The 136169-nt window shown below is 35.8% G+C and overlaps 13 protein-coding genes, 3 long non-coding RNA genes and 1 pseudogene across 25 annotated transcripts; 10 read left to right on the forward strand and 7 right to left on the reverse strand.

Moving 5' to 3' along the window:
- Nucleotides 1-3844: 3844 nt before the first annotated feature.
- Nucleotides 3845-13227, forward strand: LOC109181518 (annotated as a pseudogene).
- A 3030-nt stretch (nt 13228-16257) lies between these two features.
- Nucleotides 16258-25337, forward strand: LOC109181535 (chaperone protein dnaJ GFA2, mitochondrial-like). Of its 3 annotated transcripts, XM_019331358.1 has the most exons (19): nt 16258-16510; nt 16598-16691; nt 16796-16876; nt 17703-17788; nt 17961-18044; nt 18142-18180; nt 18502-18600; nt 20355-20399; nt 20518-20605; nt 21450-21514; nt 21594-21668; nt 22651-22723; nt 23127-23218; nt 23318-23389; nt 23738-23794; nt 24088-24136; nt 24633-24699; nt 24911-25048; nt 25086-25337. In XM_019331358.1, exons 1-18 carry the CDS (start codon nt 16313-16315, stop codon nt 25005-25007), a joined length of 1461 nt encoding a protein of 486 aa, XP_019186903.1. In that variant the 5' UTR covers nt 16258-16312; the 3' UTR covers nt 25008-25048; nt 25086-25337. The 3 variants fall into 3 exon arrangements, with proteins under 3 accessions (XP_019186903.1, XP_019186895.1, XP_019186912.1); XM_019331350.1 differs by having other exon boundaries at nt 24911-25337; XM_019331367.1 differs by having other exon boundaries at nt 16598-16685; nt 24911-25337.
- Nucleotides 24189-24626, reverse strand: LOC109181550. The gene is made up of 2 exons (XR_002054218.1): nt 24520-24626; nt 24189-24482 (listed from the first exon to the last, which is right to left on the reverse strand). It is a non-coding gene; the product is annotated as an uncharacterized LOC109181550 (long non-coding RNA).
- Nucleotides 25338-25720: 383 nt separating the features above from the next.
- LOC109181527 (FT-interacting protein 1-like) lies at nt 25721-29698 on the forward strand. Its single transcript, XM_019331339.1, has one exon. The coding sequence runs from the start codon at nt 26562-26564 to the stop codon at nt 29571-29573; it is 3012 nt and encodes a 1003-aa protein (XP_019186884.1). The 5' UTR covers nt 25721-26561; the 3' UTR covers nt 29574-29698.
- Nucleotides 29699-30773: 1075 nt separating this feature from the next.
- Nucleotides 30774-33385, reverse strand: LOC109186356 (FT-interacting protein 1-like). Its single transcript, XM_019336306.1, has 2 exons — nt 32861-33385; nt 30774-32729 (listed from the first exon to the last, which is right to left on the reverse strand). The coding sequence occupies exons 1-2, from the start codon at nt 33383-33385 to the stop codon at nt 30855-30857; spliced, it is 2400 nt and encodes a 799-aa protein (XP_019191851.1). The 3' UTR covers nt 30774-30854.
- A 1867-nt stretch (nt 33386-35252) lies between these two features.
- LOC109181577 (30S ribosomal protein 2, chloroplastic-like) lies at nt 35253-37628 on the forward strand. Of its 2 annotated transcripts, XM_019331422.1 has the most exons (4): nt 35254-35660; nt 36094-36195; nt 36285-36584; nt 37244-37628. In XM_019331422.1, exons 1-4 carry the CDS (start codon nt 35328-35330, stop codon nt 37280-37282), a joined length of 774 nt encoding a protein of 257 aa, XP_019186967.1. In that variant the 5' UTR covers nt 35254-35327; the 3' UTR covers nt 37283-37628. The 2 variants fall into 2 exon arrangements, with proteins under 2 accessions (XP_019186959.1, XP_019186967.1); XM_019331414.1 differs by lacking the exon at nt 37244-37628 and having other exon boundaries at nt 35253-35660; nt 36285-36636.
- Nucleotides 37629-38553: 925 nt separating this feature from the next.
- LOC109181554 (sister chromatid cohesion 1 protein 3) lies at nt 38554-42652 on the forward strand. 2 transcript variants are annotated; one of them, XM_019331396.1, is made up of 13 exons: nt 38554-38833; nt 39654-39915; nt 39991-40037; nt 40135-40184; nt 40272-40339; nt 40426-40766; nt 40928-41054; nt 41143-41752; nt 41842-41881; nt 41975-42053; nt 42133-42292; nt 42394-42447; nt 42533-42652. In XM_019331396.1, exons 1-13 carry the CDS (start codon nt 38710-38712, stop codon nt 42554-42556), a joined length of 1986 nt encoding a protein of 661 aa, XP_019186941.1. In that variant the 5' UTR covers nt 38554-38709; the 3' UTR covers nt 42557-42652. The 2 variants fall into 2 exon arrangements, with proteins under 2 accessions (XP_019186941.1, XP_019186933.1); XM_019331388.1 differs by having other exon boundaries at nt 42394-42652.
- Nucleotides 42580-43783, reverse strand: LOC109181590 (thioredoxin-like protein Clot). The gene is made up of 2 exons (XM_019331436.1): nt 43449-43783; nt 42580-43038 (listed from the first exon to the last, which is right to left on the reverse strand). Exons 1-2 carry the CDS (start codon nt 43591-43593, stop codon nt 42785-42787), a joined length of 399 nt encoding a protein of 132 aa, XP_019186981.1. The 5' UTR covers nt 43594-43783; the 3' UTR covers nt 42580-42784.
- Nucleotides 43784-45335: 1552 nt separating this feature from the next.
- LOC109181568 (uncharacterized protein At1g04910-like) lies at nt 45336-48954 on the reverse strand. Its single transcript, XM_019331403.1, has 6 exons — nt 48128-48954; nt 47494-47662; nt 46958-47047; nt 46564-46847; nt 46226-46484; nt 45336-45984 (listed from the first exon to the last, which is right to left on the reverse strand). The coding sequence occupies exons 1-6, from the start codon at nt 48694-48696 to the stop codon at nt 45748-45750; spliced, it is 1608 nt and encodes a 535-aa protein (XP_019186948.1). The 5' UTR covers nt 48697-48954; the 3' UTR covers nt 45336-45747.
- Nucleotides 48955-51871: 2917 nt separating this feature from the next.
- LOC109181595 lies at nt 51872-52788 on the forward strand. Its single transcript, XR_002054231.1, has 2 exons — nt 51872-51946; nt 52475-52788. It is a non-coding gene; the product is annotated as an uncharacterized LOC109181595 (long non-coding RNA).
- A 14121-nt stretch (nt 52789-66909) lies between these two features.
- On the reverse strand, nt 66910-70234 carry LOC109181602 (box C/D snoRNA protein 1). The gene is made up of 5 exons (XM_019331456.1): nt 69957-70234; nt 69451-69652; nt 69256-69324; nt 68995-69127; nt 66910-67999 (listed from the first exon to the last, which is right to left on the reverse strand). The coding sequence occupies exons 1-5, from the start codon at nt 70192-70194 to the stop codon at nt 67379-67381; spliced, it is 1263 nt and encodes a 420-aa protein (XP_019187001.1). The 5' UTR covers nt 70195-70234; the 3' UTR covers nt 66910-67378.
- A 4879-nt stretch (nt 70235-75113) lies between these two features.
- Nucleotides 75114-81263, forward strand: LOC109181612 (probable serine/threonine-protein kinase DDB_G0280111). Of its 5 annotated transcripts, none has more exons than XM_019331497.1 (9): nt 75114-75462; nt 76852-77342; nt 77927-78092; nt 78169-78219; nt 78336-78518; nt 78652-78751; nt 79365-79438; nt 79472-80062; nt 80621-81263. In XM_019331497.1, exons 2-9 carry the CDS (start codon nt 76879-76881, stop codon nt 80978-80980), a joined length of 1989 nt encoding a protein of 662 aa, XP_019187042.1. In that variant the 5' UTR covers nt 75114-75462; nt 76852-76878; the 3' UTR covers nt 80981-81263. The 5 variants fall into 5 exon arrangements, with proteins under 5 accessions (XP_019187042.1, XP_019187027.1, XP_019187012.1 ...); XM_019331482.1 differs by having other exon boundaries at nt 75115-75462; nt 79365-80062; nt 80621-80999; nt 81041-81263; XM_019331467.1 differs by having other exon boundaries at nt 75116-75462; nt 79365-80062.
- A 1192-nt stretch (nt 81264-82455) lies between these two features.
- Nucleotides 82456-87920, forward strand: LOC109181653 (protein EMSY-LIKE 3-like). Of its 2 annotated transcripts, none has more exons than XM_019331526.1 (10): nt 82456-82777; nt 83229-83452; nt 83550-83659; nt 83797-84049; nt 84137-84325; nt 84421-84489; nt 85481-85687; nt 85802-85870; nt 85951-86014; nt 87564-87920. In XM_019331526.1, the coding sequence occupies exons 1-10, from the start codon at nt 82750-82752 to the stop codon at nt 87596-87598; spliced, it is 1248 nt and encodes a 415-aa protein (XP_019187071.1). In that variant the 5' UTR covers nt 82456-82749; the 3' UTR covers nt 87599-87920. The 2 variants fall into 2 exon arrangements, with proteins under 2 accessions (XP_019187071.1, XP_019187062.1); XM_019331517.1 differs by having other exon boundaries at nt 82457-82777; nt 84131-84325.
- Nucleotides 87921-87985: 65 nt separating this feature from the next.
- Nucleotides 87986-91529, reverse strand: LOC109181643 (nucleolar and coiled-body phosphoprotein 1-like). The gene is made up of 3 exons (XM_019331508.1): nt 90936-91529; nt 90245-90836; nt 87986-89175 (listed from the first exon to the last, which is right to left on the reverse strand). Exons 1-3 carry the CDS (start codon nt 91331-91333, stop codon nt 88252-88254), a joined length of 1914 nt encoding a protein of 637 aa, XP_019187053.1. The 5' UTR covers nt 91334-91529; the 3' UTR covers nt 87986-88251.
- A 10348-nt stretch (nt 91530-101877) lies between these two features.
- LOC109181681 lies at nt 101878-104018 on the forward strand. The gene is made up of 4 exons (XR_002054248.1): nt 101878-102087; nt 102340-102409; nt 102696-102756; nt 103794-104018. It is a non-coding gene; the product is annotated as an uncharacterized LOC109181681 (long non-coding RNA).
- Nucleotides 104019-104493: 475 nt separating this feature from the next.
- Nucleotides 104494-108458, forward strand: LOC109181666 (formin-like protein 3). The gene is made up of 7 exons (XM_019331540.1): nt 104494-105159; nt 105653-105705; nt 105796-105841; nt 106842-106919; nt 107065-107172; nt 107514-107593; nt 107938-108458. Exons 1-7 carry the CDS (start codon nt 104578-104580, stop codon nt 108050-108052), a joined length of 1062 nt encoding a protein of 353 aa, XP_019187085.1. The 5' UTR covers nt 104494-104577; the 3' UTR covers nt 108053-108458.
- Nucleotides 108459-118709: 10251 nt separating this feature from the next.
- On the reverse strand, nt 118710-120382 carry LOC109181672 (homeobox-leucine zipper protein HOX11-like). The gene is made up of 3 exons (XM_019331553.1): nt 119695-120382; nt 119498-119577; nt 118710-119416 (listed from the first exon to the last, which is right to left on the reverse strand). The coding sequence occupies exons 1-3, from the start codon at nt 120262-120264 to the stop codon at nt 119059-119061; spliced, it is 1008 nt and encodes a 335-aa protein (XP_019187098.1). The 5' UTR covers nt 120265-120382; the 3' UTR covers nt 118710-119058.
- Nucleotides 120383-136169: the final 15787 nt, after the last annotated feature.

Raw genomic sequence — 136169 nt, forward strand, 5'->3', positions numbered from 1 at the left:
ATTTTTAAATGGCAATTTAAAAGAAGAAGTCTATGTTGCCCAACCAAAGGGGTTTGAGGACCCCCATTTTCCACAAAACGTGTTTAAACTCAACAAAGCTCTATATGGGCTAAAACAAGCACCACGAGCCTGATATGAACGACTCACTGAATTTCTAGTCAAAAAGGGATACAAAAGAGGTAGTGTGGACAAAACCCTATTCGTCAAACACTATGGCAAGACATTGTCATTGCCCAAATCTATGTTGATGACATAGTCTTTGGGTCAACACTCGAATGCCACAAAAACCAGTTCATCACTAACATGGAAGGAGAATTTGAAATGAGCATGGTTGGTGAACTACACTACTTCCTAGGTCTACAAATCAAACAACAAGATAATGGGATCTTCATATCCACAAAGCAAATATGCAAAGAACCTAGTTAAAAGATTCGGACTAGAAGAAATCAAAGTTGTCAGAACACCAGTTCCAACAACAGAAAGAATATCAAAGGATTCGGAAGGAAGACAGGTTGAGCAAACCCTATATCGAAGCATGATAGGAGGCCTACTATATCTAACTGCAAGTAGGCCGGATCTAAGCTTTGGAGTAGGAATTTGTGCCAGATATCAAGTCAATCCTACTGAGCAACACCTAAAGGTAGTAAAAAGAATCATTAAATATGTCAAAGGAACTACCGACTTAGGAATATGGTATTCCTTCGATACAAATCACCACTTATCAGCTTATTGTGATGCTGATTGGGCAGGAAACATATATGACAGGAAAAGCACCTCAGGAGGATGTTTTTTCCTAGGAACAAACCTGGTATCCTGGATAAGCAAAAAACAAAGTTCTATATCTTTATCAACAGCCGAGGCTGAATATATTGCAACAGGAAGTTGTTGCACACAACTACTTTGGATGAAACAGATGCTAGAAGACTATGGAATACATCAATCAACCATGACAATTCATTGCGATAACAAAAACGTAATAGATATTTCAAAAAATCCAGTACAACACTCAAGAACAAAACACATCGATGTCAGGCATCACTTCATAAGAGAGCTAGTAGAAGATGAAATCATCAATCTGACACACATCAACACAGAAAAACAACTAGCAGATATCTTAACAAAAGCACTTGACGAGAACAGATATGCAAAATTAAGGGCCGAAATAGGCCTGTGCATTTTATAAAGGAAAATAGAAACGTGGGCCGACTCTACATAGTCAAATGATAAAAGGGAGCCCATATCTCAACAAATCAAAAAGCCCAAACCCGAGCCCACACCTAAACAACCCCAAATTAAGAAACAGGGTTGTTGTCTACCCAAAGCCACAATCTACTCTCACACTCACAAAATCAAACAATGGTGAGAACAAGAAATCAAAGGAAAGGGAAGATACCTCGAAGAGGGGTCACCGGCAGTTCACCACAGTACATCGGCACTGGAACACCTTCAAACCCACTGTGCATCGAAGAAGAAAGCCCCAACACCGTTTTCATGGACCCGGTCCCAATCTCCCAAGTGCAATTCGATGAAATTCAAGAACAACAGGACACCACTCGAGGTAATCTAAACCTTGTTGTTGAATTGAATGAAGGAACTACGAATTCCCTACCCACTGCGGTAGATTTAGGGGACAACATCATCCAAGATCCGAATGATGATCTCTGCCAATTAATGTTTGCCCTAAAACAAGGAGATACTTGGATGAGGTTAGGAGCAGGAGCAAATACTTGGTCTAAGAGCAAGGTGCTCATTCCTGAGAAAGAGCAAGGTGTTCATTCCTGAGAAAGAGCAAGAGGAATTTGCAGGAGTGAGTTTGTTATAAATAGGCAACCCCTCTTCATCCAATCTCATCCCATTCCATTAGGAATCCTCCCATTAGCATAGCAAAAATATAGAGAGTAGAGAGTTATATTTGTAATTCCTATTGTAATATCATTTTGTCAATACAGAAAATTCTTCTTCAAATTGCTTTTATTGTGTGTATGATTTATTTTAAATCTTACACTAGAAATATTCTCATTATTTCAAGTCCAAGTTGCCTTTGTATTTTGGTGTTGTGAACCGTGTCGATCTAACAAGTGGTATCAGAGCCCAAGTTGGTTCATTGATATATCTGTACTGTATTGTTTATGTTAGAACTCATATTGGTAAAGTGATTGTACATGTCTAGGAAAAGATTGGTTAAGACTTGGTATTTAAGCAGTCCATTTGTGACTCACCTCTCTTCTCCAGAAATATTTTCCTGGTGTACTGTTCAAAGGACCGGTAGGGACCGGTAGTATTCTATTATACGATACCATTTAGATATAGTGTTCAGGATCAAGAACATCACTTACAATGACGGCAAAGTACGAGATTGAAAAGTTCAATGGGAACAATTTCTCGTTGTGGAAAATGAGAATGAAAGCAGTTCTCAGGAAAGTTAATTGCGTTGCAGCAATTGAAGAAAGACCAGCCGATTTCACTGACGATGCCAAGTGGACAGAAATGGATAGCAACGCTATTGCCAATCTGCACATAGTACTTGCGGATGAAGTTTTGTCAAGTGTGGCAGAAAAAGGTAAGGCAAAAAAGATATGGGATACTCTCGTAAATTTGTATGAGGCCAAATCACTGCACAACAAGATCTTCTTGAAGAGGAAGTTATACACTCTCAGGATGATGGAGACATCCTCAGCACATCAACACTCTCAACACTCTATTTTCACAACTCTCGGCGTTGAGTTATAAAATAGAAGTGAATGAACGTGCTGAAGTCTTACTCCAAAGTCTACCGGATTCATATGATCAACTCATTATCAATTTAGTCAACAACAAGGAGATACTTGTCTTCGATGATATTGCAGCTGCGGTTCTTGAAGAAGAAAGTCGACGCAAAAACAAAGAAGACATTTGGAATCTCACAACAATCTCAGGCGTTGACAATGACAAGAGGAAGATCAACGGAGCCTGGCTCCAGTGGGTGTCACAACCGAGGTAGATCAAAGTCAAGGGGTAAGAAGAATGTCAAGTGTTTTCACTGTGGCAAAATGGGGCACTTCAAGATTGAGTGTTGGCAGCTCGAAGGATGAGTCCAAAGGCAAAAATCCCGATACATCAAATGCTCAGGGATGTGTTGTGAGTACATTGGATGGAGACGAAATTTTAATTGGTGAAGCAGCAATCATTGTTGAAGGCAGGAAAAGTCTAGCTGATGTTTGTCTAATGAACTCAGGAGCAACATGGCATATGACCTCACGGAAAGAATGGTGTGTACACATTTTAATGTGTTTGTGCAAGCTCAGGGATATTATTTGCACATTCCCCTACTAGACTCACCATAACAATGCTTTTGCTTCTATTTGATTGAAGTTGATGGATCTGTTACATGGGCTATTATTTAGCATATGGGTTGCATCATTAGGGTATCATTAGGGTGAAACAATCATTTTATACCTTAGTGCCTATTATTTCCATATGTAATTCCTTTCGCTAAGATGATGGGTGACCACAAGTGTATTTGGTTCAAATGTGTTTTGATGTTAGTATTTGCACTAATAATTTCATTTTGTTTCTCCCGCCTCAAAAGGAAAGCTTAATTATTAATGGAGGTTAAATATCTTACTTAAAGAATGACAGTGCATTGTTGCTATACTACCCTTGTTCACATGATATTCTTCAAAAAACTACATTAAAACCTTTTTTTTTTTTAATCTTTGGTGATTTAATTTGTCCTAATCTTCATTGGAAATTCATGTGTTTCCAACCTTAATGGGAAATGGTTCACTTTCCCTTATTATTGTCCCCGTTATTTAATTCACAGACATATTATGTTAACCTTGTCTTTCGTTGGATTATTTATGGAAACAATATAAGTTATATGAATATATCTGACAATAGCTCTTCTATATCAGGTGATATGCATCTATATCCAGTTACGGTTAATACTCAAGGGGGTGAGAAGCTAGAGCTTCAAGTAAGACAAATATTATCATTAATTTGTAATCTGTCATGAGCTTGTTTATTGCCTATTTTACCTTGCAGCTTGAAAATTTTGATGTCTTTCTTCTAGCCCTTTGAAATTATTTGTAAATCCTATTTACATGGTGTATATTAAAAGTCACTAAATATGTCCTATTACCTTTATTCTCTATGCTGGTTTTCTCATAACCCAAAAAGGAAGAAAACTGGGTTCATTTTACAGCGAAAGCTAGAAATTGTTTTTTTTTTTTTTCCAAGTGATTTAAACATCAGTGTTTGTGAATGTTTTGATGGGCTTGTGATTGCAGCTGAGTCCTGGGGATTCTGTTATGGATGTGAAGCAGTTTCTTCTTGATGCTCCAGAGACATGTTTCTTTACTTGTTATGACCTGTTATTGCACACAAAGGATGGATCAAATTATCATCTAGAGGATTATAATGAAATTTCTGAGGTAGCTGATATCACCTCTGGAAACTGCTCCCTAGAGATGATTCCTGGTATGCCTGTCTTATGCTTGGCCTGCTTTAGTGCTAGAATTTGCAGGCTAAATAACATTGTGGTTATTGCTTGTTTGGTTGCAGCATTATATGATGATCGATCTATTAGGGCGCATGTTCACCGTACTCGAGAATTGTTATCTCTTTCCAGTTTGCATTCCTCACTCTCAACATCACTTGCACTACAGCATGAATCAGGGCAACCAACAGCTGCCAAATCTGGAGGTTTGTTATTCAAGTCAAGCTTACCTTCATTCTCCTTTTTAGATTTTCTCCTTTCCTTGTTAGTGGTTTCTTTATTCATCATATTTAAAATCTACTGTATGATTCTGGTAACAATATTTTTTTTGGATGTTTATCGTGTAGAGCCAATCAAAGCTGATATACCAGAACTTGATAATATGGGTTTTGTGGACAATATTTCCAGTTCACTCTCCAATTTGTTATCAACAATTTCTAAGGAGGTGAAATGTGTGGAGAGTATTGTGTTCTCTTCATTTAATCCTTCTCCCAGCTACAGAAGGTATTACTATTATTTTCAAGTAATATGTGTAATCAACTAATCATATCCAATATTTTGCTTGGTGAATGTTATCAATAACATTGTGAGTGCTGTTTTTATTGCATTCAGGCTTGCTGGAGATTTGATTTATTTGGATGTAGTAACCCTTGAGGGAAACAAATATTCTATTACAGGAACAACTAAAAACTTTTATGTTAATTCAAGCACTGCAAATGTTCTTGATCCAAGACCAAGTAAAATTGGCTCTGAAGCAACAACTCTAATTGGACTTCTGCAAAAGATTAGCTCAAAGTTTAAGAAAGGTATCAAATACATGGTTAGAAGCAGTTATTGTTTATTTGAGCTTCTGAATCTACGGATTGCTTTATGTAATTATAAACCACTCTCTTTTCTTTATTAAAGCCTTTCGAGAAATATTGGAGCAGAAGGCCTCTGCACATCCTTTTGAAAATGTTCAATCTCTACTGTCCCCAAATTCATGGCTTGGCTCCTACCCCATTCCTGGTAACTGCTTTTCATTAGTTATTATCATGCTAGCAGAACAATTCTTTTATAAGTTTTCTTTTTCATGCTCATATTTGAAATGGGATGCTCATGGCCAGTTGGCCATTGGGACACCGAATGCTTTGCTAGACTTTACCAGGCACTAATAATACGGATGTTGGATTGAACTCCTTGCTTCTTTCCGATTTTAAAAGATTTTGGTCCATAGACTTCATCGGATTAAGATTTTAGGTGCTTTTTGTATCCTCCCAGAAAATCTAATAAGTTCTCTATTTGTTGTCCATAATCAATGCATGTAGCACTTGCTTCTCCAAACACTCTGATTCATTGTCTACTATTGATTTTTTTCTTTCTTTCTTTTTTGGGTTGCATATGGAAGAAGTCCACTATATTTATCAGTTTGGTATTAAGTATTAACTTGTATTTCTGGCATCAGATCACAAACGTGATTCAGCTAGGGCAGAGAATGCTTTAACACTTTCTTTTGGAAGTGAGCTGATTGGGATGCAAAGAGATTGGAATGAAGAATTGCAATCCTGTCGGGAATTTCCGCATGGGTCACCACAGGAAAGGTACATTGGTACCTCTTATGCTGCCAGTATAGATCCTAGTTTTTCTCTATGTGAATTTGATGCTCTCTATTTGTGAATAACGGTGTTCATGCAGTTTTCACTTTCTTATATCACTCGTAACAATTATTTCCAGGATCTTGCGAGATAGGGCCCTTTACAAAGTCACTTCTGACTTTGTAGATGCTGCAACTAGTGGTGCTATTGGAGTCATCAGCAGATGTATACCACCAATCAACCCAACTGATCCAGAGTGCTTTCATATGTCAGTCACTTCAATAGAACTCCAAGCAATTGCTATATTCTACATTACAGTGTGCATTGCCTCTTGATTTAATTATTTTTGTCATGATATCATTATTACAGTTCCGGTGCTACTGCAAACCATTCCATTAAATTTTTCTCTGAAGTCTTTGATTTTCCTTTGTGTGAATTTTTGGTTCCACTTTTATACTGCTCATCAATTTTCAATATCTGTATGTGCCCTCTAAACCTCTAGCTATGCACTCTTGGCCACCCAATATCCGTATGCCCAACATGAGGAATAAAGATGACATGCTGTATTATTTTGTTTTATTTTAAGTCAAATTATTGACAAGCTGTGATTTGGTATTATAAATGCCTCACCTTTGCAAAGTTGCATCCAGTGTTCCTCATATTTGTTTTCATGTTTTCTAGGTATGTCCACAACAACATATTCTTCAGCTTTGCTGTTGATGCCGACCTTGAACAATTGTCCAGGAGGAAGACCCCTGATTCTCATTCAGAAGTTGAGAGCACGGGCCCACTTCACCTGTCATCTGAGAAGATACCCAACAATTTGCCACACGGTGCTTCTGAGGTTTCAAATGTGGAGAAACCCACTGCTTCTAGTGCAGAACATGTAAATGGCACGTTGGATTCAGCCCTTGGAGGACCTGCTGAGAATCAGTTGGCTGAAAGTGAACAAGCCACATATGCAAGTGCAAACAATGACCTGAAAGGCACAAAGGCATATCAGGAAGCTGATGTCCCTGGGTTATACAATCTTGCAATGGCCATAATTGATTACAGAGGTCACAGAGTTGTAGCACAGGTGCCCAACAAACTTGTGGTGTTCCCTTCACATTTAGTGCAATATAGTGATTAATTAGTGCCTTATTAATACACAAGTATTTTGACTTGGGGTTTGCATAGGTCAATTAGCAAGACTAGTTTGCCCAAACATGAACCTCTTCCACTGCTAACCCAAAAGGATAAAAACAATAAATGTCTAATGAAATGTCACATTGCAGCCTCTCATGTGCAAAAAATTTCAGCTGTTAGTGAGGATCTGTTCTGCATCATATTTGTACACATTAAATCTTTGTATTTCCTATTCCCAATGCCTCATTAAGTGTATTTGTATTAGGAGCTCAAAATCTACATGCACAACACTATATACTTGTTTAAATTTTAGATTGTGTGTAATGAATTGCTTCTTCCATTGTATGTCAGTTGGTACTTTTAGTCCTTATAATCATCATTATTCTGTTACTTGCTTACAGAGTGTTTTACCTGGCATCCTTCAAGGTGATAAATCAGACTCCCTTTTGTATGGTTCTGTTGATAATGGGAAGAAAATATGCTGGAATAAAGACTTTCATTCCAAGGTAGGTTTCTTTTGATGTAATTTGTGTTCCTTTTTGGTTGTGGGATTTCTATCTGCTAAGAAGCAATGCCCATCCATGGTGAAAATTGTTTCTTTTATTATGATGTATGAAAGAACCCCATAAAGCAATCAGTTTTTGTTCCAGTAATTTCATGCGATCCTTGCAGAGACTGTGTATGTCCAGCGGATTTCACTGTTATTATGCTTTCTATCTTCCTATTTAAGAAGAAGAATACTGAAATGAGGTTTTGCACTTCTTATATTATGTTTGTTTGGTTTTGAAATTTGATAAGCAAGATTGTTTTACAGAATGAATTTCCTGATTCCAATGCTTCCAGCTTCTTCTGTCTGCTTTTGGATCTATAATGTCGAGTCAAAAATTATTTTTTCTCAGCTTTATTTCAATAATATCTTAAATTTTGAGATATTCCTTTTTACTATACAGACTACCTGTTTGTTGGTTCAATTAATATTTTTAATCCTTTTGACTATCAACAGGTAGTTGAAGCTGCAAAGCGTCTGCACTTGAAGTTACATGCTGTCTATGATGGATCTGGGAATATTTTTGAGTTGGCTGCACCGGTGGAGTGCAAGGGTATTGTTGGCAGTGATGACAGGTAACTGGTTTAAGCTGCCTTGTTCTGATAGAAGGGAAAAGGTCTGATCTTTCTTATTATGGAAGTTTATTTTATTATTCAAGGTGAAATATTTTTCTGACTTCTAAAAGTATCTTCAAGATGAAACTGTATTTGGATTTGACTTCTAAAATTTTCAAGCTTGAATTCACATGATTGGGCTGATACAGTTTGTTTAGGCAACAATAACTTTATGAGTTTAGACATTAATTTTTCTTACACTGGCAACCAGGCATTATATATTGGACCTGATGAGAGTCACGCCTCGTGATGCCAATTATAGCGGTCCAGGTTCCAGATTTTGTATTTTGAGACCTGAATTGATAACTGCATTTTGCCAAGTTAGTATTCTTTCAATTGTCAGCACTTGTTCCTTAAATATTTTGAAAATTTCCAATCTTATCCTCTTATTTATTTCTTGATGTCTTTATTTATTTGTTATTTTTTACTTAAACAGGTTGAAGCAGCAGATAGGTCAAAATCAAAGTGCAAGGCTGAGGGAGAGGTTCAAGAGACTGGTGATTCTTCAAATGCAAGTAATACTGATGAACTGCCCAAAACTGAGGATAATGCCATGAGCCAGGTTGACACACAGGTAATTTATTTTTTTCCTTCTAAAGTATTTATCTGGATTTTGGACTTCTGCTGCTGTGGATATTACACTTTACTGTAATTTTTTACTGTTATTATGATAATAATTTTAAAAAATTTATATGCAACATCATTCTTTAATTTGTTTCGAGCTGTTTGTGTATATGCCTAAATTTGTGGTAATCTCTGTATGGGATTGGATCTTGGGGTCTGCCTGTACTTTGTGCACTTGTCATAGTTATCAGATAATAATATTGTCTTTGATTGCAAAGTTGAGACAAAAATTTGAAAGCTGAAGTTTTCTGCATTTGGTATCTGTTTTAGCTTAACCAGGTGCTGCCTCTTGTGCCCAGTTATTTGAACTATTCTTGTTCTGTACAGGAAAAAATAAATGAAAATAATGATGCCAAAGAATGCTGTTCTCAGTCAGAGAGCAAAGATGATATCCGTGAGGAGATACTTTTTAATCCTAATGTCTTCACTGAGTTCAAGTTGGCTGGGAATAAAGAGGCATGGCTTTTGCATACTTTTATCTCCTTCAGTCACATAATTGTGTGATTCGGAATTCATTGTGCAATTCACTAACTTGACCAGGACATAGCTGCTGATGAAGAACATGTGAAGAAAGTGGGTTTGTATCTTAAAGATGTTGTGCTTCCAAAATTTATAAATGACCTCTGCACACTTGAAGTCTCACCCATGGATGGGCAGACATTAACTGAAGCACTTCATGCCCATGGGATTAATTTACGTTATCTTGGAAAAGTAAGAAGCTTTTTATGAATGTTTTTTCTTTTAATTATCTTAGAAAAGTAAGAATCCCCTGATGTTATTAATTTCTGATTTTAAGAGTTTTATCTAAACAGGTTATCACACGTCCTGGTGTAGTGTTTTGCTTTAAGCTGTACTAAAAGACTAAACAAATTCTGCAGGAACATTCTTCAGGAAAATTTTCCAAAGGACCGGCAAAGAAGAAAAGTGCGGCATCTGCAAGAAAGAAGCAATCTTCATATATGAATGTCACATCTGATAGTTTGTGGTCCGACATCAAAGAATTTTCAAAACTCAAATACCAGGTATCAAGTAATTCGAAATTTTCCACAGATTGCTGTCTATTACTTTGTGTATACCACCCTAAGCTGCTGGGCTGTTGATTCTAATTGCTTTCTTTCAGTTTGATTTGCCTGACGATGCAAGGATTCGGGTAAAGAAAATTCAAGTTTTACGCAATTTTTGCCTGAAGGTAACTCATGATTATCTCATTAACTGTTCATCTGAATTTTGTTTCTTATTGCTATTTAATGTTGCACTTCTATCTATGGATAAGACAATCATGGTTAATATTTTGTATTGCTTATTTGCTTATGTTGCTATTGACTGCGGTATTCTTTAACAGGTTGGAGCAACCATTGCAGCTCGAAAATATGATCTTGATGCTGTCACACCTTTTCAAGCAACTGATGTTTTGAATCTTCAACCGGTGGTGAAGCATTCTATCCCCATCAGTTCAGAAGCCAAGGATCTGGTGGAAACAGGAAAAGCTCAATTAGCTGAGGTATAAACGGTTCTAAGCAACATTATATAGTGTGATTTTCATGTTTCAAAAGGAAATGAAATACATGAGAGTTGTAGGAAAAATAAGTTAGTGGAGATTAATGTATTATATTCTTAAGATCTTTGTTATTTATTTTCAGGGGTTGCTTAATGAAGCCTATGCATTATTTTTTGAAGCATTCACAATACTTCAGCAGGTAAAGTTGTTAACTGATTCAGTATTCTGTATCTTACATTTTCATTGTGATTAAGTTCTTTATCAATTAGCACTGATTATCCTTGTTTCTTCACAACATGCAGGTTACTGGTCCAATGCATAGGGAAGTTGCCAACTGTTGTCGGTAATTGCTATTTTCTTAACCAACTCATTTTTCTAGCATCACAATTTTTTTGTTTTTTTTTTTTTTTGTTTTTACCTCATTTAGTTCTAAAGATTTTTGTTTTGACTTTGAAACGAATTACCCATATATGTCTGTGAAGGACCTAATTTCCTTCCGGGGAGAGCATTGTTATTCTTGATTCTTGAAATGAATATATCTACGTGTTTTTTTTTTTTTTTTTTCTGGTTTTTCTTTTTATTTCCAATTTACTTATGCATTTTTGTGTGTCCCCCACTCCCCACCCCCACCCCATCATTCTTGCATATCAGGTATCTTGCTATGGTTCTGTATCACGCCGGTGATATGGCAGGAGCAATAGTGCAACAGCATAAGGAACTCATCATTAATGAACGCTGCCTTGGACTGGACCACCCCGACACCGCTCACAGGCAATAGCCCTAAACCCTAAACCCTATTAAAATTATGTTATAGCTGTGCTTGATTATACTCGATATGTTGTGTTGTAGAGGCTATGATTAGATCGGCTTGGGATCCGAGTATAATAGCGTTAATATTTGTCTTGGCTGATCATTTTGTTACTATTTGTGACCGCAGTTATGGAAATATGGCTCTTTTCTACCACGGGCTCAACCAAACAGAACTTGCATTGCGGCACATGTCAAGGGCGTTACTTCTGCTTGGGTTGTCTTCCGGTCCCGATCATCCTGATGTTGCTGCAACTTTTATAAACGTTGCGATGATGTACCAAGATATTGGGAAGATGGATACCGCTCTTCGGTACCTGCAAGAAGCCTTGAAAAAGAATGAGAGACTCCTAGGACAAGATCATATTCAAACGGCGGTCTGCTATCATGCCCTGGCAATTGCCTTTAATTGTATGGGTGCTTATAAGTTGTCCCACCAGGTACGTTTTTGAGTTTGTGATTTTTATCCGTATTTCAGAAATACTTTAGGGTTATAATGAGTTTTGGAAAACAAAAATTCCGTTTCGTGAACAGCATGAAAAGAAGACGTATGATATTTTAGCAAAACAACTTGGAGAGGAGGATTCGAGGACAAAGGACTCTCAGAATTGGATGAACACATTTAAGATGCGCGAGTTGCAGGTATAGCTTCCGTTCACTTATCAAATATCCTAGAGTCCCACATTTGATAAAATAAGAGAGAACATATGGGTTTATAAGGCCATGGGTTAGGTTAGACTAGCTAATTGGTTGGATTCAATCTTTTAGTGTGGATTGACCCATATGCATTATAGCCCAGTTGAATGACCTTTGCCCTCTTCAATTAGAATTTACGGTCCTGTTGTCTTTATATGTTTATGCCTTTTTCACCAGATGGGTTAGGTTAGACTAGCTAATTGGTTCGATTCAATCTTTTAGTGTGGATTGACCCATGTGCATTATAGCCCAGTTGAATGACCTTGGCCCTCTTCAATTAGAATTTACGGTCCTGTTGTCTTTATATGTTTATGCCTTTTTCACCAGATGAATGCTCAAAAGCAGCGGGGTCAAGCTTTGAACACAGCTTCAGCTCACAAGGCTTATGACATTTTGAAGGTATTTTTCATTGAAATGTTTCACACGTGAATTTTCCCTATGCTGTTTAGTCCTTTCTAGGGCGATTTTTCATTTTGTTCATTGCAAATATACAGGCCAATCCTAGTCTATTGCATGCGTTTCAAGCTGCCACTGGTTCTGCTGGGTTCGGTGGTGTGAATCAATCTCTAAACGCTGCCATGGTGGGTGACGCCTTGCCCCGAGGAAGGGGAGTTGACGAAAGAGCTGCCCGAGCGGCTGCAGAAGTTCGGAAGAAAGCTGCTGCAAGGGGGCTTCTACTACGGCCTAATGCTGGTCCCGTGCAGGGTTTGCCCCCGCTTTCTCAAATACTAAACGTAATAAACTCCGGGATAACACCCGATGCTGTAAACAAAGCTGAAAGTGATGGAGCAAATAAAGAAGCGAGCGGGGACTCTGCAGATGCTCAAGGCGACAAGCCCAAACCCGAGCAGCAGCCAGATGAGGCTCCCGTTGGATTAGGCAGTGGATTGGCATCGCTCAATGCAAAGAAGCAAAAGTCGAAATCCAAGGCCACATCCTGAAACTTGGATTAAGAAATCTCGAGCAGTAGCTACAAAATTGCTTTGTATTGCAACACATGATGTTTGGGATCCAATCCATCATGCACCCCTGCCTGCGATTGTGTTAGAGAGATACAGCCCCAATAAGTGTTATGCAATAAGTTGCATCAGATTGTGCTTGTAACTTTACAAGTTGTTCTGAATAGAAATATGCACTAGTCAGGTGGTGGCAGATTTTTTAATTTTTTAATTTTTCGGTTTTAATATTTCTGCATGTTGTCTGTAAAATTTTGATGCCCTCTTTTCAAGAGTGCAATTTAAAGGTGACTTTGCTTCAGACTTCAGTATTTGCTATTCCTTCTACAGGTAATCAATTTTGCCTCCGTTTTTTGTGTAATAGTTCACAAATTATATAGAATTAAACTGCATTAGGAAGACCGAAGATCTTGTGCGATAGATTTACAAGAATTGAACTTGTAATCTTGTAACATGAAGTTTTTTATCTTGTGGTAAAATTGTATTAAAAATCTTGGTTGTCATTTTTTGCTGTTTGCTTTTAAATTGATTGGACTTGCAATTATATAATTTAATGACTCAAATATTATATATTTGGTCCTTGATTGTATGTATTGATAACATATAAAAATAATATTTAAGTTTTCAAATGTTGGGTAAGTTTACTATGTTAAATGGAGAAAATTTCAATTTTGGTCCACTGACTATTGGGGTTGTGTTAATTGCAACACTTGACTTTCAAAAATGATAATTTAGTACCTTGACTATGCAATTTTTATCAATTTTGGTCACTCTGGTCAAATTGCCGGCCAAATCTCACCGGAAAATTTTAATAGGTCAAATAATGAGTGTTTTTTAGTCATTTTACTTTTTTCCTTTCTTCTCCGGCGAAGCAACCCCATTTCCGGCGAGCGTGAACGACTTCTCCGCGAAGTAGCTTCCCAGTTCCACCATCACCGGGGAGTTGAAAGTCAAGTGGAGAGGACGTGAGGTGAGGTGTACTGCGAAGGGGATAGAAACGGGGTTGCTGGGCGTTGGCGGGAGAGCCGCCGCCGCCCAAGAGGAGGGTTTCATGGTCCCGGAGAGGTTCAAGGTGGTGGCTCTGATGGCCTGTGTGATGTCCTTGTGCAATGCTGACAGGGTTGTGATGTCCGTCGCCGTCGTTCCCTTGGCTGCTAAATACGGCTGGAGTAACTCTTTCTTGGGCGTCGTTCAGGTTAAAAAAAAAAAATCACAACTTTAAATTTCTCTTTATTTTTAGTGTTCAATATATTTCATCTCTGTTTGTTTTTGTTCTTCATTGATTATCAATGGAGTTGCTCTAAATACGGCTGGACTAACGCTTTTTTGTTCTTTATTTTTAGTCCGCCATCACCGCGAAGGACCTTGCCGGAAATGGGGTTGCTTCGCCGGAGAAGAAAGTAAAAAAGTAAAATGACCAAAAAACCCTCATTATTTGACCTATTAAAATTTTTCGGTGTGATTTGGCTGGCAATTTGGCCGGAGTGACCAAAATTGATAAAAATTGCATAGTCAAGGTACTAAATTATCATTTTTGAAAGTCAAGTGTTGCAATTAACACAACCCCAATAGTCAGTGGACCAAAATTGAAATTTTCTCTGTTAAATGGTTCAAAAGTTTTGAATTTAAAAGTTCAAATGCGATATTGCATTTTTCACTATAAATTTTTATATAGTCATAGCTTTTAAGTTATTTGACCCCTGGACCTTGCAACAGCTAACAAAGCAATACTTTTCAATTTATTTTGAATTGATTGATCGATGAATGAAATAATATAGGAGTTATTAGGACAAACTGATAGTTTTGTCCTATATATTAAAGCCGACCACATCATTTGATCATTTGAACCTAGAGTGCTTATGTTGCTAGATTGAAAAAGAATAGGGAAACAAATCAAATATATCCTTGAACTTTACTCAAAAGTGCAAGTATGTCCCTGAACTTTTAAAAAGTGTAATTATGTCCTTGAACTTTAAAAAAATACAATTAAACACTCGAACTTGTCATTTAGGGGCGTCTAAACCCAATAGCCGGTTATTCACCTGGAATAACTGGTCATTTAAGATTCCGGTGACAATAAAAATTAAAAGAAAAAAAATCAGGTGGCCTTCTCAACCGGAAAAGAGAAGACAACCAGCAATCGGAGAAGGCGACATCTGGTCGTCTAGTCGTCTTCTCCGATAGAAATGGTCACCGGAATTTTTTTTTTTTTTTTTTTAATGGTGGTGCACAGTGGTTAGCGACGGTCAATGTCGATAATTTTACCAGTAACCTTCCGGTAAATTAGACTTATTTTGACAAATTTGAGTGTTTAATTGTACTTTTTAAAGTTCATGAACCTAATTGTACTTTTTGAATAAAGTTCAATGATCTATTTGACCATTTTCCCCCCAAAACTTTCATAAAAGTTGTGATTTGCTGTATTTTTAATATTCAAGATCCTTGGTTATCTTTCAAACTTAACTGTTTGAGTATTTGTCTTATCGCTAACCTTACTCGTGTTTGTTTGACCAGTTAGTGCAACAACGATACGACTACGTGCGAAAAAATAAATCAAACAAAAAGTAAATAACACAGTGTATTGTTTACCCAGCTCGATCAATACAATCATATCTACGGCTAGGGGACCACCATCAGTGAGTCCAATAAACTATCTCAACTACAAATCAAACATACAGTAAGAGAACGCATGCTCAACCCAATGTGCGATATACCTCACACAGTAAAGACCCAACCGGATGAAGCTATAGAGGATTGTGTGAGGCTGAAAATTTGTGCAATTAGCAGTCCAAGAAATCTCTTAATGGAGATCTGCGTTGTCGTTGCCTGTGACTCACCCACCACTGCACCACAATTATATGGAATACGGTATACATATAAATCTTTGTAGAACTTCTTCTCAAGAGTCTTCTGAAATTTATTTCATCGACAATGTCTTTTGGAAATGACAATTCAAAGTATTATCTTTGTAATTCGTATAAAGAGTTTCTTGAATCTCTTGTAAAGTGTATCTCGTCAACTATGTTGAATTATATCTCTAACGAGTATATAATGCTCTTATTCTTAGAAGACAAGTAATTCTTAAAATATTCATTGTAACTTGAATTACTATTTTAACTTTGAGTCTCTGATAAGAGTATTCTTGTAAAATAACCTCAGGTCGCGTAACTGTTCTGCTTGCTGCTAACTGTTAGCTGTACTTGAATATTCATTGAGATTTATTTGTCGTTTCGAATATAATTTGAAGGCTTATTTATTTTTTTAATTCGATTTTCATTAAAAAAAAAAAAAAAAAAAAAAAAAACACCACGTCTGCCCTAGATTCGATCCCGTCACGGTAGACAACTCCTGAATCGTAGGGCGCTATAGCCCTATAGAATTCCATAAACAAATGCGGCAAAAAGGTTCCTCTCCCGCAAAACCCTGCCATTCCAGGAACAGTCCGCGTTTGAAATCTCAACTCCTAACTAGGGTTTTTTCTGGGGTTTATCTGATCCGCCACCGCCACTCTCCCGGAATGGCCCGCCCAAACGTCATCCGCCTGGCTCGCGCCGCCCTCTCCGCTCATCTTCCGCGCGGCTCTTCTTCTGTACGCCACACCCTTCTCTATACACGCTTCAGTTGTTATAAAAGCGCAGTGCGCGGAGATGAAATGAGACGGCTTTTCGTTTTACAGGTAAATGAATCGCTGTGCAGCGGGGGATGCAGGGAGTATAACACGGCAGCATGCAATCAGACGAGGCCTCTGTTCCATTCGTATTCGAGTAATGGCACGTGGAATTTGTCTTTGCTCGAATTCATGTTACTCTTTTCGAATTGTTATGAAGACGCGGCTTGATCATTTTGATTCATGGTGTTTTGTTTCGTGAAATAGGAAGGGTTAATGAAAGAGGTTGGTTGAAATTTGGACTATCAAGACCCGATTTTGGCCGGACAAGATCCATTCATGCCACAGGTTCTCCCTCTCTCACTAGTTTGATCACTTGATGCCATTTTTTGGTCAAATTTTCAGTTATTTTGGGAACAAAATGTTGCAAATGGATAAATGAAGTTATATTATTACCATTCTCTTACCAGAAAATAAGAGGAGCATGAGCAGAACTGTGTGGACATGCATACTGCATTTGATTAACTAACAATACATAATGCACTTTATAATCCTGAAACAGATAAAATCTCTCTGCTTGTTTGAATTATCAATTTATCATTAGAAAAGATCCCCATTAGCTTTATGCTTGAACACTGGGATAATAAATAAAAGAATTACAAGGTATCAGGGTCTGTGGCTATAGGTTCCCACTCTGTTACAAACTTCTTAGTTATACTGCAAATGCAGTTCCATACAAAGTAAAGAAAACTATAATATGTTCTTGGTAGTTATTATTTGTCACATCTTTTCTATTCTTCATTCATAGGTTCACACTCACCCTTCTATCTCTTTGTTTTATGCTTGAATCAAGTCCTGAACAAATTTAATTAACTAAATTTGACAATTTAATTTGAATGTATTTAATTTAGATTTATATTTTTGTATATGCATACCCCAAAACTGCACCAGAATATGAGTTGCCAAGCATGATGTGTCCTCAAATATGAATATTATTTGGTCAACACCAGGGATATGATTCCACTCACAAATGACAGATGTTTGTGTTCAATCGTTCCCCATATAGATATGATGACCCTTCTAATATTTCCATTCCTTTTTGTTGTTGCTTGGTCATGTATGTTTTGTAACATTCAGGTGAACTGACCTTTTTCCCCTCATTTTCCTTGATCAGCACACATGTCAGGCAGAGATTTTTATGATGTACTTGGCATAAGTAAGAATGCAACTGCATCTGAAATCAAAAAAGCGTATCTTGGGGTATGCAGTCATCTCTTCTTTTGGTTATTAATCTTTGCAGTTTGAGGGTTAAAAGCATTGGAGTACTATACATCTATACAAATTGCAGCTTCAAATTTCGATTCATAGTTATGTGTCTGAGTTCATATTGCTTTACTTTTTAAGTAAATTATTTTTTGTGGATGCACTGCAGCTTGCAAAGCAGTTGCATCCGGATGTGAATAAAGATGATCCTGAAGCTGCAAAGAAATTTCAGGAAGTTCAAAAGGCGTATGAGGTGCTGTCACTTTTGAAGAGCTTTATTAGTTAAGTAGGCATGAGGTATTTATAGGTGTAATGGATTCTCCTTTAATAACTTTTCCTTTTAATTGCAGGTTCTGAAAGATGAAGAAAAACGCCAGACTTATGATCAGGTCTTCTTGCATGCATCCATACATATATTTAATATATTATGTTTCAAGAGCTTTTTCATTTTTTATTTTTTATTTTGGGAGGGAGCTGGGTAGGTTCTGAGCTGTAACAGTACAAAATTTGATGATTTAAGAACAAGGGCAACATTTTTAATTTTTAATTTTTAATTTTTAATTGGTAAGTAGAAGTACTGCATAGTAGAAAATTACTAAATGGCCCTCAGAACAATAAGCAGTTTCTCAAACTAAAAATAACTATGATTTTGAAGTAAAGATGCTCCAAGTCTAGAAGAAATTATAACTCTTGACATATTGATGTTACAGCTTGGTCATGATGCTTTCAACAGTGCAGAAGAGCATGGAGGTGCTGGGCCTGGTTTTTCTGGGTTTCCAGGTTTTGAGGATATCTTTAAAAATGCTGATGTAAGGAACTGATTATATGTTTGTTTGAGTTGGTTTCCTTTAACTTACCGTTTGTGCTGGTTGTTATACCAATGTGTTATCTGTTCAATATATGATTACTATGTTTGGTATCTAGTTGTTTTATGCTTCTAGCCTCTAGGTGAACTTAGGTTTCTCCCATTAAATATTGGTATTGAGCATTTGAGCCAGGAATGCTAAGACTGATGAAAATATAGATGGGTAATGATGGGGTGTACTCAAGGTTATCAAGGCGTCGCCTAGTCAGCTCGCCGCCTCGCCTCGCCTAAAATGGGCGAGGCGAGTCTGGGACACCTAACCCGGGTTTGACCCAGATTTAAAAAAAAAAAAAAAAAGGATTAAAACCCTTCCCAGCCTTTGCATCGTATCGCAAACTCCACCGGCCACCGCCGTCGTAGACTTCCAAGCTCCACCGACCACCACCGTCGCAAACTCCAGCCTCTCAGATCTCAAGTGGCCATCTGCCGACTGCCATTCTTTCTTCCTTCTTCTTCTTTCTTCTTTCCTTCTTGGCCGGGTGGCCTTCTGAACTTCTGCAGTTCTGGGCTTCTGGTTGTTCTGCGGTGTTGCCCTTCTTTTGGCTCCACTTATACTTCTATTATATATATATATATATATATATATATATATACACACACACACACACACACACACACACATTCCTAATATGCTGGCAGTGCACTCTGCTACCACATGTATATAATACACACTACTGGCACCTGGCAGTGTTCTGCTCTCTCTCTCTCTCTCTCTCTCTCTCTCTATATATATATATATATATATATATATATATATATATATATATATATTTATTTATTTATTTATTTATTGCCTAGGCGCTGCCTAGTCAACTAGGCGGTTGGAACATCGTGCCTAGAAAGTACGCCTTGATAACCATGGGTGTACTGATCATAGGGGGGATCACAGCTTCATACAATCATGAGGGAGAGGAGACAAGCTGTTCATGGCACTTAGGAGTTCTAAAGTGGATAAACATTGATGTATTATGGCCTGAAGATTATTAATAGGAACTAGGAAGCATGCAACTCCATGATCTAGAGTGCATGGGTAATTCTAATATATTTTTTGATTTCTCTGTTGTTATTGTTATAATAATAATAATAATTATTATTATTATTACTACTCCTTTTGTTCCATTTTACATGTCTTGTTTACTATTCAGGCCATAAAAACTCCATGATCTAGAGTGCATGGGTAATTCTAATATATTTTTCGATTTCTCTGTTGTTATTGTTATAATAATAATAATAATAATTATTATTATTATTATTATTATTACTACTCCTTTTGTTCCATTTTACATGTCTTGTTTACTATTCATTGGTCAAACCAACTCTTTCTTCTTTGCTTATATTCTTTAGTATTTTTTTGTGTTTAATACTCCATAGTATTTTTTATGTAGTTTCTAAATATATAAATTTTATATGCTAATACTAAACTTAACATTATGAAAAATTGAATTATAACTTCAGTCAAGCATCGTTAACCAAACCAGACACATAATATGGGACGGAGGGAGTATTATTCATTATGTAGATTATATTTCTTCCTAGCTCACTAAACTGTTGAGTTTGACATGCTTACCACAAGGACCTGCTAATCTTAAACTTTTCATCCATTTATTATCTCTCTTTATATATAATCATATAATCCTTGGGGTCTAACTTCTCATTTCTTGTTGTCCATGTATTGGCTATTTATATGATGGATATCAGATTTTTAACATGTTTAGACAGAAGATGGGCGGGGATGATGTCAAGGTTTTTTCCTTACATTTTCTTTTTATAATGGCAATTCATAATATAAATTTTGTCTCCTTGTATAATTTCCAATTTTTTTTCTTGACCTTGATCCCCCCTCCTGTAATCATGTTTGCAGCTCTCTGTTGAATTGTCTTTCATGGAAGCTGTTCAGGGGTGCAGCAAAACTGTATCATTCCAAACTGAGTTACCTTGCGGTGCTTGTGGTATGTGACATCTTTCTTGCCATAGTCAGAGTTCAATCTGTATATGATTCTCATTCAAAATACAATGGTGCTCTTTTGGCTATCATCTTACCGTAAATTGTTAGAAGTTTGATAGTTTATGATAGTGTGGTTGTCAAGTAGGAAACCGAGTAGAACAAGTGAATCAAGTTTGATTTAGACCTTGCTTGAATAGGCATTGTATTATATCTATTTTCAATCACTATATTTAGTGCGATGTTCTGGATCCATCTTTATTTGGCTGAAGTGAAGAGGAAATAGTTGTCTGTGACGCCTCTTGTGGTCTTACATGACAGGACTGATATAATAGGATGTGGAAATGATTTGCCTCTTTTTTTTTCCAAGAGCTAACACCCCCACCCCCCAAAAAAGATAATAAATTGTGCATGATATAATCTTGGTAGCCCTGTCTCCTTCTCCAATGTCCTTGGTAAGAGAATTTTCTTTTTGTGGTTATAACTTATAACTTCTTTGATAAGTAGTTTTGCATGCCTTTAGAGAAGGCCATGCTACACTCTTTTCCTTATTTTCAACAACAATTCTGTAATTTTTCTTGACAACATAGAGGTAAAAACCATAAAACTGCTAATTATTCACAATTCAGTTTGCTTATCATTAATATGAAAACTTTTCTAAGTGGGACTTTGCTTTGGGACATTAAAAAAAATAATAATAAGAAAAAGGCATTCCCCTAGGATGTGCCCATGGGTTACTGAGCAGATTTTCTCGCCTAGGTTAGCCTTTGCAAATTAAGGTATTCCTGATGCTCTGCATGCCTTCAATTTGGTAGGAAAGGAAGTTTACTCATTCTGATGTTCATTTTTAGGTGGAAGCGGTGTTCCCCCTGGGACAAGGCCTGAAACCTGTAAGCGCTGCAAAGGATCTGGCATGGTGAGTGCCCTGTGCTTGCTTTGCAATGTCTTTACCCCCTCATTTTAAGACTAACTCAGCTCCTTTATGCTATCTCCAGGTGTTCCAGCAAACTGGTCTTTTCACAGTACAGGCTACTTGTCCACAATGTAGAGGATCTGGGAAGATTGTATCGGTATGATAATAGTAATTTCCTGCTCTCCTGCTGTATCATGTGCATGGTTTTTTCCATTTTTAATTTCCCTTGTCTTTGCCCTACTTGTAGTTCATTTCACAAATTCCCATGCTTTCACCTTACTAGTTGTAGTTATTGATTTTGTTGAATAAATTGGGAAATATTTTGGTCAAATCATAGCTTGAATACACATTGAAGATTACACAGGACTACCCATGTATACCATAGGCTAACCTAGAGTATCACACACTTAGGGAGTATCAACTTATCCAAGGGTCACATTAAACACATGCAGAATACTAGGAGACACAGGCAATAAACTCAACGATTTTATAGAGTATAATAAAAAACTCATCAAAACTGAAAGTTAAACAATGAAATGACCAGTGACTAACATCAAAAAGCTATCTTTCTTCACATGCTATTACACAGGACTACCCATGTATACCATAGGCTAACCTAGAGTATCACACACTTAGGGAGTATCAACTTATCCAAGGGTCACATTAAACACATGCAGAATACTAGGAGACACAGGCAATAAACTCAACGATTTTATAGAGTATAATAAAAAACTCATCAAAACTGAAAGTTAAACAATGAAATGACCAGTGACTAACATCAAAAAGCTATCTTTCTTCACATGCTATTTTCTCATTTACTTATATCAACTGCTTGCCTTTTTGACAAAAAAAGCATAGTCCTTAAAAGGTCTTCAAATTTCTTCATTTCCACTTATTCTTTTGGAAAATCCCGACTTTCTTTCTGTCCAATTGCTCGCGATGAAAGTGATCATTCTTTGCAATTTTACAATTTGTGCTACTGGGCTTTGGTTTTACTCTTGCTACTGACTTGTACTGCTGGTTTAATGAGTATTTTTATATTATGGTTTCACAGTTTTTAATTGAAAGGAAATAATTTATTTTAATGTCGCACTCGCACTCGCACATGTTTACTGACTACTTTTAACATTGGGCTGCAGAGTTTCTGCAAGACATGTAAGGGAGGCCGTGTTGTGAGAGGGACAAAAACTGTGAAGTTAGACATTATGTCAGGTAAATTTGAACTATTGAGAATGGATATTAATTGTACTCCATGATCTTGCTCACACAATTTGATGGGAGTTTATTCTCCTGAGATGCTTTACAGAAATTAATGGCTGCCTACTGAATTACTTCAACTGTAACTGTCAATGTGGTTTAAAAGGGATTATTTTTTAAATTCTGTTTCTGAGGTTTATATGGGAATGGAAGTGTATAGGTTTAAATCAACCTAAACATTCATATGCATTGATGGACAGTGGTCATCAATTGATGTAATTTAGACAGACTTTTGAGGCTGACGCCTATATGTGTATACGTTTTAACTGAGTCTGTGATGTATATTCCTTTACCTCTTCTGTGGAAACATTTTTGTGTTACTGATGGCTTTTGTTACTATCTAATTACTCATCTGCAGGAGTGGACAATGATGAGATTCTTAAAGTATATAGAAGTGGTGGAGCAGATCCTGATGGCAGTCAACCTGGTGACCTTTATGTTACTATAAAGGTGTTATTAATCATTAGAATTTATTTTGAAAATTTTATCCTTTGCAGTTTGATGGATGTCATATGATTCTCAATAAGAATTTATTTCTGATTGTTTCAGGTTAGGGAAGATCCTGTGTTTCGAAGAGAAAGGTCTGACATCCATGTAGATGCCGTTCTGACAATCACCCAGGTAATTTCTTTCTCTCTCTCTCTCTTCCCCCTTTTTAGAGACAATAAAGCAAGTGCATGATTCTAGTACCCCTTGCATCATGAAAGAATTTGTCAAGAGTATAGAAGCATTAGTATCAATAAAGGATCTCAAAGTTTTAAATTTCTCAAAGAAATCCTGAAGGTTCTTCTCTAGCTTCATATGCCTTGTTCTATCAACATAGTCTGCCTACTATTAAATGTATGGCTTAAACTCTACATGCAAGTGTTAAGGGATTCCTACAGAATGTTTTCCTCGTAAGAATCTTCTAGAAGTTACATTTATCTATAATCATTTTTGCTTGATTAACACAATGTTTTTTTTTTTCAGGCCATTTTAGGAGGAACAGTCCAAGTTCCTACTCTGACAGGAGATGTTGTTGTCAAGGTTCGTCTGAAGCATTTACACAACATTTTATTGTGTATTTATTCAATTATCTCATTTCTTTTCAACACCACCCTCATTGTAGATATAAATTTTAAAATATAGATACTGACTCGCAAGGTATAAAAAACATAAGAACTTTTTCTAGTCCCATCATTTATAAGTCATAGAGATCTTGCTAACAATTGTCTGCCAACATTATGGCATATGACAAGATGGATTCATGCCTTATTTTTCTTTTCCTTAATCCCCCCAACCGATTTATAATTTGGAGCATTACACTTGGATTTTTGCAGGTCCGCCCTGGCACCCAACCTGGCCAAAAAGTTGTACTGAAAAAGAAAGGTATCTGCAGATCATTTTCTAATTTCTATGCTGCACATATTATGTCTGTTATGTATTAGAGCCTGGGCGTTTGCCGCGTGCATCCTTGTCCCTCACTCCCTTGTCATCATTGGATATTTTGTATTTCAAGCGTATGATTAGTGATTACACATTATAGCATCAGTGACGTCTTGAAATCATCTTCACTCCTAGTAGAAGCATTCATTTTATTATAAGCTAATAATGTCTTTTGTAACATGCATGCATGACTCTTCTTTTGAGGTTAAACATTTTTATTGGAGAGTTCTTGTGCAAGTATGAATGTATGTTGACCATACAGAATCTTTAATGGTGGTGGGGAATAGAACTCCCCATTTCCATTTTAGTTTGTGCTGTCAATCGACTTTGGTGTTTCTGCTCAGCAAAATTTGCAGTAGTTTCTGACCTAGCAATGTTTGAATGTGAACTGAATATTGTGATTTTGAAACTAATGCTGTCTTTTACAATGCATATACAGGGATAAAAGCAAGGAATTCCTATTCATTTGGGGACCAGTTTGTTCACTTTAAAGTCAGCATTCCAATGTATGTGCTCCTTTTTGTTTGGAGAGTCAAATTCAAGCATACCCTTGCTTTTGCTTCCCATCTGATTCAGTATATAGACAACTAAACAAGAATAGGATTATAAAGTCACTTGGTTGTAGCTAAAAGAATACTGACCCATCAACAACTTAGCTAAAGGAAAACCTTGATTCTCGACAGTTAGGTTTATGCGCTTCATGCATTTTGGGTGCAGGAATTTGACACAAAGGCAGCGACAGTTGATCGAGGAGTTTGCCAGAGAAGAGCAAGGAGAAGACGATAAGGATGCTGCCGCGGGAGCTTCTAGTTAGTCAAGGAGAGCACTGCGACAATGGCTAGTCAGGGGTGGATGAGAATGTATTGTGTTAGAGATTCTTTCCATGTTGGCCAGAGCAATTTTGGATCAATTTTCACAAAATTTCTCCTTTCTCCAGGTACTATTGTAACTGTAATTGTAGTGAAAGTAGCCTAAAGCTTTATAAGTTATAACCATAGCATAGCTAGAATTGCTTTGCTTTTGAGGTATTGTGGCGTTTGATCATCTATGTCGTGTTGTATATATATGGATATAACACAAATGTTATTCTTTAAAGAGAGAAATTAAACATTAAATTTTTATTGAATTATGAATTTGTATTAAAGGCATTATAATATTCTTTTGAGAAAATGGTCAAATAGATGTTTGAACTTTACTCGTTCATCACGAATCACAAAGTCAAAACCCATCCTACCTCTTTCTACATTAAGTTTCAACTAATTGAAATGAGGTTTTGACCATTTATGAAGAACAGTCTAGCATGATTATGATGTTGGGCTAAAAACCATACAAGCTAGCAAAAACCAACAACCCAAGGCACGGCCAAAAATTGGCTTAGCATCATTGAACTGGGCTATATCTAAGTCCACCACAATGACAAAAATTGGCCATATTGGGGCTGATATCCACACGAATATGATAGAAATTGACTAAAAACCAATTCCGTTAATATTACCTGCTAAATGCATTGCATTTGTTTTATTTCTCTATAAAACAAGTGTAATCATGTAAGAACTGTGAAAACAAATAAACTAATAACAAAAGGAGGGTAAGAAAAGAATAAGGCACAAGAAAGAAAGGCATCCCTGGGCAATATTACTTACAGGAACATAAAGTTGAGGCTATACTTTTCTTTCAGTCCCAGGTATGCCCCCAAAACAAAGTTATCATTACCTCTTGGATTCTCACATATACTTTCTCTTCACATTTCATTGCTGTCTCAACAAGAATGGAATGTACTAAAGAACAAAAGTTGCAGCAGATTCTATATTGAGTATAGTTGGGGATTTTTCGTTAAGAAACTTATTGGTCACGATATGAAGTACCAACTTATTATAAATTGATCGATCTCATTTTATTTTACGAACTTGTCAGAAAGGAAAAGGCATGCAAAAAGAAAACCAATCACATGTAATCATTTCTTGCATCCAAAGTTCTGAATGTCAGCAAAAGCACAATGAGGTACAAGAAAAAGTTGGGAATCAGTTTCGGGCTCGAGAGCCGCTGGCAGTTGCAGGGTGCAGGATTTGCGGGAAATCTCGGGATTGGGGTGCAGTTATTTTTAGAAACAGTAAGTTATAAATAATACCATTTATACCCCCGAACCGGTGACAGATCAACCAGCTTTCCCAGCCATTCTCTTGTAAAACTGTTTTCCCATGACAGCTTCTTCAGCAAAGCATTCCTTTCTTGCACTGTCATCAACAAGAACAATAAAAAGATTGAAAAGGCACAGAAAGAGAGATCTGATTGCTACCTTTCTTTAGACCCAGGCTTCTCCTCCTGATAAGAATCTGGTTTGCTTGTGAGTAGAGTCTGCAATTTCTTAATGCAGAAAAGAAGCATGAAGCTGGTAGTAGAAGTCATCGATGCTCATGATCTTATGCCCCGAGATGGCGAGGGATCAGCCAGTGCATTCGTAGAAGTTGATTTCGAGAACCAGATCAGCAAAACCAAAACAATCCCAAAGAACCTCAATCCATCCTGGAACCAGAAACTTGTTTTCAGCTTTGATGAAACTCACAAAACTTACCATTACAAGTCCATTGAAGTTTCTGTTTACCACGAGAGGAGGCCGGTTCCAGGAAGAGTCTTTCTTGGAAGGGTGAGAGTTCCTTGCTCAAATATAGTCAGGAAAAAGGAGGAAGTTTACCAGAGATTTCACCTCGAAAAGAAGTCGTTTTTTGGGTTTGTCAAAGGCGAAATCGGGCTCAAAGTCTACACTGAGCCTGAATCTCATCTCCCACCAAAACCTTCTGATATTCCTCCTGCAGACACCATTGCAGTCCCTCGAGTTTCTAGTACTGATAAACCAGAAACTGAAAAACCAAAAATTGCCATTGTTGAAGCACAGTTTGATCCTTCAAACTCTGCTGAGAAAGCTGCAGAAAAGGTTCAAAATATTCACAAAAACCAGGTTCTTCAGCAGCCAGTGTTTTCAGTGGGGAAAAGACCAGAAGCCATCCAGTTAAAAATGAGGCATCAGGCTAATCCGAACCTCAACGAGGACGAGTTTGAGCTGAAGGACACGAATCCCCAGCTCGGGGAGCAGTGGCCACACGGGGGAAGAGGGTGGACGAACAACGAGAGATATGCAAGCGCATATGACCTCGTGGAGCAGATGTTCTACCTCTACGTTCGGGTCGTCAAGGCCAAAGATCTCCCACCGGGTGGCATTACTGCCAGCATTGATCCTTATGTGGAAGTGAAGCTCGGGAACTACAGAGGAAGAACCAGGCATTTCGACAAGAAAACGAATCCAGAATGGAACCAAGTATTCGCCTTCTCCAAAGACCACATCCAATCCTCAATTCTTGAAGTTTTTGTCAAGGACAAGGAGACATTAGGCCGAGATGATCATCTAGGGAGAGCAGTGTTCGACTTGAACGAGGTCCCAACGAGAGTCCCCCCGGATAGCCCCCTCGCCCCTCAATGGTACAGGCTCGAGGATCGTCGTGGGGAAGGGAAAGTGAGGGGAAACATCATGCTGGCGGTCTGGATGGGGACACAAGCCGACGAAGCCTTCTCAGAAGCCTGGCATTCAGATGCTGCAATGGTCCATGGGGAAGGAGTCATGACTGTGAGGTCCAAAGTTTACGTTTCCCCGAAGCTTTGGTACTTAAGGGTGAACGTAATCGAAGCTCAAGACATCATCCCAAACGATAGAACCCGTTTGCCTGAAGTTCATATCAAAGTCCAGGTGGGGAATCAGGTGCTCAAAACCGGGATATCCCCCACTCGAACAGCAAATCCGGTTTGGAACGAGGAGCTAGTGTTTGTAGCAGCAGAGCCCTTCGAGGAGCAGCTAATCCTCACGGTGGAGGACCACGTTCATCCCACGAAAGACGAGGTTCTGGGAAGAATAGCCTTACCACTCTCCACGTTCGAGAAGAGGCTAGACCATAGACCTGTCCACTCCCACTGGTTCAACCTGGAGAAATTCGGGTTTGGCACATTGGAACCAGACAGAAGAAAAGAGCAGAGATTCTCGAGCAGGCTGCACCTCAGAGCCTGCCTCGAAGGCGGGTACCATGTCCTAGACGAATCGACAATGTACATAAGTGATCAAAGACCAACCGCGAGACAACTCTGGAAGCCACCCGTGGGAGTATTAGAAGTTGGGGTCCTAGGGGCAAAAGGGCTCCTCCCCATGAAAATGAAGGACGGGCGGGGCAGCACAGACGCCTATTGTGTAGCCCGGTATGGGCAGAAATGGGTTCGAACCAGGACGATTCTCGACACGTTTAGCCCCAAATGGAACGAGCAATACAACTGGGAAGTCTATGACCCCTCCACAGTCATAACACTAGGCGTTTTCGACAACTGCCATTTGGGAAACGAAAAGCCCGGAACAACAAGAGATTCCAGGATTGGGAAGGTGAGAATAAGGCTATCCACCCTGGAATCCAATAAACTCTACACCCATTCCTACCCCCTCCTTGTTCTCCATCCTTCTGGGGTTAAAAAAATGGGGGAACTCCAATTGGCAGTGAGATTCACAAGCCTCTCTTTAGCCAACATGGTTTACACATATGCCCACCCTTTACTCCCCAAAATGCACTACCTAAACCCCTTCACAGTAACCCAGCTCGAGAACCTGAGATACCAAGCCATGAACATCGTGGCAGCTCGATTAGCCCGAGCTGAGCCACCCCTCAGAAAAGAAGTAGTGGAATACATGTTAGACGTGGACTCCCACTTGTGGAGTATGAGACGAAGCAAGGCTAATTTCTTCAGGATCATGTCCCTCCTCTCGGGCACGATGGCCTTAACCAAATGGTTTCGAGACGTTTGCCAATGGAGAAACACTCTCACCTCGGTTCTCGTTCACATCCTCTTCTTGATCCTGATTTGCTACCCGGACTTGATTCTCCCCACTCTTTTCCTCTACATGTTCTTGATAGGCCTATGGAACTATAGGCTTCGCCCGAGGCACCCTCCCCACATGGACACGAAGCTCTCGTGGGCTGAGGCAGTGCACCCCGACGAGCTCGATGAAGAGTTTGACACATTCCCCACATCCAAGAACCAAGATATTGTCAAGATGAGGTATGATAGACTGAGAAGCGTGGCGGGGAGGATTCAAATAGTGGCGGGAGATATAGCAACACAAGGGGAGAGATTGCAGTCAGTTCTAAGCTGGAGAGATCCAAGAGCCACCGGCCTGTTCATAATCTTCTGTCTTTTTGCAGCAGTTATGCTCTACGCCACGCCTTTCAGAGTCGTTGCCTTGGTTGCTGGGCTTTATATGCTCAGACATCCTAGATTTAGGACCAAGATGCCGGGTGTTCCTAGCAATTTCTTCAAGAGATTGACAGCCAGAACCGACAGTCTGCTGTAATATATACTGACAAATCAAGAATCAAGAATCATGGTTTATGCATCCCGGCCACAACAGCTACTGATAGAATCTACACGCCTGTCTTTTTCGTTTTCTTTTAATAGTAACATGATTTCACCCATTTCCAGTTGAATTAAGCATCTGAATAATAAACCTGTCACTACCCATTTTCCTTATACCTCCTCCTCATAGAATAGCAGGCAGCAAATATAGAGAAGCAAATTAAAGCAGCACCATGTTGTCAACAAAAACAACCAAAAAAAAAAAAAAAAAAAAAAAAAGTCTGCAAACATGATACACTCATGTAAAACTAAGCAGAGGTTTACCTGGTCATCAGTTTAAACTAAAGACCAGACTTGAATAAGCAATTGAGCATTAAAATCACAATACAGTAGAGCACCATAGCATTGCAACCAATGAGAATGCATCCATATTACTTTTTTTTTTTTTTTTCTCCATTTAAATCTTAATCGTCAACTTCTTCCACATTTAATATTTTTATGATGTCTAATTTAGCAAGCCCAACTTGCCTGGGTAGAGGGTACAAAAGGCATAAACAACAAGACGTAAAATACTTATTTTGCAAAAGTAAACCAAAGAGCTTACTAAATCATGGCTTAAATAGCCTGCTGGCTAAAGGTGCTAGCTTTGTATGGAGAAATAAGTGGCTTTCATGGCATCAGTCAAATAGTTTATTAAGAAAATCAATTATCAAAAGGGTAAACTGAGATTCATTGCAGGGTTCCACAAAAGATAATTTTGAGACCATGAGAACACATTCTGCATACCCAATATGACCCATTATCTATTGCAGACTATTAAACCACTAAAACTTTGGATCGGAGGCTTACAGATTTATGTTTTTTCCCCTTAGGCCCTCTCTTTGCAGCTGATGAAGATGGCTGGTTCTTGTGGATTGAGATGGTAAAGAAGCTAAGGGGGCATGCATTTTCTGTTTCTTTCTAGAAGCTGAAACTCAAGGACTGGGTACTGGATCATCAACGCCTTCACCAGTGTTGATCAAGTTTCCCTGTGCTCTTCCTTTGACAATTTACTAAAGTTAGCTTGATTGAACTTTTGCTCAAAGAGTTCCATGGCATATAAAGTTCAAAGAGAATCAATTAAAGGGGTATGAAAATATATAATACAAAATTCAAACAATCCTGCACAAATCAATTGTAAAACAAACTTGTCATTCCATCCAACAACATCACAAAACCATCTTAGTTTATAAATGTAAAGAATATAATTCCCTCCAAGAACATGACATGGAGTTCAGAGCTACAACAAGGAGTCTGATTTTGCAGGCAGTCTCCTGAAGAAGCTAATAACTGCAGAAGGAAGCTTCTCCCTGAATCTCGGGTGCCTCATCGCATAAAAACCCCAAGCCAAGAACAAAACCTTGAAAGGGACAATGTAGAACAGTATAGAAGCAAACAGACAAACAATGAGGAAAAGAGCTGTGGCTCTCGGATCACGCCAGCTTAGCAGGCTGCCAACCCTCTCTCCTTGAGTGGCCATGTCGCCAGCAAGCGTCTGCAGCCTCGAGGCAATGCTCCTCAGCCTGTCATACCTCATTTTAACAGCATCCCCGGGCTTAGACGTCGGGAAAGTATCAAATTCCTCATCGAGTTCATCAGGGTGCACCCTGTCAGCCTGGGACAACGAAATGTTCATGTGGGGAGGGTGCTTAGGCCGAGCCCTGTACTTGTAAACCCCGAACATGAAGAGATACATGAACACCGAGCTCAAGATGAACTCCGGGAAACACACAGAAATCAAGAACAAGAAATGAACCAAAACTGTAATGACAGGGTTTCTCCAGCTGCAAACACGGTTGAAACATATGCAGACCGAAGCTATGGTGGACAGAATCGAGCCAATCCGGAGATAATTCGCCTTGCTTCTCCTCACACTCCATAGGTTCGACCCCACATCGAGCATATACTCCACAACCTCTTTTCTCAGTGGCGGCTCAGCCCTGCTCAGCCTCATAGAAACAATGTGAGTAGCCTGATGCCTTAAATTCTCCACCTGGTAACTAGTCAAGGGATGAAGGTAATGCAGAATTGGTAAAAGAGGTTTGGAGTAAACCGAAAGCATGTTGTATAACGAAGCACACGAAAATCTCACAGCAAGCTGGATTTCCCCCATTTTCTTTACCCCAGAAGGGGATAGAACTATGAGGGGATAAGAATGGGTGTAAACTCTATCAGTCTCAAGGGTCGACAACCTGATTCTAACTTTCCCAATTTTCTGATCCATTGATCCTCCTCCACCCTTGCCTGGACCCTGAAGGTGTTGGTTATCGAAAACCCCGATTGTGATAACAGTGCAAGGATCAAAGACTTCCCAGGTATACTGCTCGTTCCATTTCGGGTTAAAACTGGTTAGGATTGTCCTCGTTCGGATCCATTTCTGCCCATATTTCGCCACGCAGTAGGCGTCTGTGGTTCCATGGCCATCCCTGTTCTTCATGGAGGTCAAATCCTGGGCACTCAAGATCCCTAATTCAAGAACTCCAATGGGAGGCTTGGAGAGCTGTCTGGCAGTGGCCTTGAAATCACTGCTGTACTGTGTCAGCTCATCAAGAACATGGTACCCGCCATCAAAAGACAACCTTAAATGAACCCTCCCGGGTAAACCGACCACATTGATCTCCCCATTCTCCCCCACTTCATTCTTCTCCAAACCATACCACCTGCTAACTGGAACCTTAAAATCCACCATTTTCTCCACAGTCTGTAAAGACACCACACATTTCCCCAGAACTTCATCCTTGTTTGCTGCCACTTTATCTTCCACTGTCAAAATCAAATCTTCCTCGAAGGGCTCGGCCACCACGAACATCAAATCCTCATTCCAGGATGGGGATGTGTTCTTGGTGAGAGAAATTTTAGTCCTTAAGGCCACACCCCCCAACCAAGCTCTCACGAAAACGTCGGGATGGTGCCTGTTCTTGTCTCCTGGCTGTAATTCCTGTGCCTCAATCACATTAACTCGAAGGTACCATAGCCTGGGAGATAAGTAAACTTTGGACTTTATATTAGCAACATTTTCAGCACTCACTATAGTGGCATCCATGTGCCATGCTTCTGGAAACGCCTCATCTGCTTGAGTTCCTATCCAAACAGCCAACATTAACTCCCCTTTCACCTATTAGAACGAAAAGAATGTATATTGATTCACAATAGCACAGTACAATACAATGTTTATAAGTAAAGAACCAAAACTATTAAAATATAACAAACTAGACTAAATCAAATATAATAAAATACTTATAGCACCTTTTCCCCTGTCTTGCTCTCGAGCCTGTACCATTGCGGCGCCAGGGGGCTGTCTGGTGGGACCCTGGTCGGAACCTCGGAGACATCAAACGCCGCCGCCATTCCTATAACATCATCTCCCTCGCTGATTTCTTTATCTCTCACGGAAATCTCGACCACTGTGGTCTGAATCTGGTCTTTAAGAACAGTGAAAACCTGGTTCCACTCAGGATTGGGATTGTTCTTATAATGGCGAGTGAGCTCCCTGAAGTTCCCAATCCTCACTTCCACAAAAGGGTGAGGGGAATGATCGTTTGCCGGCAACTCCTTCGCCTTCACCACTCTCACGTACAGAAACTGCATTTGCTCCACCAGGTCAAACGCCGTCGCCTGCCTCTCATTCCCGCCGCCGCCGAGCAGCGGCGCCGTCTCCCGGAGCCTGAACTCTTCTCCGTCTTGAACAACGGCGTTCGGTGCCGGCGGGGCGCCGCCGGCGTTTCTGTTCTGCTTCTGATTCTGCTTTCTGTTCTGCGTTTGGTTCGCCATTGTTGATTATGATAGCAAGAAGAGAAGAGAGGACGCAGCAGTCTATATAGGAAACGATGGATTTTTTTTCGAAAAAATTTGAACGATGGAATGGGAAATGATTGAAGAAAACTGAGCAGTTACACAATAAATGGAGGGTGAAAATAATTAAAATCATTTTAAACTCCTTGCTGACCGTTTCAGAAGATGAAAAGCCCACCGAATTTTGAAAACTAACCCATACTAGACACGAGAGGAAATTCCGTTGAACACATGAATCAAATCTCTCTGTTTTTACGTTCAAATAAGAAAAAAAAAAAAAAACAACGTGAAAACAACTAAAATAAGTAGAAAGACTCCATCTTTACTATAATAATACATTACGTGTTTACATGCATGAAATGTGTGTACATAGATGTCTGTTTGTACGAGGATATGATAGGTTCTGAGGTTGTCTCTTCATCAAACATGCCAAGCTTAATTCGAAATTTGTTGGACGAAAGCAATTATTGTTTTTTTTTTTACCAAGTTTCGAACACTCTTTAAAGACGGCTTGATACCCAAAGTTAATATGGGATCTCTTGATATTTGGTTAATGATGAATTAGTCCCCTAAACTCAATCGCACCATAGGTTGATTGTTGCCTTTATATTATTTGTCTTAGCTTGTTGATGCCACTAGGGTCAATATTTAGTGATGTCACTTGTTCTACAATGTATACTCCCAAATTCTGCTAGTTCATTTTTACTTTTTGATGTGGCAAATAAATATATGATACTTTCATTATATGAATCTCCATAAAAATGTCCACATCACAATTTTGAAAATAAGAGTATGTACAATATTTTCCTAATATAATAAGTTAATTATAGGTTTATGTAATGGCTTTCAATAAAAAAAAAAAAAAAAAGAGGAATCATGCAATGAAAATGTCATTTGTCACAAGTTTGAATTGCATTAGAAATCTAGTACTCTCCATACTTAATTGCCCATAGTGTGTAATACTTTGTTGAAAAAATATTTAAATTAGTCACTCAATTATACGTTTATACATAAAAGTACAATTGATCCCTCAAATGCAATCAAACCAATTTGATCAGTACTCCAAGGGTGTGGCATTTAACATTTTATTATTATTAGTTTCCTAACATGGTTCAGGTGGCCAAAATTTGAAAATAAAAAAAATAAAATTAATGTCACTCCGTCTCTAGCATCGGAGATGAAAGTTTCTCTTCGTCTCACATGGCAATGAGTTTTTCTGCATCTCTAATTCCATACAAAGAGAACTCTCGTCTTGTGACGGATACAAAGAATATCTCAAAAGTTTAAAATAAACAAAAAAAAAAAAAATACACATGTCCATAGTAATCATTAATTAATTGGCACAAGTGCGCAACTAGTCAATTCAATTTGATTGCATACAACATTCCCAATAGGAGAATTTTGGATGATTTTTGCAGGATAAATTGCTTATGTGGAGGACTGGAGGAGAGATAGAGAAGAAAGATAAGATGTTGGGTAACTATAAGAGAACTTGATTTTTGAAAGAACATTTGGCGCCACTAAAAAAAATCACATTTTATGGTGTGCGTGAAGCATACTAAAAGCGCCCAGTCGGACGCGTACAGTACATGCGCCTAGACACGTTAAACTATATATATATATATATATATATATATATTTGTTTTTTACTCCTTACCTCTAATCTTATATTTTCTAGTCACATTAAAACTCATTAACATTTATTGAGGATGCTCTTTGAGGGACCAATTGCATTTTTTAAAAAAATAAATAAATTTAGATGACCCAATTGATTTGAATACTTTATGTCTCATGGTCATAAATGTAATTTCACTACAAAATCCTGGTTCGGATAAAGTGATAACTGATAAACCCCCGTCTTCCTTCTGGCCTTCAATCCACCCATAAACTCTGCATTTCTCATCGGAGCTCCACCAAAAAAATGGCGACAATCTCTACCTCTTTGATATCCCCTAATTTCCTTAAGAACCCAAAAATGGCCGTCAAGCCCCACTTCTCAAAGCTCCTTTCTCCCACCCTGAAGTCAGAGGCGCGCCCTCTCGCGCTCAGTTTGTTGCCGCCGGTTTCGCAACCCAGGGAGTATTTGTTACGCGGAAGGAGGCTCAATGCTGTCGCCGAAGAGGCGTCGGTCTCCACGCAGGACCCGTCTTCGCCGTCCGCCAGGCGGCTCTACGTCGGGAATATTCCCCGGACCGTCACAAACGATGAACTCCGGAAAATTGTGGAAGAACACGGCGCCGTAGAGAAGGCAGAGGTATACTCTGCCAATTTGTTTAGTTTAGGGTTACCGCCATGATTTCCTTTAGCTGAAATGTCAAATGTACCCCGTAGCCATCTCAGCTAACATTAAACATGCAATTTGTGAATTTCCAGCTTCACTTGATATAATTGTGTAGGGTTCTAAGATTTTTACTGCTCCGTACAAATTAGGGCGAATGTTTCACTTAACTGTATGGCGAATTTGATAATTTCCGTACAAATTAGGCTGAATTGTTAAAAGCTTATTTTGTACTGAGTATTTGTTTAATGATTGATATTATAGGGTGCCAAATGACTTTAAAGATGTTATGATATTGAAAGAAGTTTCTTAGTTTTCTATGTTTGTAGAGTTATAGCTAATAAAATTTTGGACTTTGATAAATTCCAATTGCTGTTAGGGTGACAATTTTCCTTTACTTTATTGGTAGGTTATGTATGATAAATATTCGGGAAGGAGCCGCCGATTTGGATTTGTTACGATGAAGACAGCTGAGGATGCAAATGCAGCTATTGAAAAGCTTAATGGAACTGTAAGGGCTTTATATGCTTATTCAAGATTGAGAGGTTTTTGACTCCCTAAAATGCCAGTTTTATCTTTTAATGCTGTTTTCTACAACAGGAAGTTGGGGGCCGTGCAATAAAAGTGAATATAACTGAAAAGCCATTGCAAGGTGGGGACTTGTCGTTTCTACAGGGGGAGGATTCACAGTTCATTGACAGTCCTCACAAGGTTTATGTTGGCAATCTTGCAAAGACAGTAACCACTGAGTCACTGAAAAGCTTTTTTGCTGAGAAGGGGACGGTTGTCAGTGCAAAGGTATCCCGAATTCCGGGGACCTCAAAATCCAGTGGGTTTGGGTTTGTCTCATTTTCTTCGGAAGAGGATGTAGAAGCTGCTATATCATCTTTTAATAATTCGGTAAGTGTGTCAACAGACATTAATAATGTTTGTCAGCAGTGTCATGGATGAATGGATTTGACTTTATGCCATCACCTTGTGCATTTTGTCTAAGAAATATAACAGATTTCTGCTATCACTTGGAACTTCTCCAATTAGGTTTCTTCAAAATCTACTGACTCAATTAACACTTTCTTTTTTCTGAATTAATCTCGGGAATATTGTTTGAAAAGAAAGAAGGTAATGAAAATGGCGTGAAGGAAACTTGTCTTTGAGAATTCTCTATGCATTTGATTAGACGGGATGGTAAAAGGAGAATAAATTGATCTTGATTTTTGCACATCTACTTTGTGGCTAGCAGGAAGTGTAGTATTCACACCTATATATTTTCCATTATCCTGTGCTTTCAAAGTGAGGAAGCATAAGTATTCATTCCCTCTTCTGGTGTTGCATGACTTACTTTTGATTAATGCTTCTGTGACCTGCGTTTGTTAAATGCACTTATATGTTAAGAATAAGTTTTCCTTCGGTTTTGTGGTTCCTGTTTTGTTGAAATATCATGCATATTTTGTTTTTTCCTATGATATCCATGAAGCCTTAGCATTTGTATCTTATACCCATCTCTGATTTTTTTTCTTGCGTTCTACTAATTTCCGTCTTTCCCCCCCTAAAAAATGCAGCTGCTTGAAGGGCAGAAGATTCGTGTAAATAAAGCATGAATAAGTGGCAACGAAAACGCCTTGCCTTGTGCATTACGCTTAACACTGAAGACTTGTGAGTTGATTTCTCGAGGGCAATGACAGTGGGGGAGAAGCTTGTTGTGCTACGAGCTCCAATTTGGCCGGCCAATCTGCGATTTGCGTTCTTACAATTTTAGTTTAGTGAAAGCCCATTTTGTTTGTTATCATGTTGTAAAGAAACATCTGATCTTTAGACTAAATCCCTGTAGGGCTCTTGGCTGTATGTTTGCAGTTTTTTTGGGACACTGTCATAAACTCACACAGCCTTTCTAAGGCTCTCTACTTGCTTGGTAATATACACTTGTTCATCATTGCTTGCTTTAGATATATATTGTCTTCGCAGTATATGTTCACTATCCACCATTCTCTTTTATATATGTTATTATTACAATCTCTTGATTTGTTGAAATAAACCGAGATAATGTTGAATGTACATAGTTTTTTTTTTTTTTTTTTTTTTTTTTGTGTACTATTAATTCTGTTACAATGTAGTGTCTGTGTATAATTTTTTTTAATATAATTATACATATACATTTTATGTTCAAATAAACTCAAAGTTTCATTGACTTTGAAGTTTTGAAATTTAGTTTGACTTAATTGCTCTATTTTTATTAACTTGAGTTTGACTCATTCAAGTTTTATTTAAGTTTTGCTTGGATGAGTTCATTTTAACACATGATAGAAAAGATTAATGTTGACAAATTGTAAAAGGGTAATTCAAAAAGGAATTATTTTAACAAATTTTAAAATAATTAGAAGAGTCAATTATATTTTACAAAATTAAATTATATCTTATTTTAGGAAATAATATTATAGTGATTTTGATTTTTGAGGATCATACAAAATATCATATAAATGAGATAATTTTAGTAAAAATAATTGGTGTTGTTAAATACTCCGTGTATATTTATATTTAATTATTAACCAATAAAAAAATTGTCATTTTAGGGTTTTGTAAACGTCTACATTAATTTTAGAAAGGAAAAACAATACTCCGTATTATTTTGTGAGTATAATTCTTAACCGCACTTGGAGAAACATAGTTAACACGATCGGAGAGACGTGAAGCCGTGTAGGAAACATTACCGTTGCACGAAACCGCACGTGGGAACATGAAAACACAGCAGTGGCACCAACGTAAATTTCTCCGAAAAGCATGGGCTTTTTATTAGTGTTCATTCGAACGCAAAAACTCCCATTCTTATTTTTCTAAAATTCGCGCCTCTTTACTTTTCCCGCCACGGCTAATTCTGGAAATCAGAACCCCCCACTTCAAAAACCCTACACCAATCCAGCCCGCTCACATTCTGTCTCATAAAGATTCAAGCTTTTTTCCTCCACAGCGTCTGCAAGTGAAAATCTTCGGGAAGATTGAGGTGTAACAGAGGAAGGAAGGAGGATTAAGGATGTTTTATTCGCACACTTTCTTGGCTCGGAAGGGTCCAATGGGGACTGTTTGGTGCGCCGCGCATCTACAGCACAGCCTCAGGAAGACGGATTACACCAGAACCAATATACTGTCTACAGTTGGTTAGTGTTCTCGTGTTTTTGGCATTTTATTTAATGTTTCTTTCCTCATATGAAGTTATTTCATTGTTTTTTGTTTCTGTGTTTTTTTGGTTGGTCTGTTGATTGGCTACTACCCTCATCTATTTCAGTTTCTCTTGCAAATTTTAGTCTTTTGGGTATAGTTAAGGTTCTTTCCACCAAATGTTACAAATTTTCATATGAAACATCATGTATTGCATTGTTTTTCTACCTAGTTTATGTTTGCATCATCTTCATTGTTGTGTTCATTGCTGTTTTGGTTTTGTCTTGGGTCTTAATTCTGGATTTATCATGTAAAGTTTAGATTTTTCCTCATTTTTCTAGCTGCAACCTTAATTAATATGGGAGAGGAGGCTCTAATGATAGGGAAAAATTCACAATCTTGCAATTGTGTAATTGAGGAACATTACTTGTTCTCCAGTGTTGAAGATTGTGCATTTTAGCAAAAAGCTAATCTTTTGGTTGAGAAAATGCAATATGAGTTCTGATTGCTATTATAACAGCATCAAGTAATGCTGATATGTCTTTTTTTCTTGGCTATGATTATGTTGCCTTTTTAAAAATTTTATGAACATTTATTTAAAGCATTGGCAGTTGGTAGTCTAATATGGTTCAGAGAATTTTCATTATGATATTGTTATTATTAGAGAAAGTTTGAACCAGATTCATGTCCATATTTGGGGTGGATATATAGCAAGAATCCATTAATGAAGCTTAGTAATCCTAATACCTTTCTTGTATCCCATGATTAGTAATGACACTATAGAGTTGACATTAATAATTTGTTGAATTGATTTTCCAGAGTGCATCATGTATCCCGAAGTACCAATTGCACTGCGGATGTCTGGCCATCTTTTGCTTGGCGTTGTTCGAATATATTCAAAACAAGTCGAATACTTTTTTCAAGAATGTAATTACCTGGAGTTGCGGTTGAGAAAGGCGTTCTTGTCAACGAGTGTCAATCTACCTGAAGGTGCAACTCAAGCGACTTATAATTCCATCACTTTGCCAGAAACGTTTCAACTCGATGCATTACAATCAGATTATGATTTACGTGCAGAGAGGTAAGGTTTCGGTTCTGCTGCAGAGCTCTAAGATCTGTCAGTCAGTGCTGTTTGCTCATTGGTTTTGAATTTCAGGTTTGTGGATACTCACCTTAAACCACTTGAAGAGATCACACTCGAAGGTGATCACTTTGGGTCTCGAGCAAATCCAGTGTTTTTGTATTTTCCTTTTCCAACTATTATTCTTTTTTCCTTATGTTTTCTTGCCTTATGTTACAGAGCAAGTTCCCATGGGAGGGGATCAATATGTTGCGATTTATATTGATGAGGTGAGACAACCTTAATTTCTCCTTGTTTTGGTTAGTTTTGCATGTTTCTGCTTTTTCAGATTATCTTATAATTTGGTTTTTATGCAGGATGAGGGGAGGGGTTTATCAACTGAGAATATTGTCTCTGGATTGGAAGCAACACCTATGGAGATAGAGTAAGAAACCAGGAATATTATATAGCTTTCAGAACAGATTGTTTGCTATGTATGCTTACAGTGGTAAATATTTATTCCTATTGTAGCCCTCAGCCTCCAGTTGGGGAGGGGACACCTGGTGGTCCTCAACATTCTCCCCAGAGTACCCCGGCTCAAGAGTTTCCAGAAACTGAGGTTATGCGTGATGCTTCGCATGATGTTGGTGTTCCTAGTACTCCGATGTGGCAAGACAGGAGGGATGATGTGTTGGAACCTGACCTTGTTTTGGCGGAGCAGGTGACGAAAGATGATCAAAATCGTTCTCCCGTAGGGGTAGTCGAGGAAATGTTGCCTTCGGGAGGGCGTTCTTCCCCACCTCAACATCGCGAGCACCCTTCAGCTTCTGCAGAAGTTGGCCAAGGAAACACGAGTTCACCCCTGTCATTTGGTAAGTGCAGATTTCATGTTTAACCCATGACCTTTGGTCTGGGTCTGATACCAAATTGAAGTATGTGCTCCGTCTCAACTAAAAGCCTAAGCTAATAGTTGAATTGCACATTTATGGTTATATGCTCAACAATAACAGTTGCTATATATACATTTATATAGGGAACGGGTCACCTGAACTAGCAATGCGCCCATCCCCGCCCCCACCACCGCCCCCTCCTGAGCAGCGACCGGCAAGGCAAAGAAAGAGGAAGGTGGTTATCGATGAAGCCTTAGTGTTGTCAAATCAGTATGATCATCATCTCTTCATTTCATGTTCCTATATGCATTCTGCTATTTTTGTTTCCTAAGAAACATATACACATTTCATATTTCAGGGTTCTTAAGGCTGGACTAAACGACACAAGTCGCTTGAAACGGGCAAGAAAGGAAGTTCCCCACTCTTCTTTGGGCATATGGAGATCAAGCAAGAGACTAAAAAAGGATGCCATGTTCTTCTTCGAGCCCTTAATAACTGGGCAGTGTGGAGAACTGTCTAATATGCATGAAAAAGATTTCGTTTTTGCAAGAGCCCACCCGTCTTCCACAGATGAGGCTCGTGAAGAGGCCACTGGTGCACAATCTTCCTCTCCTTCGGGGCGTGATGATATGGAAATCGAACATCTTCGTGAGAATGTAGGCCCTACTGAAGGCGATATTTTGCATGAAGTCTTGCCTATGCCAAGTACATTGGTTTCCTCTCCGGTCACATCCCTGCCTTCTCCAAGCAGACAAGAAGATTTTACTCCTGCTCCTACCTCATTAGGGCCACAATCAGATCAGGCTGAAAGAACTATTGATTCTGGGATATTACCTACACCAGACCCTGCTGCATCAACTGGGCATCTTCATTCAGATATGGACACCCCTTTGACAATCCCTGAGGAGGATTTGCGGTTTGAAGCCACTGCTCTATCTGATATCCCCGAGTTTGACAATTCTGCTGGGGTATGTTATGCTACCAAATATTCAGTTAATCAAAGCTTAAATGAGCATATCTCAGCTGTTTTTTTTTTTTTTTCTTCTTTCAATTACAGGATTTAAGTTTTCTGGAACAAGATGAAAGCACCCCTACTGGTAAGATGAGAAATCTGCTTCAGTGTGTGTGTGTGTGTGTGTATTCTGGTGAACTCTGTGGTGGTGATTCTTAGATGTTTACGATTTATACAGGCTCTCAGGGAACTCCAGAAGTGGGTTTATCTGGAAAACAAAGAACTCCAGAATTTGATGCATTATCTACCAGAACAAGGTAATTTTAACTGAATGCTGCTGAATAAATGGAAATAAGGTTGCGTGTTAATGTTGTCTAATTGCATGATTGTTTTTAGAGCTGTCGCACAATATCTTAAAGGTCAGTCATCAACAACTCCCATCTCCGAAGGTCAATCACCAGCAAGTACCATGCCGGGACCTGGAGATCTGAGCTTAAATGCAGTTCTGGAAGGCAAAACCAGGAAAATATGTGCTAGAATGTTTTTCGAGACTCTTGTAAGTGTTCAATCACCAGTCTTTTACACTTCCTGTTTTATAATGTGCTAGTCATTCACTCACTCACTCACTTCTCTCGATTTGGGGACAATGCAATTCAGGTTTTGAAGAACTGCGGGCTGATAGATGTAAAGCAAGAAGAACCCTATGGCGATGTTACTTTGAAGGCAACTTCTAAGCTATGGAAGGAACAACTATGAAGCTAAATAAAATATAATCGACATGTGAAATTAGAGGTAGAAATGTAGAATACAGAAAGCATAGTGCTTTTGATGCATGTAGCCATGTAGGAGCTAGAAAAGCCAAAACCCTGTAATTTATACTGGTAAAGATTAACAACAATTTTTCCATTCTTGAAAAGATCAAATATGATAAGCTGTTCAAAGTTGGTTCCTAGGCAAAATGTATATATGCCAGAAACATGATCATATTTTATTAATGGGCAATTATAATGTTTTTTTGCCTATTTTGGTACGAAGAAGTCAGTAGAGTTTACTTTCCACCGAGAAGATTATCAATCTTGTGCTCAAGGTGGGCTTCATGGTCTTCAAGTCGACCTTTGACTGCACCGTCTTCCCAGCGGATTAAAGTAGGAACTCCTTTCAGATTGAAGTTGGGATCCACCCTCCATGGATGCTGTGGATTCCTCCATGTTGGCCTGTCTCCAACATAAGCCTTCAGCAGCGCAACATCATCAGATGACGCTTCCAGCTTTTTGTATATCACCGGCTCAGCTCTCACGCAATCTGATAAGTTACAAAAACACAAACCTAGTAAACAAAAAGGTACACTACCATTCATGGAAACAACATTCACAAACATCATTAACACCAAGTTGCTTATGAAATTGATCAATAGGTACACTAAACTATTCATGGAAACAACATTCACACAAACATCATGATTTGGAGATTATATGTATACAAACAACAGAACAAGAATCTTGAGGTTTAGTCCTTGCAACCCTAGAGTAAACTAATCAACTCAAACCAAGAAGACCAATAGATTAATGAGCAGAAATTCTAGGTTGTAGTAACAATCAAAAGATTAATTAACGAACACACCAGCAGGAAAATAAAAATAGCAGTTTGGGTGTGCAATTACAAAATGACGATTAAAATGAAGAGAAGATTATTGAAATGAGAAAATGGGTTACCGGGGCACCAGCTAAGGGAGGTGGACGGTTCAATGTCCGCCAGGAAGAGGATTAAATTGGCCTTGTTTTTGGGGGCTTCGGCTTTGAACTTCTCAAACACTCCATTGAATGTTGCTACGGTAGCGTCCAACACTTTCAGAGGCATTTTCTGTGCTTCTCTTTCCACCCGGATATGGATTTTCGATGGAGCTTCAAGTAGAATAGCGGGATTCTGATTTTGCGTCTGTTTTAAGCTCTCGGGAAAGGTGATTCGTGGTTTTTAAGGTTAGGGTTTGATTTTTCCTAATCTCGGGATTTCTTTCGCTTAAGTCCCCATTAAGAAAACTCTTCCTCGTAACACGTGTTTGCAATATGCAATGTGGATAAGATTTTTAATATTTTTTTATAATTCAAATTTCTCAATTTTATCAAACTATTTTCTGAATTCCATGAATTTGCTTATTTGTTCTTAAAGCCCACGAAGGAAGTAAATTATTAATTTGGGTTGGGGTGTGGGACCCTTAAGATTGGGGTTCAACTTTTTGAAAAATAATTCTCTTAGTATCTATTTTATACTTTCTCAATATAATTTATCTCAAAGAATCGATGTCTCTCACCACCAGAATTTAATTTTGCGATCACTCATTTGAAATAGTAACAGAAGTGTTATCATACTACATGATAGTGACTCCCAACCTTTTAGTTATATACGGAGTATATATTTTTTTTTTTCTAAAAAAAACATTATCCAACTCAATAGCACATGCAAATTTTCCTAAAACTTATTAGGTTATCTATACTCCGGTTGATATTTGTCACAACATATACTCCGATTAAGAGTACGAATGAGTAATTTTCCTAAAACTTATTAGGTTATCTATACTCCGGTTGATATTTGTCACAACATATACTCCGATTAAGAGTACGAATGAGTTTTACACGTTTTACCTCATCGAATAAATATAAAGAGTATAATAATCTATATCAAAAAATCTTTTATTTAGGAGCGAAAACCTAATCTTTTGTTCATTTCCTATTGAGTTAATACCCAAAATCGTCCTCGACTATAGTGGTTTTTCTCAATTTTGTCCTAAACGACTTTGGTGACCTAATATCGTCCCAGACTTTTATGTTTCGCTCAATTTCGTCCCATACTTTTGTGTTTTTGCTCAATTTAGTCCCTCATTTGTTATTCTATCCATTTGATGTTAAATAAATAGACAATTAAGTAATTTTAATATTGGCATCTCTTTACTCATAGACATGTGAACTGCGAAATCCTTTTTTTTTTTTTTTTTTTTTTACTAATTAGTCCCAGAATTACTCCTAAAACTGCGAATATAAAATTTGATTTGCAGGTCCGGGAGTAATTCTGGGTGTAATTCGTACAAGAAAGAGGAATTTCCCACTTCACAAGTTGAAAGTAAAGAGAGATCAATATTGACATTATTGAATTGCCCCTAAATTTAACACCAATTTGACGGAATAACAAATAGAGGACTAAATTGAGCGAACACACAAAAGTTTGGGACGATATTAAGTCACCAAAGTCGTTTAGGATGCAATTGAGAAAAACCACTATAGTCGAGGATGATTTTGGGTATTAACTCATTTCCCATTCCTTTAGAGCACAAAAGGTTGAACTTAAAAGGAAAAATTATATATTTCTCATAATTAAGCAACAAGCCAGTCAAACTAGTAATTGATGCAAAATTGGCATTTGGCCACAAATGGGCACATACAAAAAAAGTAGCCTTTGCTCAACAACAAAGAAACAATCATTATACTAAACCAAAAAAAAAAAAAAAAGGTATAAAAAAAGAAATTAAATGTTGAACATGTAGGCTTCATCTTGCAGCCCAAATAGATTCGATTGAAATTCGACTAAATTAATTTCATTATGCGAAATACGAATATCAACGCAATACGTAAATAGAATAAGAGAATGTAGACTTCATAACTTTGTATCCTTCATTGATATATTTACATACATATATATATTATCTGTTATACATGTGTAGTATGCCAAAATCAACAATCATCAATATTGCCTTCCTCTTCCAGCCTCCAAGAAATTTCTCATATACAAAAGGAGAAGAAAATAAGCTCTTAACTCTATATACTTTCAGCTGTTACTCTGCACCAGATAACCATCTTTGCCAAGTTCATTGCATTTTTAGGAACCTGACCCGCGATAACACAAGCAGGATCATCGCATCTGCCTCCAGAATCATCCCGAGAAAACACTGGCTCGAAGTTTATATAGATAGATACCGTAGTTTCAAGAGCATTGAAGCCCGAAAACAATGAAGACAGGACTTTATTGCATCAGGTCGCTTTGTTGGGAGGTACCGTTGCACATGCACTCCAGGGCGGGGTACTTTGTCACGTCCCTCCCCGCTTTCCTGAGCTCGGGCTGACCAAAGGAATCTCGGTGCAAGTCCAATATGATCGCGTTGAACTCTGGGTCCGAGAGGGAATGGTTCATGAAGTGTGGGAGCATCTGTCTTTTGTTTGGTGTGATAGTCTTTTTGTGGCCTGCATATGCCCTATGCCCCTATTGGCACAAGTAAAAATCGAAATTACCACCAATAACAGTTCGAATAGGACCTTAGTGAAGTTAACTAGAAGCCAACAAAACCCGAGAATTTTCTTGGTGATTGAATATAGAGTTTTACTACATGATGTGGCGGGCTCTGATAAGTTATTTTTTTCATGTGGATCCAAATACAAGTGTCTAAATCAAGATTTTGTGTGTGGGAGTATAAAATGGGAGTACACATAGCATTTATATATACCTGAATAGCATGGCCCATGTTCCCGCCATGAGATGGCATGAACACATCGCTCTTCTCGGAAACTATGTAGTCGATAGCAGCCATAAGGGATGCCTTCTTCGCAAATGGCTCGAGCTCGCCTGCCAAGGCAAGGTCTTCCTTGTTGTAGAAATGCGGGAATTCGGTTGTCAATGGCAACAACGCCTCTTTCCCACCCAAAGGAATCCCTCCCGCCCAATAGATCCTCGCGGTCCTTGGAGCGCCCAAAGCTTTAAGCAACCTAAATAGAGTATAAAAACGACACTCCTTAGTCCTCATGAACACATGTTGGAAGTGATTGCAAGTAAGAAGCTGCTTACCGAGAAACCTCAAATGCATTTAAAGGGCAAAGACCCGCAAGCTTTCTCTCGTGGTAGCTCATGTTTGATCTCGAAGTTAAAAGCTCGGGTCTCCGCTTTCTCTCATTGCTAATCATCTCATCATACTCACGGCTCAAACCAGGAAGACACCCCGTTCTCACCCACACATCCTTCTCCATCCTAATGTGAAGAGCAAGATATGGCCCTTTGCTCCTCATCCTCTCTGTAAGCTTGTCCCCGAGTTCTAAGATTGATGGGGCAAACCTCAACGCATGAAAAGCCACCTACATGTTTAAACAAAATCCCATGTCAAACTAATGTTTTGCACAATTCTACTCTTAAAAAACGCCATTCTCAAATTAAGCAATACAAGCAAGCACCCAAATTAAAGTACCTTGCATCGAAGTTTTTGAAGATCAGAAGGAAGATCCTTAGAGAGCCTCGAATCCAAACCTCGCAGTAACAGAACACCATCCCTCCTCAGCTGCAAAGTAAAATAAACCGTATGATTATGCCAGTTAAGAAACTCGAGAACTTGTCTTCTACTTCAGCCTCGTAAAGGTCTCAAAAGAAAAGTGATTTGACATTCCTTTCAACATGCCCAAAATTTAACCGGTTTTTATAATTAAAAAGTTTTATTCAGCTGCCCATCACAGCTGTTTATATGCAACTTTTTAAAGTGCTTGGCTCCCTTTCCAGATAAAAAGCTACAAGTACAATCACTCCCATAACTTGAGCTTTGGAATTTTCTCCATGCACTTGTCCCTAAAGGCAACTTATTCGAATAATGCAAGTATGCAACAGTCTTAATTTCCCATAACAGCAATAAAATGACGATTTTTAACTGAAGATCATCAACTTCTAATACTTGGCAATACATGAAAAACCAAAACTTTTAAGCAATTAACAGTCATAGCAAAAGTTTCTTACCCGTTTTGAATAATGGGAGCGAATCCATTGAGGTGAGGCATGGAGAGGAGTACGCTTCTCCTCGACTGGCCTTGTCATTACGTGTGTGGATGGAAGTGAAGAAATGATTCTAACATCATCTGCCAAAACTTTCTTGAAGTGATCCAAGTCAAAAATATCCGAGAATTCACTGCAGAGCAACAATAAACAAGACAGAACAATGGCTTAAGCTCAACAGGTTCAAATATTCCCGGAAAATTCAATTTTCCCAGGAATCAACTTACAAGTTACAACTGAAAGGTAATTCATCATAGCTTTTAAGGGTGTTAATCCTATTGATCAAAAAGTTATCTTGGCATTAAAGTTGTGTTCTTGGTCAGGTTCACCCAAGGGGAATCCTAATCATTGACTGATTTCTTGTCCAAAAAAGGCGAAATCTCTCACCCCAGTCATCACGCCCGACCCCCACGAGGTGTCCCACAAGGAGCCACCCCAAACTCCCAAAGGATCAAACTCTCACACTACGATTGATAGGACTCGATTATACGTTCTTGACCACAATTTGACACCCAGAACCAAACTAAGCTACCCGTGCAGGCATCATTTACTCATTTCTGATTATTGGATCAAAATCAAAGAAAAGAACATCACAAACCTTTCATCACCCCAAATGACATTGACTTGCAAGATGGGAACAACAAGGGCAGCTCCAAGAATCCTTGCAATCACCACAGCATCCACAATCTGATTCCTCTGCTGATTCAATCCCCCAGCCACCACCACCACCAAATACTTAGTCCTATCCTTCACACCCGCCGAGCTAACCTGCTTATACTCCTCACTGAAATCCAAACACGGCCTATACCCCAACCCATCCGGCTGCTTCCAGAACCCACTCTTATTATCTTCCCCTCCCAAACCCAAATACCCATTGGAAACCGAAGCCTTCTCTTGAAGGCTGAAACATGGGATTGGCGAGAAAGGCACCAAGGGCTCAAAGCTGGGCCACAGCCTCAACGTCCCAAGAAACCCGAAGAGGAAGATAAAGCAAACCCAGAACCTGAGACCGCTGAGCAAGCGCCTGAGCCTCGCGGAAACAGAGGGGCTCTTCTGCTTCTTCGGGGAAAGAAGCACCAGAGCTTGGAGTGGCGAGTTGACTATGTCAGACGCCACTGAAATGTAGGACTGCCGCTTCTTCTTGCCGCTGCTCTTCGGCACAGCCATTTCCACAGAAACGAAAGAAGCAGAGCTCGAAACGGTTGTGGATAAAGGAATGGGCTTTTTGATTCTTGAATGTACTCTTCTCAAGGACCCCAAAAAAGAAGCGTTTTTGCTTACTGGGAAAGCCTCCCGGAGAGAGAAAAATGGTGGTGGAAGGGAGAGAAGGGGCGGCGGGAATGCAAAATACGACGATCGATGCGAGTTTTAAATTGGACGGAGTCAGGGAAAAAAGTGTGTGTGCTTTGTCAGACAGGTTTTTCTTTGGGGATTTCAAGTTATATATATGACTTGTGTGACCTCTCTATTTATAATAATAATAATTATTATTATTATTTTATATTTATAATTCCATGCTCATCCTACAAAATTTACCAATTACAATATGATGTGGCATGTTTTGGTGTTTTTTTTATTAGTTACATGTCTTGCAAGCTTCCTAAAAATGTAAAATAAAGCTTGCAAAGGATAAAGAAAACTGTCAAATGACAGAATCAAGATATCTGTTATTAACATTCGAGATATATTGACGCCTCCCAAGCGATCCACAATGTAAAGGGTAGAGTGGCCTTGCGGCCACCATCCTCTGAGATTTAGTCATTTGTTGCTCCAATTTTTCTGTATTTTTTTTTTTTTACTTTTTCTAGTTTTCTTATTATTATATGTATATATTTATTTATTTTATTGAAAGTAATACTGTTTTTTAGAGTGAGAGAATATTGTATGGATGTAGAAAAAATAGGGAAGGATTTGTAAATTTGATGATGTGGAAGTAAGGGCCACTTTTAAAAGTGTGAGAGTATTGCATGGATAAGGATAATCTAACTTATGACTCATCCATCTCATTTTATGTGTTTGATTAAATTAAATAAGTTTAATTAAAATTATTTAAAATTTAAAAATTATATTTAAAGCACTATTAAACATTAAAAAGAATTAATTTTGGTCACGGGATCAAACTTCGATGGTGCGGTATTGACTCTTTGGTCTACAACGGATAGAAAAAGTATATTGAACATATACTACATTGTAATAGAATCGATAGTGTTAAATTAAAAAAAAATATTAAAAATTATTAAATTTAAAAATAAGAAATTATACTAAAAGAACCAAATGAAATAATTCATCTGACTAATAAATAAAAATATAGTAGTTAAAACTTATTCATATGTAAGCTATCCTATTTATAATTTATTATTTAATTAATAATTGATACTCCGTATATCTAAATTAAATTAGTTTTTCTCAATTTATTATGGAGTTGGTTTTTTTTTTTTTTTTTAAACTGATTCTCAATTAAATTAGTTTTTCTCTTATAAATGTGAAATTTAGTACACCATGAAAAAAAATATGCGCAAAGTCGCAAACAACAAGAGTTTTGACGTCTGAACTTTTGATCGCATGCATGTTTGGATCCTATGAATAGCATTAGAATATTGTATCAATCCCTTGTACAAACAACAATAATTAATCTCCAGTTATTAAAGGATACTAGTAGTTGCACCCGTGCAATGCACGGCCATATATATAAATAATAGAATATATAGTATTATATAAAAAAACAAATAGGGTAGAGACAAATTTCCAATTTATTAGACATTATTGAAAAGAATATATAGTATTATATAAAAAACAAATAGGGTAGAGACAAATTTCCAATTTATTAGACATTATTGAAAACTTCTTTATATACGACATTTGTAGTCGTATTTTTAGATTTTACATTTTCATCACAGATAAGTATTTTTAAACCCTTTGGATTACTAACTCTTGACGCTGCTTTATTATAATGATTGATGGTTCCCCAAAAAAACATCCAAAAATTAAAACAACCACACAAAGGTGGACAATTGTCTGCTGAAATATATCAAATATTAGGAACTTAGGAACCATTTAGTGAGCAGTCACAGCCTTGGCCTTCTTAAGCTTGTTGGAAGAAGAAAACTGGTCCAACAGGGATCTCTTCACAACAGAAGCTTCTGCAGTTTCACTCTCTGCCATTTGGGACTGCTGGACACTATTAGGGCTGTTCACTTCATTTTCCCCATTTGAAGCTTCCTATAAATAGAAAAAAATGATTAAAATTTAAAATCTCACATAAAGACTAAAAAATAGTGAAGTAAATAAAATTACCTGATCAGATTCCTCTTCCTCCTCTTCATCCTCATCAATCATTTTCGAGATTAAATCTTTTTCTTGTTTGTCCTTAATTTTGGAACAGTGGGTAGATATTAATATCTCATACCTTAAAATCCTAGTCACAGTATATGCTGGATTGGCTCCCTTCATTTGGCTCATTTTCAGTGATATCTTAAATATCATTGGCATTCCAATTAATGACTCCAATTCCTTTGGAATGTCAGAAACCTACAACAAAGTTTATCTTCCTTTTTTTAAGTGTAATATTTTTTAGGCTTAAAAATTTGATTGAAGGGTTTTGTTTTTTATTAACTGTTCAGTATATAGAAGTGCTTTTGTGTGGCATCTATGTTTGTTATCATACTCCATCAGACTTTTTTTTTTAAACATTCTATATTTTAATATTAGATAAATATAAGATTCCTGGTTTTTAATATAAGATTGAACCTGTAAATAGTAAGTTTGAGTTTCAAAAGCTTTCTATAACATCCAAAATTGTCAGTTAGAAGCTTTTTGTGTTTGTTATCTTCTTTTAGTCCGTTTTAGCTCTTAAATATAAGTGTTTATAAATTTTTAGTTCTTTTAGACTGTTTTACCTCTTAACACAAATGTTTTTCTCACAGCTTCTTAATGAAGAGTCGTTTGATTAATCATGGGGTAAAATGACTTATCTAAAGTATGATATTCAAAAACTGAAACTTAACTTCTAATCTGTCAATTTTGATGAAAAGAAGAATGTTTTTCAAACAATGATGCATGCACCCCAAAAAAAGTTCATGAACTTAACAGAATAAAGTTACCAATGTCCAGTAGGATTAGAACGAAATGTCTAGTAAGGACTACCCACAGCAAAACATCACATAGATGGCTGGAAAGCATTCTTCTTTTCATCAAAATCGACGTACTGTTTCTGTATTTACTATTTACTATATAAAATCGAAAAACCTATATTGCCTTGCACATGTGCAATTTACATTATTAATTATGCCTTTCATTCAACTATGCATTTTATTCAATTATATAACGTTCTTTTATTATATGCAGGATGTGTGTCTTTGAAGTAATAGGATATTGGGTTAAAAAATGAGAGTTCGCTATGGTATCCAGAGCAACCCAGGTAAATGTTACTCAGTAACTTATTCCAATGGAATTAAAAATCACCAACCTAAACCATGAACCCTAAACCCCGGAACATAAAAATCACCAACCTGCAAAAATTGTATAATATTTAGCCAAAACAGAAACTTTTTTGTTAGGGTAAAATCAAGTATGCTTACCAAATTGTGAAATCCCTTATGCCTCTTTAGGACTGTTTGTACTGCATTATCCATCTTGCTTGCTTGCAACTGAAAACTTTTTGTGATTCATGCTTGTAAATAAAATCTTATATATTTATATATACATACCACTTTCTGTCATATATTTTCATAGCAACAATATAGGTTAGCTGTGTGTATTTGCATTGAAAATTACAACTGCCTCACTGGTTTCCATCTGATGAAATAATCTTTGTATATGAAAATAACTAAACAAAAAGGCAAATGATGAATACTACCGTCTGATGCCTAAGCCATAAGCATGTAACTGTCAGTTACTATTTCACTTCTAAAACTCACAGCATTGTGCTAAGTGTGTGTATACAAAGATTTAACAAATGTGCAGGTGTTCTCAATTCTAAGCCTCACCTTAATCTTCAAGCAACTGTGTTGTTCCTCTTCAACAGCAATATGCATAGATGGCATGGTATCTTCACACAGATTTTGGTTCTTCGTTTCTAATTTGCGGGTGGTTCAAACCGGGGAGATGGTGAACTTGGGGGTGAATATTGATATGAAGGAGCTTTATATAGAGGCTGAAATTTGTTCTCCAATTTTGAATATTGTCTTGGAACTATGAATCTTGCTGGAAACGTTTGAAGACCCAAGACTACATTAAAGAGATTGTTTTTTCGAAGCATTTTATGTATGTGTATATCTATATATATATATATATATATATATATATATATATATATATATATATATATGTAAATAAATGTAGATTATAGGTTAGTTTCTCAATGTAATTAGAAGTCTTTCATTATTAAAAGTGTAATTACATTGGTAATTGACAATCTTAGCCGGCAGTATCACATTGAAAAGCGTAAGGCAATGTGAACACAATTAATTAGACTGATTGTGTTATCTATCATTAAAACGACGCCGAATTCTTTAGGCGGGAAGATGTTTTAGGTAGAAACTTAGTGCTTTATTATAATGATAGATTCTATTTAATTAGTAGTTGTCCTAGTGCGCATGTATAATATTTATATTGATTAATTGAAATTGTTAATTGTTTTCCATGCATGAATAATCACATTAGTTTTGATAGTTTCTTTCTAGACCGGTGAAGACCTACTTGAACAATTGCACTATGTCGTTCTTAAATCAAGTGGTCATATATATATATATATATATATATATATATATATATATATATATATATATATATATATATATATGATCGCGTTCAGGTGCGAACTGCCAGCCCAGAAGAAAAATGAGAACCATTCAGCGTCGTCCACGTGTCTAGATGAATGAATCAGATGTAATTTTAAAAAAACGACGTGGTGGTATTTTCGTAAATAACTCGAACTTTGGTGCATGTAAATGTGTTATAAGTGCAAGTAGTTGATGTACCTTTAAAAGTAAAAAGTGCAGTTAAAATCGCTTACAAATGCACTTACTTCCACCTACAAGTACATGTAATTTTGCCTTGTTAACATCCAAAACGCACACCCCCTCCAAAAAAAAAAAAAAAAAAAGACTTCCAAAGTAATAATGATGAGTTAGGCAAGAATCTGGTTTACTTTCATGCATGCAATAATATGTTTGGTACTTCATTACATCGTTAGAAAAAGAAATAATTAATTTCTAATATAGGAGTCAAAACAAAGGTTTTTATGGTGTAACTAATACCTTACCAGTTCCATTGAATTTGCTTGTTTGGTATAATTAGGGTTAGCCACAAGCTTTTACAATATCCTACTCTTAAGAAAAAAAAAAAAAGAATTACAATTTAATATATTTTCACTTTAAATTTATCGAACCAATCAAAATAAAAATACTATAACTCAAAATATAATAAATTCTTCTTAAAAAAAAAAAAAAAAAAAAAAACTATGGCACTATTCGTGCAAAAACATATCCAATGGTACCATTACTAATTAGAAAACTTGAAATATGGAGAAAATGTATGTGTGTGTGCATATATATAATCGAAAATAATCAAATATGTTTACCTGTACATTTGGGAAATAAAAACAAGGAATAAAGAATGGGGAGTTAGATAATTTGAGAAAAAAAAAAAACTAAAGAATTGAAGTAAATTAACATTAACAAACACCTTCTACTCATATGGCATCGATGTGACTCTCCTTGGAGGTATGTCACAGGATTAAATTTCAAAATATATAACATATATTACATTGTAATAGAGTCAATAGTATTAAAAATAAAAAATAAATATAACTTAAACTTGGGAAAACTATCTAATAAATGGTGTCTTTACTAATTGGAAAAAAAAAATCATTTTTATATGGAGAAGTCGAAATTGAGAGAAAGGAAAATAAAGAATATGTTTTGAAAACAGAAAATACATGGGTCTTTGGTAAATAGTTGTTAGTTAATAATTGTGTTATTGGGTTTGACTAGTTGATAGCATTAGTTTATTGTAGAAAACGGTTTGGTAAAATTAGTTGTTAGCTGATAGCTAATTACATGCAAAATAACTTTATCAAAAAAATTGATCGAAAAAACTGTTTTGAACAACTTTTTTGAATTTTAACATTTTGGAGCAATAAGTTGTTATAAAAAAAAAAAAAAAACTAATTAATCAAACACTCATATGGATTGTTTAACCAAGTCAAACAACTAATAGTAGTCAAATAAATCAAAATTAGCTGATAAACTACCCATCAGGGTCATATAATAGAAGTAAACAAAGATTCTCGGGATGGGTTGGCATAGTTGGAAGTTTTATTTATGTATTTATTTGAGTAATGGGGGGATTTTAAGAAATATAAGTGCATTAAAAGATGATTAAATTAGGGAAAAGAAACATAGAATATGTACAATTTGTAAAGGAGAATCAAAAGTCAAAACTTAATACAGATCATAAAAATTAATTAAAAGTTTTTATTACGCTTACAAGTATATTGTGTAGTTAATAAGATTTACTTAATCAACAATCCTAAACTAATCAACAGCAAAAATAATATGCTGATATGTTGGAGAGTGGGTGATTTGATCAACCATTATTTTAAGGTAATCCATATCATATTAACGAAACTGGAATATATGTAAGGTAGAGGATATTCATTCCTACACATACATATGGATATTAAAAATTAAGAATTTTTTTTTTTAATGATATGTATAGGATAATGGTGGGATGATGGGGAAAATAATTCACACCCACTATTTATGAGTATGCATTGAGTAAATTTCACTCTTGTATAATAGCACATATGAGAATTAAACTGTACTATGAAACCCTCTGCGACAGGCTCGACCGATAGAGTATATATTCACAATAATTGAACTTGTGATTGTTATGTACGAGAGTCATGATCTACCCACTAGACAATCCCTCTCGGAGCTACAATTATGTTATTTATACAGTTAAATGAGATTCCGTTTTAATTAAAAGTCTAAATTGATAGTTGAATTCTTCAAACTTATGACCTTTCACTTATGTTTGGTTATAATATAATTTTACTATTAAATAAAGTCTAAAATGATAGTTAGACTACAGATTTTTGCTTTATTATTACTATATGTTCAACACTCTATGTTAAAATTTATGTTCAAATACCGTATTTACCCATCATGTGAAACCCCCTTGGCATGAAACAAAATACAAAAATAATGTATTCGATGTATCACATGTAAACATCCGTTACGATGAAAATCAATGAGACATAACATCACATCAAATGTCACTTAAAATTTATTTTTATCGTAATATTAAAATCATAAAATTCGACTTTTGTTCGGCAATACGTTTCTCATCAACTAAATACCGAATACGGATCATCAAAAAAAAAAAAATACCGAATACGGTCCCATCAAAAAAAAAAAATACCGAGAAAAAAATATAAAATATTTTAAAATTAATTTGTAATAATTAATAATCAATCGTCACGTCATATAATACATGCTAGTATTTTCTATATGCACTGCGCCAAAATAAGTGTCAAATATTAATACTTTATATTAAAATCTTGTATTTATTTAAATTTTAGATATTTATATTATTGTAAATAATAATCTACATCTATAAATCTTCATCTATATCTACAAATCTAATAAGAGCCAATAATTTTAGGCCCTTAGCTGGAAAAAGAAATGTTGATGTAATTATTTCTTAAAATGAATGGTTCATATTATTTTGATTTTAGTATTTTTTTTAATAATTTTTCATATTTACCATCTATTATACGGAGTATTATTTTCTTCTCTTAAATAGCCCTAAATTTCGTTAGTATAAATTTTAGTAATGAAATATTCCGTTAACTATTTATTATTTTTAACTTACTCATTCATTTCTATAAGAAAGGTTCAAATTGAACCACATCTCAATTAAAGTTGACGTAATTGTTAAACATATACTATGAATATGTTAAAATGTATTAAAAAGATATATAATATAAAATTTAATATAAACTTTTGTCAAATAATTAGCCCGACTAAATACATAACATTCAATGTTGAGAATGTTGAATATCAAAGATTATATAAATCAGGAACTTAAAAATAATTTGATTTTCTTACATTAAAAAAAAAAAAAAAAAAACAAATTTAACATTTATATATAATATAAAAAAGGGACATAAATATTAAAAAAAAAAAAAGCTATAACATTTATTAATATTTATTAATTTTTAATAAAAATATAACAAAAAATAAACAAATAAAAAAAATATAATATTCATTCACACTTATTAATTTTTAAAAATATACACCTGCATAATTATATGCAACACGAAACTAAAAAGACGGTCGTTTACTACAACTAACGAACACCATTTCTGCCCCACTCCCATATCCCAATCATTAATCCAAAATAATAAGGTTGATAAAAGTTTTTCATTATTAAAAAAAAAAAAAAAAAAAAAGTTGATAAAAGCGACGTCGTGTTGTGGAAACGCCAGCTGGCAAGTAAGCAATGGCGAAAACGAGGCATGTGAGGTGCCGCCGTTTCACAGTGCTGACGTGACACCCTGTGCGCTAACGTACACCATTTCTGCCCCACTCCCATATCCCTTCTAATCATTATTCTTTCTTCTACCTTTTATTATAATTATTTTTTAATTTTATTTTTCACTAAAAAATAATTCTTTGTACAGCTCCACTTTTCCTTCGTCTCCAGCTGGCCTCGCAGGTGCACACGCTGGCACCCCCGCCCACGTGGCAGATTGCGACTGCTTAACCTCTAGCTTGCTATCCTTTTTTTAAAAAAAGCACAGAATTATGGATAGGAAAATATTACACCGACTTTCACTTAATTTTTACACATTCTAAAATATTTTTTCTGAAATCTACATGATAAAAATATCACATCATTGTTTACCACGTCATGGAATAGAAATGAAAAAATAAAATTTAAGAGTATATCGGATAGAACTCTTATAGTTAATGATAACTATGAAGTTAATCCAAACAAATAGTATGAGATCGAGTTGTTGCACATAATGTGGGAGCCATTGCATCCATAGTTAATCTAACCATTTACTAGTTCGTTGATGTGTCCGTTATTAGCCTAGTATATATACCAAGTTACTGTAAAAAGCAGGAAGGACACTAAATTTATACTGAACATTACTAACAGTACAATCATCTAAATTTATTGTCAATTCTCTCAATCCATTAAACTCTCTAGTGGTGAATTTGATTAATGGCGCCTATGAATCAAATATGTTGTTGGTCAATTGTTAGTTGTGATACCATACTATAAATTATTCCACAAAGTAACAAATGTTGTAGTACATTGTACAAGTAGTCTTTCTTTAAACATAGACGGAAGTACCTACTCCTTTTACTTTCTTAATTCATTTAAGGGGATTGGTTGCGTTTATAGCACGATTTTGCATGCTTCAAGATTTCGTGGAAACATGAGGTAATTAAAAATCCCCTTTCAATTATTGAAAACAAAGAATGAAAAATTAAAATAAAAATATTATATTGAATTGGAGTAGCAACTTTAGTATTGAGCAATAATATAAATATTAATTTCTGTAATTGAACCAAACACCTTCCCAACCTGTTCAAGCACAAAAAATCATCACTGCCTCCATTGAGGTTTGATCTTATAACTTCCCACATGAGAGAGCACTACATGTCATGTGAGTATAAGATGTTTGGCATGTTCTAAATGATTTAAAACGAGTGAATTGCGATTTTTTTTTCCCTTTCCTATTTCAATAACATCATATATAACATGTATTTTTTTTTCTTTTTTACTTTCGATGGTACACCTATATATCATTTTTGGTTAGTATATCCTATGCAATTTCCACTGCATATTTCATAGTACAGAACTGGACCATTTGGTGCTCCAATCCTTTTCTGCATCGCCATATATAGCTGGAGCCTGGAGGACGCTACAATATATGGGACAAACAAACATTTTTGTTTCTTTTCTTCAATTTTACCCATCATTTTACTTTTATATATATATATATATATATATATATATATATATATATATATATATATATATACACACACACACACACACACACACACACGGGGCAAGATAAAACGAGAACATAGTGTTTCAATAAAAAGTGAAGATTGATATATATATATATATATATATATATATATATATATATATATATATATATATACACACACACGGGGCAAGATAAAACGAGAACATAGTGTTTCTATAAAAAGTGAAGATTGATCATAGCCGTCCATCATAATTCATCAATGGTTGAGGATTTTAGTAAAGAAAAAAAATACGGGTCAATTTTAAAATTATTGAAAAGTTTTAAAATTAGGCTCAATTTATTTTATTTTTAAAACTTGAAAGTCTAGTAATTATAAGATCATAGTCTTTAATTTTTCAAGATTGAGGATGTGGATATGCTCTCACTTTTTATAGGGGCGGAGGTGTTCAATTCTCACTTGAACCCTCCCCTATATATATAATCTGGTTCATATGAGAAGCATATCACTCCATAGCTAGGTGAGAAGCTGTAGACAAATTCAAACTATCAATCTGCAAGATCTGATGGATAAGAAATCAAGTAAAAAGAAGCGGTGTCATTTTCATAAATATTACAAACTTTTGAAATTTGTAATATCTATAAAAATAACCCATCCTTTTTTCATTTTTTTTTTAAATTTTAGATCATTAGATCTACTATATCAATAGTTTAATTTGAATTTGTCACCAGGTTTTCATGGGAGGCGAACCATACATACATACTTACATGCATTGAATGCATGATTAAATTAATTTAATGTATACTCTTCCTTATTATTTTTTTTTCTCAAAACTAGTACTCCGTACTTCATAAATAACTAGATTACACTTACAAAACAAGCGATCCACGCCAAGGTAAAATGTGGTCACATACATTTCTTACAATTGTTGTCATCAAGGGTTACAAGCAACCTAAAGGATAAGTTTAATTGGTTGCACATTGATTCATGCTCAAGTAAAGAGCATGAGTTTACTATACTTGCGCTTGAAATCATAATTGGTCCAAATTAATGATCATGAACTTTGATTTGAAGAAATGAATAAATTGATTATTGATCGAAGTTGCAACATCCAATAAAGTTGGAACATATATATATAATCCTTTTTTAAAAAAAAAAAATAGGAAAAGCTCGCAATTGCTATTTAAATGTGTGCTACTGTGCTCGGAGTGAATCTTGCGTTGTGACTCTAGTCAGCAAAGGACCACAAGCTAAGGAGGTAAATTAAACTTGCTTAGATCGTTCATAGCTAGTTAAATCACGAAATCCAATAGACAACTCTCATAATTTGAAATTTTATAATTATCAAGTTAATTGTTCGATCAATTTGTGGTAACGAGATAATAATGATATACCACCTTGAATGATAACTTTGAGGATAAGGATAAAGGATTGGCTTTGTAGGGATAGGTTTGATTGTGTGATGATGAAGAAATGATCATATATTACTTAGAAACAATTAAGCTTATTAGCAACAAAATTTATCAATATTTTTCCAACATTATTTGAAAATTTGACTTTTCCTACTTAGCTGGAAATTGTTAAACTCTTATAATCCTTGAAAGTAGTCAATTGTATATGTTAAATGGTTAGTTGAGTACATTGTTGAGTATATAGTCATTAATGTGCAATCCAACTATCAGTTTAGACTTTTAGTTGAGATGGATCACATGCTTCAATTTGGTATTAGTTGGTCAGCCAACTTAAAGTCGCATATGCTGAAATTGCCTCGGCCTAAAGACGCCTATATCGATTTTTATAACACTTTTAATTAGTATTATTTTTTTCATTATAAACATTACATTTTCATATTGATCCGACCTATCTTATGAATAAGAATTCATGAGATACTCTCACACAAATGTGACCCAAAAAAATCATTTACTAAATATTAAACCAAAGGAATAAGGTTCAAATTGGCCACTGAACGTAACCTGAAAATGCAATTAGGCCACTGAACGAAAAAAAAGTGCAATTAGGCCACTGAACACTCCAAAAACGTGCAATTAGGCCACTGAACTCTCCAAACGTATGCAATTTCACCGGATAGCAGGTTACCATCAATTTTAGCAGGTTACCTGCTTACGTGGCAGCTGAGTTGGCATTTTTAATAATTTTTAAAAAAATTTTTTAATAATAAATTTTATAAAAAATTGAAAAAAATAAATAAATAATAAAATAAAGTCGTTTTTATTTTTTTAAAAAAATTTTAAATAAAAATTTATTATTAAAATTTATTAAAAAATATTTAAAATTTATTAAAAATGACAACTCAGCTGCCACGTAAGCAGATAACCTGCAAAAATTGAGGGTAACCTGCTGTCAGGTGAAATTGCACATTTTTAGAGTGTTCAGTGGCCTAATTGCACTTTTTTTTCGTTCAATGGCCTAATTGTATTTTCAGGTTACGTTCAGTGGCCAATTTGAACCTTATTCCTAAACCAAATGGCCCTGGGAGAATTGGGTTGGAGGGACATCATTAATTACAGCAATGGGAACAGCATGCAAGAAAACGTCAGAGGATTTTGTGTGTATACGCTAAAATTAAACATGCAAACGTTTTCATGCTTGTAGACATGTAGTGCCACGGCTTCTCATTAAAGTCAATACAATTTTTTTATATATTATAAAGTTCATTATTTTGGTTCCGGAGGCAGTTGGATGGCCACTTAACCACTTCAATAATCTCAGTGGTTTGATTATTTAATCAAATTTATAATCAGTTACAGGAGTTGACCTAAATTACCAAACCCCTTATCTCCACCATTATCAATTTTATAAATTTAAAACCCCAAACTTAATAATCATTCACGTCACCGACTTATATATAGGTTCCTAAAATACACTTCAATCGCAAGTGTGACTTATTTTTTTGGTTCTTGAATTGGTAAGATTTGAGCCCTTTACATTGCAGCTGCTAGCAAAACAAAATTTATAAATTTATTTTGTTGATTGATCAATTGAGTTGTAGTCCGAATTTTCATTTGGTAGATGCTTGCTTGGGGAGTTGGGGTTGTTTATTAGATAAAAGGAAAAAAATAATGATAGTTTATATACTTAAATCACTTTAACATGTTTATACATGTGTAACATTATTGTATTTTTCTTTCGAAAAAAAAAAAGATAAAAATCTTTAATTATTTTTATTAATTGTAATTGATTAGTATGGTAGCTGCTCAATTTTTCTACGAGTTAATAAAGAGATTATATAATAAGTGTATACAACTAGTGACCTATTGTGAAGCGAAATTCCATATGCAAGTAAGAGATGGATTGACAATAAGATAATGATTATATATATACAAAAATACCCAATGCCATAATGAAAAGTTAGGAGTAAATATTACTTAGTGACCGATTTTAATACATTGAGTGGTTGATGGGTTAAAATCAACATGGTGGTGGGGAGTTGAACAACTCTTCTTTAAAAAAAAATAAAAATTATATATGTAAATAATTATAATTAATTTAATTTACATGGAATAAAATCGAAATACGTAGCGGACAATGGATATGACTGATGTCCTTTTAATTTAGTAAGCGTCTTAATCGAAGACTTGCTACGATACATATAATTTACGAAAAATACTATATGTGCTCACATTCTCTATTTTTAATTTTTATTCTCACATTTAAAATTTTGATGTAAACACTTTTAGCGGGATTCACATGAAAAAAATAACATATCAGCACCCACCACAGTAAATTTGAAGGAGTAAAATTTGAAAGTACATATAGTAGAACTCATAATTTACATGGATTAACTATTGTCGTTTGGATTTTAAAGAAACATATAATTTAGGAAAATTTATAGGCAATCCAATCACTTAAAATTGAAATCGAATGATGTACATAGGTTCGGCCCTAATACCAAATTAGATCATGTAATTTGCCTCAACTAAAAATTAAAATTGATAACCAAACTACGCACTTATACTCTATATATTATATGCTCAACAATTGAATTACCATTACATGATGAACATTCATAGGCAGGAATATTCATAATAATATGAGCTAATTCTAATTTTAATCTTTCGATTATAGTATCTTTTTGTTTATATTTTATTCTTAAGTTCAAAATTGATTTTTGCCGATTGTAAATGTATTACTTTTAATTTGTTGTATCAAATCTAATCAATTTTGAACCCAAATATAAAAATTATCTCTAATAATAACAACAACAAAGTGATGACTGAGTGAGTTGAACATGATTCTTACACTATAATTTATAAAATTATTATATAAAAATAAAATTTACTCAGTACTCACTCATGATAATAATTATGGTTTTCCTACCTTATCATCTAATAAATAAATAAGAATAACAACAATAATTCATTAACTAAGTGTATGAGATAAGATAGCCATTATTATATATAGTTTCTAATTTCCCAATATGAAGTTGTGGCTGATCTTATACCATGTATTATGTACTGACCTAACAAAGCCACTATACATGGGGCAGTGGACGGGCCCTATATATATATATATATATATATATATATATATATATATATATATATATATATATATATATATATTATTTATTAAAGATGGTATGAAAACAAATAAAAAATGCAGACTAGTGTTTTACTATATAATAAGTGCATCTCCTTTCAAAAAAAATATAATAAGTGCATCTTATGATACATAAAAATACATTTAAACATTTGAGATTCTAAAAAATACATTCGATGATAGATTTTTTTTTTTTTTTTTTTTTGGGGGGGGGGGGGGGGTTGGGGGGGGATGTTGGTTAGCATATATGATTGTAACTTGTCTAATTAATGAATATTGTTAAATGAATTGATGAGTACTTAAATAAGTTGCTAAAATGTGTAAATCAATCATTATTGTGTCGATCATGATCTACACAGCTCTGTGGACTATAATATCAAATAATATACTTTTAGTATATTAAAAATGTGTATTGTATTCAGGAAAAGTACATTATTTTGTTTAATATATATTCAGTATACAAATAATGTACTTTTAGTATATTAAAACCGTACGTTTTGTTATGATTCACATAACACTGTGTAGACCATGGTCCACATAACACTATGTGGACCATTTGCCTAGAAAAATACTTTACAATAAAATCACTTTTAAGACATCATTTAGTTAGATTAATTTGACAATTTTAACTCAACATTTTTATGGCTCCAACACTATTTAAAAAAAAAAAAAAAAAAAAAAAAAAAAAAAAAAAACTCAAGGGCCCAGATTGCTTCCTGATTGATGAACCTGCAACACCATACATGAATAATAAATTCATGAACCTTTTGAAATTCTTAATAAATGTTACTCTATACACACACATATATGTGTGAGTGCTTCCTATTTTGTAATATTGCTGAGAGCACAATAGGGGGCATCCAATGTGTACCCTATAAATGCTTAGTCATTAATGGGGTACCCTTGTCTTGAGGGCACCACATTATCCATTCATCATCTAATGGTAATTCTTCATCATACAATTGGATATATCCAATAATTGGATGGGATTTCCACCTAATTTTGTAACATTTGGTTTCATTTGTATCAAACTTGTGATATTATTTATTACCTTTTATAATCATTAGAGCAACATTAATGGTGGGTTTTTTTTTAATTACCTTGATTTTCCAACTTTGTCGAACTATATTCTAAACCCCATGAACTCATTCATAGGCTCATGACGATGTAAGTTGAGTCAATATAGTTTCAAGATTCAACATCAAATTGTACACTTCTGCATACAAAAAGCCCAAACCAATCAAAAACTCTCAATATTCGTGGCAAGAATCGAACCATCATCCTACTGTTGTAAATTAAGTGACTTTCTTTAGAGTATTTTCCTCGAATTTCAAAAAAAAAGTTATAAAAAGATTAAAAAATAATAATAATAATTCATGATGTTAGTGCGCAAGCACCATGCCCACATAGGCGATTGGGGTGGTTCCGGGTAATTAAAAAAAATATAAAACTTGAGCTAAAGCCCATCCTTAATATCAATCATACATAGATTGGTGAAAAATCGTATTGAATAATACAAGATTTATCTGCATTTATTCCTAACCATATATGTAACTACATGAATTAGTTCCACTTAGCCCAACAACTATAACAATATAGCAACTCTACCACTTTTTAGTTTTGACCTATACATTTATTTTGGATATATAGCATATGCCATATGGTATCTCCACCACTATCAAACTAATATGTATTAAGTCTAGGTTATGTTTACAAAATTAGACTATTACTCATGTAAGGCTTGCTCCATAACTTTTTAACATGATACATATATAAGAGTTGATCATTTGACCTTACAATTACAATAACAACAATATGATATATTTACCAGCTGCTCTAAGTTGTTGATCGAGTTCAAATAAACAAAATTGAACCCAAAATGTTTTCATTTGAAACAGGACAAGCCTTAACAGAACTGATGGACACATTTCAGACGTTCTGAACTTAACACGCTCGATCAATAACTAGAGTTGAAAGGTGAAAAGTTGAAGGTAAGGTAGTTAAAAGCATGGACATTGGACCCAAAGCAAGCAATACCATGACTTTAGGAAGCAAAGCAAAGAAAACCCCATGTTTGTTACATGTGGATATTGTCTTCAACCCATGTGCATTTATGTTAGTCCTCAGTCCCTACTACCCTACCCCAGTTTTCTTTGTGCAGCAATCAGCATTCCAACTTATTGTTTGGCTCTACTCAATCCTGGGCAGGGGCTGGGGGGTGGGATTGGGTCCTTTCAATCCACTTTATACAACCCCTTTTTTCTCTTGAATAATAAGGTGTAGCTATTGGCCAGAGTTAGTTGTCACATGAAATCATAATGCATGTGCTCTATTATTCTTTTGATGATGAAATTCTTTGATTAGAAGTCATTTCAGTGCATCCCAATGTGACAAAATTAAAGAGTTTGTTCAGTTGATAAGGATTTTTTACCTTCACCCATGATCAATGTTTAGACTCATTATGATATCCCCTCATAATTTTGCCAATTATAAATCAATACTTGTGCTGGCTTGAAATTTTGCATAAGGTACAATCACATATGTTCTTGACGTTGTGTTAAATAGTAACAGTACCTAGTATACATTCGATTTAGACATCAGCCTTTTGCATAAGGTATAAGAGCATCTCCAATAGGGTTTTTTTTTAATGATTTTTAAAACAGTAAAAAATTAAGGTTGATTTTTATTAAATGTGGAGAGTGACTTTTGGTTGGATTTTTCTCCTCCGGTGAATGATTTTTTGTAGGACCAACCATGAGAGAGAAAAGGGAAAACAAAGGCAGATGGTTGCGCGTGGAGCGCATGAATCGCGCCTACTGGTTGCCATTGACACCTGGTATAGACACTAGTACTGATTGGCCATTGGGGACAATCTATATCAAGTTGGTCAGATAATTGGCATAACCACAAAGACACTCAATATAGACACCAGTTGGCATAACCACAAAGACACCCGATATAGACACCAGTTTTTCTCAGCTATGACAACCTAGGTCCTTTGTTGGTTAAGGTCAGAATGTAGACTTCACCCCATGTACACTTTCGAGTAGTGACGACAGACTTTTCCGTAGATCAAATTACTAATCATATATTGTAGAGTTTCTATATAATTTTATCTAAAGCATAAATGAAGTTGTAAGATATGTTTTAGAGTAAATACCCAAAATGGTCCCTCGACTATAGCTAAATTCTCAAATTGGTTCTTGACTCTCAATTTTAACTAATTAAGTCCTTAACTTTGCAATTTTAACACGATTTGGTCCTCCGTCTATTTGACTGTTTGTTGACTGTGATTTTTGAGGATATATATGTAATTTCATGGTCCATCGTCGATTTTTTAAGGTTTCGGTTGCATTTTCAGACCGCACTGTTACATTTGGATCCGCCACCGAAAGCAATCTGCCAAATCCTGTCGCATTTCTTCTTCCTCCCTTTGGATTCAATGTAGTTGAGTTCGTACCAGAGTGAAAAAGACAACGTGTTTCCGGAGTTCGTACCAGAGTGAAGAAGACAACGTGTTTCCGAACCGGTGCAGCGTCATCCTGGAGGCTTCCATGTGCTCTGATGAGAACTGCAGGTTATTCTGGAGATCGTCGATGACGGCGCGGGCGCGGACGTTAATGCAGAAGTGTTCGAATGACCAAATCGTGTTAAAATTGCAAAGTTAAGGACTTAATTGGTTAAAATTAAAAGTCGAAGACCAATTTGTGAATTTAGCTATAGTTGAGGGACCATTTTGTGTATTTACTCTATGTTTTATTCAAAAATGTTACTTGTATCAAAGTTTGCACAATTTTGGGCATACCTCAAAAACAAAAATTTATAATATTTAAGCAATAATTTTATGCACACAAGAAGTTGTATAATATAATCCCTTGTGGATCTATTGTTTAAGGAAAATCATAGATTCACAAGGCTGTAGTTCCAAGTTGTGTAAATAAGACAAAGAAACATTGGGAGGTCTCACACTCTCACCCCAAATGATATCAAAATTAGGACAGTTGGAGTAACCATAGACATTAAGGACAGTTGGAGTAACCAGCCTCACTACCATATATAAACAGCTTATGTTCAGGGAAGCCTCCACTCTATGCACCTCTCCCAACTATACTCTCCCATGGATCAATTATAACGGGCGCTGTGTGGGCCCTGCATGACTCCCGCAAACTGAGAAACACTCAACAGCAAGCAGAAGCCTCGATGATCAGATTTGTAAACCTCGGAAGCAGCTAATAGACTTTGTAACGTTGCAGTAATGCTTTTGATGGAAGGCATCAAGAAGCGATCTCTCCTTCCTCTAATTCTTCTTCTGCTGGCAAAGTGTCACCGAAATCTGCCCAATTTCCTTCACTGAGAAATTTTTCATCAGCCAATGAACCCCCGAAATCAAGATTGCCTTCGGGATTAGCTTCTGCAAAAAGTTCAGCAGCATATGAATCGATTAACTTCGGGTCGAACTCGAAAGCCATGTTGTCAAGAAAAGCCAAATCCATGTCCCTCGACTCCTCTGCATTAGAACACATATCTAAAACTGGTGTGGCTCCTTGGTCTCCTCTTATGCCATCTACCGGCTCGCTGAGGTGTTGTTCTTCGGTTCCCTTTTCCTCGAGTTCTATATTGGTGTGGTGTATGAGGTCTGAGACGCGAGGATCTGAGGAGTCGCCATCTTCTATCTCCTCCTCTTTAAATGTCACTCCTTTGTGACTTGGGCTATAATTATTAACAAATTCCTTAGGCTTTACTTGACGAGGAATAGACTCTTTCATAACTTCAAACTCAACGTTGTGTGATGGAAGAAAGACGTGAACAACAGGGTATTCTAAAATAACTAAATTGGAAAGTTGTTGGCGTAATGGGGCGTTTATATCCAGCTGACGATAAGGAGCTTTCTGGCCCTGCATTTAAAAAAAAAAAAAAAAAATCAATTTCCAAGGCAATAGGGGCTTACAACTACAAAACAATAATAGTAAAAAAGGCAATTTAGGAAATACTAGGAATCTAGGATGGCAACCAGTAGGGGAGTATACTCCCCGTCCCCGTCACCGTCACCATCCCCAAAACCCTGCACCACTCCCTGACACTGCCGGGGCAAAGAAATCCTTCCCCATCCCCGTTCCAACATGGAATTTTGAGTGACGGGAAATCCCCATCCTTGGTTAACCCCTATTCAAACTAGTAAAATTATCAATAATATTCAACTCGCCACTTCGCTCATAACCGAGGGACAACTCGGAGGGACTGAGTCGAAACTTGGTTATAACTCAGGGACTAAAGATGCAATTTTCCCTTAAAAATTTTTATCTTAAAATATTTAAATCATTATTGAATCCTCAATGAGGACCGAAATACCAAATACAAAATGAAAATAGTCTTCATGCAAAATTACAAAATGTCAACATATCCAAATACAATACAAACAATCATTATTCTTCAACTTTATATATATAAGAAAATCAGGGATGGGGCAGGGAGGGGTATTCCTGTCCCTGTTGGGGTGAGAACAAGGGATCCCATTGGGGTCGGGTGACATTGTCATCCCCAGAGTACAAATCTTTGTATGGTAAGTATTAATCAGATGTAACACGTGCTTAGAACTTAACAAAGGAAGGCAGACAGTTGAGTACACTTGGAAAACTAAAGGGCATCGGAACATGGATAATTAAACAAAGCAATGCTCATTAAACTACTGTAAGCGGAAAGCTAGTTTTTGCTTCAAAATGGGTCAAATAATAAAGTTTCATTTTTTAATGGAGTTACAAGTCATGGCAATCATAAGGAAAATCCAGTTAAGTGTGAGAAAGCAACATAAAACATAAATACAATAAGGATGTGGGCATATTCGACCGCAAGTAGAATAGAACCATCCAAAGAATGTCTAGAAGACAAAAACCTTGTGAAATTTCCGGATGAAAAGTTTAAGAGAATCCATGGGGACTTCGCAAAATTGCTTCAGTGGATGCTTCCAGGGGCCAGGTTCTAGATGTTTCTCAATCAAAGTGCACAGCTTTGTGTTTTCATGTACACTGCAGCAGAAGTAATTATACAATCAATACAGTTATATCCATGGCCATATAAACACAATCCATCAAAAATACAACTCAACGGTTCTCAATATTAACAATCATCAAAAAGAGATGTTAAGGAATCTTACCCATGATCCATTAATACAACATCAGTCGAATGGAATTTCCACTCAATAGTCCATGATATATACTTCTTTCTGGGAAGTAAATGACAGCTATTGTAAGTATATATACAAAATAAAATTATAAAAAAAAAAAAAAAAAATTCTACTACCTACCTATTACTCTAGCTAACTAATGAAACTATCCACAATTCAAACTACCTGTTGTTGTAAAAAGTTTGGTTTTTCTCCCTCTTTGACATCCCACCAGAGAGAAAGAGAAGCTTTGTCCTCCGGCTATTGGCCGCACTTCTAAGACTTTTGAGAGGGAAAGGAAGCCTGAACTGAGGATACCCACAAAGCTTGTATCTCATTCTTCTAGCAGAATCTGCAACCCTCTTTACATCCTCTAGCATGTTGTAATCTGCAGGCAAACCAAGACTTCCCATTTTAGTAGTCAGAATAAAGTAAACCATAACTTCCCTGGAACCAATCACCTATGAAGTTATTTGTGCCAAAAGCACTAAAGTGATAATAAATTCACTGAATAAACAAGAAAATGCGAAAAAGAAAATCTTGGGAATTGGGAGAGAACCTTAATGGGCAAAGCTTTGAATAAACAAGATAACCAAGCGGCTAACAGTATAAAGACTACAACTTCTTGTAGATTAAAAGAAAAACGTAAAGCGAATCCTCGAAGTATCAAAGTGGGGGCATTGAAATTTGACCTGATAATAGGAGGTTATCGTCGAACTGGGAAATGGGAACGACGTCGTTGAAGGGCTTCTTCCCGGTGCAACCGGACCTCTCTTTGTGAGCTTTGACGCAAGGAAGACTGCAAGTCCGGCGAAAGCATCCCGGGCACTTGTATTTCCATGGCTGCAATTTGCACTCTTCGCACTGAGCTGCTTCTCCTGCTTGGTCCTCCATTCCCCCTCTAAGCGGGTTTAGGGTTTTACCGTTCATATATCAGGAAGCATCGTTGCGGGCCGGGTCTTGTTTACTGAATGATGAAAAGGAGCGAACAGGGTAGAGGCAATTCTGAGAAGAAGTAGAGTGGCAACGGTGCAGATAAACTGAGCCAACCCGGTGGATACCCGTTTTGGAATCTGTTGGGCTTAGAAATTGTAGCCCAATTTTATGATCTAATTAGGCTCAATTCAAATTAATGGGATAGTTATGCTCAGCATCCATATGCACCATGCATGGTGCATACGGATGCCAAAACGACGTCGTTTTATTAAAAAACGCGCGTCTTCCCTTTAAAAGAAATTCAAGTTCGATTTTCAACAACAACATTTTATTGTTCATTCATTCTGGAATTTTAGTTCATAGATTATGGAATTATAGTTCATTGATTACGGAATTATAGTTCATCGATTCTGAAATTTTAGTTTATAGATTATGGAATTTTAGTTCATTCATTCTGGAATTTTTAGTTCATAGATTAGATTATGGAATTATAGTTCATCGGTTATGGAATTATAGTTCATCGATTATGGAATTTTAGTTCATATGTTGTTGCTGGGAATCGAACCTGAGATGTTGAAGCCCATAGAATTCTTGTTTCTATCCATTACATCCAACCACAAGGGTCAAACAAGCTACTCCCTACTCGAAAAGGGTGACCAAGTGGATAGAGTATAATTCTCGTATCAGAATGTTACAAATTTAAATGTTCAATTCTTGCTAACATCATCTCGGTCAAGCCCATCGCACATAACCTTTTAACATAGTTGCAGTAAGCAATCGGGGCTAGTCGATCGGGTGGTAAAGTTGCGCCTAGACGGCTAACTAGAAAAAAACAAAAAACAAAAAACAGCGTAAGCATGTTGGTTTATGTCACACACACACATATACATACATACATAATACATACATACATACATACATACATATATATATATATATATATATATATATATATATATATATATATATAATAATTAGCAAGGTTGACTCGCCCGAGTTCTCCGTCAACTCGACCAAGTTAGACGCCTAGGGGCTAAGGCGGCCGCCTAAGCCGATTTTTGCAATAGTGCCTTTTAGTGTAATTTTCATCTTTTATGTGGTTTGTCGACTATTAAACATGAGCGAAATTTACTTAGTACACACTCTTGAATAGTGGTTTAAACTTTTCCTTGTCAATTTAAAAGCTCCTGGTATAAAATTCTTATTATGTAAAATTAAATGTATTGTACTTGATTCAATGAGCAATTCGTATTAGTATTAATAGTATACACCATTCTTGCATGCGTTTTACTAGATTCAATGAGCAATTCGTATTAGTATTAATAGTATACACCATTCTTGCATGCGTTTTACTTATTGATTTAGTATGTAGTATTTGAGATAATAATAGTATACAACATAACTAAATATGTCATGTTTAGTCATATTTGACACTATTAACATTAGTAATGCCTAACAGCCAGAGCCGATTTTGAGCATGTCTAACATGAGCGACCGCACAGGCTCCCCCCCCCAAATTTTTGGGGGCCCCATATTTTAAAAATAAAACTATAGGTATATATAGTAATAATAGTATTTATTTTATATAAAGAAAATTGAGCCCAATTGCTTTAAAAACCTAAAAACCGTATCTATATATATAAGGACAATTAGGTCATACTATAAGGACATTACCAAAACTGCAATTCGGCAATTAAATTTCCTAATCCAAATTCTCAAATCTCAATTAGGCAATAGCATGTTCAGAGTATAAGGAATTAAAGACATTTTCAATTTCGCAATTTGGCAATTCGAAACCCTATAAACTATGTACCAGTACCCTAATAAATTGGGCAATTCGCAATTGGCAATTCAGTAGATCGCAGAGCGCATCTCAACGGTTTCTTCAATTATTCTTGATCACACAATTTTTCAAGTTCTAACTCCCCTAACAGGTAATTAAAATTACATATTTTTCACAATTTTTGTTTATTGTCTTATTGACATGGCTTAATAATTCTGAATTCAGAATAATATATTTAAGATTTTGTTTATTGATTATTTATTTATTTATTTATAGAGTTTCTAAATAATTTTTTTTTCTATATGATTTTATAATTATGTCTTTTGGGTTTGATAAGCGTAAAAAGAAAAGAAAAATTGGGCAACTAACTCAATCTCAAAAGGGAGTTATTGAAAAATTCATTACAAAACAAACTCAAATAGATGAGCAAAAAGATGATGCCAATGAAAAATTATTAGATGTTAATCTTCATATAGAAGATCAAGATGATTCTGAGATTGAGAAAAATTTGAATGATAGTGTGCACAATGATGATAGGAATCACAGTGACAATGAAAATAATATGAATGATGATAGTTGTTTAGATGATGTTTGTCGCAAAGATAAACAAAGTGATTCGCTTTTATTTGACATATATGATCCAAGAAATTGGGATGCCCTTAATTCTAAATTAATAAATATTCTTGCGAAAGATAGTCCTAAAAGAGATTTATCAATAAATAAAGGTCTTAAAGATAAATTTTCTAGAAGATTTTTGTCAGCATTTTATACAAGATATTTGCGTCTAAATGTGCACGACGCATGTCGCTTTTTAAATAAAATTTTAGATGTATCTTTTATGCAATGTTTATATGTTAATACAACTTTTTGAACAGCATAACTATTATTTATATATAGAAATTACTTATGAAAAATGGCCCAAATTATGATATTGCAACGGCCCTGCTAACCGCCAATAAAATTTGTATGGTTTAAAAATAGTTTAACTATTAATTAGTTACAACTCAATATAGTTATAGACATTAAAAGTTTTATTTTACTAAGTATTATAATTTAATATAAATTTGTCAATGCAATTTTCAATAAATGTAATAATATTATAAAATCCATATGATGCATCGGAAAATATTTGTATTAATCTAACTTTTTTCCCAATTTTTTTTTTTTTTTTTTTTTTGGATAACATAATTTTGCAATAACTCAAGTTTTAGTTGCACAAAGGTATAAAATGAGTATTACTCCGTATATTATTATACATATTAGTAATTGTCTCATGCACGGATAATATTTATAGACTATTTAAGTATATTGAATATTAACATTTATTCAATGTTATAATAAATTATTTATTAACATTCACTGTATGATTAATTGTGAAATTATTTATTTGTTATTCTCCTTTTTAAAAATAATTATTATATTTAATTATTAAGTTTGCATCACCTGTTATTTTTTATTTTTAAAATTTTTAAATTACAAAGTATGCCAACTTATAGATCTAACATATTGCAATTAAACACTAACAAATAAAGACAACAACTAAGATGGAATACTCTATCTCATGAAATTATATTAAGAAAGAATCACTAATAAAAAAAATAAATGAAATATATTAATATTAATTATTATTAATCATAATATATTAATATTATTATTAACCCTAATAATATTACTATTATTAGTAGTATTAATATTATTAATACTTTTTATTAGTCCACTAATCCACTACTTAATTAATGTATACACATTAATTAATGTTATGAGTCATGTATGCAAATTGTATATAATGATTCTATATACCAAATAATAATATTACTATTAGTAGTAGTATTAATATTATTAATATATTTTTAGTAGTTCACTAATCCACTACTTAATTAATATATACAAATTAATTAAAGTTATGAGTTATGTATGCAAATTATATGTAATGATTCTATATACCAAATTTAAGGTAATTTAATTTTGTTAAGTATTGTAATGTTATGTTGACTGATTTCAAATTTCAAATTAATTTTTTTTATTTTTTTGTCTACAATGAGTGGGCAAATGACACTTTTGTTTTAATATATATATATATATATATATATATATATATAGATATAGATTACACTATATTAAAGTTGTGCCATATAACATGGTGCATGTAATTTATGATTGTACAATAATACAAATTAGCATGTGTCATTTTCTTTTATTTTTTTCCGATAACAATACAGAAGAAACCAAAGAAACAAAACCTAACTACAAACTTTAGGTTGGGCAACCCCTGTTGCATTCTCAACAAGCAAGGATCCAACCCCTTTAAACTTTAAACTTTAAAGGGGTGTGGGTCATTAAAGAATTTGCAAATCTAGAGCACTCATGTGATGCAAAAGAAAATTAATAAGTGTAAATAAAAGATATTATTTATTTGGTCAAAAATATTCATTTTGTTATATTTTGTAAAATTATTGTTGTCATGCACATGCATTCACCATATCTTTTGTATCGTATTCAATGATAAAAATAATAATATATAACCATTATATATTGGAGTGCTATAAGTTATTTCATGGAATATAAATATCAAATTTATAAAAATAGTTTACATTATTATTATTATTATTATACAGCAATATAAATATTTAAAATAAAAATAAATATAATAATTGAATATGGAGCACTAATATTGAGTATAGATTTTTGCACATCGCACATAAAAAATATTAGTAAAGATAATAAGTACGAAATATTTTTTTATTTGATTAATCCAAATTTTGCCACACTAATCCTAAGTTCACATGACCTTTTCGCCATAGAGTTACTACATAAATAAATCGTGAACCACTAGTCAATAAATTTAATTATTGTCAACATCTCTTATCGAGCATGTCTTGTTAGAGTCATTCTAGTACAATTTTCATTTTTTTTGTATAATTTATAGTCTATTATACATGAGCATAGTATATATATTCAATACACAGGAATTGGTATAATTATTACTCTCTCAAATAAGAAAATATTTATTTTAGTATAATCTCTAATGGGAATTATATAATCTCATCTAAATTCTTGGCAATTGGTATTCCTAAAAACCACGATGCAAGAAAATACAATCACAAGATACAAAATCAGCGCATAAAGATTTTGCATTTCTCGAAATTTGATATTTTATTCCTGTAATTGTTGGTGGTGGCACTGTGGCCAAAAGTGTCTAAGAGGTTAACATCCAAACGCCATAGCTATCATCATCTTCTTTAATACCTTCCGTCTCGCCATTGTCTCTCCTCTGCGAGTCCAAACCCCAAGGCCTGTACGATTCACATTGCTGCCATCTTTACGACTTTACCCGATCTGACGCCTGCTTTTTCAGATCTCCCACCCACTGTCTGCGAATCAGTGAAGCTGCTTCAATGGCATCTCTGTGACTTCCCTAGTCCGTTTCCGCCACTTTATTGATTCAATCCAATTTGGGTTGGGGCTGTTTTACTGACAAGGTACTGTCTTTATTATCGTTTTATCTGTTTTCCATTTTGGGATTTGAGTGAAATTGTGGTTTGATGTTGGGTTGGTTATGGACTGAACGGGAGAAGAGGAAATGGAGAAGGGTTTAGGTGGATTGGGTGCAAGATCTTGAGATTGGTTGATTTGATCTCTTTGATATTTATTGAGATCGATCTGCTTGATTCATCTAAATCTTTGATCCAGTTGTTTTTGTCTGTGTTTGTGGCTTTGTGCTGCTGGGTTTTATGCATCTGTAATTTATTTATGTTAAATGATATGTTGCTTGCTTGCTCTTTAGCTGGATGGCTTAGTTATATGCTTAACAATTTAGGCCCATGGATTCAATGGTTTAGTATTGTAGCTTATGTACATGGATCTGCAACTGTAAGCACATTGAATCTCAAATGAAATTTCAGATTATATGCATTTGGAGGGTTTTGCAAAAGAATCAGATTTCAATTTCATAAGGGATTTAATATATTTTTACTATTTTCTTGTGGATTTTCATTTTTTTTAGAGTGCCAACTGTCTGTGCTTGTACTTAATAGGAGAATGCAGAGTTTATGTTGAAAGAAAAATCTGCATTTAGATATGTTTGCAAAAGTTCTCCTCACTTCATTTATTAGTTACTTTTATGGTTTCAAAGTGCTTTAGTTTCAGCAATGCATCATTAAATATACAACATAAGAACAAATATAGAAGATGCTTAGGCTGGGTGTGGTGTGCAATTACTTGTCTATTGAGTATGGGTTTATGCCTTGGTTGCAACATCCATAGATGGATGAGGAAAATACTTACCACTGATGGAAAGGAAAAAAGGAATTTTGGAGGTCTAAAATTAGTTGAAAGATGGATGTTGTATTTCCTCCACGATATGTTTTTTTTTTTTTTTTTTTTTTTTCTTTTGGCTTTATGGATGCCTAAGTTTGGCTAAGGCTGAAATCCCGGACATTTGGTGTTTGGTGGTGGTCAAGAATATGTTTTGTTGATTGGTTAAAGTGAAACTAAATTCGGAAGCAAGTGAAAAACACTGGTTCAAAAGGAACGTTCAATTCCCTTTTCCAGCTCATCATTGACTGTCTCAATTCCTTCTTGCACAATTTGATCCGCAACCTTACATATTGCAGTTAACCAATTAAAGCACTTCATACTGCATCTTGGATTGTGTAGAAAGCTATTACAGTTTTTGTTTTTCTTTGTCAAAGGGACAAATAATTCACGTGCTCGACAAACACAAGAAAAAGAAAAAATGGATACTCTTAACTCAATTGTATAGTATATTTCCAGTATTTGGTTTTGGTATGATTAGACATGGCATTCATCATGGTTCTTCGATTTTTCAAAAAGTCTTGCTGATTCTTCTATACGCCCCTTGTTTTCAGTGTATTGTCTATTCAGAACTACAAATCATGTGGAGGTTCAAGCCTTTCACGGCTAAGGAACAGACTGGGCTTGAAGGCCGCACCATTGATATTGGCAATCTCAAAGTTCAAGTTCGCAACATAATAGCAGAAGGCGGATTCTCTTGTGTTTATCTGGGCCGAGATGTAATCCATGGCTCAAAACAATATGCGTTGAAGCACATCATATGTAATGATGAAGAATCTATGGACCTAGTGTTGAAAGAGATCAACGTCATGAAATCACTTAAGGGGCATCCTAATATTGTTACACTTTGTGCCCATTCTATCTTCGATATGGGACGCACTAAGGAAGCTCTAATTTGCATGGAATACTGTGAGAAATCTCTGGTTAGTGTACTGGAGGGCAGAGGATCCGGTTATTTTGAAGAAAAACAGATCCTGACAATTTTTAGAGATATATGTAATGCAGTCTTTGCTATGCATTGCCAGTCTCCCCCTATAGCCCACAGGTAATATTTACCTTTATGTGCTCAACTGCACTCGTAACATTCATGCTTCAGATATTTTAACATATTTTCTCATTTTTGGTTTCTTTTAAAATAATTCAAGGGGCAACTCCGCTTATTTTCATTTACTATTTACGCCATGTAGTTCCCCATTCTAGCATTATGCTTATGCCGTCCTTTTATCTTTGGTGCAGTGCAAACTCTTGAAGTCTTGAAACCCTTTTTTCCCTTTGTTTCTACCCCTTTTTTGCCTAGAATTTTGGGTGTATAGTGTACCATTTGAAATTGTAGAAAATGTGGTTAGCTATAGATTTCAATTTTTGTTGTTTTCTACAATATCTTTTCTTTTTCTTTGCCAAAGGCCTTGTGGTCGAGCGGCATAGCTGTGGCCTCTCAAATGAGATGTCTCAGACTCTCAGGTTCGAACCCCAGTGTGGGGGCATTGACTCTTTGTGCTTCAGTAGGTTGAGAAAGTAGTCAATAGTATTCAAAAAAAAAAAAACTTTTCTTTTTGTGAATGTTGATGCAAGTAATGGCAATCAATTTTCATTTTCCGAAACTAAAAACTTCATTTTTCTAATCTCTAGGGACTTGAAAGCGGAGAATCTTTTGCTAGGTCCTGATGGGCTATGGAAGTTGTGTGATTTTGGTAGTACATCTACCAATCACAAGCGGTTTGAGAAGCCCGAAGAAATGGGAATTGAGGAAGACAATATTCGGAAACACACTACGCCTGCTTACAGAGCCCCCGAGGTTGACGGCTTGTTGGTTGGTTACTGTTATCTCTGATCTTATCATTTATGGCTTATATCTTCTTTTCTTATCTCAGATGTGGGATCTGTACCGAAGGGAACTGATAAACGAGAAGGTGGACATATGGGTAAGTTAAAAATATGACAAACCGACAATTGTGTAAACCTCGATGAAAAATTTAGAACTTTGTACTCTATATTACTACACAATCCAGATAATGCTGCGTCGAATCTTACTTTGCAGGCCCTTGGTTGTCTACTGTTTCGCATATCCTACTTCAAGTCTGCATTTGATGGCGAATCGAAGCTACAAATCTTGAACGGGAATTACCGGATTCCAGAATCACCAAAATACAGCTCGTCCATCGTAGACCTTATTCGGGACATGCTACAATCTTCACCAGATGCCAGACCAGATATCACGCAGGCAAGCGCTTTGCTTGATTGGACATTCATCTCCATGAATTTAGGTTAGTTGTAGATAAGCGCTGCCCATAAGAGTAAGAAGGGCTGACTATACTCTAATGCTTTCTCATGCCCTCCCGTCTCGTTTGTGGCAGGTATGGTTCCGTGTTAACAACCTGTTACCTGACGGGCTACAGAAATCATTGCCCGATAGATCTCCTGAAATGATGCTACAGAGTACGGATTTGCATGAAGGTGAGGACTGAGACCGCTTTGTTATATCCGATCATTGTTTTGACGTATTTGAGTATTGCAATATTGAAACCAGCTTGGTTGGCGTGAGTGGCCGTACACTCTTGTCCCTTAAGAGAGGTCGGGAGTTCGAACCCCCTCTCGTATGGAGTAACCAATCTGGCCAGCACTTTGCCCCTGTGCGAACGGGGATTAGTTTGAGTATGGTACGGGCTTAAAGGTGCCTCCTACAGTTAGGGCCTGTTCAGGACACCTCGTGGTCTGACAAAAAAAAAAAGCCTGTACCAGGAAACCAGCTTGGTTGGCGTGAGTGGCCGTACACTCTTGTCCCTTAAGAGAGGTCGGGAGTTCGAACCCCCTCTCGTATGGAATAACCAATCTGGCCAGCACTTTGCCCCTGTGCGAACGGGGATTAGTCTGAGTATGGTACGGGCTTAAAGGTGCCTCCTACAGATAAGGCCTGTTCAGGACACCTCGTGGTTGACAAAAAAAAAAAAGCATTGCAATATTGTGGTGAGATTATTTAAGCGATATATATATATACAGAGCTAGACCGATAAGTATAAATTCTAGCTCTAGTTATAAGAGCTCAGACTTCCAAGGTGATATATTTCAGGTATTCCAAGAACTGCGAGCAAGTCTAACCCAGTACCTCGAAGAACTGCACCGCCTCCCCCGGCTGCCACAGATGTAAATCGTAATCCATCACCGTCTCATAATCCCGGGATGGCTGGGGCGGGGGCTGGTGGCCCTCTAGGTGCGTTTTGGAACACTCAGCATGCAAAGGATGCTGCCCCAGACGACAAAACTAGACCGAAATATGATGAAGAATTGACTAGCTATGGGTCACCAAGAAACGATAGAACTAGCCCTTCTAAAGCAGCAGTCAACAGAGCGAGGGATGCGTCTTCGAAGGATTTTGAAATAAATTTTTTCCCTAATAGTTCTGGCCAAAACGATGAAAGTCCCCATACATCTAAAAAGCCGGAGGGCGTGCCAGTTCAGGGTGACAAATTCAACGCCTTTATTGCGGAATTCAGTAGCACTAAACAAAGTTCTGGGAGTAAGAATACTGGGAAAGAGGATCTATTAGAGGCTGAGGTTGAAAAGCTGAAGGAACAGCTAACACATACCAACATGGAGAAAGCTGAAATTACGTCGAAATTTGAAAAACTATCTGCCATATGTAGGTCACAGCGGCAGGAGATACAAGAACTCAAGCAAGCCCTCGCTGCTAAAACTCCATCACCAAATCGAGATACCTTGAGAAACCAATCATCTCCTAAAAGTCAAACATTCAGTACCCCCCCACAGGTACTCTCTCGCTCTCTACTTTTTTTTTTTTTTTTTGCTTGTAGTTCAGAATGCTTTAGGTTTCTGCTAGACTTAATACCCAATTTAGTCATCGACTAAATCGAGAAAAACCACTAAAGTCAAGAACTAAATTGGGTAAAACCACTATAGTCGATGACTGAATTGGGTATTAATAGAGGCTAAATTGTTAACCAGCTTGGTTGGTTTGAGTGGCCGTGCACTCTTGTCCCTTAAAAGAGGTCGGGAGTTCGAACCCCCTCTCGTATGGAAAAACCAATCTGGCCAGTACTTTTCCCTTAATTGGGCCGACCCGGTGCGGACAAGGATTAGTCTGAGTATGGTACGGGCTTAAAGGTGCCTCTTACAGTTAGGGTCTGCTGACCATAAAAAATAGAGGCTAAATTGCCTAGCTATCCAAGCATAGACTCAATTAGGCAAAACCGTCGAAGTCCAGGATCCAATTAACCAAAAAAGACGGTTTAGGACTAAATCGAGAAAAACCACTAGTCTATAGGACTAAATTGGATATTAACTCGGTTTCTGCTACTTCTGTTGCAGCAGAGGGAAACCATTGAAGGAACTGTCTGGGAACTGCAACAAGGCCTGTTGAACCAGAGCTCCTCAAGCCCAGATCCCTCGGCATGGCAGGCCTTTGCTGACGATGGTCCTAAACCGCTCACAACTCCTCCTCCCAGCAACACTCCACGGTCTATGAGAACAAGGAATAACCAGCCACCGAATACGCAGGATTCTACTGCCAGCGCTTGGGGATTCGGGACCGATAGTTTTACAGCAGTTCCTTCTGCTACCTCTCAGATGAACGCTTCTTTCAGTGATCGAAACAATTCCCAGCGTTTTGGCGACAAGCGCGTGGACAACAAATCGGCATCCCAACCTGCTGGATGGGCAGGCTTCTAGGCAAGTGCCCTTTGCCAAGATGGAGTTTGGGAAACAGTTTGAGGTCACCTGCTTCCTAATAGAACATGATTTTTGTCTTATGAAAGAGAACATGGCTGTGATAACAATAAAAGTATAGTAAAGGAAAAGAAAAAGAATTGAATGGTGGTGGTGGTCTGAGGTTGTGGTGTTGAATGTGTTGTGTAGAGATTTGGTTATATAATTCTACTCTGTTTATTACATTTCTACAATACTCTATGCTATTTTACATATTTCTAATTTCTCAGTATTTACAGGACAGTTACTATAACTCTTCAGTTGCATCATAAAACAAAACAAAACAATCAATGGCCATATTGCACAGCAGTTGGACATTTTTTCTTCTTTCTATCAAAAGTTGAATCCCTAACCCCAAAGGCCCCCCCCCACCCCTACCCGACGAGCATTTGGGAGGATGTAAATCCATGTGACTCAATGGCTCAGCAGACAGGGCTAAATGTTGATTTGAACAAGGGATCTGCCCACTTTGGGCATAATCTCTACACTGTCACCACCGAAGTTTAAACCTTGGTGTCTTTTCTCAAATACTGTCTATTGGACCTTGGTGTCTTTTCTAAAATACTGTCTATTGAACCATTAAGCTAAGTCTGTGTGTACGAGTTGGACATTTTTTTTAAATACTACAACAGTAAAATAAATATGTTTCGATGAGACAAATCATGTGAGTATGTAAACTACACAAAATTACAAAGTGCATCTATAATATACGTGAAAGTATAATTTAAGAACTGATGCACTTTTTTTTTTTTTTTTTTAAATTCACTTTGTAGTTTTGCATAGTACACCGATGTACTCACATAAATTATAATAATATATAATTTTTTTATATTTATTATAAGTATATATATAAAAACATCATTATATATAAAATTTTGATCATTGAAAATCTCCAAACTTAAGGGAGTCTTGTTCCTGTATGCTCGGTGCTCACAATCAATTAGGTCAGATGTTAATTGGACATTTGGACCATTCAAGTCAATGCCATATTAATTGGATTATTAGATTAACTTTTTACCAGCTGGTTATTTGTGTTAATTATTGAGTGATAATTATTAATTAATGATGATTTTTAGTAAAACCTTATATTGGGTATATTGATAAATATTGAATTTATTAAGTGATAATGTTGGATTTAAATATTTGATAAACATTGATATTATCAAACAATTTAAATTTAAATATAGATAATATCAAACACTTATTCAAGTGAATTTATAGTATTATTATTCATACTGCTAAATTTTGTGTTTACACAAATAGACAGAAAGCTCAGCATAGAGAGAGATATATGATAAAACATCCTAAATTTATACGAAGTATTAATTTTTGTAAAGAAATAAATTAGAAAATAGAATAAATGAAACGAAGCGGGCCAACCCAAATCTCCGAACCGAACAGGGAAAAAACGAGTCGGATTTCAATCCCAAAAATTAACCCGATTTGACAAAACAATTTCACGTCCGCATTTCCCCCAACCCATTCTCCCCTCCCGTCTCCCTTCTCTATCTGACTATCTCGCTGAATCACAGAGTTGAATCGCCTGTTTCTAAACCCTAACTCCTCAATCGCACCGTCGTAGCGCTCACGCTGTCTCTCTTTCAACTCCGAGATTCCAAGTATCTGAGCTTTTTCGCTACTCCGCACTTTTTTTTTGTCGAAAACTTTTTACGAAGCCTAGCCAGCCAGCTAGGGTTCTTGCTGTTTTGTTAAAGTTCAGCTGCAAGCTGGCTATGGATTACGGGGCGTACGACAGCAGCGGTGAGTAGTAATCCAGTTGGCACAACAAAAGATTTGAATTTTGTTTTTTTTTTTTGGAGTGAATTTTTAGGGTTGTGCACTGTGGCTCTGGGGCTACCTTTTATGATTTTCTGCATGCGTTTTAGGATTCAATTCTTGAATTCATTTCAAAAAGGAAACTCCTTTTGAAAATTATCCTCAGTTGTGTGTGTGTTTGTAGAAATGTCGGCCCAAGATTCCTACTATTCAGTGATAGCTGGAGATTTGCCTGTGTAACAATGAGAGGGGCAATTAGACATTAGAAGTTTGTCTCTGTGTTTTACCATTGAATCTACACTTAGTAGGAGACAAGTTGGATTAGACATTTTTTTAATCTATGCTTTCACTGGGATTCCTTCATGGATACTTTGACATAAATGGCATGAGGTGTACAAAATTGTACATGTTACACTCATTGTTTTCTTCCCTGTAGGGACTGATGATGATCTTCCTCCCTCACATCAAAATAGAATTCCTAGAGGAGGTGGGCCAGGTGGCCGCATTGCTGGTAATGGAAGATCTGCTGTCATGGCTTCTGTCCCTTATCCTAAAATGTATGGAGAAACTGATATGGAGGCTCAAATCCACCAGCTTGAGCAAGAAGCATACAGTTCAGTTCTGAGGGCCTTTAAGGCGCAGGCCGATGCCATTACTTGGGTACACTTTATAGTAATTTTTTTTTTATGTGAATCTATTATTTCATGTTTGTTTCATCAGGTTTAAAGGAATCCTCAACATAATGTATTTTCTTCAGGAAAAGGAAAGTTTGATAACTGAGCTTAGGAAAGAACTGAGATTGTCAAATGAAGAGCACAGGGAACTTCTTGGCAGAGTCAATTCTGATGATGTTATCCGAAGAATACGGTTAACTACCACCTCATTCCTACTTCCTTTACTTCCCTCCTTTCTGTCCTTTGAGTTCGTGGCATATTTTTTGTCCGGTGGTGCTTTGATATGCGTCAAATTTAAGTTTTGGTGTTGATCTTTACCTATTTGGTTAGGGAGTGGAGACAGTCTGGTGGGCATCAGCAAGGAATGATCAACACTGGTCAAGCCGTTCATGATCCAGTACCCAGTCCTTCAGTTTCAGCTTCTAGAAAGAAACAGAAAATGCCCCCTTCTTTACCATCTCAATCCTTTGGTGGGCCGTCAGCCAGTTTTCATCCACAAGCAGTGGCTACACAGAACCAGCCATCTTCATCAGCTGCAAAGAGAGGGCCTATGATGGGGCCTAAGGGGAAAAAACATAAATCTGTAAGCTGAATTAGAGCCTCCAAAGTTTATGTGGTTTATTTATTCGGCTTGGTGTGTTTCTGCTGTCTAACATTTTCACAGGGCCAGATGCTGCCTGGAAGTAAAATGCAATATCCTCCATCTGGTCCTTCTGGAAGAGGTCAGTTTGGTAATCGGATTTCTCAACCTGCTGAGGGAGGTTCATATGATCCATTGGTTGGGAGGAAAGTGAGGACTAGATGGCCTGATGACAATAATTTCTATGAAGCTGTCATTACTGATTACAACCCAACTGAGGTATTCCTCACTTCAATTTCTTTTTCATGGAGTTGCTTTTAGGATGTGTAAGTGCTGAATTTGTTTTTGTTTTTGTTTTGGGGTACCCTCTTCAGGGACGACATGCTCTTGTTTATGACATGGGCACCACAAATGAGACATGGGAATGGGTCAACCTATCAGAGGTAGTTAAATGCAGTAGAATGCATTTAATTATGAGATTTTCTGACTTTTAATATTTGGAAAGATTTTTCTTTTATTAGTTTCTGGTAAACCATTATTCTTATTGACATGTAATTCATGCCATATTTTCTATTATAAAGCCTACTGCATTGTTTGACCGTGATAGAGTATGGTCCAAAGTTGACTGGAAAATTCTCTTTAATAGTCTGCAATAGAGAATGATCATATTGGGTATGCAGAATGTCTTCTCATGGTCTCAAAATCATCTTTTGTAGAACCCTGCAATGAATTTCTTTCATGACTATTTCTTGCAGCTGTCTACCCTTAAGCTCAGTTTACCCTTGTGATAATTGATAATCTTAATAAACTATTTGACTGATGCCATGGAAGGCACTTATTTCTCCATACAAAGCTATTGAATGACAAGTCATTCAAAGCACCTTTAGAATTGTTATGAATTATGACACAAGGCCAGCAGGCTATTTAAGCCATGATTTAGTAAGCTTTTTGGTTTACCTTTGCAAAATAAGTATTTTACGTCTTGTTGTTTATGCCATTTGTACCCTCTTCCCAGGCAAGTTGGGCTTGCTAAATTAGACATCATAAAAATATTAAATGTGGAAGAAGTTGACGATTAAGATTTAAATGGAGAAAAAAAAGTAATATGGATGCATTCTCATTGGTTGCAATGCTATGGTGCTCTACTGTATTTTGATTTTAATGCTCAATTGCTTATTGAAGTCTGGTCTTTAGTTTAAACTGATGACCAGGTAAACCTCTGCTTAGTTTTACATGAGTGTATCATGTTTGCTGACTTCTTTTCTTTATTTTTTTTTTTTTTCAATAACTTCCATCTTACATGACATGCTTGGTTTAGTTGATGCACCTTCACTTATGCTTTGGAGTTATATTCTTGCCCTATCTAATATAGGAAAATAGTTGCTTATTTCATAAGATCGCTTGGGTTTAGACCTAGTTTGTCTTCCCTGACAGATTTCTCCAGAGGATATACAATGGGACGAGGGACCTGGCCATGTAGTTAATAGGGCTATTGGTCGGGATAGTGCTCCAAGTCTAGGGAGAGGTCGGGGGTTGACTAAATCTCAATCTAGAAAGGACTTTCCACCATCACAGAATGGTATTGGAAAGAAAGGCATGGATGATATTCAGTTACTTCACACGGATACATTAATTAAGGAGGTATGTAGCAGCAGTTTGATGCTTATATATATATATGTGTGTGTGTGTGTGTGTGTGTGTAGACTTTAGATTTCTCACCATTGTGGTTTTTGATTGGCTGGTGAATTTGGCTAGGTGGAGAGGGTATTTGGTGTCAGCAATCCTGATCCTCTAGAGGTTGAAAAGGCAAAGAAAGTGCTTAAGGTTAGAAGTAAATCTGAATGTTGATTACTTGTTACTGGTCTTTCTTTTATTGCACATTGATACTAATTTATCTGGTGCAGGAGCATGAACAAGCACTTATAGATGCTATTCAAAGGCTAGGAGAGATTTCAGATGGCGAAAGTGGTAACTTCACTTCAAACCCTCATGGTTTCTATTTTTCACTTATCTGTCTACAATTAATTTCAAACTTTTGGTCTAAATTATATTTTTTTTTCATTTATCATTGTACAGTTACTTTAAAATTCTGGATCTAAGTTCTACTTCCTTTGATGGTTTTTGTTATTCTTATTCATGATAAAATCTCTACTAAGTACTCACGGGCTAAGCGGCATTTGGCACCTTAGACACATAAAGATCTAAAAGGCATCCTATTTGGTTTTCTATCTATCATGTGGTTTCTTTTGATATTACTTCTGTTGTCTTAAGTTTCATCTCATCTATGGTCAACTTTAATAATTGTTGCTAAAGCCAATGCATTTGAAATCCTTGGCGAAGTTGTTTTAGTGTTCAAGCATTTTTAAATCTAGTTAACTGGAATATGGGCACCTGAATTGCTGAATCATTGGGAGTTAGGTTTTCTATAATTCTATTTCCTAACATGTTTGCTATGCGCTCAAACTCATTTTTAATTTGCACTTAGTTTGTGCATTTAGTGCAAAATGTCACCAACTTCATAGCATGTGATGGCATGGAAAGTAGAAAAATGGGCATTCTTTAAAATACCTGAAAGCACTTGTTTTGTGTTGATGCTGCTAAGGTTCTAGGCATGGTATTGAAAGCCATGGGAACCTTTCTCATAGAACCTTACAACACTGAATTCATTCTACATACATGTATTTGACTTATCTCCGTGTGGTACCTTGGCACCTTGAGAATGGAAACTTTTGTTATATTAAGGGCAGACCATATTTGGGCTCCTTGGATTAATGCTTTGCCATTTTGTGATGATTCATCTTTATAAAATGTGTTTGATTCATATAATGAATAGAAATAGGAATAGTATTCAATTGTTTGGTTCACAGAAAGAATTACATTCAAGTGTTTAGTTGGTTTAAGTAATTCAAAAGAAATAAATAGTCACACGACAAAAATTCTCATACCAAATATAGTCTGTGTGTGTGTGCACGTGTTGGTATTGGTGGTGTGTGAGTATGTGGTGGGTGGGCGGGTGGACAGGCTAGTATGGTGTGGCATGCATGTTTATGTATACAAAAAGGACATTTTTGGTATTATGAACAATTAGTTATGATTGAGAAGTCAAGAATAGTTAATACCTGTGGGGTCTCCTAAAAATAGCTATTCCGGTGTCAAAGGAAACCAGCTCATCACACAGAATTCTATTTCACAAAATAGAAAACAACGCACAACAGAATATTATTCCATTACTGACTTCTTTTGTGTGTGCGAACCAAACATACTACGAGTGTTTATTGCCTTTGAGGGTGGTGTACTGGCGTTCTTATTACTTGTGGATAATATTCATTATTATCGGATTGCCCAGTATTGATTTGAGCTGAAAAATAGTACTCGTTACTTTCTTGCATCTATTTCTGTTTGCATCTACATGTTGACCAAATCCTAATCAATATTTAAACTTTCACGTTAAGATATTTCATATTATATCTTTGTCGCTATGTTCATGATTCTTGAATCTGATTCTCTCATTTAACAGATGAACGTGGTCATTTCATGCATGGGCAAGAATGATGACGTGATGACCTGATGGCAATGACTAGCATTGTAGTTGGGGGGAACTATTTAAACTAATGGAGCAGGGATATATCAGGCTTTTGGTGGGTTTTCCAGTGTTTAAAATGGCAGAATGAATGTTAGGCATGTTGTATGATGCCACCTTCAAGTGTCACTGTACTAACAATGATCCTTTTAGTGTTAGGGTTGGGTGAATAGGTCAACTTGAAGATTGTTTTCTATAGTGGCTGTTTAGTGCCTTTTGTAAAATTGTTACGGTAGAGATTAACATGTGATGGTGTACAAATTTATTTTTTATTTTTGGTTTATGTTGACAAAATGGATGCTTTGCTTCTCTATATTTGCCTGCTATTCTATTAGGTAAAAGGAAAATAGCACATAAAATAAGACAAAAAAAAAAACAATTTGTATTCATTGTGCACTCATGATGTGGCGGAACGAAATTAGCGCACCAATGTTTTAAAAGTTGATGACATTAATTTCATCTCGTCACGTCAAGAATGAGTGTAACGTAATTTCCACCAAAAACATAGTTAATCCCCAAATCTGATTTGTTCTAGGAGGATTTGAATTGTGTGTGAAACAAGCCTATCTAGTACAGTACGGCACTAAATAATTTACACTAAATTAAGGTGTCCTACACTCGAGTTTTAGCTCCTAATGCGTTTCTTTGGTCGTTTGGAATAATCATCCTTGTCTTGTTCCTTCACAAGCTTGTCGGACGCTGCATCTCTCCGAGGTCGCCCCACTCTCCTTTTTACTGGAAAGCTCTCCTCCTCCTTGGACTTTTTTGCGGCGTTTTGCCTCGTGGCTGGGCCGTCTTTCTTTTTCGTGGCATTTCTCTTCAGCTGTCTCCTCCCGTCGCGCGGAGTCTTCTTTTGCGTATCCATCGACGACGTCTCCTTTGTAGGGGAACTCTTATTAATCCTCTTCAAGAAGTCAGCGGCCTTTCGCTTCTTGTCTATGCTACTAACTTCTTCTTTCTTCTTCTTCTTCTCCGCCTTTGCAACTTCTTCTTCTTCTTCTTCTTCTTCGTCGGGTTGTTTGGTAGGTTGTGAGTGGTTCAGGTTCAGGCGGCCTTTGCTAGTCCTCCTCATGCTCCGCACACGCGTCACAGGCGACCTTTCTTTCATCTTTAGCTTCGCGAGGCTGTCGTCTTCCTTTGGACTCGTGTCATCACCAGGGGCTGCAGTAGCTTTAGCTGAAATGGAGCTCCTCCTGCGGCATACTACAATAGGGGCCGCCGTTGTACAACGAAGCAAAGAATCGGAGCTATCTTGTTCGGGGTCGGGTTGAGCCTTGGTGGGAGGAGGAGGCGTCGTTGATGATGATAATGGGGTTTGGTTGTTCATGTTCTTGATCTTGAGCTCCTTCATGACAAGGCTGCGGAGTTGATGGGCTGCTATCGACTCCGGAGATGACTTGGGGAAGAAGACAATGGCGTTGTTGAAGAGCAGCAAGAGATCCAAGTAGAACTTGGTGGAGCAGGAAGAGTAGGAGCCGTCATCTATCCGCGCTTGAACCGTTTCAAGATCAACGTGCCGCCGGATTATGCTCTTATACTTGGCTGTTTTCTGCATTTTTTTTTTTTAATTATAATACAAAGTTAGTGCTGACTATTATAATCTATTTGTTACGTGCAGTGGGTGGACAGTTATACCTTTGTAGCCTATAGGTTTGTTTTAAATCTAAATAAATCATATGAACTCCTCAATTATTTATATGAAAATACTTTTTGACCTTACTCCTCAAAAGATCATAAGAGGTAAGGTTCAAATTAGAAGAGAAAGCATTATGCAGTGACATACTTGACAAAAATATCAATGCAATTATATGGACAGATCATAAACATTGACCCCACAATAAGTTGAGAATTATTGCATTAAATAACAAAATAAAAAATTATATATTTTAAATTTAATAAAATTTATAGAAATGTTATCGAAAATAAACAAAATATTAATTGATTCTAGTAAAATGATATAATAATTGAGTTATAAAGTGTTCCTTTAATACTCAATTTATCTCATTATTTTCTCATTTATGACCGGAATAATGTGACTCCCACGTGCACCCATCTCATTTATAATTTAATTTTTTGTAATATTTAATTTGGTATTACTGTATAAAACATAAAGAGTATATATTTATAAACTACTTTAAAAGTATTATTAAATATAAAAAGAATCAATATAATAAAACATTAAAGAAAATAAGAAAAAAATGGATAGGTTAGTAAGTTTGTTTGATCAATAGAAATGTAAAATAAAGAGTATTTTAAATAAAATTGTTATTTAATATCTCATCTTGATATGACATTATTTAATTTTTTTAATAAAATAATTTTTTTTCATTAGTGGACTGTTGATTAATTTCATGGTTAACTAATTATTAGGAAGTAATTTTAGAGAGAATGTTATTGGGTAGTTGGTTTTCTTTTTAATTTTTAATTTTTTTTTCATGCAAGGTTTCCTGAACTGTTATTACCTAACATGACCGTTGAAGAATAACAATTAGGTAAAATGCCCCTTTTGGATCTTTAAGTGGTCCCCGACGGTCAAATCAATCAGAGGCTTTAATTAACGGTAGATCTTAAACGATAGAAATTATAGCTAACCGATGTGCGAAGCATGGGATTATTACCTGAACCTGGAGCCGGCGCTTGAACACCGAGCCATGTTTGTGAGACCGGATAACATCTAAAAGCCTAACCAACGGTTCTGATTTCACTGCGCCCGCCCGTTTGGCGGGAGACCACATCGCTGCCACTTGTTCTCCGCCGGCCGCTTCCCCTCGCTTCCGCCGCTTCATCTTTAAGCAGGCGGAGCTTTCCACGTCACTGCCTTCCTTCCTCTCGTCGTTTGGCACGTCATTGCCTTTGCTTTCCTGACGTGTCTTGGACGCCTCGTGCCGATCCGAACTATCTTTGCACGAGTTCTCCCTGGCCGGCTTTGCCTGCGGATCCGGTTTAGTCTCGGTTACGTGAACCGGATCCGGTTCACGCTTCTCCACGGAATTCGACTCGTTAAACGAACGGTTTTCATGGGCGGAGTTACCGCCGGAGACGACCTCCCCTACGATTCCATCTAGCTTCTCTCCTCCGCCGTCCGTCGCATCGTTGGCCGAATTCTCCTTTCTACCGTCCTCCAGATCTGGCTTCATGGCCTTTTCCTGCCTCTCCTTCATGCTCTGCTCTCTCTCCTCCTCCATCCGCTTCACTTTCAACTTCAAAGACCTGTTCAGATCAAATCTCTACGTCAGATCCGTAAACAAAAAACTTTTCTACGTAAAATTTTTTTCAAAAAAAATAAAAATCACAGAGAGATTCATTTACTGGATCGAGAGATCGCGGTGATGGACCTCTTGTTTGAGTTCGGCGACGCGGAGCTGCCGCAAGTCCTCGAGCCAGGGAATAACGACGTCGCCGCCGCCGCCACCTCTACCGTCGTCCTCCTCGACAATCGTATCGCTATTGGTGAAACGACGTTGGAGGTCGCGGTATTTCTCTTCGCAAATTTGAGCGGTGAGGAGGGCAGGCAAAGAGCTCCGGTTCCGGAGCTCCATAGCCACGGAGTCCCAGTCCTTGAGCCCGTGCCGCTTCACGGAAAACGCCAACAACAGCTCCTCCCACGTACTCCATGCGGTCTTCTTCTGCGTCTCCGCAATCTTCGACATGACAATTACTCCTTTTCCTTTCCCCCTTAGAATAATAACCAAACAATTTATATACATACGTCCAATTTTATGCGCATATTAAACCATGTTAAATCAGATTAGGGTTTATCCGTTTCTGGTTTGTCTATCGTCTTCGTCTCCTAATATATTGAATTCTCTATTTTGGAGTTTCTAATTCTTGTGGGTTTTTGAATGGGAGGAGAAGAGGAAAGAATTCGGCTTTGGGTTTAGCTTTGTGGGTTTATATATATAATTTATATTTATATGTGCAGCCATGGGCCTGATCTATTGCACGCTACTTGGTTTTCATGGAGAGTGGTTGACTATATTGCCCTTGTATTGCTTTCCTTTTTTTTCCTTTCTCATGTTCATATTTTAAATACATTGTATCTATATATTCTTTATTAATCCGTCTATTTTATAATATAATGGATAAAAATTCACAACAATTAAGTACAATACTTAATAGGACATGATTTCTCATGACACTAATCAGGACTGAGAAAGGGATTGAATAATCTTATCAACTTACCGTTGTCTTTGAGTTTAATAAGCAAGATACGAACCATGAACCTAATGACGAACCATGAACCTAATGACTTATAAAGATTAGTTCGTGGATAGAGACAAAGTGCGACATTCCTAACCCTAGCGGGCTTGACAATAGTTTAAATATAGTTATATTTATTAGAGGTGAGCAAGGATTCGCTCTAATCTGTCAAATCCAATCCGATCCAATTTGTATCCACTTAAAGTGGATTAAATACATATGTGATTTCTAAAAAATTCGTTATCCCATCAGCTATGCTAATCCATTACCAAAACGTTGTAGTTAATATATATATATATATATATATATATATATATATATATATACTAGTCTTTTCTATGCGCGATGCGCAAAAACATATGTCCAATATTTATATTTTTAAAAATAGCTAACAAATTTTTACTAATTATAATCTAAGTGAAATAAAATTTATTTATTATATTAATCTAATATATAATGAATATATAATGTTTTACAAATATTGTTATAATTAAAGAATATAGGAAAAGATATGGTAGATGCTTGTGCATGGTAAAAGTAATGGAAAAGATAACGGAAGTTATAACGGGGTAAGGGTATTTTTGTCCAAAAAATTGTATAGTACAACTCTAAAAGCACAATGTACAAAATGTTTAGCATTAAAAACATGGACATAAATGAGGGGTATAACTTTGATTATATATATATATATATATATATATATATATATATTGTGTTCAAATGAGGATCACTCCTTATGTGAGAACTTGCAGAGTATTGAATAAATACACAATTTACTCCGTAATTGCACACAATTTAAGTAGATTGTGTGTATTCGTATAGTAGATTGTATTAAAAGTTAGATATTTGAGTTTTTTTTTGTTTGTATTAAATGCTTGAAAATTGATTTTTTTTTTAAATATTTGAAATCTTATATTATAAATTATTTTATTTTTGAGTACTACAATCTAACATATACATAGTATTTGGCCAATATGACAATGCCAACATTCTTGATTGGGATAGGACTTGAACCGATGTTATCAGATCACAAGGTACTTGACAATTAATTTATTTTATAAACTTAAAATCAGCCATTCGATCTACTATTAGTAGATCAGATCGGATTGGATCTGTATCATTTGAGGATGTGAATGAAAATTTTAAAATTCACCTTCAGCGGATTGGATGCGTATTCACTCTAAATCTGCTCCACGCTCACTCGAAATATTTATATTATATATTTCTTATGTCTCACTTATGTGTTGGTTCGATTAATGATACTTAATTGAAAATATTTTATAATTTAATTTTTCAAAATATTAAGTTTAATATTAGGGGCCCGCAAACTCAACCAAAATGGTCATATCAATTCTTGATAGTGCCACACGACTATATCTATTTTACCAATAATGTAAGACTCTTGTAAAAGTCAGAAAAATATGGTAAAACACACCCGCTGAATCGACAATATCCTAAAAAAGATGTCTAATTACTTTAACAAATAATTAGAAGACGGAAAACCATTCACCGAATGTGTAGTTTAGTTTTTCATAACATGTTAATCATTTAATTTACTTGAATCGAAAAAAATTACAATAATAAACTAACTAATCACCTATAAGCCTCCCTAATTCTAGGGTTTCTCTCTCAAATATTCTCCCTGGAATCTAGGGTTTGGCTTACCTTGCATGCGAACGGCGATCAGACAGCGGGATCTGCAACGATGGATGTTCAGGCGATCATTGCTTCAACTGCGGACATTAGTTTGGAAGAGGAGGAGCAGGGAGTACGGTTCGAAGAGGAGGTTTTCGGTGGTGCGCAGCAGGTTGCGGAACGGCGTTCATGGACATTAGTTGGCCGCTTTCTTACCGACCGGAATTTGAAGGTGGATATAATGAAGCGTGTGATGGCTTCAGTATGGCGTCCGCTTATGGGGATTGAGATTGCAGACGTGCTCCCCAATCTGTATCTCTTCACTTTCTTCGACGAGGCGGATATGCGAAGGGTGGTTGATGAGGGCCCTTGGGCGTTCGAAAACGCTACGTTCCTATGCCACGAACTGAAGGCTGATGAAGACCCGACACAGGTGGTGCTAAATACCGTAGAATTCTGGCTGCAGGTTTACGATATTCCCCCGGGTTTCCGTACGGTGAAGGTTCTTGAACGAATTGGAGACTTCGCCGGGGTTTTCTTAAGCTACGATGAGCGAAATTTTCAAAGGCATTGGATTGCGTTTTACCGGGTACGTATTACTCATGATGTCACTACTCCGTTAAAACGACGTATGAAAATGATCTTAAGGGATGGGACATGGACTTGGATTAATTTTCGTTATGAGAGGTTGCACATGTTTTGCTTTTTTTGTGGTATTATGGGGCATACGGACAAGTTCTGCTTAGCGGCTCGTCGGTCTTTATTAACACCGGAGCAGTTTCCTTTTGGTCCAAGTCTGAGAGCGGGGGGTAACAGTCCGGCAAAGGTGTTGGGCGAGAAGTGGTTTAAGCTGGGGCAAGAGAGGAGGAGGGAGATTGGGTTTGGAGATGGTGGTTCGGGACAGCGTGGTATGGCAGTGGGAGGTCAGGCAGTGGTTGCGGCTGGGGGTAGGGCAGTGGGGTTGGGTGTTGGCGGGCAGAATGTTTCGGGTGAGGGTGGTGGTGGGCAGCCGGGGTTGGTGATGGAGGAGGGGGTTGAGGGGGAGAATGTGGGGGTAAGAGTGGATCCTAAAAGACGGAGGACGGAGGGTGGATTGGAGGGTATGTGTGTTGATTCTGATGCATCTAGTTTGGCGGAGCCTGGAGTTCAGGCCCGCCAGTCTCAATGAGTACCCTATTTTGGAACTGCCGTGGCTTGGGCAATCCACGGACAGTTCATGAGGTGGTGGGCCTTGTGTCCAGGAAGAAGCCCGAGTTTGTGTTTTTGATGGAGACGATGGTGGGGGGGGGGGGGGGGGGGGATCATGCGGAGAGGCTCCGTGTGAAACTGGGGTTTGAGGGGTGTTTTAAGGTGGATAGCGTGAGACGGAAGGGTGGTCTTTGTTTGCTTTGGCGTCGAAATAACTGTGCTAGGCTGTTGAACTATTCCCAGAATCATATTGACTTGGAGGTGTCTTTGCCGAATGGGCGCCCCTGGAGGCTTACGTGTTTTTATGGCTACCCGAATAGGGATAGAAGGAGAGCTTCATGGGATTTCTTAAGGTCACTCAAAGGTGCTCCTGATTTGCCTTGGGTGGTTTTAGGGGATTTCAATGACATTCTTATGCAGTCTGAGAAGAGGGGTAGGTTGTCGCATCCTAATGGTTTGTTGGAGGGGTTTGGGGATGCATTGGATGATTGTGGGCTAATGACTTTACCTATGGTGGGGTACCCATTTACTTGGGAACGCTTCAAGGGGACAGTGGATTGGGTGGAGGAGAGGTTGGATAGGGTGGTGACATGTGCGGACTGGCATGAGCTCTTTGATCGGGCAAGGGTGTTTAATTTACAGACAGACTCGTCGGATCATTCGGCTCTTTTTTTGGATATTTATGGGGTAGCGCCATCTATCCGGTCGCGGGGGTTTAAATTTGAAAATGCTTGGCTTTTGGATGATGGCTGCAGGGCGGTGGTGGAGGATGAGTGGTCTGTTTCGGCTGGGATGGGCCTCCAGGCTAGGCTTGAGTCGTGTGGCCGGGGGTTGCGGAGATGGGGGGGAGAGCGTCACCATAGGTTTGGGAAGCGGACTGAGGAGATAAGGAGGGAGATGGGCACTTTACGGGGCAAGTCTGATTCAGGCTCCTTGGCTCGTTTTAGGCTCTTGGATGGCACTCTGAGCTCAGTTCTGGCGCAGGAGGAAGCATTCTGGAAACAACGGGCTAAGCAGCATTGGTTACAGGGGGCTGATTTAAACACGAAGTTTTTTCATAAGTATGCCTCACATAGAAGGAGGAAGAACGGTATTGAGAAGCTGAAAGATGAGGGGGGTGCCTGGCATGAGGGTCAGGCTTTGAGTGCTTTGATAGCTGATTATTACAGGAATGTTTTCACTTCAGGGGGAAGTCCGGGGCCTTTTAATCTTGACACATTACATGCCCGTGTTACACCGCAACAGAATGATGATCTATTACGACCTTTTCAGCCGGATGAGGTGCGAGCCGCTTTATTTGCTATGGGGAAGGACAAATCACCGGGACCGGATGGAATGAATCCGGGTTTCTACCAATCCTTCTGGAATGTTGTGGGTAAGGATGTCACTGACTTTGTTATTGATTGTCTATCTCGTGCTTCTTTTCCCCTTGCTTTGAATGATGCCAATATTGTATTGATTCCAAAGAAGTGTAATCCGGAGTCAGTGTCTGACCTTAGGCCTATTGCGTTATGTAATGTTTTATATAAGATTATGGCCAAGATGTTAGCTAACCGAATGAAGCCGCTTCTGGAGGGTTTAATTTCTGACTCACAGAGTGCCTTTCTCCCAGGTAGGCTAATTTCGGACAATATCCTTATTGCTTCCGAGGTTGGTCACTATCTGAGAAGGAAGCAGTTGGGACAGGTCGGATGGGCAGCCCTTAAGCTGGACATGGCTAAGGCGTATGACAGGATGGAGTGGCCTTTTGTTAGGCAGATGCTACTCGGGTTGGGTTTTGATGAGAGGTGGGTGCAGTTGATTATGTTATGTGTCCAGACAGTACGGTATAGAGTCCTGGTGAATGGTTCCCCAACTGATGAGATTATACCCACAAGGGGTCTAAGGCAGGGTGACCCCCTTTCTCCTTATCTTTTTATAATATGCGCGGAGGGTTTATCTTTGCTGTTACAGGATTCTCAGGCTAAGGGCCTTATTCATGGCTGTAGGGTGGCCCGGGGGGCTCCTCCAATATCACACTTGTTTTTTGCAGATGATAGCCTCCTGTTCTTTAAAGCTAATCTGCAGGAATCCTTGGAGGTGAAGAGATGTCTTGGTTTTTATGAGGCTCACTCTGGGCAGGCGGTTAATTTCAATAAGTCAAGTGTCTCTTTCAGCCGTAACACTAGCGGAGATGTCAGGAACCTTGTTGCTGAGACTTTGGGAGTAAGCCATGCTGAGGATTTTGGTAAGTATCTGGGTCTGCCTTTGGTTATTGGAAGAAATAGGAAGGTGGTTTTTGCATATATAGAGCAAAAGTTGAAACAAAGGTTTGGTTCTTGGAACAAGCGTTTGTTATCCAGGGCTGGTAAGGAGGTCTTATTGAAGAGTGTAGCGCAGGCCATGCTTACTTACACCATGAGTATCTTTTTGTTACCTCTAACTTTATGCTCTTCTCTCGAAAGATTAATGAACAGATACTGGTGGGGCCGAAATGACAGGGAGGATGGTATCCACTGGTATGCCTGGGACAGAATGTGTAAGCCTAAGCAGTATGGTGGCATGGGGTTTAAACGCTTGCATCAGTTTAACTTGGCATTGCTAGGTAAGCAGGGGTGGCGGATGCTGACATGTCCAGACTCTCTTGTAGCCCGGGTCTTTAAGGCAAGGTATTATCCTACTACTTCTTTCTTTGATGCTGTCATAGGGGGCAATCCAAGTTATGTCTGGCGGAGTATAATGGCTAGTCAGGAGCTGGTGAAATCGGGGTGTAAGCGGCGTATTGGTAATGGCAGATCCACGCAGGTCTGGTCCCATCCTTGGCTGCCAGGTACTCAGGGGACTCTTGTACCTGCAAGCCAGTCGAGTATAATTCACAATATGTTGGTCTCGGATCTTATTGATGTTGATTTGTGCTCATGGAATATTCCTTATGTTCAACAATTGTTTGATCCGCATGTTGCGTCTCAGATAGTGCAGTTGCCTGTTAATTTAGTGCATGATAATGTGTGGTACTGGGAAGGAGATTTACGGGGCTGCTATTCGGTAAAGGAGGGTTATAAGCGGCTTGGGGAAATCCATGTACACGGCTCGGCGGTTTGGAACGGAATTTGGAGGCTAAACATACCTCCGAAATGGAAAAATTTAATGTGGAGAGCCCTTTCTAATATTTTGCCCACGCTTGATAATTTAATTATAAGACGAGTGGATTTATTGAATATTTGCCCTGCTTGTGGTTTGTTAGAAGAGAGTATTATGCATATTTTCTGTACCTGTGAATATGCTTCTCGTGTTTGGATTGCTTCTCAGCTCCCGAAACCCCAGATTAATGGTTCTGATTTTATGCATTGGGCAGAGTTATGGCTGGGTGGTGCGGCTGGTTATTCACGTGAAACACAGGGGATGATGATGTGCGGTCTCATTCATGAGTTGTGGATGGCTAGGAACTCAGCTGTGTGGGAGGCGAAGTTACCTTCCCCTCAGGTGCTGTGCCGGGTCTTTGCAGCGAGATGGGCTGCGTGGAGTGACTGTGTGGCGAATAGTCTAGCGCGGCAACCAAGGCAATTGCACACACCTTCGGCTCAGGGTATTACATGCTGTGTGGATGCTGGTTTTCACGGTCCTGGACATGCCGCTGCTTTTGGCTTCATTGTGAGGGAGAATGGTGTTTTTGTAGCTGCGGTGAATGGCCCGATGGTGTGTCCTTACAACCCCCTTATGGCAGAAACGATGGCGGTGTGCGAAGCTCTATCATGGCTAAAGGATAACGGCTATTCGACGGCTAAAGTTTACAGTGACTCTTCAGTTCTTGTTTCATGTCTAAGTAGCAGTAGCTCGTTTCGTTCCTATGTTGGTTTTAGTTTGCTTTCATGTTTTCGTTTACTTTCTTCTATGCCTGATTCTCAGATTAGTTTTATTTCTAGGGTCGCGAATCAAGCGGCTCATTCTTTAGCTAAGCATGTAAGTGCTAGTTTGTCACGATCCACGTGGAGGAATGTTCCACCTCCATTTATTTTGCCTGATATGGCTAATGAAATATAGTTGGCCTTGGTTTTCAAAAAAAAAAAAAAAAAACTAATCACCTATAAGTGAAAATTTATAACAAAACCTCATTAAGATATTCATATTCTACATGAAGTTGAAATGTATAAACATTATTCGAATCACAATCCTCTTTTCAAATGCTTCATGAATCCTGAAGCGCTAGCACGTGCGAGTTGGCAGACGTGCGATTCCCACTATTTTTTTTTTTCCGCTTTGTTGTTTCTAAGGGAGTTAATTCCACCAAAGGATCCTTTGGTGGCAATTTCAAATTGAATTTCACATTATCGTTTTTGTCTTTAACATCCTAAACTATTATCTTTTAGATACTTTTCCTATTTTTAGTAGGGGTATGTTTGTCTTTTCATATTTTTCTTCTGTTATTTTTTCGGTTTCAACCGGTTTAAAACTTTAGTTAACCTCTGATTTTTAGTAACTATATTTTTCAACCGATTTTTAGTAAACCGCTTAAACCAGTTGAAATTAGAAAAAAATAACAAAAGAAAAATATGAAGAGACAAAAATGCTTTACTAAAAATATGAAAATTCATGAAAAGGACTAAAAGTGTCCAAAAAATAATAGTATAGGATGTTAAATGACAAAAACGATAGTCTGGGACTAAATTTGGAATTACCACTAAAGACAAGGGACCTCCGGTAGAATTAACTCTTTCTAAGGACAAAATTTCTAAAATTGAAAAAAAAAATTAAAATAATTTTTGAACGTATTAGAGTATAATAAATAGTTTATTTGAACTTGTGGTCTGATAGCACCAAGTGCTTTCCTATATGGGAGGTTGTATTGACTCTTTGTGTTTTAGTTGGTTGATAAAGTTGTTATGAATAAATATTGCATTGTAACAAAGTCAGTAGTACTCAAAAAAAAATCTATAGGTAGATTAAACTTTAATCTTAAAATGGGTTATATATATATATATATATATATATATATATATATATAGGGATGTCAATCGGGCCAGCACACTCGGTTTCGGGCTAGCGCTGTCGGGTTGTCGGGCTAATCGGTTTATTAATATTTTATTCTCGGGTTCGGTTTGGCCCTAACCCTAAACTTCGGGTTGTCGGGCTAATCGGGCGGGTTGAACCATCTGAACTAAAATTAAAAACTGAAAGTGAGTACCCATATTTAGAGTAGAGATGACAACGGGGCGGGCGGGGCGGAGCGGGTGCAGGTGCGGGACGTATACTCCCCGTCTCCGTCCTCAATGAAAAATTGAAAATAGTCCCTATCTACGTTCCCGCGGAGAATTTGGCAGGGACGAAGAATTCCGTCCTTATCAATTTTTAGTCAAAATATTAGATTAATGTTGTTTTAAATTAAAAAAAAAAAAAACTAAAAACTTAAGTTTTATTTTAAATTTTATATATATATATATATATATATATATATTTATTTATTTATTTATTTATTTATTTTTAATTATAATAATTATTCCATGTATGTTAGGTTTCACATCACTTCTATTATAAAAAAATAGTTTTCAATAGTTCGGGTTGTCGGGCTAGCCCATTTAATTCCGGGCTAGCCCTATCGGGCCACCGGGCTAATCGGTTTCGGACTCGTCAGGCTAATGTGTTTTATCGGGCTAGCCCGTTCGGGCCATAGCCCTGTCGGTTTCGGTTTTATCGGGTTGGTCCATCCGGTTCGGGCTAAATTGACATCCCTATATATATATATATATATATATATATATATATATATATATATATATATATATATATATATATTTGGTATCAGAGCCAGCCCAAAGGTCATGGATTCGAATCTCCATGTTACCCGATAAGCGACTACGGTCCACGTGTTGCGCACACGTGAGGGGTAATCCAACTATCAACTTAGACTTTTAGTTGAGATTGAACACATGCTTCAATTCCCTCCCCCTCTTAATACATTTCAAACTTAAAATGGAAAATTGCAATGTGGACTATGATCGGTAGTATAATGATTTTTTGAAGTGTCATATTAGTCAAAATTTTAATACTTAATTATTTAAGAATTAAAATTTTATTATATTTATAATTTAGGGATTAAAGATTTTGTTTACTCGTACCTTAATTTTGACAAGGCCATTACAGATTTTCAGTAGTAACTCTCTTGTTTTTATATATTTGTTGGTTGGGACAAAAACTTTTTATAGTACACAGAGAAGTGAAAGTGGTTGGAATATGTTGTGCAAAGTTAAATCTTGGACATGTGCCTATTGAATAGCTCAAGTAGTTCAATCGACATTTAATTTTGCTTTTAGTGGTAGAGGTGGGAGTTTGAACCCCACTGATAACTTGAAGAATTATTTACTGATTTTAATCTATTAGTGATTAGTTATGATGAAGACTTTGAAGATTCAAAATTTACATAGATATAATGTAATGAAATTGGAAAACTATTAAAAAATAAGAGCAAAATTTTATACCATATGATGTCATAATTACAATTCATATTTAATTATTAAATATATTCTATTTTTAAACGTGGAGGTGGGGTTAACATATTCAACTCAATGGTCTTTGCTGACTCCGCTATTTCATTGGGTATTTATAATAAAATATAAATAGAAGTTCTCATTTATTTGGAGTTGTTATATCATGGATCAAGGTCCATCTTACAAGGTAGATTTTGGTCATAAATTATGTATAAATTGTGTATTTTTAGTATTGAAAATTTAGAATTGTAAACTTCTAAAATATAAATTTTGTTTATAAATCAAAACACAAAGAGAATTTGTAAATACAATATAAGGTCATCAAATCCTAATATGTTAATATTGTGCAACAAGTAATTTTGCATGTACTTTCAATCTCTACTCCTTATGATTTGACATGTTTTAATTGCTCAATTTAATAAGGGCCATGATGTTTATCCATTCATTTTTTTCTTCCACCAATCAAAATTGAACACAAGTAAGAGTAAAAGTTGGAAGTAGATTTTTGAGAGTACATGAAGTATTTTTCTCGTGCGAATGCACTATTTGAAAGGAACTTGTAAATACGAAATAAGGTAATCAGTTATATATATGTTAATATTGTGTGTTTGTAGTATACAAATTGTGAATTTTTAAAAAGTAAATTGTAAATATTTATTATTTAAATTGTGAATATTTGCGACCGTTCACTGAAGGTGGCCTGAATATTGGGCCTGTAGAAAAGTTATAGAAATTTGGCGCGGATTAGTCGAATTAGGTAAGACCCAATAATCAGACCCGATACATCATTATCCCCAAATAAATTCCCAAAATTTTGAATATCGAAATTCTGAGTTCTGGAACCGCCTTTTTTCTCGTTGCCGCGACTGCCATAGACGTAAGGATGATCGGTTTATTTGTGTGCTGTTTTCTCATTTAGTCCGGTTATCTTCAGACGTTTGCTCGTTGCTTATCATTGTGCATTTCATTTCTGCCTGGTTAGTGAAAGCTTGAAGAATCGTTGTCTGGTACTCTGTTTATACTTAATTTGATTTGATGTTTTTCGAATTTATTCTGTTTGCGTTATTTGAAAGAATGTTTCCTTTTCCAGTTTTCCATCTGAAAATGTAAAATTAGGAGTAGCAGTGTATCTGACTATCTGGTATCTCCATGTGCTTGTGTTCAAATTCCAGTTTTAATATGTGAATTCGGTGATTGAACAGACTCTTACTGTTGTTACTTGCTGTTAGGTGACTTTGATTGGAGATGCCAACTGTATATTCTGCTGTTTCTGAAGAACAAAAGATAGTGATTAAATTGGTTAGCCATATTTTCTCGCCTATTTGATTTAGGTGACTGATATCATGTATGATGCAATGTTATGTTGGATCTACTGATCACCTGATTGTTATTTATTTATTTTACATTTTTACCTGATAGCCATATTTTCTGCTTAGATGGTGTGAACATTTGGCTTCTATCTGATGCTCAACATTTTCCAGTCATATGGTTAATGCTTAATTCTAATAGTTATATCGATATACGCCATTTAAACATTCTTGTAGAAGTTGCGAGTTAAAGAATAGTAACTGATCTTTTGTACCAGAATCAGAATCATTTTGGACTGGTGATGGAAACAAATCAAAGTTGTTCATGAAGTTCTACAGGTTTCGTTCATTCTTAATTCATCTGAAATTGGTCTGCTCAATTCAGTTCCTTGCGTTCGTTATCTCCAATGTGTAGAAAGTATTTCATGCAGTAAGAAAGATGGTAGCAATTTGAGTATTTCACTTAGGCAACTAAATATGCTCAACAAGGAATAAAAATGTCTCTTCTTTATTTTGGTAAATCCTTGTATCTTATTGGACTTGATATTGTATTCATTCTAGATTTCTATTGGTCAATGTTTTTCCAACATTATCAAAGTCAATTTTTGCATTCAAGATTTTCAGATTTCCATATTCTCAATGACATTGATCACTTGTATGCATCTAGCTCAATCATGAGGTTCCAAAAATTAACCAAGGAACAGGAACTCTGCCTCCTTAGACATTCTGTGTTACTACTTACTATTGCCTAAATATGACAAGTACTACATCCAGTACTAGAATCTCAGTGTTTGTGCAGGTGTTCTATTTATTTGGGAGGATATGCGATGCTTTGTATGATGTGTATTCTATGACATTTACTATCTCATAGGACGCACATATATACCTTTCTCTTTGAATCTCGGGATGCTTTGCATGACATGTATTCTATGGACATTTACTATCTCATAGGACTCACATCATTTCCCTTTGCATTGTCTGATGTGTATTCTATGGATGTTACTATTTCATAGGACTCACATATCTTTCCATCATCATGGATGCTTTGGGCGATGTGTACTCTATGAACATTTACTATCTCATAGGATTCACATACCTTTCCCTTTGCATTGCGGGATGCTTTGCATGATATGTATTCTATGGATATTAATATCTCATAGGACTCACATACTTTTCCTTTTGCATTGCGGGATGCTTTTCATGATGTGTATTCTATAGGCGTTTATTATCTCTTAGGACTCGCATACCTTTCCCTTTGCATTTAGCATGGGTGTGGATGAGAACTTAATTGTTAGTTCAGGTTGCTAAATGTTTATTGATTAGTTCTTGATTCTTGAATTGTTGAGTTCATCTCCTTGTATCTATGTATTCTGCAGAGTGCCTACTACCAAAAAAGCAGGTCCCCGGAGTAATTGGCTTTGATGCTTCCCTATTGATGCCCGATTGTATTGGAGCAAAAAGAAAAAGAGTTCTTTGGAAGCAAGGCCGATAATTCCATGGCCGGTTTCTATCAGTAGTTTGGAAACATGTGTTTACTTATAATGATTCTATGACTCCATTAGTGATTTTATGACTACAAAGGCAATGCCAATGGTGATTTTTTGGTGGGTTTTGTGTTGTGTTGGAAGAAAGAGTGTGATGTGAGAGAAAAAAAAATAAATTAAATTCTTGTCGAAGAATTGTTTTCTAAATTAAAAAAGAAAAATAAAAACACAATTGAGAATCATAATGCCTAACAGCATGTACTTATTAGACAATTAGAGTGGTCGTCAAATGACAATCATTTCAATTTCTCATTTTTATATTATTTTTAATTGGAACTTACAAAAAACTACACATCCTTTAAGCCATGGTAATATGGGTACGGATAATACTTTATTTGTTAATTTTAAAGCAATAATTACAATAATATTCAGAAATATGTTATTTAAAAAAAATTCTCGGTTAATTGAGTAATGGTAATTGCGAACGACGTCGTATCATCCGAAATTTCTTTCCACACGGCGTTGGACTAACACGTGTATTCAATTTCTGTTACCGCTTCCGCACTGTCACGATTTGCGAATTTCAAACTCTTAATTGAAGTAGGAATCTTCTTTTACAAAAAATAAAAACAAAAGAAAATTCCCCAAACCAAAAAATTCCGCGCCATCATCAGCCATGGCTATCTCTACTCCTCCGCCACCACCCAACCCTTCCTCCTCCGCCTCAGCTGCTCCCGCCACGGCGGCGACGGCGACGACGACGACGACGACGAGACCTCTATATTCCAACTCAAGACCACCTGTCACTGCACAGCCACATCCTTTCCCTCCACAACCTCAGCGGTTCTCTTCAAATCAAACCCCCATTTACTCCCAATTAGCTCCCCGCCCCCCGCACTCCGACCCTTCCACCGCTCCTCCTCCGCCGCCGCCGCAGCCGCAGCCGCAGCATCATAGCATTCTCTATCCAGTCGCTTCCTCCGGCCGGGGCTTTCTCTCCAGACCTGCCGCGCCTACTCCTAATCAAACTAATTATCTGGCCCGACCTGCGGTTGGGTACTCCTCCTCTATTCCCCCCTTCGGGATTTCTTCTGCTCATATGGATCCGGGTTTGGGGCAGGGCTTGGGCTTCTCCAGGCCGACCAATTTGCCCCACGCGCATCTTGCCTCCGCCGCTCATGCTAATTCTACTGCCAATGCTGCACCTCTTATGCCTGTTGTTGTCAAAGGTGTTCCAGTTACTTCTGCGCATCCAAAGGTACTTTAATGCTTTTGATTTTCTAACTGAAGTTGAAAGCGGATTTAATTGTTTCGATTTCTGGCTATGAAACTCTCTATTGGCATTTAAAACTGTAATGCCTCAAGTTTCGTTTAGTTAATCAGAAGGCAGTAAAGGATTTCTGAAGAATGGAGAAGAATTAGAGAAAAGAAAATGGATAATAAGTATGCACATTTGGAAAGCAGAGAATTGAGAATCAAAACTTAAGAATGGAAATCAGAGAGGTTTCCTATTCATAATTATTTTTATGCTATATTTAGTTCTTGTTCTAAAGAAAAAAACTGTTCTAATTTAAGAAAGTTAGAACTTAGGGTGATTTCTTTGGTGTGACTTTAATTGGTAAATTGAGGTCCTATCTTCAATTTCACACAATGAATTGGCTATTCTAAGTCTTTATAACATTTCCAAGCTCATTAAGGTAACTTCTGACCTATTATTCTATTAACTTGATGTTCATTTTGTTTTGTTCTAGCTGGCTCCACCTCTGCCTTCTTTTTCTGATTTCAGTGGCTCAAAAGATGGAAGGTAAAATCCTTTCTTTCATCTAGTTTTTTGATGTCACACCTGGCTCCATATATTTTCATATTGAAATTCTTAATTATCTATTCATTGCAGGGACAGGAGTAAAGATGATTCTTTTGCAATAGTTAGAGAAAGGAAGGTAAGCATATTGCCCCTTTACTCAGTTCCCTTCTTTGGCTCCTTCTCTAAGTTAAACACTTGCAGAGAATGCTTTTTTTTTTAGCTGCTTGTATAGATATAAAAGTAAATGTTGCTTTCTTTACTATCATAAACTAGCTCCTCTTTTGTCACTGAAATGAGTTACAACAGTTACTGTAATAAAGTGTGCATCACATATTCACATGTCTGCTGTTAAAAGATTTATTACATATAAAATTGAATGCCTCTGTCTTGGTTTTATCTCATGAAAAATTGACATAGCAAATTAGCAAATTACTAATATATTGTGCTAATTTATTGGCATTTTTCCATTACTGGAGAATTACAACATTTGAATGTATCAGCAGAGGATCCTGTTCCTTTTTTTATGCACTAGTGCTTCCTTATGCTGCTATTGGAAGATAGTTTGTTTCTTGTACTTGAAGAGAAATGAAGAAGGTTTTTATCCTTCAAATGTGGAGAAGTCTGCATCAATTTGAACAGATCTTAGCTAATCAAGTATATCCTACTGAGCAATTAAGATGTTTAACATTGTTGCTCCATAAGATTCAAAAACTAATTTTGAAGGATCCTATCCCCTTTTAAACTCTTGTAGTTTGAGAAATCTTTGAAGAACACTTGGTTTGGAGGTTGTGGTTGGGGGCTCTAGAGGAAAGGAACTTATATTAAGTGGAAAAGGTAGATTCCTGCTACTTGTTGCATAGTTTCTCTGAACGAATTCAGAGGAATATTTTTACTCTTGTAGTACTCATGTTGACCTAAATGTTTCGAAAAGTTATAATCACTATGATCTGACTTTATAATTGATCTCCTTTGACTAGGGGCACCAGGCACTCTTATAGTCTGATGGTGCTGTATGTAATATGATATCCATGACGTTTTGTGGACAATCATATTAGTCTCTATTTTCTCTGAACTTGTAGCTTGGTTGAGGAAAGTTCTGTTTTTAATGGTAAAATTAAATTTGTTTACTATTGCAGGTCAAACTTTCTGATACTGCTTCACTCTATGCTCTTTGTCGGTCATGGTTGAGGAATGGTTTTCCTGAAGCGACTCAGGTCTGAATAACTGAAGTTTTCTTCTCTGTTAGATTTTGTCACATTCATTTTCCCCCTTAAATGAACTTTCTGATATCCTACTTCCAGATTACATACAATAATAGTGTTTTTTGGTGAATGTAATTATCCTACTTCCATATGGCAGCCACAATATATGGATGTTGTAAAGTCTCTTCCCAGGCCTTTGCCTATGGCTCCACAAGATGCTGAGTCGCCTGCAAAGAAGGAAGAAGATAAAGGAGAAGAGGAAGAGGTGAGTTCTTAATTTATGAGCACTGATCCCAAAGTCGGAAAATTCTACTAACCATTGCCTTCAGTGTAATTGGTATCAACCAAATATATCATACTTTATTGAATTCTGCTGAGTGCCAAATATCTTGAAAAGACATTAACTAAGGAATACCCTCCTAAGAACTGGAGCCCTGTGAGTATCCCTTACTCGTAGGAATACAGATTCTAAAGTATGGTAGATTCAACTTGTAAGTAATGCCAAGGTCATGATATATTTTTTAAAAGTTATCAAGGCAACGATCTTGACAATGCATTCTTCTGCATAGGAAATGGATAAATAATGTTGGTTTCTTTTAATTTCAGGATGATGTATCAGTTGAGCATTTATCTACAGAAAAGCTTTTGCAAATACATGTCAAGCGTGCAAAGAGAATTAGGTCCAAGTAAGCTTCACAATCCTTTGCAATTTTATGATTCAGAATATATTTGACCAAATATGCCTCCCCAGTCTCCACCTCCCCATCCAAACAAGGCAAAACGAACCAAAGGAGACGATAGAAAATATGGAGGATCAAATACTTTAAAACGTAGTTTAAATTCGTCATCTTATTCCTCTTCTGCATTGGTGTGGGGGGCCCTTGGGGTTGGGGATTCAACCTTTTGGGAAGAATTATAATTAAAAGAACTGTTACCCTTTCGAATTTATGATGGCACGAGAAAGGCTGACTTTTGGTTTTCTTTCATCGAATTAATGTGATATGTCTTGCTGTGACCGAGAAATTCACAGATTAAGAGAAGAAAGGCTTAGGCGCATTGCAAGGTACAAAACCAGGCTCGCCCTTCTCCTTCCTCCCATGGGAGGAGATCAACAGTTCAGGAACGACTCCACTTCAGGAAACTGAAATGCTGTGTTCAAACTTTCTAATACGCGCAAACTCTATCAAACACATCACACTCGAGGATGAATGCCTATCGACATAATCCCCGAGGGAACAAATGGTCTTGAGGACTCAACTTGGCGCCCAGCACAAACTACTGAACCCGTGGAAGTAACTAAGTATTTGTGTTAGTTTTGTTTGTTAATGTTATGCTATAGACCATTCCTTTTACCTGTGAAGAGTAATTAAGCTAATTATTCATAGTTGAGTTTGTAATCAATGTAAGAGTTGTGAGACAAAAAAATTAGGAAGACTGAAGCTGAAGTTCACCTTGGCCTGGGCTTTTCACCCTGCAGGAGCTCATGAACCACAATCTACTTGTACTATAAAATAATTGATTATATATTCTTTAGACATGTTTTTTTTTTTTTTTTTAATTTTATATTTTTCATGTTTTAAGAAATTGCTTCCTTGTCAAGCTCACATTACTTTTCACAATGCATTTATATACAGGGAATTTTTATGGTGTCACGTGTAATGTTATTTTATATTCAATGAAGTTGTATAATACGGTCTTTAATCTCCACCAATAAAAATAAAATAATACGGTCTTTAATTACTTGATCTACTTTATAGTACTCTATAAAGTATACTTACCGCATTATAAATATTTTAAAATTTTTGAAAATTTTTACGGTGTCTTATTCCTGCCAAAAGAGTATTTAGGAGAATGTAAATCACGGTAACTCAATGATCTGTCCACTTAGACATAATCCTTACCCTGCTGTTGTTGAGGTTCGAACTCATAAAATTTTACCGGGTACAAAAATATCTGTACCAATCATAGATTAAAAAATTCTATAAAATTTTATACATGGATAAAAATTTACGCCATTGTAATTGGCCCTTTTCCTAGTGAGATTTGGTTGAAGTTAGTCAACCCAAAAGCTACATCGTTGGATGACCACAAACAGACAAACGTAACAGTGTTAGGATAAAGACAACATTCAAGAATTTCAAATTCCTTCGTTCACAAGGCATCTCTTTCTTTTCTCATTGACATGTGAAAAATCATATCTTTTTGCACAACTATGATTTTTTTGATCCTTCCTATGATCTTCATTTGACCCTTCAACGGAAAATTGCGATCAGAATCGACGGCCGCATGCCAAATATTTTATTATTTTCTAATCACGGGTTCATACCTTTTGTAATAAATGTTAATTCAAATGCGGCAATAACCTGGAAGGTGTGGTTGAGTGGAAGGGTCTCATCCATCCTTAACAAAAAGTCAAGTGTTCAATTCTTAATTTTGAGAATAAAGCAGCTTTAAATCTCCAGGTCAGCTGTGTAACATTCTTTTTCTTTTTCTTTTTTCTTCTTATTTTCTCGATCCAATTGATACGATCAAAATCGCCAAAAAGATAAATACAACATTTAAAAAAAAAAAACCCTTATATTGTATAATCTTCATATAACTCAAATCAAACAAGTGAAATCAAAGTAGTTGCCTTGCTTTTGGTTTTAGTTTTTGTTTAATCTCTTCTTTTTTCACATTACGTAGTTAAATTTTGACTCATTCTAGTTGTGTCATGATGCCATGCCTCTCTCCCACTAAGATTGACAAATTAAAAGTTGTAATTTGTGACTGATGTCACAAGATACAAGTTTAATCACCCATCCAAACTAATTTTGCCTATCGAAATACTTATTCAACCCCAACTTTTCTTCCATAATAATAATATTATTATTATTCACAATGACACTTTTCGTCCATAAATAATACAAAAATATTATTTAACCTGTCCAATTTTATCTATCCTAATTATTTATTGGTCAAACCAACCCTTTCTTATTTGCTTGTTTTCATTAGTATTTACTTATAATTTTTAAATATATTTTTTTGTGTGTGTTTAATAGTACTTTTCATCTTTCAATTGTCAGTGAAGTATATTTTTCCGTCGTTCAATTGTTTGTGAAATGAACATTTTAGCCAAATCATAATATATCTTAGGGAAGAAAAAAAAATGCAAACATTTCTAATTTAGATATTAGAGATAATCAATATTTTGATCCATCAAATTGTTTCCCAACTTCAGTCCATAATTTTCAATTTCAACCAATTTGATCATCGAATTGTTAAATTTTGTCAATTAATCCCTTTCAGCGAGACAACAACTAAAATTGCGATTTTTATATTTTTTAAATTTTGTAAATTTGGTCCCTGAAAGGGTTTAATTGATGAAATTTTAAAAAATTCGATGATCAAATTGGTTGAAATTGAAAATTATGGACTACATTGATAATTGGAAGATAATAATAATAATAATAATAATAATAATAATAATAATAATAATAATAATAATAGATTGTTTTCAAAAAAAAAAAAAAAAAAGTAATGATAGATTGATAGGTGCAATTAATTGTAATGATGTGTGCCAACTGCCACCAAATCTAAACAAGATTGATGATATGGTTTTAGCTAAGGTTGGTTGAAACCTCAAAATTCATGTCTTGAATCATTCTTTTTCTCGCAGGATTCAACAGTTAAGAATGAGGTTTGAAAATGTGTGTTATGGTCAAATATCACTTACATTATTATTTTTTTCATTTCCCAATTTATTTATTTTTTTCATTTCCCAATTTATTTATTTTTTTCAACCCCTAAAATAAATGCCACCCTTCGATCAATTCCCAAATCATTACTACTTGCGTGTGGAATTGAAGATGCCCACCATACTATATATATGGACCCCATGCATACACACTATACAACACCATCTTAACAACTCCTATGGTGTCATCATCCCACTGCGTTCCATTTCGTGTTTAAAAAGACGTTAGGCGCCTGATTTTTTAATTTTTTTAATTTTATTTTTAATTTTTTAGGGTGTTATTTGTCAAAAGGAGGGGGGGGGGGGGGGTTTCAGCCGCTTAGGTGCCCGACCGCAGAGGTGGCCGATTTCGGCGTTCCTCGACGTGGTCGAGCGCTGCTTAGGCGTGCTTTTTGCAATCATGATTGTATTTAGTATAATCATGTAAATATATCTATATTCGCATGGGGTCATAAAGGTAAAGTTTGGAAATAATAATAATAATTACATTTAACTTGGTTTTTTAAAAAAATTAGGACCCACGAGGCTGATGGTGTCAAATTTGCAAGTATGTGTGTATAATGCAATATGTATTCATATCTGAAACAAATATTCATTGAAACTATAATTTTTCCCTTTAAACATTAACGAAAAGAATATTATGTACTACGTCAATACAGACTATACTCGAATACTTAATTTATCGAATTAAAATCGCTCTTAAATCACATCAAAAAATTTTAAAAAGTAAGGATGCAATTTTAGAATTATTACTTTAAATAAAAGATTTATAAGTTTGGTATCATTGTAGTGACATGTATGAAATGAAATGTTATTAAAACAAAGAAAAGAGTGATGCAACCTTAAGCTTATCCTCATCTAAAGGCTGCAGATTTATGGCTTTTCATTTTCTATAAAAAAGTGATGATGATAAGGTGACAACAAAGATATAATTATAAAAAATCATTTCCAATAGTGGGGGGATAAATTGGACATATTTTTCCCACTTTCCAAAATGTTACTTCTCTAAGCTATGGGTATTTGGGGAGAATATTTCTTGAAATGGAAGAAAAGGATTGGAATGTATTTTCAGTCCAGTACCATCAGTTACCAAACTGTGCATAGTTATCAAATTATTTATGAATTAATATCCAAAATATCATCAATTATAATGATTTTTTTTAATTTCGTTCTAAACGATTTTGGTGATTTAATGTAATCTTAGAATTTTATATTTTTGTTCAATTTAATCATTCGTTTGTTATTCTGTCGATTTGGTGTTAAATAGAGAGACAATTCAGCAATTTCAATATTGGCATCTCTTTACCTCAGACCTGCAAAGTGCGAACTCCATCTTTCTTTTACGAATTATTTCCAGAATTACTCCAAAATCTGGGAATATAAAATTTAATTTGCAAGTCTGGGATAATTCTGAGAGTAATTTGTAAAGAAAGATGGATTTCACACTTTGTAGGGTTGAAAGTAAAGAGAGGTCAATATTGAGATTACTAAATTGTTCATTTATTTAACACTAATTTAACGGAATAACAAACAAATGATTAAATTGAGCAAAAATACAAAAGTCTGGGACTACATTAGGTCACCAAAGTCGTTCAGGACGAAATTGAGAAAAATCACTATAGTCAAAGACAATTTTAGATATTAAGTATTAACTCTATTATTTATATACTTGTAATACAACACGCATTTCCATTTTTTGTTTAATTTATTGGAATGTTCGTAATCAATATTTAAAAGTATACTATGGGTATAAAGTTCATTTAAGGGCCGAGCCAGCAAAGGACAATAAGAAGGTAAATCAGATTAGATTGTTTATAGCTTGGCGGTTTAAATTAAGAAATCCAATAGACAGCTCTCACGTGTGGTCAAATTTGGAACCTTATTGCTATCATATTAATTGTCTAATTAACTTGGCTGAAGACTTTTCCCATTTTCTCTTCTTAAAAAAAAAAATAAAACAAAAAAATCCTACCAAATTAATATGCCACACCATGCATATTGGGAGAATTCTATAACAATTTCGTTAAATGCGTATTTGTTAATTTTTTTTATTTAAAAAACGTTTTAAATTCCGGTTCAAAACCAAGATGATGTAATTATTGCAGGGTAAAGTCGTAAGTCGTAACGTGGTCCATATATCCCATATTATCGTGTTTGAATAGTCATGGTAAACTCCTAGGAAATTGATTATAATTTATGTTCATCGTAACAAATTCCTTTAATTTCAAATAATTTTTTTGAATGTTACTAGCTCTATTATAATGTAATATCTGTTACAAGGCTTGAACTCACAACCTTTCAAATGGAAGTCCAATCCGGGTACCATTAGACCACATAGTCCTGGTCCTTTAATTTCAAATACAATTAAGTCTTATTTTAATGATTAATTAATGAATATGAATTTTAACCACAATCTAATTCGATAGATGGCAATAATTTAATGCACCCTCTCTATTGGACTACATGTTTGACAATTTTTTGGATCATTTATGAATATAAGTGGGCGAAATATGATTTTTGTATCGAAAAATTATGAGTTTAATTCTGACGAACACTATTTCAGTTGAACTTGTCATGTGTGATTTACGAACTATTACGGAAGAGTGGGATTTACTCATTGCAAACCCTAGTACCAAAAATACAATCCTATTAAACATTGGATGGTCAATGAATGCACCCTTGTATGTATACGATATGTCGTTAAACAAAATAACTTTTCGTTTTTCATATTACGATGGTATTTTTATTGTAATAAAACTAATTCTCGTCTCAGTCTTTTGATCCTTAGCAGACCCTAACTGTAGCAGACACCTTTATTAAGGGGAAAAGTGCTGATCAAATTAATTTTTTTCATACAAAAGGGGGTTCAAACTCCTGACTTTTCTTAAGGGATCGGACAAGAGTGCACAATCCCTCACGCTAATCAAGTTGGTTAATTCTTGTCTCAATCTTTTGATTCTTGTCAATATCCTTTTGGTCTATCTCATCATGTGTAGTTTGTGGACTATTACATAGTAACTGAGTTTACCCAGTATATACCACAATATGAAGAATAGCTTTCTTTTTTCATATTGCGTTAGTGTCGCATAGTGTTAAAATTAATACAGTCGAGTTTCAAACAAAAAATAACTTTTTTTTTTACCATATTGCTTTCATAATCGCTTAATGATAAAATTGATTCAGTCGAATTTTGATTAGTTTTATTTGACACAATTCAAACAAAAATGAAAATTGTTTGATTAATAAATAATAATTATTGTCATCGTGTTTGTCTCCTAGTTAGAAAAGGACTTGTGTAATATATTATATATAAATATATACATTGATTTATCATTATTTACGTACCATATATGTACACAAGTTGATTTTGTGTTGCTAGGATGCTTAGGCAATAAGAGATGGGAAGGACCAGCCTAGCATTGCACAAATCATTGGATGGCATATAATAATGGCAGTTGAAAATTCCACCACCTATAGTTAGGTTAATTAATTTGTTTTAGTTTCCTAATATAAGTCCTAAATATAATTGTTAGAATTAATATCAATTTTGTTTCTCAACTTTAGTTATATTTTTAGATTTAATTATATTTTAATTTTGACTCTAGTAATTTAATTAAGAGATTGTGCTAATTTTAGTATTTCAATAATTCTGTTTAGTGGTAGTTATCTCTAGAAGAGAATTTTACTTGTTAGTCCTAAACTTAAAGAAAAAATTCTTTATTTTCGAGCTGCGAGTTCATATTCCTAAAATCAAATTTTTTTGCCAAGATGGAAGGAGACTAAACAATTTCCCCTAATGAATCTTGGGGTTTGAGGGCGAAGATATGTATTTAAGCTTGATGAGTATAAATCATTTCGAACAAAATTATATATAGTTGAAAGATTAAATTTAAAACAACTAAAGTCAAGACCAAAATACAATGGACCAAGATCGACAATATAAGAAAACTTCTTTAGTGTGAAACCCTAAATCTCAAATCTCAGATATCACATCTTTCTTGTCAAAACAAAGACATGAGAAGGAATATTGAATTCGTCCCCTAACGAAACTCGAAGGGTTTAAGATTATTGAAGATGACTAATTTCATATGTATTTGAACAAAATTTCAGTAGACGAACTAAGTTGCGTACAATCAGTAACATTAAGACTAAAATATAAACAACTTATTTGTTAACGACAATTAGAAAACGTCACTAAAATCGATGATTAAACCCAATATTAACTCTTAATAATAAAAATAGGGCATTGCTTGTAACCCTTTTCCACCAATCAACAACAATTCTTGAATGACTTGCTAATTGCCTCCAATCCACATCACATTCTTGGGGGTTTTTGTCGAGTAGGATGAGAAGAGCAAAGTTTATTTGTCATTTTATGTTCAAGAAAACTAAAAAAGTAGGAGGGGATGGGGCCATGGTCGGTTGTTTATTATAATCGTCAAACTCTCCACATGTGTTGTGATCTTTGTCATCTTCAAAGTTTATCCTAAAATACGAAGATGATGTTTTGTTGTTTGGAGGGTTCTTTAATTTTGTCTGGAATTTTCTTTTTCTTTTCCTTATTATTTAAATGTTATTATTATATATATTTTTAATTATTGGATATGGTATGGGCCAAACTACTTCACCCACTTTACAAGGGACAACAATCCAGAAGTTCATCACTGAAAAGTACCCTTCAAGTAGTTTGCACTGTCCAAGGGTCATCTAATATGTGTCTCATAGATTAAATAATTAAAAGATTATATATTAACTTTATGGTGTGGTGCTTTACCTAATACTACACAGGTGTAACAAATTGTTCTGAAAATCTATATTGGGTAAATTCTTAAATTAGGATGATATTGTGTGTAGAGTTTGACTAAGATGATATTGATAAAAATTTGACTCGTGACATTTTAATATAATAATTATGTTCTACTACTTAACAACTTCTTTCAAGACGTGTATTAATATTATTAATATCAGCACCGATGGTACCTAGTATAATATGTTATATATTTTTTACCTGTCTCTTGAGAAAAGCAGTAATGATCCTTAGAGCATCTCCAATAAGGGACTGTGTATCGTCCTAAACGACTTTGGTGACCTAATATCGTCCCAGACTTTTCTGTTTCGCTCAATTTAGTCCTCCATTTGTTATTCCGTCAAATTGGTGTTAAATAAAGGGACAATTGAGTAATGTCAATATTGATCTCTCTTTACTTTCAACTTGTGAAGTGCGAAATTCCTCTTTCTTGTACGAATTACACCCAGAATTACTCCCGGACCTGCAAATCAAATTTTATATTCGCAGTTTTAAGAGTAATTCTGGGAGTAATTCGTAAAAAAAAAAAAAAAAAAAAAAAAAAAAGATTTCGCAGTTCACATGTCTATGAGTAAAGAGATGCCAATATTAAAATTACTGAATTGCCTATTTATTTAACACCAAATGGACAGAATAACAAATGAGGGACTAAATTGAGCAAAAACACAAAAGTCTGGGACTAAATTGAGCGAAACACAAAAGTCTGGGACGATATTAGGTCACCAAAGTCGTTTAGGACGAAATTGAGAAAAACCACTATAGTCGAGGACGATTTTGAGTATTAACTCATTAGGATGATATTGTGTGTAGAGTTCGACTAAGATGATATTGATAAAAATTTGACTCGTGACATTTTAATATAATAATTATGTTCTACCACTTAACAACTTCTTTCAAGACGTGTATTGATATTATTAACATCAGCACCGATGGTACCTAGTATAATATGTTATATATTTTTTACCTGTCTCTTGAGAAAAGCAGTAATAATCCTTAGAGCATCTCCAATAAGGAACTGTCATTGATTTTTGCAGAGCTAATCCTTATGTGGAGGAGAGAATGAGAGAAGAGAGAAAAAAAATGAGTTGATGCAAGAGATCTTTAATTTTTGCAGAAAAAATATGGCTCACCAAAAAAGCAAAAAAACTCTTTGTTGTGCATGGGGCGTGTTAATATAAATATATATATATATATATATATATATATATATTCCTTTTCCGATTTATTTTCTTTTATCCTTCTCATCTTTTTTAGTTAGACTTGTAAAAATTTTTCAAAAACTATAACTATTTTGGAGTTAAAACATATACGGAGTATAATATAAGAAATAAAATTAGGAAATAAAAAGATGAAAGCGACCGTTCTGGGGTGGTTTCTTTTGCTGCATAATGAGGTGAGGTTGACCATACACAATGATATGTGGGACAATGAGTATGTTAGTATACAAAGGGGCAACATGTATTCATTGTGTTTTTCCTCTTCTGACCCCACCTCACCTACACACCTGGATCCATTGATTGGGGGTTTTATTGTCTTTCCCCTTCACTCACAACAATATCACATATTATAAGCCCCCCCATATCATTTAGTCTAATGGTATAAATCTATAACTATTCTTCACAAATACTCCGTACTAAACAACATAATCTAACTTCATTATTCATTATGATTCACAACAATACAATAAAACCCGTTGGGTTTAACCCCAACTAAGTTGGTCAGACTCTCAGCATCTAACCATGAAGTTTCAAGTTTGACTCTCATGATTTAAGGTAACTTAGACTGATTTATCATATTATTTTAAAACAACCTGAACTCGTTTACTGTTTACCTCATTGTGGTCGACAAGGCATTTGTTAGCAAATTATTGTGTACATTATGGTCCACACAATGTTATGTGAAATATGACAAAAAATACATTTTTAATATACTAAATGTATATTATTTTTATATTGAATGTACATTATACAATATAATGTATACTCAGAATAAAAATAATGTGCATCCCCTGAATATAATGTACATTATTTTTGTACTGAATGTACATTATTTTACAATATGATCCACACAATAATGATTCGCAAGCCAACACTATACATACACATGTATGCATTTGTATGTATATATATATACTGTACGTAGGTATTGGGGTGTGTGGTAGGTAATTGTCAAAAGCTGTAATGAAGTAGTGGGTGTGGAAGGGGGCGGGGGGGGGGGTAGTCACGTGCGAAGCAACATGCAGCAGAGGAGAGAGGGGGGGCAGAAACGTTAGGAAACAATAATGGAGAATGTACTTGGCTCGTGTGTACTCATAATTGGGTGCTCTTAAAGCCCACCTCACTTTTCCAGACAACATTCATCATCTCCATCTTCATTTCTTCACCCCCACCCCCCTCTCTCACCCCCCACCCTCACCCCCACTCCTGCACGCTCAAGTTCATTTCATTTACTCCAGACACAAAGTCAAACTCATCTTCCTTTGTCCATACTTGGTGAAATCCCACTATGTTTACTCCCCCTTGCAATTTCCCCTAAAACCACTTTATCATAATACCTTAATTGGGTATTAAAATACTCTAATTCCCTTGTCGGAACAACCTTAACTTGAGGTTGACACAACTCCAATCAATCAAAATTGATCCCACAGTTAGTTAAGAAACATAAAGATTTCAAATTCAACTTTCTGTAGTAACAGTCTATTAACCTTTTTAATTTAAGTCAATTATAAACTCGTCTATCTTTTTTTAGTCTTTTGTCAATTAGACTAATCATGCTGATTTATTTTGTTGTGATTATTTATTGACTAAGATCACAAAACATACATTTAGGTAAGGATGATAGATTTTCTCTCTCTCTTTTTTTTTTTTTTTTTTAAATAAAACCTTATCACATATGATTGCAAGTTAATCAAAACTTTTAACAAAAAAACGAAATTTGTCTTGTGGAGAGTATACTTCATTTATTGTGGGTGGGTGGAAGTAAGAAATTTCCAAGAAGCACGCTTCTTTTATCTGTCATGATTTCAACGAATAAAGATATGATTGAAAGTAGCTCGTACGGCTTAGCTCAATGATTTATACAGTATTTGAGAGAAAAGATCAAAGTTTACCTAATAACAATATTAGTGTAGGAATTATATGTATAAAATAGACAGATCTCTTGTAAACATCGATATTTAATCTCGTCTACTGAGTCATTATTCATTAAGTCATCCTAATTACGATAATGGGAATAAATAAGAGGGATTGAGAAGCAAAACTTTGCTGTAATTATGATTTTCTTTCAACTTTAGTTGGGTTTTTGCAGCAAATGATAATCAAGAAATTTGATGAATCCCATACAAAAACATGGTAACGCTACCTAGCTTCTTAGTTTTCTAGCCATGCATGATTTACTGATCATCACTACATACACAAAAGATTAAGCTTCTTCACCTACGTTCGATTCAGATTATGTTACGAGCCAAAAAGTTGCTCCGTGAAGACACAAGAACAATCCCAGAAAAAAGAAAACATCAAACAACGTCGGAAGATTCGAACTGAAGAGACCCAAGATTAGTAGTAGTTGGTATACATACACCCCATCGGATCTTGAATCTCCGGCGGTGTTCACGAGGCGGCAGACTGGTGGGGGTGGCTGGGATTATGGGCGGCGGTGAACGGGAAAAACCTGGGTTTGGAGAGGAAGGGAATGGGCTTGGGGATGGAGTCGGGAGCGGTGGTTGGGGTGGTGGGTGCGGGGGCGGAGACGGTGGCCGGCGGCGGGGCGGTGGAGGTGGAGGCGACCTTCTCGCACGACGGACACATGGTGAGAGTGGTGGCGGGGAGATGCATGTAAAATGGATTTGAAGATTTGAGAGCTCTGAGTTCTTGCAATTCTTTATGGAGTCTTCGGTTCTCTTCTCTCAGCGTTTCGCAGCATCTTTTCAGGTATTCGCAGTCGACTTCCGTTTGCTTTAGCTTTGTCCTGCAAGTTTTATAGCTATTTTTTCAAATATGAAGAAGATCGGAAATCCGCCATTAATGGAGCTTCGAAGTTCAAACTCACCTTGCTCGGCGGTTCTGGAACCAGACTTCGACTTGCCTCGGCCGGAGATTCAGCTGCTTTGCGAGCGCGTGTTTTTGCTTCTGTGGATTTCCAGAATCATAAATTTTTGAAAATGGGAAATAAAATCGAGGAAAATAAAACGACAAAACATTTTTTTTTTAAAGTTTTAAAAAGGTTGTCTTTTTGGGTGTACTTACAGGGTTAAGAGTGTGGTGTTCTTTAAAGCTTTCTTCCAGATAAGCCGACTGTTCTTTGGAAAGCCGGAGCTTTTTCCGGGCGTTGACGCCGTTCTCGTCCTCGTCGCTCGCCCTCGACGCCGGTTCCGCCGCGCCGCCGTTTCCGGCGGCGTCGGAGGCGGTTCTCTGATCCCTACCACCGTCCTCCACCACCGCACCATTCCTGTTCCTCTTGAAAATGCTAAAGTCTATCGCCCTGAACGACGACGCTACGCTGTTGGGCGACGACACCTCCTCCGCCGCCGCCGCACGCGCCGCCGCCGGAAAACTAACGTTCTTCTTCTGAACAGGAGCGGGAGGGAGGAGGTCGAGCGGCACCGGCGGAGCAAAAATGGCGAGGCGTCGATCTGCGCTGCGGTGGGCTTCCTCCTCCGACGAAGTGGCGTGGTCGTAGTCCTCAACGTCGTCGTCGTCCTCGTCGGAATCATTAGACCGGTGGGATTTCTCCGGCTCCTGGCCGCCGTCTTCTTGCCGTCCTAGCCTTTCATTCCCGGCGGTGATGCCCAGACCCAAGCTCAACCCGAGCTCCATCTCTCATGTGAACACAAAATCAGAGCAAACAAGTACTCTTCAAAAGGACACACAAAACTCTGTAGAAATAGAGAATTTTAGAGAGAGAAAGAGAGAGAGAGAACAAAAGGCTTTAGGATTGAAAGAAGCAGAAAGAGTCTTTATAGAGATTCTATCCAATCTGTGAATAGATAATAAACAATCATTATTAATGCACAGAGAGATAACCCCACCTATATAGTTTTTGTATTGTAAAATTCCAACTCAAATTTATTACGGATTATTTTTGAACTTTTATGTAAATCATAAAATTGTATTTATCTTTCTAAATTAATATTGTGACTTATCTTCTGGAATTCAACTAAATTAGTCTAATCTCGTTAAATGCAGATTGTAAGTTGTAACTAATTGAATGAATAATTTTCAAAAATTATAAATATTAAAAGAAATCTGGTGTATTTTAAATAAATTATTAGTTTGATTCAAAGAAAAGTGGTTGATCGTCTCGCTAACATGACTTGACAATATGATAATTGTTGGCGTACTATGTCGGAACCCCCTAGTGAGATTGACGTGATTGAGGCGATTTTTTAGTGCTATTCAAATAAGCAGACCAGATGAATTCTTATACGACATTAATATTTATGGGTAGTTGTTTCGGGTGTTTCTTGTTCTTTTAATAATAATTTGAAAAAATAACATAAAAATATTTGAAAATTTTATTCAAATGATATATTTAACCATGACCTAAGTTTTAATTAGTCAAGATTTGAAGTAATTAGCCAATATTAAAAATTTAAAAATTGTGAAAAATGCAGAGAGAGAGAGAGAGAGAGAGAGGAAGCGGGGCCCGGTGGTCTGTTGGGGGAGTGGAGTAGGTCCAAGTAGTCCTATTTTCTTGTTTTCTTTAATTTTGTTTCTTTATTCTATTTATTTATAATTTGTGGTACAGAATTTTCAATAATATATAAGGTAGTGGAGTATGAATTCATGAAATTGAGGGGTTTATAATTTTTTTATTAAAAAAAAAAAAAAAGAAAATGGGGAGTTGTGTTGATTAATGTTGTTGTGGGTGTTTGACTTGTGGAATGCTTGTCTGACCGACAAACCGAGGTTGACAAACACACGTGAAACCCTAATTTATTAGGACGAAAAGGAAAAGGGAGAGGACCATCTTTCAAGATTTTGAGGGACCCTTCCTCCTCATCTAATCTTCATGCCCTTCTTTTGTTTATTTATTTCTTTTTATTTTTTTATATTTTTATATAATAAATTTCAATTTTGTGTAATAGCTCATTAATCAATAAAAAAAAAATCTTATTTGTAAAAAGAATTTGTGTGACGAGTTCAAGTAAGAGCATGTCACGAAAAGTTGATCCTCTTATCTTCATGTATGTGAATCATTATCCACACCTTTCAAACCCATAATTCAAGTATTAATTTTATAGAGTTAATTCTAGTAATGGTCTTCCGATTATATTGATAAATCGTTATGCCATGGAACCGTGTTCACCATCCATGCTGAACACGGTCCCAACGGTGTTAGTACACCGTTATCTTTTTTTTTTTCCTTAATTAATCGCATGACTTTTCTTCTTCATTTTCACATTTCGCAGTTTCACTTTAATTTGAGGTGAGCAATGATTTCGGACATTCATTAATTATGAATCCATGCCTGCACATTTACTTTGGAACCATGCCAACACATTCCCGTCTGAAACCATGGCTGCTCCTCTGTAGCGCAAGCTTCTTCAACATTCATAGATTATGAATTTTCTGTTATGAGATTATGAATTTTCTGTTATGAGATTATGAATTTTTTGTTATGAGATTATGAATTTACAGTAAATTCATAATCTCATAACAGAAAATTCATAATTTATTAAATGTTTTTCTTTTATGCGATTATGAATTTTCTGTTATGAGATTATGAATTTACAGTACATTCATAATCTCATAACAAAAAATTCATAATCTGACCAAACGCGCGCCGTTAAAACCACATTAGCGAATTTTTTATTTTTTATTTTTACGTAAAAACGGCACCGTTTGGCCCCGTGTCCACCATTCATGGTGAACACGTTTCCAGGACATAATTTGCCCTATATTGATTTTTCAAAATTAATCCCCAACTTTTAATTTGGACATTTTACGTCCCTTGACTTTCAATTTCTTTCGAATTGAGATCCTATCGTCAGATTATGGTAAAGTGGACTTTAAATAAAATGGTAAAGTAGTCATTTCACCTACCTAATGTATAAATCTTCGCATTTCTTCATTGTATACGCGACTTCGGACATCAGATTCACTTAATTGCTTAATCACTAATAGAATTTTATTTTTCGAGTTGATTTAGCGATTAAGCAATTAAGTGAATCTGATGCCCGAAGTCGCGCATAGATGAAATGACTACTTTACCTTTTCATTTAAAGTCCAATTTACTGTATACTTACGAAAGGACCTCAATTGGAAAGAAATTGAAAGTCAAGTGACGTAAAGTGTCCAAATTAAAAGTCGATAACTAATTTTGGAAAATCAATATAGTCAGAGGACCATTGTTGGAATTAACTATATGTGTGTTTTTTTAAGGGGAAAATGACACTTTTTCCCCCTGTGTTGTTTACATATAGCATATTTCCCCCCTGTGTTGTTTATGTAACCACTTTATCCCCCTCAATTGTTTTTGAAGTGACTATTTTCCTCCCTCTCCGTTAAATAAGTGTTAGGGCTGTTAAATATGAGGGTAAAAATGACATTTCACTTATTATTATTATTATTATTATTATTATTATTATTATTATTATTATTATTATTATTATTATTATTATTATTATTATTATTAAAATATAATAAACTATGTTAACATTTCTTTAAATTAATACTCCGTATAATTTAACTTTTTTTTTAAATTTATTAAAAATATTATTAAACACAAAAAAAAATTAATTTAACAATTTAAAAAATTAACGAAGTAACTAAAAAAGAGTTAAATTAATTAATAAATTATAAATAAAATAAGTAAGATGAGAGAGAGAAAATAAGCACTATCATAAAAAAAAATGATTTAAGCACATAATAATAATAATAATAATAATAATAATAATAATAATAATAATAATAATAATAATAATAAGTGAAATGTCATTTTTACCCTCATATTTAACAACCCTAACACTTATTTAACGGAGAGGGGGGAAAATAGTCACTTCAAAAACAATTAAGGGGAATAAAGTGGTTACATAAACAACACAGGGGGAAAATATGCTATATGTAAACAATACAGGGGGAAGAAGTGTCATTTTCCCTTTTTTTTTAATGTCATTGACTTTATTGCAAGGTAGTATCTGTTGAGATTTAATACTGTGATCTTTCCATTAATATAGCCACATAGATGTTATCTAAACACAAAGTGCTTGATATATTTGTAAATAAGCAAAAAGATAGTGAAATCCATACATATATGTATTCGGTAAATTAAAGAAAGGGTGAATTTTGGAAAAGTATAGTAATCACATGTTATGAATACAAGTACGTAATGAGTGAAAATATATATGTAGGTCGATAGTGAATATAGTCACTCCCGATTTATTACGGTAACTAAATACATATGTACGATGTATACACTTACAATACATGGGTTATCATTGTATATAGTGACACGCATGCATGGAATTAGGGTGTCCAATTCACATTCATGGCGGATTGGTGGGGAAGGTATGTTAGATTTCTCCATAATTGGGCGCCCCTCGTAATGGAATATAATATAATGCGGAGTTTATTTTGCTCACACTTACCCACACAACCATTCATGGATAGTTATGCCCTGGACTAGGTGGACCCAGGTTCAAAACGACACAGTTTGCACGTGTGAAAATAACGATGTCGCTAACGGTATCGTTTCCGCAACTAATGATTTTTTAAAAACAAATTATTATTAAAAACAATTCAGCGAGTGAATATTCAGTTCTATAATTGTGAATATAGAGTTACGAAGTTATGAATATAGAGTTCTGTAATTGTGAATATAGAGTTCTGCAATTGTGAATATTGAGTTATGTAATTTTGTATATTGAGATCTTAAATTGTGAATATTCAGTTCTAAAATTGTGAATATAGAATTCAAAAATTGTTGAATATAAAGTTCTGCAATTGTGAATATTGAGTTATGTAATTTTGTATATTGAGATCTAAAATTGTGATTATTTAGTTCAAAAATTGCAAATATAGAGTTAAAAAATTGTGAATATAAAGTTCAAAAATTGTGAATATAACCGACGTCCACCTTGCAAGGAGAACTCGAGTCCACAGCATAATTTGAAGCGTTATGTTGTGGAACCGTTTCCACCTTGCAAGGTGGACACGATTCTATGTTCATAATTACTAAACTATATGTTCATAATTATAAAGTTATATATTCATAATTTTTTAACTTCATATTCATAATTATTGAACTCTACATTAACAATTACAGAACTCTATGTTCATAATTATTGAACTATATGTTTATAATTATAAAGCTATATATTCATAATTTTTTAACATCATATTCACAATTAAGCATTACACTGGCGCACTTTAAGTACACAACATACGCACATTAAAGACAAACAAAATACATTCAGAGCACAAACCCACGCACATTAAGCACAAAACTCACACGTCTTAAGCACAACCTTCACGCACCTTAAGTTTTAACAACAACTCACATTAAGTACACACTCACGCACATTAAGTACAAAACTCAGGCACCTTAAGCACAAGACTCACGCACCTTAAGCACAAAACTCACGCATCTTAAGCACAAAACTCACGCACATTAAGCACAAAACTCATGCACTTTAAAATTTCAACAACAACTAACATTAAGTACACACTCACGCACATTAAGCACACAACTCACGCACCTTAGGCACAAGACTCACGCACCTTAAGAACAAAACTCACGCACATTAAGTATTACACACTCACGCACATTAAGCATAAACCTTACGCACCTTAAGCACAAAACGCACACACATTAAGTACAAAACTCACGAACATTAATCACCCGCACAACCGCACGAGAATGTTTTTCACCAATAAAAATGTTTTAACTATTCAACTTTTTAAATTTAGTGGGCCTTTTTAAATTTGTAATATTAAGGAGAATGCTAGGATCCCAAGAACATTCATATCAAAGATTTTTTTGTGGATTTTGAAACGGTACAAGGTGAGATGGAGGAGAGAGAAAATTGGAATTTTTATGTCATAGAGGAATTTTTACAGAATTGTGGGACCCACTAAAAAAAATGGCCCAGCCGCGTGGCTTCCACAAGCGCACTTTGACATTTGCTCTTTTTTAAATCATATTTGTTTTATTTTTTTCTCTTCCCTCCCGTTTTCTCTTTCCTAATCACACTTACAAAAACTCTATAAAAACCACAAAAAAACTCCACTATTATGGATGCTCTAAAAAATGCTAGGATGTGAAAAAATAAGAAAAACCACTAAATACCTGATAAATTTTATAAAATCAATGAAAAAGCTAAATTTTAAATATAAATTGTATGTGTTAGACCTTAAGCAGTAACAAGTGAACAACTAAATCAAATAAAGCCAAAAACTCAGTCATAAGCTCTAAAATCGAAACCCTAAGTGTAATGCACTTTTACATTTTTTTGCAAGTGCAATCTTTTAATACTAAGTATGGAAAATGTTAATACTAAATGTGCAAACATGTAAAATTCTGAGAATTGCATATTTTAGTGTTAAAGTTTGTGTAGTAAAATCGTTAATAACTATAAAAATGTCACCAAATATATATTTATGTGTGTGTGTACGTGCACGTGTGTGTTACATGTAAAGATCAAGTAACGAGTCACACAATATGCCAAATCATAATTTTAATCCTTTTTTTCTTGGCTACCATGGCAACTTAGCTTCTTTTATTATTATTATTATTATTATTATTATTATTATTATTGGTCAACGCCTTGCATCTCTTGGGAGTATTGTCTAGGTAAAATTATAATGAATTGTTCTCTAAATCAAGTTATATGTGTTTGATTTAATTAACTAGTTTTGACTACAATTATTTACGATTCATCTTTATGTAATATTATTAAGTATATTATATTAAAATATAAAATATTATGAGAATATCAAATGCAATTCAATTATATTAAAAATACTATTAAATATAAAAAAAATTATTTTAAATAATTAAAAAATACTAAAGAAAATAAGCAAATAAAAAATATTTGTTTGACAATGAATAGTAAAATGACAGGTAAAACTAAGACAGTTGTAGTATTAATTTTGAGGCAAAAAGATAAATTAAACATAAAATTTGTGAAAATGTAAAATTATTCAATTTTCAAAACCCAAAATTAAAAACTAAACGATAAATATAACATGAGCCTCTTTCACTATAAAGATTAGGGTAGATGAAAGAAGATAAGTTAGGTAGCATTGGTTAAGAAATAGAACCCCAAAAAAAAAAAAAAAAAGTTTAGTAAAAGCAAATTTTTTTTGAGATTGAATAAAAAGGTAAAGATGAACATGTTTTACACTACAATGGTGAAGATTAGGTTTTTGAGATAACTATTTATACTAGTAGTTTCAATTAATTAAATTTTGAGATATTTTATATATTAAATATTGAGTTAATATTAAATATTAGTATTATGCGTAATAATCAACAAGAAAATCAATGTGGTGGAGTTATTAGATTGTAACGTTTCTTGTGGTTATAATTCATATCTAAATAGAAATGAGCAATATATCATTTTATTTAATTATTCTCGAATTCAACCATGAAATATATTTAGAATGCACATAATATTGCTAAATAATGTTACGCTCTACTAATTAAGATATTTACACATTTGAAATACTCTCACTTTAATAAATAAAAAAGATATCAATATGTCATGTCATCATATTACCATTTCTATCTATCTAAAAAAATGTAATATACTAATATAATACTAACTATACGTAACTTTGTTTGTTTGTATGTTTTTTTTTTTTAATTTAAAAAAGGTGTTAACAGTGCTAATGGTGTTAAATTGTAAAAAATTATAAAATTTTCCCATTCTTTGTAATACACCTAAATTGAAAAGAATTAAAAAATAATATGAAAATGGGTACAAGTCAACTTGTAATTCACACAAAAATTTTAAAAATAAAGCTTCATAAGCTTTGGCCAAATAGGTGAAGCACACAAAAATTTTAAAAATAAAGATTCATAAGGTTTGGCCAAATAGGTGAAGCATTATCTTTTTTGACTAAAATGTCACATCTTTAATTCTTAGCAACACCTTGTTAGTTTAGGGGATGTTTGATAAATAGTTGTTAGCTAATTGAGTTTGTGAGTTTGACTAGTTAATAGCATTAGTTGATTGTAGAAAGATGTTTGATAGATTAGCTGTTAGCTGATAGCTAATTATATGCGATTTTTTTTTCAAAAAATTGATCGAAAAAGCTGATTTGAGTAGTTTTTTTTTTGAATTTTAACGTTTTTGAGCAATAAGTTGTTACAGAAAGTAAATTAATCAAACACTTATATTGATTGTTTAACCAAGTCAAACACTTAATAATGATCAAATGCACAAAATTAACTATTAAGCTAACTATGTTATTAAACATGATCTGAGATTATAGCACTTAAATACTAATGACAGATTTCTTTAATCTTTTAAAAAAAAATATTTAAAATGTTATAAGTTGAAAATAATTGAATTTGATTTTTTAAAAAGTTTTTCTTTGAAAAAGAAATTATTAAATTATAAAGTAAATTGTCATTAATTTCAACTCTTCTTTACTTTAATAATTACACGGGGATGGGAATGAAACGCAAAATTTCACCTGAAACCACCCTTGGATGACACGTGTAAGAACGCCATTGGACGGCGGGGAAAGAGCATCGTAGTTTGGGTAAAGTCCGTTGGAAGTTGTTATTACGGGAGGGTAGAATTGTAGAAAGAAGGAACGGTAAGTATTTGGACATAATTACGATTTTGACCCATAATTAGTCCCACTTTTCTGTATTCTTAATGGCATCCTTTTGGGCAGTCACAGGTCAAATCAAATCTGAAATATTTTTATTTTTATTTTTATTTTAATTACATCGCCTTTTGATTAGTCCAAGGAAATCTCATACAATTAATATCGGAAATCACACAAAACAACAACCCCCACAGTGTAAAGTCACTTTTCTATTTGCGACAATTTCTCTTGGGCCCCCTTTCTTTCAATATTTTACCTTTTTCACCTACTCATCTTTTCAAATTCACAATTTTTACTATTTTGAGATTTGTAATTAAGGTTGATTGAAAGTCGATCAACTGAGTAACAAATCACTTGTGATTGAATAGCTCAGTAGACATGACAAAATGTTGATGCGCTCAAAGGATCTGTCCACTTTGGACATGATTCCATACTACCGCTATCGATGCTTGAATCTTGGTCTCTTCTCCCAAATGTCGAGGTTTGAATCTCAATCTCTTAAATCTGTTTTCTTATAAAATAGGCTGTAACTAAAGTTTTACACCAAAAACCAACATAGTTGGCGTCAGGGACGGAGCCAAAGGAGAGGTAGGGGGCACCTGCCCGCCTCACCCCACCCCCACCCCATATATAATTTTTGTATGTATATATCTATATATATAGTATACGTTTTAGTATTAGTATAAAAAACTAGTAAATATTACCAAGTAAGGAGTTAGATTAGTTGGTAGGGCATGTGGTTGGTAATGAGAAAGGTCTTGGGTTCAAATCTTTGCATTAATATAGTTTTACATATTTTTGAGTTCTTCCCTTATAGCTTCAACAAAGTCACTTTTTAAATATTTAATATGTGTTTTCTATTCAAATTATTTTACCAAATTAATTATATTTTATATTTTGTTATGAACATTTTTATAAATTTTCGATGTGTTTTATTTTTCGCACATATCTAATAATATTTACAACTATATTTCTTAGGTAATGGTTATAAATAAAAAAAAAATTCTTAGGTAATTTATTTATTTATTTTTAAATCATATCTTTTGTATTTAATGTTTCGTTTTTACTAGAAAAAATTTCTGAATCTGTCTTACTTCTTCGCCCCCCTCAGTCGAATTTCTGGCTCCGTCCCTGGTTGGCGTGGTGGTTCACTACCTCGTCCCTTAAGCATGAGGTTGGGGGTTCAATCTCCACCCATGTGAATGAAGCAAACCATTTGGCCAGTCCCCTACCATTTAGTGTACTGATAGTTGGACAGAGGATCAGTCTTCTGACTGTGTTGGAGGGATACCTTTGGGCAAAAAAAAAACAAAAAAAAAAAAAAAACACCAAAACTTACTTCGTATGAAGTAACTTTACTAACTTATGTTATGTTTTGTGACATTTTTATATTTATTAGCTACGTGTCAATTAATCAATCAAGTTATTTAGCAGTTTGTAAATTCTTCCAAAAGGCTGAACCCAACCCTAAGGGCAGCTGTTTGTAAATTGATTAGCCAACCAGGGGTTAATTACCTTAACAATTTTTTTAAACAAATGATTTGAATTATTGGTACTAACTTACTATAAAACACAGAAGTCTAGCAGTGAAATCATAACTTTCAATTTTCTCCTTACACTCTCATTAGTGAAAAGTTTTGTTCAATATGGCAAAGGAAAAAGAGGATATGAATTGAAGTCCTCTAACGTTTTTAGTGGTAATTAACAATGATGAGGCCGGTTAGATTAATTGGCGCCATTGATTATGGCTAATCACAATAATTGGCCCTTTAAATACAAATGAAAAATTAAAATCTTCTTTTATCATGCCATGTGTGTGGATTAGATAGCTTCGGTCTCTTTCAATTTAACCAAATATCTCGAGTTTGAGGCATGTGAATGCAGTTATATATCTTAAAATCTACCATTATATTTTAGATCCTACTATACCAAACACAAACAAGATTATTCTCACCCACCCTTTGAGGTATATATTATACTTTGCACGAATATATAGGATTAGTCTCGGTGTATTGTTACTACTCAACTGGTTGATGAAACATATGGTTAAACCAAAACTAGTTGATAAATTAGTTGTTAATATGACTGTAAAGTAGGACGATAGTTGATAAGTCAATAATTCATTAATCGGTGCCACTGCAATTATCAACTATATATTGTCCTACTTAAAACCAATTTTGGCAACAAGTTTTTCTCTGTGTCATTGCACTATACAATAGTTGGTAAATATTGACTAATCTTAAAACCAATAATTCATTAATCACATGCCGCAATTAATCCCGCTAACCTTAAAACCAATAATTCATTAACTGCATGATGCAACTAACCTCGCTTTTTTTTTTTTTTGGGTAAACCAAGGGTCCGTCAAACACACAGTGATTAATCCCCTCGCTGAATTGTAGATACATCTTTTGGATGGGATAGCTGGCCTAAAGATTTAAGACTGCTCCATTTTTAAAGCCAAAGATTAAACCATTGACCTTTGGTTAAGGATGGATGTGTAACTAACCTGGTTGAACTTCAATTAAGCCTACGACTTTATTGCAGACATAGATTTAAATCCAAACTTCATATTTACGTAACCCGTTCCCTTCTCAGTCGAATCAACGGCTCTCGATGTTTAAAAATTAAAACACAAATCCATCCTTAAAGTGCAAATTAAAATTCCCAACAATGCATTGTTCAAGATAAGAGCAAATCATGAATGTCATTATGTCTGAATTTAGTATGTGCAAAAGTAGAATATCTCCAAAAATATTTCCAGTGGCAATGATGAGAATTATTATCTTTATTTATTTTTTGTTTTTTTACTTTTTATGAGTTATGGGTAGTGGTAGTCATGATTGTTTGGTAGGGTTTTTACGATGCTAAACGTTCGATTGCATGCATCCCCCATGCAATTAATAAAAGCATTCTGATAATAGTTTTGAGAGGCTAATAATTTCATGTGCACAGAAAGTAGGTGACAATGTTGGGTCAACAACATTAACAACAACAGTTTTTTTAATTTTTTTCTTAACATAGTTAAAAATATACTTCTGAGTTCTGACAATAATGGGATGTTTGGTAAATACGAAGTAGCTGTTAGCTAATTGGGTTACTGGGTTTGATTAGTTGATAACATTAGTTTATTGTAAAAAAAATGTTTGGTAAATTAGTTGTTAATTGATAACTGATTACATACAAAATGACTTTCTCAAGAAGTTAGTTGAAAAAACTGTTTTTAACAGCTTTTTGAATTTTAGTATTTTGGAACAATAAGCTGTTACAAAAGTTAATTAATCAAACAAGCGTATTGGTTGTTTAACCAAGTCAAACCGCTAATAGTGATTAAACAAGTCAAAATTGACTGATAGACTAACTATTTTATCAAACAGGACCAATATCACTAGTTATTTATTAACTAGCTAGCGCCACAACTCACAATGCAAGTTTTATTGAAAGTAGAAAAAAAAAATAAATCTTTTGCATTCATGGCATAATCAACAAACCCTAATGATAAGGTCTGTTAGGTTGAATAATTAAATGCCAAAATTAATAAATATGCCAAATCAATATTTGTACACTGCTTTCCCTGTAAATCCCTGTAGACATTTGGTAGCAGTTTAATGTTTCCCACATCAAATCTTTCTACCAGAATTAAAATCATAAATAAATGGGAAATTGGTCAAATAGGCACCTAAACATTACTTAATAAGTCAATTAAGCTCTCAAATTTTTAAATGTTGCAATTAAGCCCTTAAACATATTATCTTAGAACATTGAGATCCAAAAAATCAGTTTATGACCTGTAATTACATGTCACTAGGGTTCCGACGAGATTTTGACCATATTCCGACAAAAAATACTGACGAAATTCTCGCAAGTGTCATTTGGTTGCCTTTACCGGAAATGATAGCAAAAGTCAAACATTTGACGTTTTACTACAATAATCATGCTCCACGCAGTCAATCACATCTTTCGAGACATTTGTAAACTATTTTCATTGTACTATGCAATATCAGTATTTGTGCCAATATATCAAATACAACTTGATATAATATACATAGTTGTATGCGGTACTATCCACTAAGATATAAAATTTCAAAATTTTTAACCTATAGTTTAAGTTAGATGAACTTATGAATGCTATTTCATTCTTCATAATAACCAAATTAATTGTTTCCAAATTATTTAGGACAGATGACCAAAAAGGTAAAAGGAATAACTCACAGATGAACATCAACCAACCCATCATGGCATGCATCATATCTGAAATGATCCGACCGCCATTCACCCTCACAGGTCACCACAATGAATCACAGCCCTTCAAACAGTCCTGCATTAATTTCTATCGGACAGACCTTAATATTTCGGTGACCCTTCGGTGCAGCACAGGCGTTTACCTTCCTTCTTCCTTCCCATCTGATTTTACAGTTGGGAGACAATGATTCCCAGTTTATGTACTTTGCATTTATTCCCATCGGATTTTTAGTTGAAACATAATGAACATTTATTTATTAGTCATGAATATTTAGTTTGGGAGTATTAAATATTAACCTATTGAACTTTAATTCACACATTTATTAAAACATAAATATTTTGATAACTGTTACTCTGAAATTATTTATAAACCTGAATCAGAAAGTATCCCACCGTTTATGCTGTGTTGTTTCCAAAAGGTTAAATCTCCAACCCCAAGGGTTCTTACGCACCAACCAGATAGAATATTTGGGAGATGTAACTTATGAATTAACTCAACTATATAGCATCTGGAAGGATGTAAATCAGCCTGTTTGTAACTCAGCTAAACTGTTTTTTTTTTTTTTTTTGAATGTTGTGAATATCAACCACTATTTTTCTCACGACCTAAGTAATTAAGATGAGAAAAGTTTTAATTTCAATTTCTAATATTGCCCCTCGTATTTGGCTAAAATATATGCTACAATTTCTCTTTGGCCCCGCGCGCTCTTGAATGGGAGAAACTTTAATTTATAATCTTACTCTTATTTTTGGCCAAAAAAATTGACAAAATGACTTAAACAAGTAATACATGTATAATTAAGAGCCCCAAAAGATTAGAAACAATTGTCATATTTAAAGATACAAGTTTGATTTTTTTTTTTTTTCACGCATTATCCATTGAATATGGCTATTTATGATATAAATTCGATATAATTTTTAACCCAAATAATAATAATAATAATAATAATAATAATAATAATAATAATAAGGGAAAATTGCATTTTTCGTCCCTAAGTTATAGGGTAATTGTAGAATTTGTCCCTTAGTGTTGGTCATGCTCAATTTTCGTCCCTAAGTTATCATTGGTGTTGCACTTTTCGTCCCTGAGTTATAGAGTAATTGTAGAATTTGTCCCCGAGTGTTGTTTATGCTCACTTTGCGTCCCTAAGTTATCATTTGCGTTGCACTTTTCGTCCTTGAGTTATACTAAAATTGCAATTTTTGTCCCTAATCACTACTACATAAATGGTATACTACGTAACTTAATAGACGGATGTTTTTTAAATAACCACCGCCTTATATATTTTGTTATACTACGTCATTTAATAGACAACGGGTTTTTAAATAACCGCCGTATATAACTTAATTAATTTTTTTTACGTCATACACTTTAAATAGCCACTGGCGGTTTTTTTACACATACACGACAGTTTTCGAAGTGTCGCGCGTGTAAGTGACTGCCGTTGTAAATATACACTTTCTACGACGGTTTTGGAAATCGTCGTGTATGTTAACTATATACGGTGGTTAAAAAACTGTCGTGTATGTCGTCAACTATATAGGTAGTTATTTAAACAACCGTCGTCTATTAAGTGACGTAGTATAAGTGTATAACACAATATATTAGACAACGGTTATTTAAAAAGTGACGTAGTATACCATTTATGTAGTAGTGATTATGGGCGAAATTTGCAATTTTAGTATAACTTAGGGACGAAAAGTGCAACGTCAATGATAACTTAGGGACGGAAAGTGAACATGACCAACACTTAGGGATGAATCCTACAATTACCTTATAACTCAGGGCCGAAAAGTGCAATGCCAATGATAACTTAGGGACAAAAAGTGAGCATGACCAACACTTAGGGACGAATTCTACAATTACCATATAACTTAGGGACGGAAAATGCAATTTTCCCTAATAATAATAATAATAATCAGGCGAATCATTCTTGTAGATACCTATGAACCAAATTGTCAAATCAGGGGTAATTACGTCGCAGCAGCCTGCAGCCTAAGCTAGCAATGGTTTAAAGAAGGCGTCGGCTTTTGGGCCAATAATTACGTTCTGTCAACCAAACAGTGCCTTGAAATTGGACAGCAATCTACATAGCATCTCTGCCAAATCTTGACTTAAAGATCCTGGATTTGGACTACACTAATCAAACGGACATTATTACCCCTATTTTGTGCGCTACCTCAGACCGCTGTCGCTTGATTAGCTTCTCTTGAGGGCATGATTGGCATCGCCGCAACTGTTTTCTTCTCTTTTACTGTGCGTTCTCCATCCACGCCTCACAATCTCACCTTCAAATTAAAGGGGTAAGGGGATGTTTGGTTTCAACATATAAATCTAAACTAAATATTTAATATTCCCAAATATATATTTATGGTTAGGTTCCAGTACCGATAGTGTTTCTCGTGCATTCACCTTTCTCCGTCCGTTTACCGATCCAGGTCTACTCGACTAATCTCTGTTCGCTCCTGAAGGCACGGGAGCTAGTCCAAAGGAAGTCGAACCCGAGTTATCCCGAAATATTCTCCCACAAAGAGCGTTTACTTGCTACTTGAACTACCCTGTTAGGTTGCAGTTACTTACTATTAGATATGCATAAATGCACAATAAAAGATTCAGAAATGCACCACTAGATGTGGTGAGGTGTGGGAATTAGTGCATTTATACATACATAATGGTGAATTCGTACCGACAACACGATAAACATTGTCCGCATTTGAACACACACGCTCATATATATATATATATATATATATATATATATATATATATATATATATATATAGGTAAAAGTTCAGGTGTGAACTTTAGGTAAGGTGTGCACGTGTGCACTTATACCAGCCGTGCGAGAGGGAAACAGCCCGGATCACTAGCTAAGGCCCCTAAATGACCGCTCAGTGCTAAATAGCAGGTAGGGGTGCAGAGACAACCAGGAGGTTTGCCTAGAAGCAGCCACCCTTGAAAGAGTGCGTAATAGCTCACTGATCGAGCGCTCTTGCGCCGAAGATGCACGGGGCTAAGCGATCTGCTGAAGCTATGGGATGTAAAAAGACATCGGTAGGGGAGCGTTCCGCCTTAGTGAAGCCTCCGCGCGAGCAGGTGTGGACGAAGCGGAAGCAAGAATGTTGGCTTGAGTAACTCAAACATTGGTGAGAATCCAATGCCCCGAAAACCTAAGGGTTCCTCTGCAAGGTTCGTCCACGGAGGGTGAGTCAGGGCCTAAGATCAGGCCGAAAGGCGTAGTCGATGGACAACAAGTGAATATTCCTGTACTATAGCTTTGTTAGGTCCCGAGGGACGGAGGAGGCTAGGTTTGCCGAAAGATGATTTTCATTTCTATATATATATATATATATATATATATATATATATATATATATATCGCTAATGGAAATAATATATTGATTATGCAAAACTAATTTTAATCACATGAGTTATGCCTATAAAAATTAGTTTGTGTATTTGGCATAGATATTATAATTAAAGCCCTTCATCATTTTTATGAGATTAGTGAATATGCATGGACTAGTCTACATGATTAAATCTAAATGCCGATACACCTTAATATTTGGCAGAATTTAAATTATGTACTCTAAGGGGTCGTTTGGTTCACGGAATGTCAGATTACCTTAGGGAATGTTAGATTGCTGGGAATGTTAGATTACTGTGAATGTTAGATTCCTGTGTTTGGTTAAAA

Source organism: Ipomoea nil, unplaced genomic scaffold (assembly GCF_001879475.1).
Source record: "Ipomoea nil cultivar Tokyo-kokei standard unplaced genomic scaffold, Asagao_1.1 scaffold0188, whole genome shotgun sequence".
Taxonomy (NCBI): domain Eukaryota; kingdom Viridiplantae; phylum Streptophyta; class Magnoliopsida; order Solanales; family Convolvulaceae; genus Ipomoea; species Ipomoea nil.

What these genes read in the sequence shown, in the direction of transcription:
- LOC109181535 (XM_019331350.1), top strand. Translation starts at nt 16,313, where the DNA reads ATGCGGCAAAAAGGTTCCTCTCCCGCAAAACCCTGCCATTCCAGGAAC. An exon ending in AAGATCCATTCATGCCACAG is followed by an intron (nt 16,877 to 17,702) that starts GTTCTCCCTCTC and finishes TTCCTTGATCAG; the next exon opens with CACACATGTCAGGCAGAGAT. An exon ending in ACCTTTATGTTACTATAAAG is followed by an intron (nt 23,219 to 23,317) that starts GTGTTATTAATC and finishes TGATTGTTTCAG; the next exon opens with GTTAGGGAAGATCCTGTGTT.
- LOC109181527 (XM_019331339.1), top strand. Translation starts at nt 26,562, where the DNA reads ATGCAGAAAAGAAGCATGAAGCTGGTAGTAGAAGTCATCGATGCTCAT.
- LOC109186356 (XM_019336306.1), bottom strand. Translation starts at nt 33,385, where the DNA reads ATGGCGAACCAAACGCAGAACAGAAAGCAGAATCAGAAGCAGAACAGA. An exon ending in AGAGCAAGACAGGGGAAAAG is followed by an intron (nt 32,730 to 32,860) that starts GTGCTATAAGTA and finishes TCGTTCTAATAG; the next exon opens with GTGAAAGGGGAGTTAATGTT.
- LOC109181577 (XM_019331414.1), top strand. Translation starts at nt 35,328, where the DNA reads ATGGCGACAATCTCTACCTCTTTGATATCCCCTAATTTCCTTAAGAAC. An exon ending in GCGCCGTAGAGAAGGCAGAG is followed by an intron (nt 35,661 to 36,093) that starts GTATACTCTGCC and finishes CTTTATTGGTAG; the next exon opens with GTTATGTATGATAAATATTC. An exon ending in TTGAAAAGCTTAATGGAACT is followed by an intron (nt 36,196 to 36,284) that starts GTAAGGGCTTTA and finishes TTTCTACAACAG; the next exon opens with GAAGTTGGGGGCCGTGCAAT.
- LOC109181554 (XM_019331388.1), top strand. Translation starts at nt 38,710, where the DNA reads ATGTTTTATTCGCACACTTTCTTGGCTCGGAAGGGTCCAATGGGGACT. An exon ending in TTGCGATTTATATTGATGAG is followed by an intron (nt 40,185 to 40,271) that starts GTGAGACAACCT and finishes GTTTTTATGCAG; the next exon opens with GATGAGGGGAGGGGTTTATC. An exon ending in GAGTTCACCCCTGTCATTTG is followed by an intron (nt 40,767 to 40,927) that starts GTAAGTGCAGAT and finishes ACATTTATATAG; the next exon opens with GGAACGGGTCACCTGAACTA.
- LOC109181590 (XM_019331436.1), bottom strand. Translation starts at nt 43,593, where the DNA reads ATGCCTCTGAAAGTGTTGGACGCTACCGTAGCAACATTCAATGGAGTG. An exon ending in CTCCCTTAGCTGGTGCCCCG is followed by an intron (nt 43,039 to 43,448) that starts GTAACCCATTTT and finishes GTAACTTATCAG; the next exon opens with ATTGCGTGAGAGCTGAGCCG.
- LOC109181568 (XM_019331403.1), bottom strand. Translation starts at nt 48,696, where the DNA reads ATGGCTGTGCCGAAGAGCAGCGGCAAGAAGAAGCGGCAGTCCTACATT. An exon ending in GCTCCCATTATTCAAAACGG is followed by an intron (nt 47,048 to 47,493) that starts GTAAGAAACTTT and finishes TTTACTTTGCAG; the next exon opens with CTGAGGAGGGATGGTGTTCT. An exon ending in AATGCATTTGAGGTTTCTCG is followed by an intron (nt 46,485 to 46,563) that starts GTAAGCAGCTTC and finishes TACTCTATTTAG; the next exon opens with GTTGCTTAAAGCTTTGGGCG.
- LOC109181602 (XM_019331456.1), bottom strand. Translation starts at nt 70,194, where the DNA reads ATGAACGGTAAAACCCTAAACCCGCTTAGAGGGGGAATGGAGGACCAA. An exon ending in CAAACTTTTTACAACAACAG is followed by an intron (nt 69,325 to 69,450) that starts GTAGTTTGAATT and finishes TTTACTTCCCAG; the next exon opens with AAAGAAGTATATATCATGGA. An exon ending in GTTGTATTAATGGATCATGG is followed by an intron (nt 69,128 to 69,255) that starts GTAAGATTCCTT and finishes CTTCTGCTGCAG; the next exon opens with TGTACATGAAAACACAAAGC.
- LOC109181612 (XM_019331482.1), top strand. Translation starts at nt 76,879, where the DNA reads ATGTGGAGGTTCAAGCCTTTCACGGCTAAGGAACAGACTGGGCTTGAA. An exon ending in TCTCCCCCTATAGCCCACAG is followed by an intron (nt 77,343 to 77,926) that starts GTAATATTTACC and finishes TCTAATCTCTAG; the next exon opens with GGACTTGAAAGCGGAGAATC. An exon ending in GAGTACGGATTTGCATGAAG is followed by an intron (nt 78,752 to 79,364) that starts GTGAGGACTGAG and finishes GATATATTTCAG; the next exon opens with GTATTCCAAGAACTGCGAGC.
- LOC109181653 (XM_019331517.1), top strand. Translation starts at nt 82,750, where the DNA reads ATGGATTACGGGGCGTACGACAGCAGCG. An exon ending in CTGATTACAACCCAACTGAG is followed by an intron (nt 84,326 to 84,420) that starts GTATTCCTCACT and finishes TACCCTCTTCAG; the next exon opens with GGACGACATGCTCTTGTTTA. An exon ending in AATGGGTCAACCTATCAGAG is followed by an intron (nt 84,490 to 85,480) that starts GTAGTTAAATGC and finishes CTTCCCTGACAG; the next exon opens with ATTTCTCCAGAGGATATACA.
- LOC109181643 (XM_019331508.1), bottom strand. Translation starts at nt 91,333, where the DNA reads ATGTATATAAATTGTTTGGTTATTATTCTAAGGGGGAAAGGAAAAGGA. An exon ending in CACCGCGATCTCTCGATCCA is followed by an intron (nt 90,837 to 90,935) that starts GTAAATGAATCT and finishes TGATCTGAACAG; the next exon opens with GTCTTTGAAGTTGAAAGTGA. An exon ending in AGCGCCGGCTCCAGGTTCAG is followed by an intron (nt 89,176 to 90,244) that starts GTAATAATCCCA and finishes AAAAAAATGCAG; the next exon opens with AAAACAGCCAAGTATAAGAG.
- LOC109181666 (XM_019331540.1), top strand. Translation starts at nt 104,578, where the DNA reads ATGGCTATCTCTACTCCTCCGCCACCACCCAACCCTTCCTCCTCCGCC. An exon ending in CAATAGTTAGAGAAAGGAAG is followed by an intron (nt 105,842 to 106,841) that starts GTAAGCATATTG and finishes TTACTATTGCAG; the next exon opens with GTCAAACTTTCTGATACTGC. An exon ending in GTTTTCCTGAAGCGACTCAG is followed by an intron (nt 106,920 to 107,064) that starts GTCTGAATAACT and finishes TCCATATGGCAG; the next exon opens with CCACAATATATGGATGTTGT.
- LOC109181672 (XM_019331553.1), bottom strand. Translation starts at nt 120,264, where the DNA reads ATGGAGCTCGGGTTGAGCTTGGGTCTGGGCATCACCGCCGGGAATGAA. An exon ending in AACACCACACTCTTAACCCT is followed by an intron (nt 119,578 to 119,694) that starts GTAAGTACACCC and finishes GGAAATCCACAG; the next exon opens with AAGCAAAAACACGCGCTCGC. An exon ending in TTCCAGAACCGCCGAGCAAG is followed by an intron (nt 119,417 to 119,497) that starts GTGAGTTTGAAC and finishes TAAAACTTGCAG; the next exon opens with GACAAAGCTAAAGCAAACGG.